Consider the following 144179-nt stretch of genomic DNA (forward strand, 5'->3'; position numbering starts at 1 on the left):
GGTTACAAGTATTTTCATTTTGTGGAAGTGCCAGATCACTCAGAATTTCTATAGGAATATAATAGTGTTGGAAAAAATGACCCGTGCTGTTTTGCAGCTGCCGTCTTTTGATGTATTATGAACCCCCTATTCCATTTTTTACAACATCTACATTCCTAGCAGTAAAAAAAGCCCCGAACCATTTCTGTTTTGGCCTCCTGAAGGTTCTGTTGGGTGGAAAATCTTCCTCCTCCCTGTAACAGTCATGCTAATAATTTCTCCTCTTTTTGTTTGCTCATCAGACACATGCTGCTCGGCTCTTGTTTTCTCTCTCCTCTCCTCAATATTTCATGCCACTGAAAGTGCATCTATTCTCAGCGTTCCCCTTGCCCTACCACCTCCTCACTGTCAAAACATAATTTTCTATCATTCGACACCCCTCCACCTTCTTAACCCTTTCGGTGCCTCTCGGTCCACCGCGTAGAGGTTATCATGCCTATTAAAGTGACCTTAAGTATAAAAACGGAGCTTCTCTTTACCTTCAGAGGCACATTTACGTTTAGTTGTGACTTTAGACCTGAAAAGAATCATGTCAGCTCTCACAACACTGCCTTTGGTCGAACCGTATAATGCCTAATGTAGTTATTCTTTGGTGGATTTTATGATCTTGCACCACTCGCACAGCTTAGCAAGAGACGAAACAGCATTATCTAGTCTGTTAGAAGAAATTAGATAAATCTGATTCACACGCTTCAGGTATTATAAATTATGTCTATTCGCTGCTAAATTACTGGAAAGTACAGGTGGTTTGCACCATCTGACCTATCATAGATGCAGCTTGTGTTGGATAATCCAAATTTGGCACTGCTGTTGTAGGGAGGAATTAATTTTTTTAAGTTAGTAGGCAGAAGAATGGAAGGTAGGGCTGTGAGCTGGAATCAAACCGAGGCCGCTCCGTCTGGGATTTAGCCCCGTTTATGGTCGCCCACTCAGCCAGCTGAGCTATCTGGGCACCCCAGGAATTAATTTTTTAACTTGGTTCCCACATTGAATATGACTCAGATGGTAGCAGTGTATTGGGAAATTTTCGAAATGCATTTCTCTGCCTAACTGATTCAGTTGTTGAACTTTGCCCAAAGATTGTTTGGCAGCAGTCAGACCTTACTGTTTCCATCTATTGATCAACTGGCATCAATTATTGTGCAGAGCTGTAGGCGTCTATACCAATACCTCAGTGGGCTGTGAGCCAGTGAATAAAGAAGTGAATTCCTGCCCTTTCTTGTGAACCCAATAGGACTTTATGTCAGAAAAAGGAAAATAGTTTTTTGATCCTGTTTTACTTGTTCCATGAATCACGTATATGATGTTTGTCAGTTAAAAGGATCATTTTGGAGGTCAAGAGAGTTACTGCTTGGTGATCTATATCTCTTGTTTTGGACTACATCCATCACCAACACCAACATAGCTGTTATCTTAAATGAGATGAAGATCACTACAAGTCACGTCTTGCTAAAAGTTACAGCTATGCAAATGAGGCAAATTGATCGATCTAAATTTTGTCATCCACCAAGTCCACAATGCAGATCTCCTCTGTGCAGCCCAAAAGTTGTGACCACGTTGTCTGTCTGCACGACAATGGAGTTGGTTGTAAACGCGTCAGGAAAACAAATGCTCCTCAAAACTAGACGAGCTCCCAGTAGAGGGCAGAACCACGCCCATGCATGATACTCTGCATCAGTTTTGATCATCCTACGTATATCCCTTCCTACTTGATCTGCTGACTTCTAACTCCACAACTGAGCAGGGGACCTTAGACTGATCTTCAGTGCCAAGTTTGATCATCCTGACTTCAGCACTTGCAGAGATATCTGAACGGACATACCCACCCACATACATGCTTACCCAGTCAGCCAGCCAGTCAGCCAGCCAAATAGCAAAGCGAATGCAGTAACCCCGCTGACGTACGTCAGGCGTGGTTAACAAATGTTTGTTTTCGGGAGAAGCTGTGTGTAATTGCAGTAGTCGCTGTTTTATTCTGATTCGCAAACACAGTGGGAAGATCTAAATTCTCCAGATATCCTTTGCTGTGGTTGTCTATTGTGCTTGACGCTCTTCAGGAATAATCAGACTGACACAGTGCTGCAGCACAATCTGTGACTAAAACTGATATTTCAGTGAGCCTTTTCAGTCACAGTCAACCTTTCAAAAACATTAATAGGAGCACTGGTTTTCTGTGTTCGGTATGAGAAGCGTGCGTACCTGTTGTGATATGAACATGGAAAGCCTGAACTTGTGCAGCTTTGAGGTGTGTAGACTTTTATTACCTATTTTCACATTCTTGTACTTCATTAGACACTGCAACCTTTTTGACTTACACAATTATCTTTTGAAATTGACAGACATTATTTGTGTCTTACCGTTGACTAATGTACATACAGGGTGACCCAAAAGTTTGGAAACAAACTTCAGCAACCTCAGTCAATATAAATAAAGCTGAATGAATAAAAAGTCTGTACTACTTCCTGAAGCCAACAGACTGTATCCGGATGGGAATTGGATTTTCCAACAGGATGGGGCGCCGGCACACACAGCCAGCATCACCCAGGCCTGGTTGAGACAGAACTGCCCAGACTTCATCACCAAACAAGAGTGGCCTGCCAGAAGTCCTGACCTTAATCCAGTGGATTACAGCATCTGGGGATAATTAGAGGGGAAGGTCAATTCCCGTTCGCATCACTCACTGGCCAGTTTGAAGAAATGTCTTGAGCGTGAGTGGAGATCAATTCCAAGAGACACCATTGTGAAAACTGTGGTCGAGTGGAGAAAACGCATACGTCGTCGTGTTAAAAATAAGGACCATCATTTTGAAACATGACTATGAATTGTTCATATGAAACATTATTAAATATATTTTGTTATTTTGTTGTTGATATAAAATATATTTATTGAAGTATGGACTTTTTATTTTGTTTCCAAACTTTTGGGTCACCCTGTATGTATAGATAAAGTTTTCAAGGGCACACCGGCCTATTGCATTATGTTGATAACTTGTTGAAGATGTGTGTGAAATGTATTTATTGTTGAGCAGTAAGTGCTCCAGTTACGGTGTGTTCCCTCCGTACAGGAGCACCATGAAGTCATAAGTATGCTTCAACCTGTCGGATGGTTGAATATAATCCAAACTGCCTTTGTTCCAAACCTCTCTGATGTCGAAAACTGACAACTAAACAAGGACACCAGACTAAGACAGCAGCATTTGAGCATCTCCGTCAAGCTTTCTGTATTCATTCTTTATATTTCTTCCTTCACTCTATCGATGTGTAAATGCTTGCATCACTGGGGATGCATTTCCTTCCTCGCAAAACATTTGAAAGGTTTTTGGATAATTCTAATTGCGGCATTGTTTATATCCATGTTTATTTGCCTGCAGTCTTCTTGCCTTCCATTGCTGGTGCATTGCTATCTGTAGGTCTAAGAAATAGCACAAAATGAACAGAATGGTTGTTTACTGCACTGTCCTTGCGCTTGTTTGCATGCACAAGACCAACAAAAACAGCGACCCAGTGGTAAATATCCCACAGCTCCATGATGCTGCCGCTAATGGTCAAAAACTCCACAGGATGCCTTTGAGTTTTTCTATAACCTGCTACATCTCAATGGGCTTTACAGGCCCAAAGCACTAATAGTTCCCTCAAGGTCTCTAAGGAAACAGGAAATAACATTGATGTTATTTGTCAGTTTGCTTTCCAAGAACTCATATTAAGGCCATATTTTGATTTATTAAGAAGCGTCGTGCCCTTAATCCATGTCAATGAACTCCTAAAATGATTCTTCTCCTTCATTTCTATGTGTTGCTTTGAACAGATTGTCCCCTCGGTTTATCTCCTTGCTCTTGTCCTTTCCAACCATTTGCCAACACATCGCTCCCTTCCCCAAAGGCTCAGCCCTCATCCTAGCATCATTTCCTGGTGCTCCCTCTTCATCACAGCCCGATGCTAAGGAACATTGTTCTTGATTGGTTGGCAGATGCCATTATCCTGGGCTTATATCTTCACAATCACATTAGCCATTTGCACAGCTGGGTACTTACTGAAGCGAGGCAGGTTAAGCACCGCACTCGAGGGGACAAAACGATGGAGGCCCACCTGGAGCTTAGGCCAGGGCTCTCCTCAGCACCATACCATTAACAAAAACACTGCTGGCCTTTCTTCCATTTGGCTAATGCCTCCATGTGTCCCCACTCCATCTTCCATCTCCGCACTCCTCTCAGTTTAGACTTCCGCAATCAGTAATTTCTTCTTGCCTCCAACCTCGATCTGTCGTTGCCACCTGGGTTTCCATATTTCTTGCTGTCTTTCTCTCACACCTTGTAGCTTTTCTGTTCCCTACTCTTTTTCTTCCCTTTATACAGTGGAGTTAAAGGACTGCAAACTGCATATATACAACAAATAGAAAAGTATTAGAAGTAGGATGAGGGAAGTAGGTGAATGCCCTGCAGCTGTGTCTCAGTTCAGAGGCCGTGTCCCTTGTAATCCAAACCGAATGTTGTTAAATTAGATGGTCTCGTCCATGGAGGACTTTCTATTTGCATCACCAGCTGTTTCTGCACTAATGCTACGTGTTCCCAGCATCCGTCAGCCGTGCAGTGCATTCTGGTTGTGTTGCACTGCGTTTCGAGAGACGGTGCACTAAAGCTGCCCGCTCCTCATTTGCATAAAGTCGAGGCTGAGGTTATTTCCTGCAAATCAGGAACTAGATGTCTCCCAGAAATGTTTAGACTGACTGCTGTTGATCTGAAATGAGGACAAATTCAGCAACCATCTCAAATTGTCCGTATTTGTGAATAATTTCTACTTGACCATCTCTGATTTGCTGATTTTTTTTTTAACAGCATAAAATATGGACATTTGTATCCAAAGTAGTTTAAATCAATCCACTGGACTTTAAGAAAGCTCCTGAAGACGTTTCACCTCTCATCCAAGAGGCTTCTTTAGTTCTGGTGGTGGTTGCAACACTGGAGGAGCCTCTTGGATGAGAGGTGCAACGTCTTCAAGGAACTTTCTTAAAGTCCAGTGGATTGATTTAAACTACTTTGGACAACCATGACCTGGATGAATGAGAATCTACACGGACATGGACATTTGTAGGATGTTTGTGAAATTTTAGTTGGATGTATCGAATACTTTCTGAGATAGTTTTTTCCTTTTCTTTATTGCCAGTTGACTCACTGTCAGCACATTCTTGGAGCATATTAAAATCTGAGGCTATGTTTGGATGACAATATCCAAACATAGTCTCAAATTTCAATGGACAAAGATTGTGCTGAAAGTGAATCGATGACCAATTTAAAAAAAAAAAACTTTTTTCTTAGAAATACTTAATGTATCAGTCTTGAGTCAAACATTTTAGAAGCACACTTTGGTATGCTGTTTTTAGAATGTCAAAGGGTTTCAAAAGGAAACCACCATGTTGGTCTAGTTTGAAGTAGAAGGCGCAGTGAAACGTTCGTCCAGCTGGGTGCAGCTTGTGTGTTTTTGTGGTTGTCGGAGGGTGGAGTTTGTGTCGGTTTCCTGTTGGAGAGTAGCTGTCGGTCATCTGTCCTGACACTGTCCAGTTGTACGTCCATCGAGCGTCCAAGCTGCTCATTCAAATTTGAAAACGCCTCTCCAGACGTTACCGTCTCATCATTAAGTGCCGCACCTTTTCACCTAGCTACCTGGACAGCAGCAGGGAGGCATTTTTAACATGTGCATCAGTAGCTATTCGACTAAGTTGAAATTAAAAGTGTGCTCCTTGGCTGCTAACTTAATTTGAGAAGTCTGCCATATTGTGGAAAAAAAATTAATCATCACCAATGTCCAATCTGCAAAACATCCAGGAATAGAAAGACTGTATTTCTGCATAAAGTCTTGAAATGCAGACCTAAATTGAAAGAAAACTTACTCCTGCATGGTTCGCTGATGTATTTTTGGGCAGAGCTGTAGCTTTACACGCTCTCACACTTATCCTGAGATGTTTTTTTTGGTCTGTATCGGCCGAGTTGAAAGGGCTCTTGCTTCTGTTGTTATTTCGGTCACACTTGGTTTATATTCAAAGTCTGACATTTCACTAGATGAACTGATTAATCAAATAAATTGTTGTTTACTGACACCACCACTGGACACCAAACTCAATCACAACAAGCTCATTTTAATCCATTAACATTAAAGCTGCGATAACTCCAAAATGAGACGTAGGGAAAAGAGGAACAGATGGGTGTAGGAAATTAGAGATTGCACAGATAGAAAATCGGAGGAAAGAATAAAGCAATCCTGCTGAGGGAGGAACCAGCACAGTTTTTTACTAGAATATTGCTTACAACGGGAATGAAGTAAGGTGAAGAAAGAAATCAATAGTGGCCAACGAGGATATATGAAAGTGTTGAGGCTGATTGATGATAACAAATTATAAGAATAATCAATATGCCCATAGCTGCTGTTCATGAATTAATCACAAATGGAGTCAGAGTCAAGGTAACGAGCCGTGGTTACCGTTACTACAGTGTGTGCCGCTGCCTATAGCAAAAATAACGGTGCAGCTGCAGAGGCTGCAGGAGGCAATACGCATACATAAACAGTGCATCACATGGTGCAAAGTCGGGAGAACAAATGTGCTCAATAACTTATGACACTGGGAAGCTTCACTCACACTCACGCGCTCAGAATACACTCTAATACACACAAATGCACATTATAAATATGCATCTGCGCCTCAGCTGCTTGAGACAGAGCCAGGAAACATATTAAATGTCATTCTCTATATTTTCGCCTCGCTTTCATTGGCGCTGTGTGGTCGGCACGCACAGCGGGGGAGCCGAGAGATCATCAGTTTATGGAGAATTGGAAAAATATGCTCCTTATATGCAGCACTTTGCTCCTGAGTGAGAGGCGACAAAAGGATGACAAATGTTAGAGTGGATGGAGGCGAGTGATCCAGTGGAGCTGCACAGATAGGTGGTGGGACAGAGAGAGGGAGAGGGGGAGAAAAGTGATGGTACTTGCTCTTTCATCCGCCCCTTTACTCCAGTCGCCACGGCAACATGCCTGGAGGGCACTCAAGAGAGGCGTCATCACTGACAAAAACAACAGAGAGGCAGAGAGTGAGTGAGAGCAAACGAGAGCAAACTAGACAGACTGTGTGTATGAATGAGAGCCGAACGAGTGGAAAGTAGGCAGCGGATCTACAACTGACTCAGGCTACTTCCTTCTCACTCACAGAAATTTTGACCTTCAGGGACTCGGCTGAGATGCGTAATGAACATTCATTTATCATGGGAGGTAATTCAGATTAATGCCTGGATCATTCGGCTAAAGTTTTCACCAACAGCATCTATGGCCCTGTTTATGGGTGTGAATATCACTGATATCCCCAGCAAAAAAGGACACTATTACGAGATATGAAATTGGCAGAGTTAATCAAACCGAGGCTAATGCTTAATATTTAGAATTAACTGAGCCATTAATACAGCGGGCTGCCGTTAGGCTAGATAGAGTGGTTAAACCACCACCGGCGGAATTAAACAGGTTAATTAAAGTCTCCAGATTCTCACTCCCCCTCAGTCTATATTCACTGTTTAACACACTCACATGCACACAGATACACATGCATATAATTACTCAGACACATGTATTATTACTTGGAGATGGCCTTCTACTAACTGTATTCATTTTCTAATATTAATCTGAGTCTTAATTCTACTCCGAACCTTAACCCCTGCTGAATTATAAATCTGACATGTCCTCATTTTTAAAGAAATCACGTAAAAACTCAGAAAATCCAAATATTTTCAGCAGAGCCTTTTAGTGTTTAATGTATTTAATTTACAGGATACAAACTGAGCCACCTTCAGCTTCACTTCATGCAGATTAGACATCTTTAATTTATCGGCCATTTGTGCATCAGGCCGTCTCCATTCTTTGGTGGCTGCTGACAGAAATGTGAACACTGTGCTCACAATTAACTGTGATAACGATAAAATGTGTGATAATGAATCATTTGACAGCCTGGGAGGATCTGAGTCTTTTCAGTGTGTTTCTCCAGCTTAATCCCAAAGTAAAGCCTGAATCTAACCTAAACATACATGGAGAAAAAAACACACAGAAATGCAGCTTTCATGATGTGACCTGTGTTGTATTTTTAACATCTTTCATTGCTGAGTGAGTCATGCAAAGCAGAAGTCACAGTGGGTTGTGTTACCAGCAGTCTGTAGGGGATGAGAGTGGTCTGAAAATAACTCCATAAACAGTACATCAGGAATTTCTTAAGCGTTTTAACAAGCTCACTGACAGCAACAACAATATGCTTTTCCAAGTTCTTAGAGTACAAATGCAGTGTTTCAGTACTCGTAACGGTCGATATTTAGTCGCTGCTCGTTGATTTAACTCCTAAAACTCATGAATGTGTATCAAAGTTGCATATTTAGAAGTTTTCTCATTAAAAAAGTCATTTAAAAATGGCTTAAATGTAATTCTGCTCCATTCCCTCCTCTAGAATGTGCAGATCTACGAAGTGTCCGCCTCTTTCTTCAATCAGTCCACCCTATTTGTTGCAGCTCGAGCACACCAGCTCACCTACAACTCTGTAAAACTACTCTACCCAAAGGAAAATTGCAGTATTAAGCCCTATTTGCATGGCATTAGTATTACCTCAGGACCAAAGGTGATTTGTAATAATTGCAGAGGATGTCTGTGATGTTAATCCCGTGTGAATGCGCCATGTCTGTAATTTGTAAAGTAAAAATTCCAAATTACCTGCCATTTTTCACTAAACAAACGTCTTTTGATAAGACTAGTGATTGATATTTTAGTTTTTTTTTTTTTTTTTTTAGTACTCGTCTTTTTGTGCATCTTTCCTGGTTGAATTATGGACGCTGCGGAGGAAATTACTGAGAGCATTTCAGGTGCAAATGCAGGAATAGTCTGATACACAACAGGCCTATGGACCAGTCACACAAAACGGCAAAATCAGACCAACAAGAAGAGGGAAATTTAGGAGGATATAGAGATGGATGACATGCGTAGCAGCATACGGTAAGAAACATTTTTCTAGGCCTATCTTACAGGCTGAAAACAAACACCCCGATGGCCCATTATCCCGACAACGCTGCCCACTGTTCTCAAGTAATGATGCAGCTTTGACATGTTTACTGTTGCCATGACGACTACATACCACGTGACAACAGCCGATGTTGCGATGTGCACAGATTTGACATCACATCCGGGCTGTAAAGTCAGTAAAATCGACTTTACAAACGCGGACTTTGTGTATCCCGTGTGACGAGTACATTAGAGTGTTTCAGCCATTCATGTTCGAACCAGAACCAGTAAGGATGTGGAAAAATCCACCCTGTAAGCTGATTGGTTGTTTCATTTTGTTACATATAAAACCAAGGAAATCTGGATCGGTGTGTTTGAGATGTTCATTGCTACGCTGTAGCTTCATGGTGATGTTATGCTGAGTATCATGTGTAACATTTCATTTTCTTATGAAATATTTTCATTTCATGGGCAATATTTCTGTTTTTCAGCCATGCATGTTTGAACCAAAAAACAGTAATGATAGGTAAAGTGCCACCCTGCAAGCTGATTGGTTATTTTTTAGATTTGTGACATATGAAACCCAGGAAGTCTGAGACTTTCATTGCTACTCTGTAGTTTCCTGCTGAAAATGCTCAGCCTTGGTGGTGACTGCTTATTTCTCTCGTGATGTAATGCCCAGTATCATGTGTAACATTAAAGAGCCATCCTGCAAGCTGATTGGTTGTTTAGATTTGTTACATATCAAACTCAGGAGGGCGGAATCTTTGTATTTGTCGTAGTTTCATGGTGGAAATGCCCTGGCATTAACTGCCCTTTTCTCTCATGATGTATCACCCTTTATCATGTATAGCATTTCATTTTGAAGTGCAAACTTTCAAATTAATGTGCAGTATTTCAATTTGCACCTGCGATATTTCAATTTAATGTGTACCGTTTCATTTTTCAGTGCCATGTGTAATAATTTAATGTCATGTTTGATATTATTTTACTATCTCACTATCCCTGTCAGTATTGTTAATTTTTTTTAAATATTCCAGTTCTATTGCAGCTTATTTAGCTTTGTATTTTATTGCTTTTCTACTCGGCACTGCGTTTCTTGTGATAAGTAATTTAGTTTTCTTGTTCTGGCACTGTACAGTTTCCTTTGAGGTTGATAACATTTGCCTTGTATCACATTTAAGGAACACAATATAGTCACAAAAATAAGGTTTTAAAAATAATTCTAACCAGATGGGATCTTTAACGAACAAACAAAATATATGTATGGGGTAAATAGCAAATGGGTCCTTCAAATGTTAAATATCAGGCCATTATGCACACAATAAGGCAGCAGAACAGGAGCCAGCCTAGCCACTGGGTGCAGCACTGACTGATTGGCTCTGACCTAATTACTAATTAAGGGGTTTTGCAGCTCAGGCTCTTTGTTTTAATGGTTTGTGAAATGAATGTCCATTAACCTGCTCCCCTAAAAAAATCTCACCTTCACTTCCAAAACTCGAGCAAACATTAATTCTAATCCTTATCCTCACACTGGCTCCCTTCATGTAATCTTTAACCTAATTCCTCACCAAAGTTTAACTGATCCTCTAAGAACTGTGTCCAGTCGAAACGATCCAATTAAGAGGATAACAGTGAGTGAGACGGAGACACACACGCACACGCAAGTGCACGTTTTGGAGAGAGGGGGGCGGGGCGGCAGGCTGGCTGGATGGACGGACATGTGAGCGCGTCTTGGCCATCAGAGGGCGGGTTTGGTGCGTTTCTGTGCGCAGCGCGTAACTGCTGCTGCTGCGGCTGCTGGTGATGATGAGAGAAGCGCCAGGTACACAAACCTTCCAGCACAGATCCAGCGGCTTGGATGCGACTTTAAAGCTCTGCAAAGACCCATAAACACCGACCTCAGCTGTCATTTTGAACGTGGCAGCTCCTTTTTGCTCGCCTTTTCTTCACCTGTATTGTTCCTGCGCTTTGGAAAAAAACACAAAAGGAGTGACTTGAAAGTGCGTCCCAGATGCCCAAATGGGTCTCGTTATGATGGGATTTGAGTTGAAGAACACGTAGCCACTCAGACAACAGTCACCCCCTCCTGATTTTAACCGAGCTGCTCGTTGTTAAGGTAACTGGGAACTTCGAAAACGCGTTTTTGACCGCTGGGATGTTGTAAACGACGCCAACCGGCCGGGACAGACAGGAGCAGGGGGACGCAGAAAGGAAGAAGGGGGAGAACCAAGGTTGGACCGGAGGGATTATGGCTCTCGCAGCGTTTTCTCTCAGCCTCATCACGCTGGCGCTGACAAACTTGCACCTTTCGAGAGCCAGCAACCGGCATGCGGTGTACTGGAACAGCTCAAACCTGCTGTAAGTGGCTTTCATTCATGTGCGTTAAAGGCGAACGAACCCGATGCTCCTCTTTTGTTGATGCGCACCTGAGCTGGTAACTTGTTTGCAAGACAGTGATCATGGTCTTTTATTGTCAGAAAACACATTTGAAATCCATGACTGTGCATAGATTAAGCCAATTTTCTGTTTACAGTTTTAAAATCAGCTGATTCCAGGAAGCTTCAGCTGCCTGACTGCTTCGTTTTCTTGCTGGTTTGTTCTCCAATCATTTAATCAGTTTGAGTACAGTAATGCCTCTCCAGAGGGAAACTGTTTCTACACTGTTCCTTCTCCTCACCCCGCCTGCAGAGTGCTTTTGCTCCATAAATATTTGATTTCTATCTTCACATTTAGTCCATCCGCTGGCTCACAGTAATGACTCATTTAAGCAGTTGTCTTTTCATTTACCTGCTCTCGGTTGTGTCTGTCATCCACCTCCCTGCTCTCGTGCAGCATCAATGTATAACACACACACACACACACACACACACACACATACCTCAGATCAGCACACTATAGATTGACACACACACAAACTACCATACATGGATGCATTCAGCACATCTGCGCCTATTTTTGGACCCTGATTCCCTCCAACAGCTGTAAGGTTGCTTACCTCAGGTAAGCCTCCTCAGGCTCTCCTATCTCTACCTGTATAAAGCCAGCTTGCTGTGGGGCAGAGATCGATGTGGATCCTGCTGCCTTTGTCTTCTCATTAGCCAACAGTGAATCCATCTTTCTCACATTCTTTTATCTCTTCTCCTCACACAACCTCCCTCCTTGCCTCCCCCCTCCTCCCTCCTCTTCTATCTGTGTTCCTCCTCTGTCCATTTGTATTCACCTCAGACACGGGTCTCTCCTATCGCCTCTCTCTATCTCATACTTGGTTATTTTCTTCCCCTCTCTTATTTTTCTACTGTCTCACCAGCCAGCCTGTCCCCCTCAATTCCCTTTTTTTTCTTTCTTTCAGCATCTCATTACCGCCCCCCCATCTGCCCCTGGTCCTTTGCTCACCTCCCAGGCGCTCAGCTGAGGGGACGCATACAGTAGAAGATTAGAATTGTATGAAAGTTATATTTGAATGCGTGCGAATGGGGGAAGATTCAAATATTTGAAGGTTTCCTCAAGACAAATGGCTGTAAAACCTGGTGGAAATAGTCGAGGTGGTGCTGCAGCGCTGTCACTTCCTCATTAATGTTAATGTGTGAATGACTGAGAAGCATTCAGAACTATTTTAGATTTATGACTGCAGTTAATCCCATCAGTGTGACATGAATAGAGAGTGGCTATATTAGCTGAGACTTAGCTGCATTTAAGTGCTATAAAAGTGCACTGATTTTTGAGTGTCGCAATCAGTATTAGTGCTATCTATCAATTTTAATCAGTCTTTTGGTGTCTACAATGATTTTCACAGCATGGTGTGGTTGCTCAGTGTCGTTATTCATGACTGTTTTAGCACATTTTTTGGCTTTAAATTGACATTTATGTGTTAAAATGACAAATATGTGCTTGTCTTAATGAATGCAGACCACAGTGTGTGAGAGAGGCAGAGAAACACACCCAGACTAAGTGCAGGTGTGGGTCTACATGCCTGCGTGTGCAAAACCTCCTCTTTCTCCACAGCAAGATACAAATCTCTAAAATAATGCAAAAACTGACCCAGTTTGCAGGTAGCAGACAAATCCTCAGAGGCTATGGTGAGAATACTGATGGCCATCAAGCTTTTAAAGGCCTTAGGCTTGGAGCCACTTCTCCACAACTCTGTCTACATGCACAGAGAGCCAGCTGAAGGCCTCGCTCGTTCCACAGCGAGCTCCTTCCCTCGTCCAGCTCTCGTTAGCTCTCAGGAGGGAGCAGTAAGAAAATGAAGGCAGCGTCAGAGAGCCAAAAACCAGAGGCCTTTAGGGCCAGACTCTGGTTGAGGCCTTAATGTTTTACCCTTGAGCGCAGCATTCAGCACAGATGGTTATGGCACAGCTGCAAGAAATGGGATCACTTGGAAGCCAAGCTGTTTGTACCAAAGCCATGAAAATGGCTTTTTATGATAACGCTCAGCAAGAAATGTCTTGCTCTGGTGTACTGAGAGTCCAAAGTGGATTGTTACACAGTCGATGCCCGGTAATACTGCGCTGTTTGATTCTTTACAGCTTTTCTGAGGTAAACAACATCAGACGATTTCCTGCGGCTTTTTCTTCTGCCGCGGACGTTTTGAAACGATGTCTCGATTATCATAACCTATAACTCGCAGCTCTTTGATTACCGGCCAAGTTCGTCACAAACGCACTACCCCCCATTAGAAAGTGTTGGTCTCAGCTTCCGCTCTCAGCAGAGCGCCTGGCCAAGTCGTTACAGATGTCCCTGCTAATGGCTGACTGAGGCAGGAAAAAACACACGCGCAGGCCATTAAATCATCTCGCATCTGAGGCCATCTGCCAATTAGACGGGGGAGATGTGGAACATCTTGTGAGCACGCGGGAGCAGCGGTGCACTGCGGTAACCTCGCCTATCCACAAGCAGCGTCCTGTGCTCCCGCCACCTCCTCCCATCAGGTGTCCGGCCTTGCTGGTTACACAGGGCGCATCCCCATAATTGGGCACCCCCGTGTCAGCATGATGAAAACCCGGCTTTCATTCGGTCCCCCACACCTTCCCTCAAGAAACACAGCGCCTCTATTAATGCAACACCAAAGCAGAAAGCCTTTACATGCAAAAGGGAAAGCAGAGTTTAAAAATGTGCCACACATCTCTTTGCTAAATCACCATTCCCTGGCCTGCTCAGCAAGATGAAAGTGTTCAGGAGCTGTTTGTGGCTGATCCTTGGTGATTTACAGCTCTGCGTGTTTCATGCTGCACATTATGACCCTGATTTGGACCTGAAACGGTGTCTGTCAAGCCTTTTAAACCACACGATACAGAAGAACGGGGAAAAAAAAAACACAGCCCAATTCCCCACACACCATTTCTGGTGCTACAAAATAAATTATCACCTTGACAAATAGCTTCCCTGCGAGTTGAAGGAACAGAGACTTGGTGATCAATGTTGAGTCGAGGTGCTGTCTTACTCAACAGCCTCATTAACCACCGGGTCGGGCTGTGTGGGTGTGCAGGCCCGGCTAGAGTTGAAGGTGCTTCCCTGTGGGGCAGAAGGAGAGCCTGGTGCCCTGCAGGAAGAACTCTGTAGATATGTAGCTGCGTTAAAGGTGACTGTTAATGACAAATGAAGAAAGGGGACAGAGGTGTGAGGTGATGGATAAGGAGGCTTCAGAAACTAGGTGGGGAGAAGGAAAAAGGATGGTACAGTAGGGAAGAGGTGGGCGTAATGGACAGATCGTGGCGGAATGGAAGGAGAGCTGCCTGAAAAGGTAGGAAAGCAGAGCTGTCTTACACGAGAGAGAAAAAGCAGAGGGAGGAAGATTGATTGAGTTGGCCAGAAGTCAGGAAGGGTGAAAGAGAGCGCGGGTTTTAGCGGATATGGAAGTTAGGTTATTGGCTGAATGTGCTGTAGCTGCTGTTTTGTGAGGAGATGATACCCACAGGAGTTGATCCGTGCTAATGTGGACACAGGCTGGGTCATTCATGTGGACCGATGCTCAGAGACAATAGCTCGCCGCCGTTCACCTGCCCCTCTGGCCCGTGCAACACGGCGCAGACGGAGCTCACGGGAGACGAGCAGATTTGCCACCTGATAGCGTGCACGTCCGTCCGCCCGTCTCTTGGCTGTCTTGGCGATTTTGCATACAAATGCGTCTTATTCACTGGCATTCAATTTGTTCTTTCATTGTACCACACAAGCGCCTCAGACAGCATTAGGGTTGGTTGCAGTGTTTTGTTTTTTTTTCCCCCCTTTCCCCCCGGATGCAGTTGTTAAATGAGAATGAATGTGTGAGAATGCCACTGACTGAAAAGTACAAATTGACCTTTTATACATTTTTGAATTGAACATGTCTTTCCGTCGCTAATTAAGTATTCCTCTCTCCAACTATTCAGATTGCATGTGAACATTTGGATGCCTTTTTCCCTGGTTTAACCTTCATGTCGTCCTGCGGTTCAGTATTGACCCGTTTTAAAGTTTGACAGTGTGGAAAAAAAATATATTTTCACAGTGAGACGTTTGATGTCCACATTTTCAACATTTTTGGGAAATTTTTGGTGGGAAAAGGAAATTAGAAAAATGTTTCTTTAAGAACATTCACAAAAAAGTCAACCAAAATCCATAGAATTCGCTGGATTTTGGTTGATTTTTTTTTTAGTGAATTTCTTAAAGAAAATATTAGAAGTTTTACAGATTTTTTTTTAGGATTTGGTTTTTTGTTTTTTTTTTTTGGAAGAATTTTACAGATTTTTTGAAAATACTTGCAAGAATTGTCTTGCCAAATTTGGAGAATTTTTAAAAATATCGTTTTAAGGGAAACTTTTAAGGAATTATTGGATTTCTTTTTCCTGAAGGTTTTTGCAAATTTTCAGAAATTTGGAGATTTTATTTTTTATTTTTTTGCAGAATTTTTAGATTTTTTTCAGACAAGGAAACATTTTTTTTGGTGCCTATAAATGAAGACAACAGGAGGGTTAACCATCCAAAAGATTAGCTTGATGAATAGTGCTTTTAAAAGGATAGGTAACTTGACATTATCACCTGGCTTCATTAAATCACAGATCGGCAGCGGTGTCTTGAAGCTTATTGGGCTGATAAAGGGGTGTGCTGGCCATTTTTAGCTTGTTGGAATCTGCTAGGAGTCACATTAACAGACAGAGAAACACTGAAAGGATATTTAATGGTTCGTATGGATCCAGGAGTGGGTGTGCGGATCAATACATTTATATTGTATGGGAAGGAGAATGGACTCGGGCCGAACAGAAAACACGAGCAGGTTGCTTTTCTGAGCATCAATCAATCTGGGTGCATCAGGTGATCAATTTCCAAATGCATTTTTAATTTGATTTGGTGGTGTCAGTAAATTGCCATGAAGCATTCGGAGCTGGGAAGCCCAGATCAAGGACTGCCTTGGAACAGCGTGCTTGAGAATTGATTATTATGGCCTTGTCAGTCACTGCTCCGGGGTTCCTGCTCCTTGGAGGCCTTTAGTGTGTCTGCACTAAACAAGGGCTTGCTTTAGCTGTAGCTTCAGAGAAAACAAAGGTTAAAAAAACATGAGGCCGTGCACGGATGAAAGAGAACAACGTTTTGAATAAATCTTCAAGAAAACAGTCCTCTGTAGCATTAAAATGAAAGAAAAATGTGAATGAGCGTGCAAGACCTAAACAAACTGTAAGTTATTCCTGCGCCGGTGCAAAATGAAAAGGCTTTCATCAGAACATACTTTAGATTCTGCTCGCTTTACTGATTCAAAGGTTAGGTGAGAACATCAGCATGCACTTGTTTTTGCCAAATGTCTCGCAGCTCATCTGCATAAAATTTAAAACGAGCTTAGTCAAAAAAATCTGACTCCATCAATAAAGGTCTGCTTCTCTCTGTGAGATGCGTCATTAGAATTCTCAACACAGTCAAACTTGTGTGAAAATAATTGGTAAGACTAAAAGAAATGGCACAGAAGTATTACTGCTGGTTCTTAGCTGCTGCTATTGGTAAACATTAATTTGACTCTACAGTGCAGTTAAATGAAAAGATGGGTGGGGACGCAGAGGAAACCTCAGGAGGAGGCACTTAATCAGCATGGACTTTAATAGATATGTGGAAAGTTTGACTATTACTGCGTCAGAGTAAAGTCTTCCATCTTGGCGTTTCCTCTACTTCTTCATCCCCTCTTGAGGTCCAAGGCACTCCAAGACCGCTGAGGTTCGTTATTATGAGGAATTGGCAGATTTGGTGTGCCATTCTAACCTGTTCATGGGCTGTGATGGGACTCATCTACAGGTTACCCCCAGCTGATGGCGAGTCCAAAGAAAAACATAGTTAGACCCTTAATATGATATCAAAAGCCATTAGCATTCCTGCCCTTCAAGGCTATAAAAACTGCACTTAACTGGCAGTGGGAGCCCACAGGAGATAGTCCTGATCCCAGACAGGTAGAACCAATTTCAGACTCAATGATTTGAATGCAAATGCTTCCTACAAAGAGGGCTTTCCAACTTCCGATTGGTAGCTCCACAGTACATTACACTGGGAGTCTGCAGCGCCGTGCCCGTTACCCACTGGGAAATTACACTGCAGCTATGATGAAAATGGCTGCCATGTAAAAAGATCAAAGCTGTTGATAGGTGGATGGTCACTGGCTGGAGTTTGATTATTTGGGAAATGGGCCTTGTTACGCTACATGGCCTGGAAAACGATATGGCAGCCACAGCAGTTGGTCAAAATAATTTGTTTTTTTATTGAAGCAGAAGGCCTCTGCTGAAGTATGGCAATTGAGGTGCTATTTTGCTCCGACCGGCGCCCTCAGAGTTATCAGTGTCCCTTCATAAAAAAGGCAGCGAGTGAGGACACAGGTTTGTGCTCTGTCATATCTTGTTCTCTGTTCATTCCCTTCAGGTCTTGAGCCGTGACAGGTCTTCCCTCTAATGCTCTTGGGTGCTTAACAACAGCGGCGTTACGAGAAGTGGAAACTGTCCTCACAGCTTAGTGGATGATACGGCTCCAGTTTCCCTTTCATGTGAGGGCAATTTCGGATACGGGCAGCGCAATAATTAGATATTCTGTTATAATTGAGATTTTTCCTATTGAAGATGTAATTATATGAAGGTCTGAGACCCTTTGGCAGCCGTCGTCTCTGTAATAAGAATATTTGAAGAAAATTGAAATCTCTCTCTAGTGCTCTGTGCATCCAGAATGACAAAAAGTAATTTGACCCCTCAGCAGCGGCAGCCAGCACATCCAGTGGCTTAATGTATCCCTCTTATGTTGTTAGAGGGAACATTTAAATCAGTACATCTTCAAGCGAAACTCTTCTATTACAAATATGATAGCAAAGTCTTTAGAGCTTGAAAGTGTGATGTAAGTGGATTGGATGGGAAGCTACCTACTGGCGAAAATGAAAGTATTATTGTTGTGAGGAAGCTGGAGGGGCTGTGCTGCTTGAATTTAACATTCGGAGGTATTTAAATGCTGTGCCTGGTGAAGTAGCTGCACGGAGTCATGACATTAAACGCATTTGTCGGAGAGAACATGCGGCTGCTGTGAAATGTACAGCGTGACCTGTGCTCGCGAGCCGGTGTGCGATGTTTGAGCCGGGATTGTAGGGGGAGAGGGTCACGTGGGTCCATTAGTACTTTTCTAGGGTATCGCTGCTCCATTTAAAGGGAGCAATAAGCATTAGTGTGAAAACAGAGCACCAGGCGAGTGCTACAATGTAATATCATACTGTAGGAACTATCATTATACACAGCAGTGTGAAAATACTCCATTACATATAGAAGTCAGCGCATGAAGGCTATAAAGTACTTCAGGATTCGCAGCAAACTGTAGTTAAAGTATCAAGTATTGGTGTGGTCACTCTGACTGATGTATATTCCAACATTAGATGAGTAATAGCAAAGCATCAGTTACTGTTGTAGCTGGTTTGAACAACTTCATATATTGTATCCACGAACACCAGATAAACTTCAGCGCTCCTCACATGATTAATGGGAGAGGAAAGAAGAAAAAACAAAGTTTAGATACAAAAATCTGTTTCCAATTTTGGGACCTTTTGTCTAATCTTTGATTTTTGGTGAGATATTGGATCCTTTGCTGAAATGAAACCATGTGGGAAACAAAACTGCTGTTAGTGAAGCTTTAGCTTTCTGGTTGTTGATTAATTGACTCCTAGAAACTGTCCTCAAACTAGTATATTTACAGGGTGTGTCCATGAAAATAATCAATTTCTGACTTAAAATGTTTTAGATGTAATTCTGCCTCTTTTAGAACGTGCAGCTCTGTAAACCTTGAACACACCCGCTCAACATTGACCCTCCTGTCAAACTATTCTACGCTACACACTGATTGTTTTTAATGTCGGAGTAATTCAGCCGTTTGAACTGGAGACCCATTCTGAAGAAGAAAAGTGATGCAGAAAGTGTCACTGTGAGATGACAGGATTGGTTTCATAAGTTTGTTGTGTATGAAAAGAAGTCTGAATCTGTGGTTTTGAAATTCATTAGTACGCTGTAGTGTCAAGGTGTTAAAATGTTCACAGTGTGTCTTCTAATAAGTATAAAAAAACACCATAAGGGCAGGATCACATGGTGAAAAAACTACTTTTTACAGAGGTCAGCTACACACTGCTTTTTGTAAAAGACATCAGAGGCCAGAAAGGTTGGAAATAGTTGGTTTAACATGCAGTATTATCCATTGAGTGAAATCTTCATATTAAAACTAAATAAAGCTGTTAAATAAATGTAGACCCAGTATTTCCTTCTGAAATGCAGTGGAGTGGAAGTAGCATAAAACAGAAATGCTTAATTAAAGTGGAAATACCTAAAGATTGGACTTCAGTACAATATTTGAGTAAATATATTAGCTGCGCTCCATCATCATTATTTTTTTGCTAATTTTTACTGAATAGTAGACAAAGTGTTGACTTTTCAACAGGACTTCACTGTGCCACATAAAAATATGACTAATAGTAGTTAACTAAAAGTCAACAGCAAAGTTAGATCAAATCTGCAAAAGCAGATCAATTTTCGATTGACTTTTAGTGACATAACAAATACATTACTGGGTGAACTGAGATACAGTCAATCAAATGTCATGCCATTCAGCGTAGGCGATCATTTCTCTCCATCTAATCCGATCTTTTGCTTTCTGAATTGCGACTGTTGCCCTTTTCATCTCCCTGAAGGCTCCATTCACATCATTGAGCTTAAAGCGACGTTGACTGGAGTTCATGATTGTACAGGAATAAAAACTGAAGTGGTCTTCTTCAGCTGCAGTGTCCGTACTGGACTTCTAACCTTGGTCATTGATCTATGGATTCCTCTGCTCAGCGTTGCGATTATACAACCATATCTAACCACTCTAACTGAATCTGCTTGTACAGCCATCCATCCACCTGCAAGTCATGGTTTCACATAACCCTTTGCGGGAGGCTAAACAGGTGCTACACCGTGCCTAAGGGTGACCTGTAGGCCATCGGATGGAGGGAGCGCCTTACACCTCCTTTTGCTGTATTAATGCAGAGCACCTATGCAGCACCGACACCGTAGACCTGAAATTACATCGCCCTTGTTCAAACCTGACACTTAGAGCTTCTGACGGCTCGATCTCAACTGTATCTGCTGAGTTAAACGTATAATTTCAGAGACTGACGGAACAAGCTGCTGTTCAGCCCCGAATGTCTGGACATCCTGATTAAGGTGATTAAAATATTAACATGTGTTCCATCCGCCGGTGTGTCTGAGTGCCTGCCAGCTCTGCTTGTTTGTTTCAGGAAGTCCGACCACCAAAACAACCGCTCCTGACCGATCAGTAGCGTCTGACGGGGCTTTAAAATGCCCTTCCTCCAGCTGTCATCCTCTGTCACAGCAGCAGACTCTGCAGGAGCACACTGCATTATCTGTTCTTTTTTGTCTTAATAGGTGTAAAAGTTGATTTATCCCGTTTCGTTTCCTCCTTCCTGTTGCTTCCTCCTGAGCCAGGGGTGCAACGCATGTATTTAAAGTATGACTCGGGGATTCCAGCTGTTGTTAAAATCTGGGAATTAGCAGTTTTCAGATGATGTGCTCAGACATCCAACATTGCATTCGTTTGACTGACAAGCTTATCGTGCCTCTGAGCACAGTAAAAATATGCAATACTTGCTCCATAGTGGCTCCTGATCAAGAGCTTTCACGTGTTTACACTTTACCAAATGTTTCATTTTGTAGTTTGGTTAACAGTCTGAGCAACCAAACCTGCTGGTGGGTTTGAAAAGCGTGTTATTTTAAAAATACTGGCCAAATTACATCATTTATCTGAACCGAAAAATGAAAAAAAAACTGAAAGAATTCAACAGTCCTTGAACTACTTCTACTGTGAAGTGCCATTTTGTTGGAAAATGTAACAAAACCTAAGCTTGAAATCATGATATTTTAACCACATCGCTGAATACAGATTCAACATCTCATTAAAAAAAATGCCAGAAATAACTAAATTACACAACACAGATTCTGAGAAGCATAAACAATTGTGCTCTCCTCATCATAACTAGGAAGATGTTAGTGACACAGCTGAGACCAACAAAAATTCTGAGACTTTTTGACTGCACTAGATTGAACTGCAGGCGGTGTACAAAAACAGATAGCACACAAGGATGGAAGCAAATTAAAAACGTAAATACCAAAATATGTACAGCCATGAGTTTTCTCCACTATTGATAACACATATGGGCACTTGAAAGATATTGTACATGTTGATTTAATTATTTCAAGTTTTGGTAAGTAAAAAAAGCAATGAAATTCAACCTTTGCAATATAACTTTGTTGTACGAGACAAAAGACACTGCTTCTAGTTATGCTTCCAAAAAGGTGCAGGAAAAATGAGCCCACGGTGAGCATCAATGTGATGCCAGAACCTGGCCGTTAACTCGCAAAATAAACGTCGATGCGGCTTATAAAACCCAAAGCCTGCTAACGCCTTGATTTTATTGGGACAATCGGGCGGAAGAAAGTTGCAGTGACATTTAGCTGTGGCTCTGCTTCAACTTCTTACATAACACAACACGTAGTACAAAGTCAGCAGATCAGAGCACAACTCGGTGGCTCCTTTCTTTGCGTCTGTGTTTCCATATCTTCCAGCTCATCATTTAATCAGGTCTCGTGTTGGTCTGCATCAAAAATCTATTCGGAATTCATTTGCCGCCTTGATGTGTAAATTCGGTTATGGTTAATACATGAGCTACGACACATGCATAATCATGCCCCGCTACTCGCACAGCTTCCTTCCTGGTTTTCTCACCCGTTCATTTCTACGGACAATGCGTGACTCATAACACACTACTGGCATCCTCCATCAGTTGGAGGGGGGGGGAAGTGGGGAGAATCCCTTCCCCTCTTCCCTCCCGCTTCCTCCCCCTCTCCGGAACAGTGTGTAGTGTTGGTAAGAGAAGCGGCTCCACAGTGCAGTCTGTTGTTTGCATTTGTTACAGTCGGGAGGGTGACTTGTGGAGGCGCGAGGAGAGGTGGTGCCCTGAATGTTATCACTAAATTTTGAATGCCGTGCTATTAATGACTGGATTATTGAGGAAACATACAGCCGAGCCTGTAATCTACCTGCTCACTGCGCTCCCCTGATTAAACTGCAGATCCTCCTCTGGCTATGTACCAATCTGCTGCACTGCTTTGTTGATTAAGTTATTTATTTATTGGTTCAGCTGCTTTTCTGTCGCCGTGGGCTATGTACAGCAGCTGCCCTTGTGACCATAATAGTGTTAAAGCCACATTTCTTACTCGACTTGTACTTTGTGTGTACACTGTATGATTCGGTGGCGTTTCCTCATGCTAGCAGCCTGTGTAGTGCTGCATTGGACTGTGTCTAGACGAGCATAGTGTGTAATAAAACTGGGAGACACACGGAGAGGAGCCCAGCTCCTCACCATGCTGTGTGTGGGTGTTCAGAATATCAATGTCCTGCTGTGCTCTCTCACTATGGGTTTGTCTGGCTGCTATTAGGTGGCATTTAAGGTGTTTTCATGTCTCATTGTCAGTCTGGATTATTGTGCCCATGTCCGTACGTGCTTGTTTGATTGATTGGCTGTGAAAGCCCAGTAATGATTCTGTCTCCTTGTTGTGGCCGTTTCTGTCTCTTTCGGTCAGTCTCTCCCTCGTGCTCGTGTTGCCTTTCTTTGAGTTGCAGCTACCTCGCCGAGCGGCCGCCCCACTCCGTCTTCCTGCCGTGTCGTTTCAAGTGTTTTTGCTCAGCCTTCTGTTCCTGCTCCATTCTCACCTTGTGTAGAGTCAATGGGAAGTCCCAGAAGGCTGCTTCGCTCAACCGCATTGCCGTGCGTGGGAGGAGAGTGGGCACTACCGCCCATTTACCTCCCTTTAATTTAGCGCTCTATTGCAATTGAAGGAGTGACTCACATACATTGTATCATTATTTAGAAATCCGTCAGCGCTGGTGTACTTGTCTTTCCAGTGCAGCGTAAGAACACATGGGAGAAGCTTCTCCTTGTCTCTGCGGTGTTTGTGTGTCTTTCAGTATAGCATAGAGTAAGTATATACATACAGTAAGCAGTAAGAGATAGATGGTTATGATAAATAGATTTGCTTTTGCAGCACTTAAAGGGATTCTGTGCCACTTCCCAGGAGGGAGAGGTAGAAAAAGTTATGACAAAAAATAACCAAAAAGAAGAAAAAGAAAGTGGGGTTGGGGGGGGGGGGGGGTAGGGGGGAGGAAAATGCAACAGAAACAAAAAAAAGGAGATGCGGGAGGCAGATACAAAGCAATTCAGAGATGTAAAGGCAGAGAGTGGAAGTGGGGATAGGGAAGGAGGAGGAGGGGGATATTCGTATGTAGAGGAGAGGAAGAGTCTGTATGGAGAATATTAATGGTGTGTCAGGAAGTGGAGTATCTTTAAAGACCCTAACCTTTCTTCTGGTGCTCATGCGTACTGTATCGGAACAAGCAGCTCGGAGGCACTGCTGGAAACACAGCGGAACAGGCTTCAGCCGACGCCTTGAACCCTTGCATTGTAATTGCATGGAAGAAAATATGTAATGACAACAACCGGGGAGGGAATATAACCAGAAACAGATTCCTTTTCCTGCTTCAAAGGCTTAATGAAACGTGTTCATTAGAGGTAGCTCTCTTATTATGAAAATCAGTCTGCTTAGACGTGGAGATCCGACCTGAAACACCCGCTGTCTGTCCGCTTCCTTTACGCTCTTTCTTTCTGTATTATATGCACATGCTCCAGCAAACGTTTGTGAAATCCCTCCCAGCACCTGTCAGGGTCGGGATCTACAGCAGGAAAGAGAAAAGAGAGTGAGCTGCAGGAGAGAGGAGAGAGAGGTAGAAGGAAGTGACGCTCATTTACCACATGATGCAAGTAAGTAAGACGCCGAGTCACAGGTGACAGTCGATGACAAGGCCAAGAACAGGCCTGTCAGGATCCACAGAGGAGGAGGGAATGTGGTGTTTCCCTTATAGCACATGACAGGAGGGAGTGTATGCTATGGCGGCACCACAGTTGTTAAGAGTTAAATGATGTAGCGAAGAGAATAACATATACAGCCTGAAGTCATTGTGGGAAAAAGCGAGCGTGACGCACGGAGAAGATGGATTCCCCCTGTGGAAATTGGTCTAATAACCAGGAGGTTTATTTCTTCAGAGCCCCCGACTGCCGTTAAAAACAATGTGGCCGTGATTGGAAAAAGAGGGAGCGACTGTAGATAATCACATTCACATCTCTGGCTGTTATTTTTGTCATTTGATCCGCAGTAATGTAAATTGGAAGCTCTCTGGTTCTCATCTCGCATCAGCTCTGTGCGCTGAATGAAAGTCGCGCTTTAGGAAATAATTGTCAAGATTTCCTGAAATCTGCAACAACTTCTGCCTTGGCATTTGCAATTCATAGAACATGTTGTAATCCCTAATTAGCAGGCTTTAATTTTTCTAACAGGGAATGAGCTTTCGGTCAAATTAGAGGTTCCATTAGGTTTTGATTCTCACCTCCAGCGACTGCTGTATGGGGGTAAATTAGTGCCAAGGAAACGATATCTCCAGCTAACGCGCGGTGCCAGGAAGATAACGGCACTTTCAAAAATGCCAGGGACATTAGCATTCCTGTGCTGTGCAACGTGTGCGAGGTCTCAGTTTTCAAATCTAAAAAAAAAGAGGGAAAAAAAGAAAGAAATTGCTGTTCGTCAGCGAAAATCCTCCTCCCCTCCTCCACCTCCTCTTCATTAGACAGTTCATCAGCAATCTATGGTCATATGGAATATTCATGAGCAGAGTCACGTTAATTTCTAAACATGCAGCAAAGGTTTATTTAGTTATTTAGGTTTCAGCCATATTTTCAAACTGGTGTCAACCTCATACTGTGCATTTATATTTAGAGAAAGGGAGAGAGCGCTTTCAGAACATGATGCTTTCCCTGCTTAATGAGGACTCGTTCCCTCCCAGCGTTGCCTCCTCAACCTGAGCACAGAGCCGGAGGTTTGCCGCTCTGCCGACGCCTGCTCACACGCTTGTATGCAAATATACAGTTTTCAATCAACCTTGTGGTTCATTCTGAGCCGTTCGATACAGGTCTGGCCTTCTGGAAGGTAATTTATCCAGAATTCTTTTGACCCACGAGGTCAGCGGGTGGAATGACACCCTTAATCACTAACCTCCCCTCGGTGCCGACGATGACAGAGGGAGGTCACCAAAAGTAAACTGGCTCAGAGTTTGTATTTAAATAAGCAGCTGATGGTGGTGTAATGGCTGAGTCATCCAACCACTGGTGATTATACAATAAAAGCATGTGTGTGTGGAACTTAAACAGGCAATTTTGTATTATACCGTAATAACACGCGCGCTGACCTAAAGCTGTTGCTGCTCATTAACTCACCGGTTGTCGTCTTTGCACAGGCGGGAAAAAACTCAAGCAGGTGTCTCTGAAAGAATCTCAGGTCAGTTAACACTGTGCTGAGAATAAGACACTGCAATGTTTGTTACACGGTAAAGACTGTCTAGATTGGCACAGGCACTAATGAGGCAATTAAAACTGAGCAGACCCAACTTGAAATTCAACACTTTATACATATGTGTTGTGTTGTTGTATTGCTTCCATACCAAAATGGAACAAATGGAAGATATACAGCGCCCCCCCATAATTAATGGCACCCCTGGTTAAGATGTGTTGAAAGCATTAGAATAAATTCAATTTTTATTACAGAAGCATACTCTCACACTAAAAATTGTAGAAAAATGTATTAAAGGAGAATATTAGGTGCTGTTTTGTTGGCAAAAGGGGGTTGTGCAAATTATTAACATCAGGGGTGCTAATAATTGTGGCACATATGATTTGATGTAAAAGAATTTATTTTTAATGTGTGATTTTTTTTTATTTTTTATTTTTTTTCCCCCAATGAAAAAATGCACTTGAATTAAAGGTTGGATTGTCCTCTTTTTTTCCATTGTGGTCCTATATTATTTAGGAAAAAAATGGATTTATCAGAAGCTAAAGAACACATCTTAACCAGGGGTGCCAATAATTACGGAGGGCGCTGTACGTTGTGGATTTTGAGCCCCAAAAACTTGCCGTCAGCTAGAAAATGACATTTATCAGCGCCAGAAACTGTGAAAACAGAAATAACTTGCAGTTTTTCAACTTTCACATGATCCTTGAGTTACTCATCTCTGCTGTTCCATTACATTACAAAAATAAAATCTAATCCAATCGTAAAACCATGATCAAAATTCTAAATCTCTCGTTTAAAAATTCACCTCGTGTAAATTGTTTGCTCCATCCAGGTTCTGTAAAAACAGAAGACGGTCTACACTCCTCACTGCAACTAGGAAGCCACTAGTTACTCAGCTGCACCTGACAATTACTTGACAAAAATTCAGGGATTTTTTAGCTTAACTAGATTGAGCTGCAGGCTGTGTTTAGACCATGGAGACCTAATAGAAATAGGTCATCTATTGCATGCGACTTTTACATTTTTGTGCAGTGACCAATTAGAAAAATGTTCTTGATTTCACTTTTTTTTTCATTTTTTTGAGAAAATGTGTAATCAAATTCACTTTAGCTTTTTCTTTTCTTTTTATGATTAATGGCAGTAGAAGTGTGTTAGACACGTGTAAATGGTTGTGCTGTTTCCTTAGAGGACTAAAATGCTGCAGCACTAAAAAATGCCCAAAACTGCTTGGGGGTCAAAGAGGTTTCTGTCTTTATTACTTATATTGTAGAATAAAGGGCAGTGAAGCCCACACAAATAATTAAAATCTAAACTATAGCCAAGCCTGTTAATAGGACATACTGAAAACATCCTAATCTGACCATACTTAAGCTCACTACTTTGGCGTTTTGTTCATCTTTTTCATGTGGTTTTTCTGTTTTTTTTAAATGTATTTAGACATTTTTGCCTTCACTTTTATAGACTTCACTTTTCCGTCATTGTCTCATTTTGCTCCTCTGGATTTTCGGCTCATCCTGCCTCGGGTGTTTCCTCATTGCGAATTTCTGGAATTTATTAGATTTATTTATGATAGTGTTTTATCACAGAGGGTGCATCATTTATCACATAATCATTTCCAGGAGGTAGGGAGTGTTGTTTTTATTGTTTTTCTTTGTTGTGTAAAGCGCTGTGTGGTACGTTATGTTTTATGAAAAATGACAGATTGATGTCTGACATTCAAGTGCTAGTAATTAGCATGTTCTTTATGTGGATTTTAAATGACAGAATGGCATGGAAGACCAGAGTGTGAGTTAATGCTCCACTTTTTTTATTTTTTTTTTACGTGTTTTTGTAGTTTAACCTCAGCTACACCTCAGCCACAGTTTATTTGCCCGAACCGCAGCCTTTTGATGATGTTAAAGAGGTGAAAAAAGTGTCTTTGAAGATAATTTCTCAGAAAAAACTCCCGCAATGGGGTTGAAATATCAAGTTGTGAGCCCTTGAAAGAGGAACGCTCCGCCCTTTTCCAACTTTTACCACCAAGGTGCCCTTGAGCAAGGCAATAAACTTTTAATTACTCATGTGAGGCAGTTTAATGGCCAGCAGTACAGGACTGGTTTTACTGTGTGTGTAACCTTTCTCTCGTGTGAATTTAGGCCGCTGCTATAAAAATCCCCGTGTAAACAAGTCTAGATACCGAACAGCTAAAAAAACCCAACTTTATACTTTAGGTCAGAAACTGTGAGGAGGAATTCCACCTCGATGCTGTGTCATTCTCTGAGACACTCCAGCATCCAGTCATAAGCACTGACAGTTTATCTGAGCTGGAGCATCAGTCTCTGAGCAGTAAGACACCTCATCTCATACTTTAACTCACAAACCCAAATGCCAGATCTGCTGCTTTTCTTCCGTAAGCCGTGCGATTTAAACCAAGATGCACCGTAAATCCACTTAAAGATACTTTATGTCTCCCGTGCGCACACACACACACACACACACACACACACACACACACACACACACACCTCTTTACACACAGCTCTGTTCAGCTTGACTGGAGATTCTCAATGAGGAAGTAATTGTAAAATTGTATTTACTATTGAGAAATTATGCAAATTTGCCACTTTTTCTTCAAAATGCATGTAGTGGAGTAATCATGACAAATTGATGAAAGTTTTGATTGGCGGAGAGATTTTTTATTTTTTTGGAATGCTGTTGAGTTATCAGTGATGTGCTTTTACAAAACAGCTAATCAACCAAAAACAAAAAAAAGTCTCTGTGCGACTTGAATAACATAATGTCTAACTAATCAAAGAAGAAAGGAGCCGCGCACACACATGCACACACACGCCGAGACAGAAAAGCCGCTAACTGTGATTCCTCTCTGTAAAGCCCTGCAGGTGTGGTCCACTCCTCCTGCGCTGGCTATTAGCACAGCCTATCATTGGTATTCATTTCCCGCTCCTAATTCCCCCACAGTATTTTTTTTCCCTTCTCACTTGACAGAGGACCGTGGGTTAAACGCCGGGGGGAGCGCTTCATCACGACTAGATCTGATCCAATTAAATACAGATTTAATCAGCCCCGCAGTCGGCGAGTGAATACGCAATGTGATCAGGCCATTGGTAACTGGAGGCCCAGCAGCGCCGACGCTGGTTTCCATCCCCGGCCCGGAAGATTGACTTAGTGGGTGACGAGGCACCTTGAACCTGTCTGACCTGTCAATTGAGCGCATCCACATATCTGCAGTTTCTTTTTTTTTAAACAAGTTGATTGCATGTCGAGGCTTAATTCTCTGCGGCGTCCTGCGTTCTGATGACCCCTAGCCTGCTGATTCAGTGTTGTGAGATCCTGAGGTGGCTGCGGGAGATGTGCTGTTGATGCAAACACTCAGTTAATTAATGATTTATGGACTGGATTGTATCTGTGGCGAGCAGGAGCGCATAATCTGCGGAGAGGTTACTTTGTCATGTACTGGTGGCCGCATTAGAAAGCATGGAGGAAAAAAGTAGTCCCTCCCTAAAGCCAGAGAAGGAAGATTTTACCTCCTCCTTCCCAAATGGCTGCAGCCGCTGATTGTTGAAACCTTTTACTCTGCAGAGGAAGCAGTCCTGTGATATGAAGTACAGCTCCCCAGTGCCCCATCAAAGTCCACTGTTGCTGTGTCACCTTCAGAGTTCCAAGGGAGGATTGTACATGGGGAGCTGCTGCAGAGCCTACTAATGAGAAGTCATTGGGAAACGGGTTGCTTTTTACCATAGCCCAATGTCTGGGGTCATTTTGCTCACGACCCAAGACTTAATTACAAATCCTGCTATTTAGTGTTTGGGTGTGTGTGTTTGTGGCTTCCAGTCTGGGCCCAGATATCGCTGTGAAAAATAGCAACTCTGGCTGTCACTCAAGTGTGTAACTGTAAATAAGTGCTGCCTGCCGGAGTTTAGCCACGTCCTACACAATGCAAACATGACGCACCGTGGCATTAAGTGCACTGTTTAGTGTCTGAACCAAATCCAACCTGGCAAGCACGTCGCCCTGGCTGGCGAATTGAACAAGCTGGCGGTTTGTTCCTCGTCCAGCATGCCAGTCACTTATGTTAATGCAAACAAGTTCCCTCGTTTTCTGTCTCTTTAATGTTTACAGTGACGAATGATGCGCTATCAGATCGCAGCCTCATATCCTGAGTGTCATTGGCATTCAAAGCAGGCCGCAACCTTTATTGGAAAAACGGCGGAACGAGATGCCTTTAATTCTTCGCATTGTTGAGGAGAGCTTATCGCAGGCGGCTACATAGAAAAACCTGGAGTTAATGCAAAAATTAGATTTCATAGTATCTCCCAATGAAAGGTCTAAAGAGGTGTAATTTGTTAATTACTTCATGAAATGATTCCATTTTATTACAGTGAGCGTTTGAGCCACATCCTGCCCCTGGGATGGCCATCTTTCACTCTTCCTCCACCTCAGATCAGTCGTCTTTAATTGCCTCTTGTGTTTGGGGGAAGACTCACCTCACTTGTTATTTCCACGCGTAAATGAGATGAGGGGAGAAAGGTTACCCGGAGCCCCACAAGACTGTGCGGTCCTTCAGGATGGTCGCCGCTCGCCCCCGCTGCACTCGGGTATCTCAAACAGAGCCGTGTTTGAAGTGCTCGGTTGGGTGCCTGCGCGTTCTGCACTCGGCTGAGCGTCGTGGTGCTTGTTTAACTGTGGCAGCCCCGCTCTAAGTTCCTCCTTTTGTATTTGCATACCGAACAAACAGGAAATTGTGTTCATTTGTATGCAAATGTGTTTGTCCCCAAGGCTGGGATTTTGAATTAAAAGTTTTACCGTCCCATTAATTCCAAATTACACACAGGCACTGACATGGGCTCCTCCAGCCCGGCAGGGGGGTATCCGATTTGCCATCCAAACGCATCTCTGTCAGTTTAGCCTGTTTAGTTTGCCATCTGCGAAACGGAGTCGGAATTTGGATTTAATCTGGTCCACTGATTTGCAGATTGATCGCCTGCACCACGTTGCAATCTCCTCTTAATTATCCCGCGAAAATATGCAAAGATTTGGGTGTGATTGATATTCGGGAATACTGCGAGAGACAGACGTGAGGAGGCCTTGGAGTGGCTGACTGACAGGTTGTGAGGAGCATGGTGAATGAGGGGGAGGGGTGAAGGCCGTCCACCACGCCGATGTAGCACACCTCATCAGCCCGGCTCATTAAAATACATGTACAACCTCATGGAAAATGCATGACCCCGTCAATGACGTGTGGCATGTATGGCCTGATGCTGACAGTCAAGGTAATATGAAAAATTAGCACCTACGCATCCGCTTCTCAAAGGCCACCACAAAGGGCCTCGTCTTTATCATAATACTGCAGATGAAGCACTAGCATTGTACTGATTCAGTCGTTCACTGTATTGATTGTGATTAATGATTGAATACCTGTTTAGCCATAGACGAGGTGATTGGCAGATAGACAGCTAGTGGCGCTCAAAATAATTAATGAGAGAGTCTGAGCCCAAGAAAAGATTAATTAATCAGACACAGGTGGGTCGATTGGATGAACTTATAGAAATATCACAACAAAGAAGTAAAGACTTTTTATTGGAAGCATTTGCCAGGCTTTGTTTATTTTTTTACAAGAAAAAGTCGTAGGCCAGTTGTAACTGGTAGTGTTCTTTTGTTCTCCTGTTTTCTTGTTTTACTGCTACTGCTATTAATTATTTATTGTGGTTTGTCCACGAATGGTTCGAGTCTTGTACTGTGGAGCTTGTACTTGTTCAGCAGTTGTACTTGTGCTCCAAATGCAGTGCGAAATATTTGGAGAATTGACCAAGACAAATCCACAAAAATAACCTTTTCACTTGTCGCCGCTGGATGGACTGTAAATGAGCAAAAATGATCAGTTTTTGCAGACAGAGAAAAACAGACACACATACACACAACACTGTTTGGAAATTAATAATGCATGGAGCACATCTTGTACACATGCAGACTTTTGGCAGACATCTGATGTCTCTGTGTGATTAGCCAAGGGGGACACATCATTTTTGACTCTCCAGCCGGAGAGTGATGGTGGCTGAGTGCTCGGATGCCAGGTTTGCTAATGAAAGGGCGAATTCTGGCTTTTGTGTCTTTTCAAAGACTTTTGCACGGATTTTGTTCTTTGGAGGAGGTACAGTACCTTACCTGGAAGGAGCCATGACTTGTCAAAAAAAAAGGCAAAAGAACAGATGTAAAATCAGGAATGCCATCTCAAATAGGGATATTCTTGTTGCTTGCGTTAAAAAAAAATCTCTTACTAGGGCTTAGTCGACTGGGTTTCACAGATTCAAGTAATGTTATTAGATTGAAAATATTTTCCCACTGATTTGTATAAATCTGGTCCTTGAGCTTCATCACTGTTGTGTCATTGAGGGTTGCAGAAAATTAGCAGCATGAAAGCCTTTTATATTTTTTTTTTTACATTTTTGCTGTTTTGGTCTCTGGAAAATGCGCCTAAAGTCAAAAATAATCCTGCATTCCGTTGCTGTAGAAGGAGGCAAAGCTATATTTGAAAATAGATACATAAACGGGCTGTTTATTGAATAAAACTGAGCATCTTTCACCCTGCGTATAGCAATCTCCTCGTATTGAATGTGAGTGGGTAAGTGCTGCTAACACAAAATGTAGTTATTCTGGCAACACTTTATCTCAATATTAGAACAATATTCAGAACTAATCAAAGAAATTGACTCGCACGTTTCATGCAGTTGTTTTTTATTTGTACAGGGGGCAAAAAATCTGTGAAATTTATCAGAAACAGATGGAACCGGGATTGTTTTGCACCTGAACAAAACCATTTTTCAATCCTCAGATCTCCGTTTTCATTAACGAGACTGGCGCTGACGCTTTCAACTCACATCAGTCTGATTGCAAAGAGGATGCCTCGTTGTCAGACACCTTCCTGAAATTAATGTTAAAAAAAACAAAGAAAACTCTAAGTTGATATAAATACAAACACTGAGCTGCTACCATTCTATGAGGATTAATATCATGTTTATTATGCTTCCACTGCGCGCTCAGAAATGCTCACACAAGTTAAAATAACGTGTCTTTGAACATTTGTGGGAGCATTATGATAAATAGTTTGGAGTGAATACTGCTGCATCATCCTTTCCTCGCTGTTTCAGAGGAGCTGCTGCCTCTGTACCATCTGTGACAGAAGCCGCCGCTTTGTAATGAGAGTTGTTGATATGTTTCTGTCCCAGTGGCACTGAAACAAATTAGAGCCTGTTTATTGTACTTAGTGGACAAGGTGAATCTGAAACTGTGAGGGAGGGAAGCAGAGGAAGTAGCCGGATGAGTGTAGATGTTGCCAACTAGGGCTGCTAATTCTTAACTTATGATGTGTTCTGATGGAATTTAGATTAAAGGGCCTCTGTTTCTACGCTGTTTAACCCTCGTGTCGTCCTGCAGTTCAAAATTGACCCGTTTTAGTTTGAAAATGTGGGAAAAAAATACATATTTTCACAGTGAAACTTCTGATGTCCACATTTTCAACATTTTTGGGAAATCTTTGAACATTTTTGGGGCAAAAAAAGAAATATTAAAAATGTTTCTTAAATGTTTCTCTCACATTTGAATTTTGCTGGATTTTGGTTGATTTCTTTTTTATTCTTAAAGAAAATAGAAGTTTTACTGATATATATGTAATCACTTTACACATTTTTAGGATTTTTTTGGATGATGTTTACTAATTTTTTAAAAAATATTTACAAGAATTTTCTTGCCAAATTTGGGGGATTTTTTTAAAAATAAAACTTTTAAGGAATTATTAGAATTTTCTTCCTGAATGTTTTGCAAATTTTCTGAAATTTGGGGAATTTTTTGCTGAATTTTTTGATTTTTTTCAGAGAAGGAACCAATATTTTTTGGTGCCCGTAAATGAGGACAACAGGGGGGTTAAGGAAATGCACGCTGAAAATACAAGTTTTATTCAATCACAAGACAGAGCAAGTGACAGCTGATTAAAATTCATCAGAAAATAACTTGAGCTGCGCCTCAAAACTCGACGCAAATCCACTGGCGACTGTTGAGCCGGTCGACTTTTTGTGCGATTCGCTCCTGACACTATTGTTCTGCTTTTGAATTAACTGTCACAGAGCACAATATAGTCTGCAGTGTACATTTCCTGAGATGAGGTTTGCTGTCACAATTGCCACAAGTTATTACGAGTCATTCTCTCATGTGGAGAGTTTGGAGGAAACCTGCGTTGTAGGAAAATGCCTGATAAAGGCAGAGGCGAGGTTAGAGGAGGTGGCAGGAGAACGTGGTGGGAAACGTACCGGAGGCATTATCACAACCTGCCCCCCAAACGTGGGCGCCGTATCCGACGGTTATTAGCTGTGGATTGGGAGAATTGAATTAGTCTGACTTGTCTTTAAAAGCTCCCTGAGTCTGGTTGCCAAAGCCTTTCTGCTTTTCTGCCCGAGAGCCAGCGAGGGTCGGCGAGGGTCAGCGGGAGAGCGTGAGTGGGCAACAACCGGCAGTCACAGCCACTCAGAGACACCCTGGAGGGGGGAGAGGAGAGAGGCGACCACAGCTTGGCAGCTCCACTGGAGTCTGATAAGCTTTAATGGCACCGCCACAATGATTCACACCATGCGAGGCTCCGCACACGCACACACCTCCAGCAGCCTTGTGAGGAATAATTTCTGGACCCTGGATAAATTTGCAGTAGCAGGGAGTCTCTATTTACCAGTAATTGCATTTCTCTGCCCTCTTTCAGCCCTGCCTTCAAAAATGTTCTGTGCCTCAGGAAGTTGAAGGTGGCTAGGGAGAAAGCAACAGAACATGTTGTCGGCCTCACACGGCGCGCTGCACAAGCTGACAGCTTATAGGCCAATCTGTACCACGCATGAATACAAGCTGGGTGCCGCACATAACCTGTCACGCAGACACGCTGCATCATCTGCATTTCCTGAAAAACTCCTCAACCGAAGCAGAATATATTTAACATGTGCGTCTGCTCACCATACAATGGCTTAATTGATCCATTACTCACCATCAGACGTGCAGCAGAACTGTATTGCGGTAAATGAAGATGTTTCAAATGCAACATCTGTATTCTCTGCAGCTGCCTGTTGGTTTTAAATTATGATAAACGGTCTGGATATTTGGTTAATTTTTCATGGTGGAAGGGACTGAGCAAGGCTTGTGTGCTGGCACTGAGGGAATATGATAAAACTGCCCAGCATCCCTGGAAATTTAGCTCGTGTTGGATGATTCTGAGGAACATAATTTATATCCAGTGCCAGCATTCAGCGCCAGTATAGGAAGGGTAGATAAGAGACGAGACATAAGGGCGGATGATTGTGAAGTGCATCTGGTTTTCATGCGGGTGTTTTTTTTTTTTTTTTCTTGAACCTTCCTGGCTTCAAACTGACTGTATTGGTCATAATCGCAGTCTTTACCTATTCTGAAGGGTTTAGTCTAGCACTTCTCTAACAGAGGGGCATTTACTAGACGGATTTAAATGGTCTGAATAAAACACTCAGAAGTTGTGATATTCTAACTTTCAATCTATGCTAGGAGTTTAACTCACAAACTGCAGGAAGCTGAACCTCCCCATAATGCAGCCCAGCAGGGACTTTCATTAGAGGCACCCTGCTGGATAAACAGCCATGTCTTTTAGCAAGTCCTTTTCAAGAAAAAATCAAACCATTCACGGAAATGAATTGCAACATTTGAGAAGCAAGTGTGTTTTATCCATCCATCCATCCACCCATCCATCCATCCATCCATCCACCCCCCCCCCCACCCCCCCCACTTCATCCTGCAGAGGATTGCAGAGGGCTAGAGCTTATCTCAGCTGACACTGGATGAGAAGAACTTCAGTGCAAAGGCAAAAAACAAATCAGTTTGCATTATTTTCTTTAGTTCTTTGGCTTTTGAGAGTTTGCCTACCAAAATTCCAATAAATCTCAACTGTGTCCACTTCTCTAGAACTATAGAAATGGCTGAACAAGAAACGGCTGAATAAAGAAACAAGAGAACAGATACAAATACCTGATAATGATAGTAAAAATTTAGACCAATGAAACTATGATAATTTTTAATACAAATTTGATCTTGCTTCCAGTCTTTTGCCCTGTAGTGTTTCTGGGTGTAGTCACAAATTTGCCCTTAGGTAATCTTGCGTATCCAGACCACTGTGTAGAATGGTCCGACTCCTCCTCATTATTGATCTGCTGTAGTGGAAAATAAACACTGTGCCTCGTTTACATTTCTTTGAACCGTTAACAATCATGCTGTGCAGTGCTAAGCAACAGTGTCTCTTTAAAATAGAGTCGAGGGAATTGTTTTGCTGGAACATTTGCACACAGGGAGGTGAACACGGTCATTCAAACTGAAACTTCTCAGTAAAAAGGGGAAGTTCTGTCTTGTATCATCCAAACCACCATCAAATTTTTCATTTCCAGTGTAGTGGGCTGCTGATACAGTGGCTGGTGTTCCCTGTAGTGAAGGCGACTTTGAAAACAGTAACTGTAAATAGTGAAAGGGAAGGAGAAAGCCACGTAAAATATGCGGCCAATGGCAAGCTTATACCTGCAATCTCCATCTGGTGAGTCAGAGTGGCTCTTACAGGACAAATATAGTTGACCATGAACTTAATATATGCTCATCCTGGGTAAAAAGTGTTGCAAACATGAGAAAGTACCATCACAAAAAAAGAAAAAAATCAATAGTCTCAAACAACTACTTGAATAAAACACCAAACTCTGTCCAGCTCCCTGCAGCCTGCAGTTTTTGAAGCTTCAGCTTCCCTACGTCTAAGAAAAGATCTGCTTCTTGTTAGTGGAAAAGCACTACAATGCAATGATGTACTTAGCAGCTTTGTCTGTACAGAGTGACTGCTGTGTGGCCTGCTTGCAAGTGGAACAGATTGCAGCATTGCATATGACTCAAAATGTCCATCTGCCCCCATTATGTGCGCAGCGTCTTTTTTTAAATGTTTTTTGCTGCTTTCAGCATTCTGCTTAAAGGATAATCACACATCTCTCTGTTACTTTTGGGCGTTTTTGCACATGAACATGCAAGGGGGAGCTACTAAAACACGAACGCACAGGCAGCCGCAGTACAACAGGTAATTATTTAGGAAAAAATGGAACAAGTGCGTGGGGTGCAAATTGCATTGTGGAACAGCGCGACGGGACAGAGAGATGTCAATTGGAGAGGCTGCCATTTTTATGTACACCTCATCCATTGTTCTCCTTGGTGAGTTGCAGGGGGCAGCGTCACTGCATTTACATGGACCTGTTAGGACGTGGGTGTATTTGTTTGTCTTTGTCAGAGGGTGATTTGCCCCTTGCTGGAGAACACTGGCTGTGCACAAACTGCCGGTAAATGGGAACACGAGTTTTGCAATAATTCTGAGCCCCTCTTGAGAGCGACACCGAGGTGTGCAGAAAGCCTGTCGCCACCTGTCGTAACCCTCAAAACAGCAGGTTAGGCAGGAAAAAAAAAAAAAAAAAAAACACCTGCCTGTCAAAACTCTTTTCTCTCTAATTGTTCCACACACATTCACGGGATTACTCGTTTAATTCTGCTTTATAATCACTTCACATTGTTGCCACTTATTGTTTCCTTGCTCAATTTGTTTGTTTGTGTTCACACTTTGGCAACACAAATGTTCTTTTGTCATGCCAACCAAGCGATTTGTGTTCAAGGCAATTGAATTTAATTTAATTTAAGGAGAGCATAGAGGAAGCGAGGGGGAGCAGGGGAAAGAGACGGGGACACGAAGAGGCACCTGCAAACGTGGGAAACAAGAAAGCAAAGTGGGGAATGCAAAATTAGGACGGTTTTAGTAATTCTTCCAGGCTATATGGGCAGTGTTTTAGCCAATGGACCAGCTAAAAAATAAAGATTATTCATTTAAAAGGACACAATTACCATATTAAGTAGGCAGGCTTTTAATTCAGGCTACTATATGTGGCTCCTATCCATCTGGAGGTACAATACCATCACAACAAAGCGGCCCCATCGCTTTTGATTGCCTGTGCTTTCGCCTTACCAGATATGTTTGATGACAAGTTGAAGCTCTACAGATGAAGCTTCTTGGATCTTTCATTCATTATCACGGCTAGGATTATGTCAGAGTATTTTCCAATTCCAAACAGAAGACATATTTCTTATTTTATCAGCCAAAAACATTTAATTACTTGATGTATTACAGCGGAAGAAGGAATTTGCAGCTGCAGGATTATTAAAATATAAAATGCCACTAACTTTGTGATAAAAGAACACAACTGCTGCTGAAGGGATGAAGAATATCGCTGCTGTTAGAGCTGTTACTGCTGCTCTGTGTTTAAAAATGCAGTTTCATTTCCAAAAATTGCAGTATTTACAGTACAGGTTGGGATGAGCACGGTGGAGATCGGTGCCTGTTTTCTGAAGTGTGACGTTCTGCAGACTGGAACGTGTCCAGCCCGGGTGGTTCAAGGCCCTTTGCCCAGCACATAGCGGTGCCGAGGGGCGGCGGGGGAGGCGACTGATCGAATTGGTTTTACACTGGGGTTGTCATAGGTCTTCTAACTTCCTTACAAATCAATACGGGCCTTAAACTGCAGCCAACCGGCTGAAACTGGCTGCAGTTTCATCCGAACTCAGGCTCTGTCCACGTTTCTCATCAGTAATGACTGAGTAGTTTGAATTGAGCCAAACGCCCCTGTGGGCCAGAGAACACTGACTCATGCTGTTCGCACACATTAATAATGCATTATAGCATGTAACACAGGATAATTAACTCTGCTGTTAAATACAAGCTCAGTCCAAGTGCCATTCTGCCAGGACGCCGTTTGCTGAGAGTGAGAAAGCGTCGGGTGATGACTAAGCCATCCGTCTTTGTTGTGAATGATTATAGGCTTTGCACTTGTTGTTTGGTTTGCATTTTGCTTCATCATTATGTCAATTAGACGGATATTAATCAGCTGCTCAGTTATGAGGCAGACAGAACTTTATTTCCTGAATTCAATAATAGTCGCTGTAACTGCTGAATTACAGCGTGTGTGTGCTGTTGGAACACCTCCTCAATATAGGCCTGCAAACCACTAAATGATCTGAAACCAAGGCGAAGTTGTTAGTGTCTGAAGCAACATTAGTGTCTGTGACCATTATATATTTAAAATGCAGCTCTGTCAAAGATGACATGTTTTGCATCTGAGAAAGGCGTCTCTGGTTTTTATTTTGGTTCATATGAGTCCTGACTTCATGGCAAAGAAAATAATGGAGTAGAGAAAATGTGATTTAACGTTAAAGGGCATCAGAGGGCTGCAGAAATAATGTTTCACCAGTAACTTCACTCATTGTGTTGCTTTTATACAGCATATGTAACCTACCTCTAATTTGCAACAAGAAGTACAAGACAAGAAGTATTTGATAACTCATTTATAGACTGACTCTTTTTTTTTAAGGTTCTATAATTTCCCAGAGGTTTAATTCTTTGTTGCATGTTTTTGGACTTGAAAATTACAAATTTCAGTTGTAAAGTTAAACAAATACTTAAGGACAAAGTATTGTAAGACAATGAAATGTTCTGTCTGTAATTCATATCTGTGTTGTAAGCGTTAAGGAAGTATAAAAGAAGTTAGTTTATTCATTATATATTTTCATATTAATCTGTTATCGGTGGATCAAATATCGGCCTCAAAAGATCCATATCAGTCGGGCGCTACTGTCACATTTTCACTCACTGTGGGTTCATTTTTCACGGCAGTATAACGTTCTGCATCTCTATGGGAACAGCCAACTATTTCCAGAAGTAGAGAGGAGTCAAAAATGTCTTCTGTGCAACGTAACATAACATAAAAAACCCCCTTTGCATCAAGTGTTACCAATGATGGATAAAAAGGTGACTCTACATTCTATGCATATGTTGTTAACATGTTTCCATACGTGTCTCCTATCTGCTCTGTGGCAACACAACCTGCAGTTCAACAGAATTCAGCTGTAAAGTCCACGACCTTTGGACTTTTTAGGTCACAGCTGAGTCACCAGTGGCTTTGTTGTTGCATTGGGAAGTGCAGAATATTTTGTGTTTTACACAATCTTATTAATGCAAATGGTTCATGTTTCACAAGTTTCCATGTGGGACATGTAAAATAAAGTGATTTTGATGAAATATTCCAATTTGATGCTTCGATTAGGATAATTTCCCCGATGAAAGAACATGTCACAGATGAATAATTGAAGGATTATTTTTCAGGTTTTGTAGTGTTTAGTGTTTGCACTGATAAATGGTGTGTTGTTGGCATATTTCTTGAAGATAACATGCCTTTCAAGACCACTGGTGGGGTTTGGGGTTCAGGGGGTTCATGTTTTTATAAGTGCCAATGCAATATCACACTTTCAGTATTAATACCAAAAGAGCAGCTTTTTACTCCCTGAAATCTGCAGCTACACTTGGCAGTCCTGCTCCCCAGTCCACAGCATGACTCAGTTGTTTGTATGCTTTGGTTGTTTTCCACTTATCAGCTCTTTCAGTGTTGTTTCCTTGTCTCTTTCGCTATCTCCTGCTGCTGTTAAGGCAATCCGTGTTACATTTGCTGCACATTACAAATAGACCAACTCTGATGGAGCTTTGGATTCTGCCAGCACTAATCTAACCAATGTAACAATCTAATTGATCACTTACGTGTAATTGGAATCATTTGAAGCTTTATGCTCCAATCCATGTTAGCCATGCTTCAGTCCCTTCTTACATTGCTTTTCCTCCCCTCCTCTCCTTCCTCTCGCTCTCTTTCTATCCCCGGTGGTTCTGGTCCACTGCTCTCCCTCCATCTCCCTTGGCTCTTTATTGACTGTTGAGTGTAAGGCGGTGTTAAACCAGCATCAATGTAATAGTGGGCATTAGCCCTTTGAACTGCCCTTAATCTGGCTGTAATAAACTCACATTTATTTTGCCGACACACGTATACAGACACACACATATATATGTGGGGAGATATCTTCAGGAAGTGTGTGTTAGGAGTTGTCGTGTCAGGGAAGGAGCTGGTCTCTACATAGATGTAATTGTAATGGGGATAGTATACCCAGTGCAAGGTCTGTCAGAAGCTCTTTGGTGCTGCAGTGTACCAGAGCCGTGCTTGAGACTCCTTTAATTGGAATGTAATTGGAGAAGCACCATTGATCATGAATCACATTCGGTCTCCCTCCTCCCTGAACTCAGGGATGTTCTGTTTTCCACTGACTGACTCTATCCCTCCTTCTGCAAACCTGCTCCGCCGGCTCCTCCCGTAAGGAGAACGTCAGTCATGTGCAGTGGAGCGACGCCGCGGAACAAGGCCCCCTACCGGGTCCTGAGCGCCCGGGTCAATGCTCGTCTGGGGCCGAAGCCACAAGTAACAGGGGAAAAAAAAAACAAAACGAGGCAGCGGGGGCTTGGAGGGGAGACGAGAGGAGATTAAGAGGAGGAGAGAGTGGGAGCGATGAGCTGGAGTGCACAAGTGGAATCATTTGTAATAGCTTGCGCGCTCTGTTGCGCCATTTCATCCAGTATTTAGTTAAAGGAGATTTGTTTTGTTTTGCCTTTGTTGTTTGGAGGAATGCTCGAAGAAGTCAATTTGTTGGCTCATTTGTCAAACGCTGGACTGCGTCAGTGGCATCTCAGCTGTGTCATGGAGCGGAGAAAAGCTCTCTCAGTCAGCTGGAGTGTAGATGGGACTCAGGCCGGTGGAGATTGCCTGTGTACCATCTTAAATGTGGACTGGAAAACAATGAAAACTCAGGGCACGGGCAGAGCACCCCTGTCTCAAATTGATTCTTAAGTGGAATTGGGCAGCGTGAGTGAAGAAGTGGGAGAGAGATAAAGAGAGAAACTGTGAAGAGGTGAAGATTGCAAGATACTATTGATTTCTCGCAGGACTGTAACATTGCAACATCAAAATTTCAGTTTGAAGAAGAATCATTTTAAAATTTCAAAAGCTACAATTCAAACACGAGCATCCTGACAAGCTGTAGGAGGTAAAAGTTTTGCTTTCTCAAACTACAGTGACAACTGTTGATGGCAAATTTACTCAGCTGTCGCTAGTTAATTGTTGACCAAACAGTGAGTAGACTAAACATCTAAGACAGTCTTGTCTGGTTAATACGCTCCCTGCATGCTGCGGCAGACTTGTCCCAAGATGGCAGCAGCACTTTGTTTAATTTCGATTTCACTGCTCCAACTGGCTTTCAGAGAGCCGGGTCTTTCTTTAGGTACACAATTTTACAAGTGAAAATGGTGGACAGCTGGTGTGCAGTGTTGTAGAGTTCCACACAAATAACACATAAGAAATTTTAATTGTTGCAGTCGGAAAAGTACAGATGAAACTGAGAAAGTCAATGATTGCTGAGTTCCATTTAGCTTAGGGTCCTTGTATTGTGAGCTGGCTTTCTGGAACTCCTGAATAGAACAGAGGCCTTTTGCTCGAGCATCTCTGCTTTAGTTGATCAATCATAAAATGTGAATATTTAAAATAGTGTCTGTAAAATTTTAGATTGATCAAGTACTTTCTGTCGAGCCACTTTCAGCATGTTTTTTCAAAAGGTGAAATTTCAGGCTCGGTTTGGATGACGATATCTCAGGAACAACTGAGGATACAATCCTGACATTTTTGCTGTTATTTCCCATTATAACACTGATACAGAATGCTAAGCTTCGTTAAACAAGGAGAATAAAGAGTTTCCTATTACGGGTAAGTTGAAATATGAAAAAATATTTAAGTTGTCGCAAATGGTCCCATCTTTAAGCACACATTTACGAGCAAATTGGTCCATATTTAAACTCGACCATGATCTGAGACCCCCCACCCCCCAAATATCACTATTGCATGATTTAAATCATTCAGAATACTTACCATTGTCAGCATGTAGGTCGCCAGTTGTGAGGTTTTTCTTGTTGACCATAGTAAAGGGGACTTTGAAGATGCTAAGCTAGCAGAAGAGGAGGAGAACACCATGAGAAATACCCACTGGAAATGTCAAGTTCCTACTGAGTCTATAGGGTGGAAAGTCCTTGACGGCCATCTTGGTAACACCCCCTGGCAGTTACCTCGGACCAACATAACCAGGCTCTATCTAAGTGAATTAGGATAGTGCCACGGCTAAAATTCCACCGGTCTCCAGGACATAAAAACAGCTTAGAAACACGAGTCAAATCTGATTTAAAATGCTTAAAAATGTTGGATTTCTATTGTGCTTGAGTCAATGCCACAAAATGATTGACTGAATGTTTCCCGGTTTGCAGATGATTGGCTTTTTGGGGTCGGGGGTGGGACATACAGCTGTCATCTTTGGGAATTCTCATGTAGATTTCTATCTAAGACTCTGAAAGAGTTCAGATTACTCCTTGTAATGTTTCTGCATCTGATGACTAGAATGATACAGAAATATGTTCTTTAGGAAGGGTTGTGCTTGATCCACAAAGTCCAATCTGCATTTTTACAGCAATAATCCAGATCAAGGTCATTTATTTTGTGAAATTTTTTCTTTTATGTGTGTATAGTGGCTCAGTAGAAGCGCTACACCATCATTTTAAGCAAACCTTCAGGCTTCAGGACTGAGAAGCAGTCTCCAGTAGAGCGCTGTCAAAAGTCCTATCAGCGGTTGTCAGTCAGATATCAAAACATATCAGATGCAGCTTTAGAAGTAGCGTTACATTATTGTGAAATCTTTAGAACTCTATGTCCTTTCGAATAGATACAACTCCAGTTTAGCATGTAGCAATATGTTAACTATAGTATGAATATCACGTAAGATAGGCGGAAGTGATCATTCTTACAATTTTCAGCATGGCTCCTGCAAGCAGTGAAATTAGACAGTTCCTTTAAATCATTCAGCTCCGCCAAGACTTTGGGAATGAGACGGAGAAGAGAGAAGTGGATTGTGCTAGAAACTAGAGCAGGGTCAAGGATCCTTCTTGGATATTTATGAGACATAAAGAGTGACACGAAAATGTGATCAAATGGATGAGACGGAGTGAGAGACGGACGTTTTTAAAAGAGCAACCGTTTACTGATGAGGGGCTGATGTCTGGTTTCGGAATTAGAAGGAAGAAGAGCAAACAAGGAACCAAACCCGAGCAATCAAACAGGCAAACAACTAGAAAGAAGCGCGCGAGGAAGGAGGAGTTGCAAATGAAAATGAGGAAATGAAGTGGCGATGGGGAGATAGCGGAGAGGCCAGAGGGAGGTTGAGAGTCGGGGTGAGAGGAGATGGAAGGGAAGATGGAGAGAGAGGGAGGAGAAAGCGAGCAAGTAAAGGGGGGAGGTTGTTGTTTTAAGATCAGTACGGATGAGTGCGTCTCCCCTCTCTGGGGAGGGGGCCCATCGGCTCTCTATGTCTGTCACTCCACTCGTTTATGCTTCGCTCCGAGGGAGAGGTAAAGGGCACTGAGTTGTCGTTGGTGTGTGTGTGTGTGCGTGTGTGTGTGTGTGTGTTTGTTCGAGGTGGCTCATGTGAAAATGGGGGCAATTTGGAAAAGGACTGTAATGCTCTTTTCATCACCAAATGAGTCACCCTTCCTTTCATTAGGTTGTTTTTCTTCCCTCTGACACCCTTTTTTTTTCTCTCTTTCTTGTTCCTCTGACAAATACAGCCTGTACTGGCTTTGGTTCTGCAGTCACTTATTGTTGGGTTTTGTCACTCGCTGCCACGTGACGGGTCTTGAAGGCATTATTTGAATAAATTAAAGGTTTGTTAATTATTTTTCTTCAGTTTGATGTAGCCACAAACATTCGATGTACAATGATGTGACACAGATAACCGGTTCAAGCTTGTCTAGGTTTTTTGCCTTCATTAACACTAACTTCATTTCTTTGTTAGTTGAATAATCATTTACAAGATGGTTTTCCATATAAAAATTAAGTCTAGTTCTGGATGGCACTGAATTTTAAATGCATAATCTTCCTCCAAAAGTCAAGGACTTGGTTTAATCTGTGTGTGGGCGATCTGCACTGTTTGTTTCACTTTGGTTTGTCTGTTTTAGTGTCTCTGACTAAAACCAGACGCTGATGCTAAAACACCTGCACAGGGAAAGGAAAACCCCATGTTGCTTAAACCTCTGGATCCCAGGCAGTTTCTTTATTGAACTATTTCAAAAGTAGCACCAGATTCGTTCATCTATGTTCATCATTTGCTTTGTTCTTAGGATTTCTGCTGTATATTTTTGTACACAGGATCCATAACCCTTTAAACTCCACTTTGTTTCTGGGTGATTTTTTTTTTTGCTCCTGTTGCATTTTTATTCACTTTGACCCCATTTTTTACTGCAGCACTTCTATGAAAACAACACATGCCTGGAAGAGGAGAGACTTCAAAAATCTGTTTTGTCCAGAACAATATTAGAACGCCATAAATCAGGCAAAAGGAAAAAAAGTTCGTTAAATTTCCTAATTTGCTTTACAGCAATGGAAAATTTCTGGAATCACCATGTGCAACATTTTTTTCAGCTTGCACACAGGTATCACCAAAACTGAAAAAAGTCTGACTATGTAGCATAAATATTTTTCTATTTAGATCTTTAATTAGTTTTCAACTTTGTCTCCTATCTGCTCTATATAAGCACAGCCTGAAGTTCCACCGAAAGGTTCCTGAATTTTTGCCACAAAAACTTTGCTTGCTGCTGGGCCACAAATAGCGTTTCAGTTGCACAGAGGAGCAGAGAATTTTTAGATTTTTACGGAATCTTGCTGGTACAAGTGATTCATTTTTTAGCAATTTTATAAATGTGACACAGAGAATAAAGTGACTTTGAGGAAATATCCTGATTTTAAGCTTATTCTGAGTTATGATTTGCAGTGGAAGAGTTCTTCACAGATGACTCGTTCAGAGACTTCTGGAAAAATGAACCCTGAGATAGTATTTTTACACTTTCTGGCTGAGATAAATGGTGTAATTTTGCCGATATTTAAAAAAACACATTTTAGAGCTGCTGGTTGGTTTTAGGGTTCAGAGTGCTGATGTCATTGCACTTCTAATGTATTGAAGTTGTTTACAAAAAGTGCATACGTCTGGATTACTTTGAAGACTAAAACCAGCATTTTTAATAACTGATATTAATTTGTTCATTCACTCATTTATTCACATAACATGCCTCTTTAAGCATGACCAGCACTTCCGCTGAACTGGATTGGAAAGAAAACCAAACGATTTACTCAGGTAAAGGTCAAATTATTGGCTTTTAAATAAAATAAATACATACAGGTGCCTAAAAAGTGACTTTGCAATAATGATGTTAATTGTAATTAGTGCATTTCCAGCCCTGCTGCTGGCTTGAAATCACCGGCTAATGAATTTAATTTGGAACTGAACTGGCAGGATGCATGCAAAAGCGTGGAAAAGCCCCAGACACAGTACTGCTTTTAAATAGAAGTAGTACACAGCATCACATTGAACAACGAAATGAATGAGTAGAAAATAAAATAAAATAAATGTCATCACTGGTTTAATGGTCTGTTTTTAAATATCTGTGCAGGGACAAAAGTCCATGATTTTACTTTATAGCCCTGACTGGCTGACATCTGATATTTAATTAAAGGCCAGTCTTATTAGCAGGCTGATTTATCTGTCTAATCCACGCAATAAGTAACATCCGTGCTGTTATAAAATTAGCACTGAAATATGACTCTGTTTCAACGTGATAATGTCCATTTGGCAAAAGTTACGACGTGGCAAACGTTCCATTTTTTGGTGCTAATAATTTTATCAGCATTGTAAATAACTGGCAGCAGCCCTCAGGAGCCCTCGCAGACAAACTTATCATTGTTTTTCCAGGTAGGCACACCTGTCACCCTGAGTGTGTGTTTAGCCCAGTTGCCATGAAGGTTATCAGGCCAGCGCACAAACTCGACTAGAGGTGGAGCGGAGGCAGGGCGGGCTCCCCACAGGTTAGCAGGCATAAGTATGCAGCACCAGGTGCTTGTTTTTACCTGTGTGTGTGTGTTGACAGAGCTGTCTGTCCATGTGTCTGTTTATCCGCCTGCCTCTTTGTGTTTGTGTGTGCTCATGTGCAGAACCTCCCAGCAGGAGCAGCCAAAGTGCGTTCCTCTAATGTCATCCTGTGGCCGTCCTCCAGCTAAAAGCCAGCGGCTCGCTCTCCTCTGCACTCCTCCCCCAATGTCACCTTTCCTCCCTCCACTTTTTACTTTCTCCTCCTTTAACGCCTCCTCCTCCTTCTCCCCCACCCCTGTTTGTCATTTTTCATCATCTCTCTCTGTTTGCTAATCTTCGTCCTTTCTCTGCTCTCCATCTCAATTCATCATCTCCACTTGGGTTTTGTGCTGAAGGATACCGAGTGGCTGATAGAGAAGAGACGAGGAATAGATGATCATAAAGACTGACAAGGATGGAGGGAGGGAGGGAGTTATCCTCCCTTCTCTCTCTCTCGCTCCTTTCTCCTTCTGTCTCATCCTTTGTTTCTTCACTCTCCAGCTCTGTCCCTTTTGTCTCTCTCTGCTTCTCTTTTCTTTCTTCCACTCCACCCTCTGTTCCTCCTCTCCTGATCTCTGCCCCTCCATCTGCTTCTTCTTGTCATTTCCACCCTGACACCACTCACCCCGGCCTCCCTCTCCGCCTCCTGCCCGTCCCTCCATCCTGACAGCCATCAATACCAGACGGACGGACAAACTTCACAGAAATGACATGCGAAGTTTGCGCTTTAATACAATGTGAGGCGTGAGGTCGACGCTCAGCCCCGCGTTTGCTTTGCCACGCGTGTTTACAGTCGGATTTGTTAAATGTGGTCCGATCACCTTGCTCTGTCGAGCCTCGGCACATTTGAATGCACAGCCGCACACACAGGGCTCAGTACATTAGGCTTTTAGAGTATTCTATCTTTACGCACATAAGGTCACATTCAGAGCTCCTGTGTGCCTCACTACACAGGCCGGCTGCATTAGGCCCAGGATTCATGGCAAAGCGGCCTGCCTGTCTGTATCTGAAATTCTAATCACCACTCGCAGACATTACTATTCAGCCTGTGCTCCCGCCGGCTGCCTGCACGACGGCTAAGCTTTGCACTAAAGTTTTGGTTAAACCGTGAAGGCCAAAGCCTATTTCATAACACCCACATTTGTATTACATATTGATAAACACAATCTGTCTGTTACTTTGTGGCCCCAATCTGCTGTCTCCTTCCCCTCCCCGCTGCTCTCCTTTCACCTTGGCCTCCACCGGTCCCTGCTCCAACTTCAAAACAATGCTTTTTTCCTTTCTCTCCTTTACTTCCACAGTGCATTCAGCGGATCCATTCCTTTTGTCACCGGTTATTTATGCATTACACATCTTTTCTTAATAATCTCTCCTCTCATCTTTCAATTTTCCCTCCTTTGCCGCCCTCCGTCTCTACATCCCTTTCTTCTGCCTCGCTTAAAGCGTTTCACCTCTCCACTATCTCCACGCCTGGGCAAACTCCCCTCCTTCCCTCCGACACACCCATTCGACACAATTCTTATCTTACCCTCTATATTCCTTCATCTCTTCCTTTTCCTATCCGCCTTCTCTATCTTTCTGCCCAGCTACCTCTTCCATCCTGCCTCTCTGTGCCCTCTATCCCACCCCCCCCCCCCGGCTGAAATTAAACCCCGTCGGCACGAGCCCGGCCCGACCACGTCTCCCACCGAGGCTCAGCCGCTTGGACCCAAGAAAACAGACCTTGAAAAACAAGATAAAGTACATCAAAACTGCCACGGGTTCACCGCTCCGTGGGCAGCGTATATTTTTGGATACCATTTCACATTTTTACACTCTTCCCCGCCCTGCTCCACCCAGTCTGTCTGCGTTCCTCTGCCTCCTCTGTCTGTTTTTTCTCCTCTCTTTCTTCGTTTCCTCCTCAGACAGACATTGTCGCAGTCTTGACAGTGAGGCGAGTCTGCAGTGATTAACATTGATTAAAGTGGCTAACGAGTCTCCTTTTCATTCTGCTGGTGTGAGGCGATGTGTGTGTGTGTGTGCGCGCGGTGGTTGTGTGAGTGTAATGTATGTGCTTGTGTGTTTTTGCGTTCAGAACATGTCCGTAAAGCTGTCACTCATCTGGGCTGGGTGTGTTGGGGAAAGAAAAGCCCAGCTGTGGGTGCTTAACAGTGGAGGTTGCTGTGTGTTTAATGGGATTGTACGCCGGCAGATATGTGTGTGTGTGTGTGTGCTTATCTGTGTGCGCATATAGTAAGTGAACATACTCACAAATTCAGCTGCCTGTTTCGGCAGAGACTGTCATCCTTTGTTTTCGTGCCACATGGAACATTTCAGCCACAGATTTGCTCAGCGAGAACCAAACGGCCCGCAGCTTCCTTCAGCTTCCAATCGACTGACCGATGAAATCTGTCATGTAGAATCAAGAACATGCTGAACTTGTCGTGTCGTTTCATTATTTGAAATGTGTGTGTGCATGTGGATACGTTCAGATTTTTTCCTTTTTTTGTCGTCTGCCTATGAGTTGGACTGAGTGATATACAGTCATGGAAACAATGATGAGACCACCCTTATTTTCATCAATTTCTTCTTCATTTTAATGCCTTTTACCACTAAAGGTGTATTACCTGAAGAATACAATAAACACGTTAAAAAATGCAGCTGATTCCATCATACTTTATGTCCTATCTGACATGCTTCAGCTTCATTGTATTCCAGGGTATCTAAGAGGACATTTCATGTCATCAGCAGCACAGAACATGTAAAGGTCTAGAGTGGTTTCCTGCTGACATTCAAGCCGTAGCACAACTTACAAGTTGTCAGCTCTCACATAATGCCAAAAACTAAAGAATTATGTGAAGCCACAAAGACAGCCATCTTGGCACTGCTGGAATTTGGCATGAGTAAGAGAAAAAAACAAAGATCTCCAAGATAGCCATTCATTACACCAAGAAATAACAAGCCCAACATGGTTCTATCAAACTGCTAGCTGGTCAGGAAACGTCTTTCTACCACCAGATGACCGTCACTCATCCATTCCTGTGTCAGGAATCGTCCTCAGACCTCCAGGGACCTTAAAATTGAGTGAACGCTGTGGAGAAATGGGACTTCTTGTGCAAGGACAGTTAGAAAGCGACTTGTTGAAGCTGGTCTGAAGTCACACAGGGCAGGAAGAAGCTCTTCAAAGAAAGGCAGAGGAAAGCCTGGTTACTCTTTGCTGGGATGACAAGGATTGGACCGTTGATGATTGTTCTAAGATTCTCTTCAGGGATGGATCCAATGTTGAGTTGATGTCCACTCCAGCCAACTTACTGTTTAGGAGGAAGCCGAGAGAAGCTACAAACCAGACTGTCTGCCCCTACAGTAAAACATGGGGGTGGATCAGTGACGATGAGGTTGTTTCAGTTTGGGCGGAACAGGGCAAAAGGATTTTTGTTATTCTGAAGAAAACCATGGGAGAAGCCTAGATATTAGCTCTTAAATTAAACTTATATGAGCTAATTTTGTTATCTTTATCTTTGTCCAAACAAATGTACATTTAGTTGTACAAGGCATTGAAATTAACAACAAATTGAACTTAACAAGAGTGGTCTAATCATTTTTTCCATGAGTGTAGTTGAAGTGATTATAAGGATAAGTAAAGCTGCACTACTTGATACTTTATCACTGGATTCATTACTAAATACAACGTGGAACCTTGAGTAAGGAATTAAAGAATTATCTTCGGACTCGTTTCTGCGGGGCATTTTAGCTTCTTTCTGCTAATCAGTTTGCTGACTTGCAGCTTCAACGTTTGATTCACTCCTACTGATCTCAACATTGTTAGCTGGTGGAAACATAGTGGAGCTTTTAGCAGCTAAACAACCAGATATTTCCCTCAGGAGTTTAGCGAAGTTAAATGAAAGCGAATTCATCAGGTGAGCACAAACACAACTTCAAACGATCGCTGCTGTTGCTCCATATCTGCTCCGTGTGCAAATAAGCAATTTGCCACAACAATTTCTAAGGTGATAATATGTCACTGTTGTATTTACTGCTTGTTATGTTGCCTCAGGTGGCTTAAAAAAGGAATAGAGGTTTATGCATGTTTGGCAATAACGTTGAATCACGGTGCATTCAAATGCACAAATCCAATAAGCTAACTTTAATTTAAGCATCAAACTTTCTGTACTCTTAATGTTTTTAATTATGTTCTGCTCAGAATCATGACAAAAACTCACAAATTTGTAGAGTAATAGCATAAAGAAATCATTTCAGCTTATCATTAACACGATTCTGCTGAGATTTGATGAATGCTCGGAACTGATTTCTGACTGAACCTAATCCTTGCTGCAGAAAAGAGCGGTATAGTCTGTGGAGGCTCAAACAAAAGCTTTGCATGTGCTGTGTGATACAGGTGTGATTGAGCGTGTTGATTTCCTCCTGCATGATACCTGAACACTCGAGCCGTAACCCTCCTGGCTGAGGCAGTTGGAGGCTGAGTGAGCCTTTGAGGCGCACAGATTCACATCCGACATGGCTGCCTGAGCCATAAGAACAACTCCATGAATTATGAAAGGGCACAAGCCCATTGCTGGGCCGCTCTGCGAGGGGAAGAGATGGAGGGAGAGATAACTACACATTGTAGATAGATAGAAAGATAGTGTGGAGCAAAGCAAAGTGGGGGGAAAAAATACAGGAGGAAAGAGATGCGCTAGCACAATAAGAGGGGGAGATGAAGCTTGCATGTGTAGTGGAGTGAAAGGGTGTTTGTTTTGGAGAGAGGAAGAAAGTGTGTGTGTGCTTATATTTGTGTGGATTTGTGCCTGCCTGTGTATGTCAGTAAGATCGGCACGGCGTCGGTCCCAAATCCAACCAGCTGCGTGAAGAACTGCTCACTATGCTGTTGGATTTAGGCTCATCACCGGCCCACAAAGGCAACATTTTCACACAGACATAACATGCAGCACACAGGCTTTGTTCCAGGCTCTTCAAACAGTTTTCAGTGTGGAGGTGTGACAGCACGCCAGGCGGGGATCTGCTGCCCACCATTTCCAAACCCCAGCAGAAAACACAGCAGAGACAAAGACGGGGGATTTTTTGTATTTTTTTTTTTTTGCACCAATTATCTAATGTGTGATCTCGGGGCCTGGCTGCCTGTCATGCACAGCCTCTGGTTTATTCTGTCTTTTAATCTTTCTAGTAATCTTTTTTGCCTCTGCTGAGCCGGTGTCACAGCAGTGAACTCCAAGACAAGGCAATTCCATTAGGAGATGGCATTAGGCGGCATTCATTAATGGCCCTGGCCAGATGCTGCGCTGCACATGGAAGGGAGGCGGGGGGGCGTTTGAATTTGATTTGATTTCTCAAGATAATGTATTGTGCCTCATCACAAAGTTGTTCCAGAAAGGGGGCTTTCCATATTCAGAGGGAGATATTGTGGCTATTGAGAGAGCAGGTGGATTTCGTTGAGTGTCTTTGTGTGGTCTAACAATCCCCCTCCACCCTCATCCTCCCTCACTCTGTTCCAGGTCTATCTGTGTGAAGCCTATCTGAGCCTGCTCAGTATTCAAGGCTCCGTCCACTCGAATCTTCTCTCCATCTATTGGAAGTGTCTAAACAGAAAACGGCACCAACATGTAGCATTTCAGCCTGCTGCTCCCAGTGCTCCCAGTCTCCCTCTCCTGTCACCGTCTGCACGCGTTTCCGAGCAGCAGCAGCTGTGGTGTTAGAAAATTGTCCTGGAGAAGTAAACACGCTGAGAGATGCGCTGCCTCTCCCAGGATGCCGCGAATTCAGAATGCACCTTTTTCTGTATGTCCTCGGTTACATAAGCAGCCCATATGCAACGGCAACCTTCACAAGCCGTGGCCTTGGGAGATGTGGAGTGACGGTGGGGAGGAGAAGAAAACACAAAAGTCACAGAGATGGAAGAAAGAAGAGGGGGGAGGGAAGGAATAAAGAACAATCGAAAGAGAGGAAGTGTGCAGGTGAGGAGACGGAGAGGAACGGAGGGGAGTGAGAAAGAAAACGTTTGCTGCAGCCAGTCAATTATTCAGCAGAGAAAGGTCTGTCGTACCTTGGGAGCTGCTTTGAGCACGCCTGCCTGGCATCACCTGCTAATGGGCCACAGATTGACATGCTACCTGAGCAGACTCTCCCTCGTCCTCGCCCCCCCCCCCCATAGTAGCTCTCTCTCCTCCTACACGGCCTCTTATCAGTGCTCTCTGGTGGAACGTGTAAATAATTACTCCATGACCACTCCGCTGTGCGAGCTGGAGGGTTGTTTGCACAAAGAAAAGAGGATATATTTTAAAAGGGTGATGGGTTATTTTAAGAAAGCTGGTGAATTATTTATGGCGGACCGCTAGGAAGTGTTTGTGCATTTGTGGTTCTGTAGGTTTGGTGTATTTGGGGGATATCACAAACTGGAGTAAAATAACTTAAGGGTGCTTATCTGCAAAAGTTGATTGTGTTTAAGCTCAGTGATCAGGGTGTGGGTTCATATCGCTTTGAGGTTTCTTTCATAGTGTTAAAAGTGTGTGTGCTTGTGTGCTTCTGGTGGTCTTTTGGGGGGCTGCGTACCTACATGAAACCCTGCAGTTGCCATGGCTCGGAGATAAAAGAGCAGATTATTCTGCTTGGCATCCATTAGGGTTGGCGCTGGCTGAATATCGTCCAGTCTAAATCTGACCCAGAACTACTTTCCTTCATCTTTCTTTCTTCCTTTCCACCTCTTCCCCCTCTCCCGCTTTCTTTCTCTTTGTTCTCTTTCCTCTCTTTTGTGCCGGCTGAGGGAGGGATATGTGTGGCAGCCCAGAGTAGGAGCTTAAAGACTGAGGTTTTTGAAAATGAACACCCTACTGTGGTCGACTTCCTGCGAGAGCAGCCGAGCCCCTCGCACACTGAACTTCAAAGCTTCCATACTGCACTTTATAAAGATAATGTAAGTGGCACTGTTGCCTCGTGAGCCTTTATCTCCATTTCGTTGTGGTCATGATGCCTAATCTGCTGTAGGTTTTCTTTAAATGCGTGACGTGTGCGTGTAAACCCTCTCGGTCTTTCTCTCTCCAGTGTGGCCTCTTTGCTTTCAGTGGCCAGACAGTTGGAGATTGGCAAGATAAGCACTTAGTTTTTGGACGTGGCCACGTGGCCTCGCGGGAGCTGCCTGGCACCCTCGCTGAGGGTGTGGACTGTGGAGAATTCATCTTGATGAGAGCTTCTATTGTGTGTCACAGCTCCTTCGCTATCTCACGTTCTGTCTCTCTGGATGAATCTTTGTCTCTTTCAGGTCAACACCTTTTATATTTGGGTGGCAGCATACGGAAGGAAAGAAAATAGCCTTGAAACTGGCCACTTTTCACACTTAATATGTTGGTTTTATAACAGAAGACGTCCACATTGGGGCTTGAATGCTGCAATGTCCTGACACCTCTGCTTGGAAATCTCAAGCGGTCTCTCTCTGGACTGGTGTGGTGCAGAAATGAATGAATTCCAGAGGAAAGGAAAATGATTGTGGATGTTGATTGTCATTTCAACAGCCCCAAGAATATGTGAGTCAGTCGTTTTTCTCTACATGTTAGACGTATTCTGTCATTTCTATCACTTTTTCTTATTTTTGTACAATTTTATCACCTAATTTGCAGGTCAGACAGTCCATTAGGTGAATGTAGTGAGAAAATATATAGCAGAACAGCAAAATACAGAATATATCATTGAAAGACAAATATGTCTTGTTTTTAAAAGAAATTCAGAAGAAGTGGCCTTGATTCATTTTTTTGCGATTAGTTAGCATTTTGTCAGTGTGATTGATTTAGTTTTAGACATGTTTTTGAAAGGACGCAATCATAAAATCATCATACATTCCAGCGTTCAGGCTCACAATCGGCTCCTCGTTTTTTGGCCACCAAGTAGTCGTCTCTCCTGTCAGGCAGCATGCCACCAGCCGTTTCAATTTTCTATTTGAAAAGCAGCAAACGGGTCGGTTCATCTTCTCCTTCCTGTATTCGTCCTCTGCTAAATTAATCAGAGCTGTTGCCAGTGTCGTGTTTTTAGATCTGTGGATGCATCTGTTTAGTGCACCACCTCCTAAACCGTCTAAACTCCACGTAGTTTCTGGATATTTTTTGCTCCTGTTACGTTTTTACTCATGTTTCACTGTAATATTCAGTTTGATCTGTCTGTCTTTGTATCTATGCGTCTCACCGTAACCGAAGCAACCAGTAGCTCTGAAACAATGACATGGTCTACAAGGGGGGAAAAACCTACTAGATGTAATTTGACCGATACCCATCACGTTTTTACTCACTGTTGACTCATTTTTAAAGACTTGCACCTCTATAGAAACAACACAACCATGATTAGAAGTAGAGGGAACTCAGAAAGGTCTTTCATGCAGTATAAAAATGCTAGAATACCGTAAATCACAACAAAGAAAAACCAAAGCAGGATTCATTTCAGTCACAAAAATGAAGAAACAAACAACTGGAATCAACATGAACAACATTTTTTAGTGCTGAAAGCTGTTACCAACACTAAAAATATGGATATTTTCCAACTCACATTTGTAATTTGTTTCCATTAGTGCTGTCAAACAATTACAATTTTTAATCAGATTAATCACAGAGTTGCTGTCAATTAATTTGGATTAATCCAGATTAAATATCACTCATTTTTATTCTACAATAATTGCTTCTCTGTCTCTGAAAAGACCCTAAAGGTTTGTCACATCACTGTAGGTCACATCTCAGTCAATGGTGCACCATTTTTCAGTCTTTCACAGAATGTTTCTTGTGCAAATAGAGAGTAAGACTAGTTTGATGAACTATCACAGCTGTAAGCTTAGATTTAGATCCCTTTCCTACATGAATGGCATGTCACAGATGAGTAGATAAAGGACTGTTGGAAAGTAGAAAATATGACAATTCTTTCTAGTTTTAAACTGTGAAGCTCTGACGAATGGTGTCATTTTGGCAATTTTTAAAATGATCAAAAAGGTCCTTTTCAAACCTGATCCAGCAGCTTGTAAAGTTCAAAGGGTTAAAAGACTCCAAACTGTTTGCATCCAAGGCTACATTTAGTGATGAGTCATGTTTAGAGGATGCTAAACTCCTACCTGCACATGAAGCGTACGCAAACGTAGTCGTTATTCACAGGTTCGGTACAGTTCGTGATGTCCATGTGTGACTGTGGGAGCACTTGCAGGAGCACAAGCCTCACTAGACGAAGCCAGGAGGACAGGGAGATGTGCTTTTTCACCATCTGACGACACCGTTCTGCAAAGCAGAAGCAGATAAATAGTGAACGAGAGGCCGGGAGGGGGGGTCGGGTGTGAGACGGCGAGAGAGCAGCGAGCTCACAGAGAGAGCAGATGTGGGCGATCAAGCCTTTAATAGTGAGGTACAATTAGAGCCTCACCTTGAGAGAGATGGACCCTTGTTATCGCGGCGTGTCGCAGGATATAATCACACCGAGAATTCAGCGGGATGGATTACTTCTCAATGCTGCCTGTGACTGCGGGCCGGCATCCGCTTGTGTGATACCTTTGAAGGTTTTCTATCATCAGGAGAGGAAGGAATCCCATCGTCTTTCTCCATTTTGCTGCTTCTCTCTGTGCAGTTGTTCCATTTTGCGATTAAAATTTCATGAGCAGATTTTTGGACCAAACAAACACTATACCACTGATATTGTAGCCACTTGAAATCCCAGTTAAACTCAACTCTAGTCATTAGCATTGGGGAGTTTAATTGCTGGATTTGAGTGGTCGCTAAAGTGTGAGGCCGTATTGCTGCCAGTGTGAGCTGCCACACCAATGCAAAGCCCAGGGGCCAATTACAGCCAGAAAAAAATGTTCCCGAGTGGCGCTTGGAAACATTACGCTGTAATAAAAGCTAAGAAAAGATGCCTCTACTTGCTTCTGTTTCATTTATTTTATTCAGAGTCTAGCTGGATGAGAGCCGCAGTTTAATATTCAACTGTGTCATCCATATTTCTGTTTGATATTTAAACTTCCTCAGTGGATGGCTAGAAAGTAAAGAGCAGCTTAAGCCACATAGATTAATCAATGAAATGTATGCCTGTTCATATTTCCTCAGAACGAGCTGGCAGCAACCCATAATGCTTTGCAAGTGATTTAATCAGAGGTTGGAGCGGGTGAAAATGGCATTATTATGTTGATCATGATCAGTTTTGTTCCCCTCTGTGCTACAATTCAAACAAGTATGCCCAGCGAGCCAACAAGCAAACACCGAATGGCCTTTGCTTCAGGCCGGAGTCCACCAGTCTTTTAGCTCGTGTCTGTTGGCGTGCACACCTAAAGTATAATTAGAAGGGTGACTTTCAATTTTAATATTATTTTAATTGAGCTATTTTTTGAGGCCTGAAGTGGTAAAATTATGCAGGAGACAAAATGAAATGCAGGTTTGAGCATGCATTAATGCTCAAACACCTTTTTGTGCATCCTCAGTCGAAACAGAAGAAATAATTTGTCAGTTAGGTGTTAAATAAATTTATCAAGCACTAATACCAAACATTTGCTGCTTCCAGCATGTGAAATGTGAGGATTTGTTCCTTTTCTGTCTTTCTCTGTGTTAATTTGAATATTTGGGGGTTTTTGGGCAAAGCTAGCAATTTGTAGACTGTCCCATAGGGATTATGGGTTTCTCGCCGTTTTCTGATTATTTGTAGACTACAGGATTCATTACTCTTTCTCAAAAAATATCAGAGAGAAGCATTTGTGCCAGACATATTGCATTTTGTTTTCTAAATTGCTCTTATGTTTGGCATCATGTGAGATCTTTGGAGGATTCTAGAGACGGAATAGAAACCTTTTAGTGTCTCAACTCATTTCCTCCGCTAGATGGATCATGTTCATTTTGTCGTTTCTTTCTTTAGAACAGCATTACTTTTAAACCAACAGCTAAGGAAAAGATGTTTTTATTACCTTGGCCGTCCAATTGTGTGCAAACAATTGGACGACTCACAAGAACACAAAAAGACAAAGCCGAACAAGAAAACTTAAAATCAGCCGCCATGGACCACTGTAAAAGAAACAACCACGTTATGGACTGGGATAAGCAGAGGATGTTGACATCTGAGGCTATCAAATAGACCGCAGACGTGGTTGAAACATGTCAACAATGTAGAACAGTTAAGCCCAGGATGTAGCAACGGTGTCCCCTCAAAATAACATCGCAAAAAACTTGGAAAAACTCGACATTTTCAGCGTAGTTAGTTGCTCGTCAGACTAGTTTGGACTAAAACCAGGTTTCTGCCGGAGTATTCTTCTCATAACTGCTTCTGCCTTTGCTAAACTGGCTAATACTTCACATTTCCTCAAGCTTTCTCCACTCACTTAGCAAAAGGGACATCTGGAGCAAGACTTGGCTTGAGTCAATGTGGCCTCAAGTCAAGGAGCGCAAGATTTTGATACAGGAGGTGGTATCTTGATGTTTTTCCTCAAACATCCTTTTATTTTGCTTGCTGAAGTTGCCTCTAGGTCACAGTGCCATGCCCTTCTCGTTAAGCATTTGATTTTAATGGAACAGTGATTCAAAATAGTTGAAAGAAAGAGCCAAGACACTGGACAGCTGAACTTCCAGGCTGGATCAGCGAGCAGAGGGACCATCATTTAACTTACCTCAAAGATCCATTTCTCAGCCCCTGTGCTGGCAACAGTCAGCTCCACTGTTTGTGTTCTTTAGCTGATGCTGCACCGTGACCCGGGTCTCACTTAGAGGGGAAAGCAAATAGATTTCACTTACAGGAGATCAATAAAATATCACTTTAAAGCTGAAATCTATAGCTTTCTGCGTGGTCAAACTACACCGGCGCTGTCTTGAGTATTATGAAGCTGTTTCACCTCATTGTTGTCGACGTTGAGTGGAAATGTCACGACCGGGCAACATCAACACAAACGTATTAATTACCCAAATGATTAATTCATTTGAAAGCTTTGGCATTTCAGCGTTTCTCAGCAGCACAGTGGAGAGCTAACACTTTATGATGGATTGTGGATATAATGAGCGATTCATTGGGAAAACATCACATTCGGGTTGAAGCTGGGTTAGAGTAGAAGAAAGCTTTAAGAAGCAGCAGACGACATGCTGCGTCCACGCTGAGGTCAGTCAACAAGCAGAAAGGCTGACGTGTGATTGGTTGGAATCAATAAGCTGCTGTTAAGGTGATTGGTTTGAAAAGGTAATTTCTGTCAAGGTGTCCTTGAGCGAGACTTGTAATTACTTAGCACAACTATATAGTGCTGTAAGTGGGGTCAACACCTGTACACCGAGCCTTCATAGATCCTCAGTGTGAATGTTAAACATGTATCGCTTCACAGCATAAAACTTTCCAAAGACGAGGAAAGAAAAGTCGCAGAGCTTTTTTTTTTTTTTCAGAATAAAGCAAGCAAAGAAGGTGGGAGACTGGGGAATAACTGCAGGGAGGTTTGTAGAGGAATGGGTAAATATGAAAAGGTAATGTTGCTCAATTTCCCCAACACCAGGAGTGGACAGAAGGAGACCTGGAGGATGACTCCCTGCGGTCTCATAGCAGTAGAGGAGAGTTGCAGTGTCTGCCTCTTCCCTCCGACTGGCTCAGCACTTGTTTCTCCCGCAATCCTCCATTTTGGATCGAAACATTGTAAACTGGGCCGTTAATTGCGGCTTTAACTCAATCAGTGACAACTCACAGGAGATGTAGTGTTTGTGTGTGTGTGTGTGTGTGTGTGTGTGTGTGTGTGTGCTGTGACGGTTGTCGGTGTCATTTGCACGAGTAATGAGTTTTGGTGCTGAGGTACAGAGAAAAAACAGCAGAGTCTAGCTCGTGTCTGCCGGGGGACTCGATCGGACGAGTCCTGTTGGTGGTAAACAGACGATCGGTGGATGGCGTTTTAAGTCACGCCGTTTCGTGCATCGGTAGTTTATCCTCCGACAAAGCCGACGCTGATTACCCTGGAGAGTGTGTGTTTAAGGTCATCAATGACGCTGACCTCATCTTTACTGAGGGAAGCTTTACAAACACAGACTTTCACCACAGAGGTCCACAGCGAGTGCAGGATTGTGCATAATTATTTCACCAAAAAAAAAAGTTTCCATTCACTAATTTTTCATGGCAGCCATATTGGAAACCAATAATGACGAATGAAGCAGACACCTGTGTTACTGCTAATGAGATATAGATTACTTACCGTTAGTGAGAAGAATCTGGGCATCTCTGCAAAAATCCTCTCTTTAACCTTCCTGTTGTCCTCATATACGGGCACCAAAAAATATTGTTTCCTTGTCTGAAAAAAATCCAAAAATTCACCAAAAAAATTCCCCAAATTTCTGAAAATTTGCAAAACTTTGAGAAAGAAAATTAAAATAATTCCTCATTCCTTAAAAGTTTTTTTAAGTTTTATTTTTTAAAAATCCCTCAAATGTGGCAAGAAAATTCTTGCAATTTTTTTAAATGAGTAAAAATCTTACAAAAAAATCCTAAAAATATCTAAAATGATTACATACGTATTAGTAACACTTCTGATATTTTCTTTAAGAACATTCACAAAAAAAAATCAACCAAAATCCAGTGAATTTTGCTGGGTTTTGGTTGATTGTTTTTTTTTTTTGTAAATGTTCTTTAGAAACTTTTTTTAACATTTCTTTTTTTCCACCAAAAATGATTCAAAGAAAATGTGGACATCAGAAGTTTCACTGTGAATGTTTTTTTTTTTTTTTTTACCCCCACATTTTCAAACTTTAAAGGGGAACTTCGGTTTTTTTCAACCTGGGGTCTGTTTTCATATGTCATTTAATACATGTGAGTGATGGAGAAATGAATTTTTGACAGAGATGAGTGGAGCGATTTTGCGTCGGATTACCGAAGTTTTTACGTCGAAGTGCATCAACTGGAGTTTCAGGGTCCATTTGTAAAACGTTTAGCCACAACTTTAGCGTTTCCTTCTCCGGGTACGGTAGTCTGTGAAAGTTGCGTGAATGGTAGCGCACCATTCTGTTGCCACAACTCGGAAATGCGCACTGACGACCCATTAGTTTTACCAGGTTTAAATAAAACTAACTGTTCTGTAATCCGACACAAAATCGCTCCACTCGTCTCTCTTCACATGGGGCAAACAGCTGTTTCCCCCACCGGTGTTTTGACGCAAGCTATCGCGTGATTTCGGAACAAAATTTGTTGTCTAGCGTCCCGAGATTTGGATACAGACCACAACAAATAGCGATCGCCAAGTAATGTGGAGGTTTTCGTTCACTTCTCATCTCTAGTATGTTGTGGGACACTCATTGAGACTATCTGAGCCGGTCAGTGTGGGGGAAAAAAAACACGTTAGGGCGGACTTTGACGCGGGGGGGGGGGGCAAGTTGTCCCATACTTTTCGCTAGCTGAGCTGCTAGCTGAGCTGCTAGCTGAGCTGCTAAGCTGCCTGCCTGGCTAAATACTGGAGCTATGTCTAAAATTCATTTCTCTATCACTCACATGTATTAAATGACAAATGAAAACAGACCCCAGGTTGAAAAAAAACGAAGTTCCCCTTTAAGACGGGTCAATTTTGACCCGCAGAATGACACGAGGGTGAAATTAAATCATACTGACACTTTTGTGCTATTTTTGACTCAAACAGCTCCGTTTGTATTTTTTTCCTAGATGTACAAGCACACAAAGCGAGCAGGAGGCCAAATCTTTGCAACAAAATCAAAATCTATAAGTAAAACATGTCCTACTATAATATAATTTTGAAAACTATGGGGCGTATGAGGGGTAATGGAACCACTTTGCTTTCAAACTGCATTCTTGTACCGTTGGTGTAATTCCATAAATGTGAGCTCTTGTTGTAATGTGCATTTGAAAAGGATAATAATGGTGTAATTTTATTCTCTGCAGCAGCTATCAGCATTCATACCTATGAAAACCACAAGTGCTCCATTCTATAGTCAGACGCTATTACTGTCTTTGCTGCTGCAAGGTTGCACTACGTTTGTCAAAAGCAACAACTCGCCTCTTCCAGCTGTTTTTAATGGATTTCTGAAAACACTTGGAGCCTCTGGCAGTAATGTAGGACGAACCTGCAGCAGAACAAACAGCACTAACTTCTGTGGCTGTGAAGAATACCTCGGCGGGTTCAGACTTTTCGCATCCCTTCATGTCGGGAGACGCTGAAGAAATAAACAAATACAGTTGCGCCGGTGTTATTTTCACTGAAGAGTCAGCCGTGCTCGTGCCTCTGTTTTCTCCCTTTGATGCAATCTGGCAAAAATGATTATACAGAAAAGAAAATGACAGAGGACCTGGATCTGTTGCGGTTTTAAGCTCAGTAAAGCAAAACAGAAAGTGATTGATGCCACTCATGTGGAAAGTGAGGGAAATAAATTTTTCCCTCATTTTTATTACTTAGAAACAGTGTTGGGCAAGTTACTTGAAAACTGGAATCCGTGACTCGTTGAAAAAGGATTTTTTTGATTATTTTACTCAGCAGCAACTCAGCTGCCAGCTCTATTAAAGCAACTCCAAATCCCTCAGTGCTACGCTACATGTTGCATCTTTTGTACGAGTAGAAAAGACGGCTGAAGGATTTGGAGAAAAGATCAAATTGGGATTTTTCTAACAGATTTTCTGCAATTTTATTAGCGCTTTCAATTCAGTATTCACCGTGTAACAGATCTAAAACATGTGATGGAGGTTTATCACATGAGCCACCATCAAACGGTGACTGTCACATGAGGAGGACGGCATGAATTTGTAAAAAACACTGACACCACACTTTAAACCGTGGATCAGACGTGCTGCAAAAAGGTTATTACATGAAGAGAATGGGCTTATGCCGGTCGAACCGCCACTGACAAAACGTCAAAGTGTCACTGAGTATTGTAAGAAGTGCATTTTAAATTTAGTGCTGCCTACATATGACGTCTGCCTGTTTTATTTTTTACTCCGGGAGTTATGGATTTTCCGTAGACGTTCTGTCCACTGCATGTTTTCACGTGTCTTCCCCTCCAGTGCTATACCTTTCCAGGGTTATTTATTACTGCCAGTATTCTCCGAAGACTCTCTTTAGCGCAGATGTGAAAGGTGCAGTGGTTCTATCTTTGTCTCATTCTTCCATGCTTGTTCTTTTTTTTTTCTCTCTCTCTTGCTATCTTCCTCCCCTGGCAGTCTTCACCAGCTTGTGCAGCCTTTACTAACTAGCTGTGCACTCCCACTCACAGGGAAAATGATGATGAGACAGCAAAAAACCCGCCACAGAGACAATGCACAGTGCAAAGAGGGTTGGATGGAGGGAGCGGGGCTGCAGAAAGAGGGGGGAAAAAAAGAGAGACAACGCGCGAATGAGAGCCATCAGTCTTTTTTTATGCACTTTTACCACATATATGTTCATCCCCGGGGATCGTTATGTCTCTGTCTGGGCCTCTGCCTCCCCTTTTCTGTGCCTTTTATTGTCATCACTCAGTGCTTTTTCCTCCCCTCCACCTTAAGTTATTAAATCTGTTCTCACCCCCTCCCTCTGTTTCTCCTCTTCTTCTTCCTCTTCCATTCCTCTCTGCCCCGCAACCTTGTTGTCTTGTGCCACTAAGTGGACTGCTTATATAACGGCGTACACCTAGAGGGACTCCCCGCCTCCTCTCACCCAGCCAGCCACTTCTTCTCACTCCACCCTTTTAGTCTCCTGTTTTTCTTCCTCCAGCCCCACCTTACCTTCTCCTCTTCCCACAGTTGTTCTTCCTCCTCCTCCTCCTCCTGCTTTTCTTCTCGAGCCTCCTCTGCTGCTGACTTTGTTTGAAACAAATGGTCCTCCTGCTGTGTGACTCCGACTGATCAGGCTGAAGTGATAACCAAAACAGTAAACAGTAAAGTAACGGCGCTGCGTCTTCATTTGGAGCAGAAGCGATTGGTTTTCACAGCAGAAAATGCATTCGGATCCATTTTGGTAGTGAAATGGCAACAGTTATTTGAATTCTATGCTAAGAAATGGAATAAATGTCCCATAAAAATTGAAAATGTCAACGTTTCACTGGTGTTTTATGGAATGATCAGTGGATGCATCTAAAAAGGATTAATAAGGAGGCAGGTGGAGATTTGTCTCCAGCTTCTATCTGCATCAGAGGTGTCAAACTCATTTTAGTTCATTCAGCCCAATTTGGTCTCAAGTGACCAGGAAAATCACAGCATAAGAACCTATAAATAGCTACAACTCCAGTTTTTTGTAAAGAATTATCTTTTTACAAAACGCTATGAACGACCTGAAATTTCTTAAGTTAAATAAATTCAGTTTCAACATTATGCCTCAGTTTATTATTTGCACATTACAATTTACAGATCGCAGAGTGTCTATAAAGGCATGAAACATTTAATCACAGGTATTTGGAACTGAATGATACAGTATTTTACTTTACGATCAAAGCGGCGAAAGTAAAAACAAAAGCAAAACGAAATATTACAAAAATGATACACAAAACAACAAAAATGATACAAGCAACATGAAATAAAACAAAAGAGACAAAAAATTGCACAAAATAGTTACAAAAGGACAAAATTGGGCACAAGAGATGAAAAATGACAAAAGCGAGAAGCAAAACGACAAAGAAATAGCAAGACAAAAAACAGAAAACGACAACGCTACACAAAACAACAAAGCAAAGCACAAAAAGGCAAAAATAAGACAAAAAACACAAGCGAGACAAAAATAACAAAAACGAGAAACAAAACAACAAAAACATGAGGAGTCAGACAAAATATTCCAAACACGAGACAAAATGTCAAAAGAACAATGAGCAATACAAGATTCTCACCAGGATTTTTGACAGCGTAATGGCAGGTCACTATGCACATGCACAATAGCCTTCATTAAATCTCGCGAGCGGCCAGTCCAGATGTCAGCCAATGAGCGTCACGCAGATGCTCCAAATGCTCGTGATTTAGGTCACTATTCACCATACATGGCATCACGGAAACAACCGAGACATGCTAATTGTAACCCCGAGATTGGAAGCGACTTTTAATTTTAGACGGGAACGGGTCAATCGACAGGAAAGTACGGCTGAGGTGGGGAGACATAGATTAACCTTGATAGGCACCCAGTCGATAAAAACAAACGCACATGGCGTTATCTGTCAAAGTAACTCTCTTTCACAGCGCCAACTGCCCCAATAAAGAAGTTTTCTCACATAAATATGGAAATATTACGCAAGCAAATGTGCTCAAAACACAATACCACAACTTGAAAGGCAGCGTAGCGGCCCTAACCACGGCGTAATCTTTTAAACTGACAGCGTAACGGCCCGTTACACTGAAATGCGCTGGCGAGAACCCTGCAATCTAGTATTTTACTTTATGATCAAAACTACTTGCCATGGTCTAGAAATTATTTTAAATTTACAGTTTTAGTTTGGGATTTTACAGACTTTTACACCGTCTTCCTGCGGGCCAGATTGGACCCTCTGGAGGGCCGATTTTGGCCCGCAGGCCGCATGTTTGACACTCCTGATCTACATGGATGCACCAAAGAAGACATTACTGTCCATCTGAGAGGCCTCTTCTGCATACTTTCCTGTTTCTCAAATGTTCAAATGCAAATGCAGTGCTGACCAGTTTGCTTCTACTGCTGCTGTCTCTGTAGAACCCTGCAGCCTTTCATCTATAAATACTATTTAGCGCTCAAACACGGACACAATCTCGCCTCCTTGCATTCAGCTCCTCCTGCCCTCTCACTTATTTTCTCAATGACTGCGACTCTCCCTGACTTTATTTACACGCCACTTGCATCCAAGGATTCTCCTTGCCGCGTGTTTTCATATTCAGCGCACCCTCTATCTCTCACTTTTCATCTTATGTCTATCCACCACTCTCTCTCTCTCTCTCTCTCTTTCTCTACCCCGCACCCATTGCACCTCTTTATCTGTCTTCTACCCCCCATTCCCACATCTCAGCCTCCCTCCACCTCCTCCAGCCCCCCAAACTCTAAATATAGTCCCTTTGAAGCATAGCTGTGTTGTCTCTTCCCGCAACACTGCAAGACAAAAGTCTGTCAGCTCACATCTGAGCAGCGGGGATAGAAAGCACAGATAAGATTGATGGCCCACGAAAAGAACACCGGTTAAGAGAATTGATATTCATCTGCCTCGGCATGTGTGTAAATGAATAGAAGGGATGGCAATGGAAAAAAAAGATCAGAGTGGAGGAGAGGATCCAAAAAAAGAAGAAAAATGTAGCACCACGGCGAGAAAGATAGCAGGACGGAGAGAAAGAAAGAGAGAGAGAGAGGTGGTGTTAGGACATTTCTGATCTTCATTTTGTAATTTAATAATAATCTCTCTGGAGGCCTGACCTAGTAACGTGTGCACTTGTTTGTGTGAGCCTGAAAACACCTTTATATATGCGTGTGTGTCGGCACAATGTATGCGCAGTCTAAGATGCTTATGAGTGTGTGGAAGTGTCTTTTGTTTGTGTGCGTGTAGCGAATAGTGTGTAGGAAAAAATGGGTGCAGTGGATGGGAGTTTGAGAACAGCACAATACCTCCACCTAATGGCGTGAGTGTGTCATTACAGGCGCAGGGTTACAAATCACCGCAGCCGAGGACAATTCCCCTCTCATCAGCTCACCTGCAGGAGCCCTTCTAATGACTTCTACTTTGTCTAATTACAGACTGTGTAATTTACATAATAAGTATACTTAGCATTATAAACAGTGAGGATAATAGCATGGCGGCTGTATGTGAAATTATGTCACATCATCCCCTCTGTTGCTCGGTTATAGAAGCTGAAGGCCGTCATGTTCATCACACATGCATGCGCTGGACCTCAGTACGGCTTTCCTTTGCCTGCTCGTCCAACAGCAGCAGTTTCCAGGGGAAGCTTAGTCCGTGACATGTCCTGTGTGCAGACCACCTTCCCCTGCGGCCAGAACATACATCGGGCCTGACATGATCTGCTTCCACCTCAGTGACCCGGCCTGTAGCCGGCTCAAGGAGGGAGTAAAGACGGGAGGGAGCACAGATGATCATTCTCACCACGGGTCTCAGCACTTGCCGGGAGGCATTTAGAGAGAAAACGTGTGGTTTCAAATGCACAGGGAGGAGAAAGATGTAATAGAAGAGCACACGTACATTACAGCACTGTGAAATCCCAGCTGAGGTCAGAGGTCAGGACCAGCCGTGATAAACTGGAGCATATAGAGTTAAAGTCCTCGCTCAAGGGCCCAGCAACGGCAGCATTTGGGTTTGAAGCAATGACCTTCTGATCAGCAACCCAGAGCCTCAACCGTTGAGCTGTCCACTGGCCCAAAAGTTCATTTCTCAAAGAACAAAGGTGTCAGAGAAAAGCCTACAGCTCGTCGTGTCTCTTTCTGTTGACTACAGTGTAGAAATTGTTCAAGAATTAATCCGTTAGCTGAACAGAAGAAAAATAATTGCTAACTGAATAATCATTTTTCTAATAAAAACTGCTAACCATCACTTCAAGTTTTATAAATGTGAGATTTTCAGCTTTTCCCTCATTAATGTAACTGTGAATTTGCCGACTTTTAGATTTTCGTTACTTGATTTGGTTTTACATTTTTTTCCATTTAGGTGATGTGTACAGACATATACCAAGACATTACAGATGTACAACAGTGTTCATCCCTCAAACGTATTAAACCCTTCTACAGTTGAAAATAATGTCTTCTTTGAAACCAAGGGGCATTACACTCATTCATACCACAAGTGACAAAATGGACAAGACAATCAGATGATAGAAAGTATCAATACATGGAGAAAAATACAACAAATTAATAAAGAAAAAAAGGATGTTACATTTTGAACGATACTTGATAAAAACTAATAACAAGTGAGACAGTAAAGAAATCCTTTTTTTGTTAAATGTTCTTGTTCACTCCCCTGCTTAAAATAAAATGAGAACATTGACACCAGCATGATGCCAATCTCCACCTACAAGCAAAAGCACAAAGCAACAAGTTGCGGTTTTCCAGGAAACTGTGCTTTTTGACTAACACAAGTGATTTCTGGGAGTCTGGTTGCTTGGCAACCTCACGATCACAACAAGCCACTTCTCTGATCTCTCTTCCTGTCTGTGTCTTTTAATTCAGGCTTCGGAGGGAGGGGTACACGGTGCAAGTCAGCGTCAACGACTACCTGGACATCTACTGCCCGCACTACAACACCAGCCAGCGGGGGACGCTGGAGCGCTTCATAGCTGAGCAGTACATCCTCTACATGGTCAGCTACCACGGCTACCGCACCTGCGACCCCCAGCTGGGCTTCAAGCGCTGGGAGTGCAACCGGCCCCACGCCCCCCACGCTCCCATCAAGTTCTCAGAGAAGTTCCAGCGTTACAGCGCCTTCTCGCTGGGCTACGAGTTCAACGTGGGCCAGGAGTACTACTACATCTGTGAGTCAGGCCGGGTAACATGCTGATGGATAGCAGAAAAAAGGCTTGAGGGTGCTGCACAGCCAATATTTTGATGTGAGATTATAATGAGGAGCTTTCACTGCAGCTGCTGTCACCCACATGTATCGACAGCGTGTGGGTGCCCCTAATTGATTCTGGGAGTTCAGCCGAGGACGGGCGGTTGCTCGGTTGCAGCGCTGCAGTTGTGGGCAGCTGCTTGTGGAGGGCATGGCGGCCTGCAGAGGGCACAAGGTTGACATGTTGTGTGTGTTTGCTCTCTGTTGCAGCCACCCCCACCCACCACCACGGCCACAGCTGCCTGAGACTGAGGGTCTACGTCTGCTGCTCTACTGGTGAGACCCGGCGACTCTTCCTTCAGCTCTCGGTGTCGCATCCACTCCTTTTACATCGTTTCCTCGCTCCCTCTCGGTGTCACTTTATTTCCACTCTCCTCCTATCTCTTTCACAAACACTCAGAGAAACGGAGACAAAGAGGCAGAGAGAAACAGACAGAGAGAGAGAAAAACTAAGATCTGACATTCTCGTCTTACAGAGAGGCTTTTCTGCCTCGTGCTGTCTTGGCAAAGGGGTTTGATGATGGCGTCTCTTCCCTCGCAGCAGCGCTTTGAGAGTGATGGCTTAATGTTATTCTCCTTGTCAGTGCTATTACAGTAATGCTCCATCTCTCTCTGTGAGTGACGTGCTCTGGTGAAGGCGTACAAAAGATGCAACAAAAAAAATTGATTCAGCTGCAAGATCCAGCTCTTTCTGCCCTCGCCTCTCCCCGTGCCTCCCTCTTGACCACCCTCCCTCCCTGTCCATCTCTTCCTCCCGCTCTCTGAAGCCTGCTGCTCTCTATAGTGTGTGTGTTATTTTTACCCTGCTAGCCTGCTCTCTCCCCTGCAGGCCTTTGATCAGGCAGCCCAGTGCTGAAAGCCTCCCTCTCTCCTCTAACCTTGTCAGCACTAATACATCCCACACTGAGGCCAGTGTCAGCCCCTGTGTACACATCACCTTAACACCCCACCCCCCCATCCCAGTGTCACTGCTAATCTATTGATGTGTCTACCACGCCTGCATTTGCTTCTCTCTGTGTGTGTGTTTAAAGTGTAGGAGTTTAGAGCATGCGTGTGTCTGCACATGGTAGTAAATTTTTATAATGTGTGGATGTGTGTGTGTGTGTGTGTGGGTGCATTTCGTTTACAATTCGCAACCTTTGCTTAGCAAGGTCATTTTAACAGCTTGCTATCAAAACCTCTCTGCTGCCCTGTTTTCATTCTCTCTGTGTGCGTCTCCACCCTTAACCCCTGCAACACTCTCAGATAAGGAAGAGAAGTGGATTTTTTTTACGCTTTACATCTGCAATGAGCTGCAAATTGATTGCTGCTAGCTTCTGCCCGCATGATCTGCTAATGCTATTTCATCCTCTTAACTATGCATCGCACACAGACACACATATTTAGCCGAGAAGAAGTATAAAAAGAGACATGTAGACATCAGCGAGCCCACACAGCGTTCATTCACGGATAATTTGGCAGTGCAGGCTGAATGTAATTCCATGTCTAGACGAACAGTAAGTGTAATAATAATTTCTGTCCACCACTTCCAAATGCTTTTAATCTTCAGATGGGAGTCTGGATTCACGGTTCACAATTTCCTGCGGTGGGGCCACACTAACCCTCCCCCGCAATAACTGTACACTATGTAATGGTCCCTATAATGCACATTTTTCCTCAGTCCTGTCATTTTAATGGAGTGTTTCTCTGCTTGTCTGTGTCTCTCTCTCTGTCTCGCTCGTTGCTGTTTCTGTCCACTGCCTTTTTATTTCCTCCTCACCCTCCTCTCTGCCTCGCTGTCTTTGTGTATGTGTGGTGTGTCTCTCAGTCTCCCAGGCGGATGACGACTCCAGTCAGACTTCTCCCGACTACACAGTCAGGCCAAACATCAAAATACACAACATTGGTGAGTGACTCCGAGTTGCTTAAAATGAGCAGCAGTCGATTTCCAGATGCGGGTCAGTATTTGGGAGGCTGGAAAGCTTGATTCGTGTACCAATTATTGTGGAAAAACATTTCATTTTACCCTGTGGTCCACAAGACATAACTGGTCGATGAGTAAAGCCTTTTAGTTGTACAATATGGGTGAACTCAGCAGCTACTGTCTTACATACAGCCCCATTCAGACATGCAGCTCTTTCTGTTGATATTACCTCACCTCAGTGTGTCGGCTTCATGCACCCTGGTCACTTTCTGTTCAAAAGTTGTTGTGGCAATTTTCATTTCATTGTCAGCATGGCAAAAGTAACGCACAAGTGGTATATTTCAGGTTGTGTGAAGCGGTTTAGAGAAGACTTTTTCCACGTTTCGGCGCCAAGATAGGTCTGAAAACATCACTACAGAAAAACACAGAGAAAACTACAAAACCAAAAGTATTCAAATCGACAACAAACTGAAATGTTCGGAGGAAAAAAATGCTTTAATTCATTAATGACTGAACAGGTTAGATTACTCAGTTAACCTTGTGGGGGAAAAAATGAGCAAAAAATAAATAAAATAAACAAAAAAACCCAAATATAGAAGAAAATGAGCAAAAAAATGAAAAAAATTGGGCAGACGTGATATATGTATAACAGACAATAATCATTTTTTAAAAATAAAACTGACGTATTTCTGCAGCAGTGGGTTTCACAGATTTAAGTTTAGTTTGTTGCTTCCTGATGCTGATGAGTCTTTTCTCTGAGTTTATTAAATTCATGCAGCATAAAACAGCAGCAGTGTCTCCAAAGTGAGAGACTTGAACATGTAGAAAAACAGCAGTAGCTTTGTTCATTGCTCATTATTATAAATTATCCCCAACATGGAGACGGGATCATGAGGTAACAGAAAAGGACATTGTGTGCTTTTGTGAGTCGCGGTTTATCAGCTGCAGTTGAGTCCTGATCTCCACACATTTTTATTGTACAGTTGGTAAAGTAGAGGTTAGATTCTCAGTATGCATTGACGGAATTATAAGTGTTTAGGAAACGATACATTTACTAGAGTGTTAGTTATTTGCAGAGTTTGGCTCTCCGTCGCTGCCGTGGGTCTGAGTGAAGCGGTGAGGGACATTAACTGACAACAGTGCTACAAATCCCATGTCTGAAAAGGGCTTGTGTCTAATTTTTATAACAACTCGAGTCATATTCTTGGCGTTTTGTCTATCTTTTGTATTGGTTCTGATAACATAATAACCACAGGAAGCAGTGTGGAAGCAGTGAGCCATTAAAGCGAAGCAGAATTGGCCCCGTTACTGACCTTATTATACCGCTCATTCGTCAGTGTCATTATAAGATTAATTGTTTCCTCTATCAGCTGCATTAATTCAGTCATGATGCTACACAGCCTTCTCTGACCTCACGTTATCTTACATAAAAATGACTTTAATGAGCTGCGCACAGCGAGGCATACAGATTTCAAATTTGCGGAGCAGTGAAGGAGGAGAGCGTCGGGTTGACTCCACGCTCAATGTATATGCACTGAAGTACGCTATCAAAACCCTACTAAACAGTTTGGTCAGACTGTCAGATGCAATCAGGCTTATTTATGCAGCATGTTTAAAGAAAACCTGAGCTCACTACAGGGCCGTGCACGTTAATAGTCAGGCAGCATTTCTATAAGGGAATGAAATGGTGTTAAATATTCAAACGAGGCAAAACAGGAAGTCTAAGATTGAAGTTTAGAATAAAATAGAAATAAAACACTAAAAATGAAGACCTAAACTGCTTCATGTCAAGGTAACGTTGCACTGAAAATGTCCGGCGTTGGTGATATTCAAATTGTAGCATTTTTCCACGTTTGTTTTCCCCACTAGATAGCTTTTAAAACCTGCATCTAGCAGCTTGCCCATTTATTCTTTTCCAAACTTCAAAAGCAGTAATCTATAAAACATCAAGAACCCAAAACTCCCACAATGTGCCTCACATATATACACTCACAGGCAGGTGAAACCTTCCTTCTTCCACCGCGCAACATCCACAAGGTCAGTGGAGGTCTTGTAAGAAATGAAAGGTCCATGTTTATTTAAGGAGAAACCATGTCAGTGAGCCAGTCAATTGTGCAGCTGAGTGGTTACATAAAGCCTCTGTTTTTCTTTCTCTTTCCTCCATCCCCATCTCAAACAAAGGCCTCTTGCCGGGAATCATTTAGCATGCTTGTTTCTGGGAGCTGCAGGCAGTCTGTGACGAGGGCTAAGAGAGTGTGACCTGCCTGAGATGGAAACTGAGACCAACAGAGACAGAATGAAAAGAGCTCTTGAGCCATCAGCAACGAGTACCTTCAGAGAGAGAGAGAGAGACAGGGGGAGGCTGGAAAGAAGGGAGAGACAAAGTGAGACGGAGAAAGTCAGAGAGATAAAAGGCAGGAAAAGGAGGCAGTGAGAGAGAAATGCAGCGGGAGAGGGTCGGACAGAAAGGAGGACAGATAAGCGAGTGAAGGCAGAAAAAGAGATAAAACCGGAGTGGGGGCAGAGGAAGAAAGAACAGCTCAGTGGTGGGCGAATTGCTCAGCAGTAACTCAGGCTAGAGCTTACGTAGAATTTAATATATTAAAAAAAAAAAGGCACACTGGCAGGGAATCATAAAAAATCATCGCCTCTAGCATTGTGATGCATTTTGCTGAATACATTTGGAGGGATAACAAAATCAGGACACACAGAGTTATGCGCGCTCACACACACACACACGCTTAAAAACATCTCCTCGCCCTGATGGCCCTGCTGACCGCTGGACACCCACTCTCTGACTCACCCTCAGGACCAGACCAGCCCACAGCCTGGCTCGGCATCAACGCATTTCTCCATCTCTCTTCGCATATGGTTGGACTCGCTGTCATCCTCGTTACTCTATTATTAGCTTCCATTCTACGTCACATTTTCCTTATTTAACCCGGCGTTTTAAGGATGCTGCAGCTTGGATCTTGTTGTTCTAGCCTCAAACATCTCTTATATGGGTGATAATCGCCATAATCGGGATAGAAAGACAAACACACAAGGTTTAGATGCGTTTGCAGCTCCCTGGAAGAGAGGATAAAAGGTAGAGGTGCAGAATACAGCATCATGTTGGCCTAAATATCAAATTAATGCTCACCATTGCATCACCTTACAGGAACTGCATTACTTTTAGGTGCAGCAGGGTGTTTGCTCTCATGCAAAATTTAAAACTCAGCAACCTTTCAGTGCTGAGATTCACATCTTTTCTTATTGTTAACATTTTGTGTGTCCATCTTTATTTTTGATGACGGACTAAAACAGGAGAGATGTTCAGTCATTCATCAAAGACTTTATTTTAGCTGCTCTTTGCTGGTGAGCTTGTGTTGCTGGGAAATTCTTAAAAACTCCAAAGATGCTCTGTTTCTTTCAGGTCATGTGTCTTTTTTTTTTACTTCTTTAGAAACTCTTGTGTGACTTTGGCAGTGCACTTTGTATCGTGTCATGTTGGTAGATTCCTCTTCTGCAGGCTGGGAGCCAGCTTATCAACCAGTGTTTTGGTCGACGTTCACAGTGCTGTTTTATAACTGTAATCACACTCCCACCTCCATGCTTCACTGTCTGGACTACGCATTCACTGTGGTAGCCCTGTCCAGGTTCACGCCAAACATGCTGGACACTATTTGAGTTGAACAATACATCTTGGTCTAATCTGAACCAGATTAGACCAAGATTTTACTTTCGAACATTCGTTTCGCCTAGTTTTTTTTAGATTTGGTCTTAAGGTGGTCGTCTACCCTAATTTATTAAACAACTTATTTTGTTATAATTTCTAAACAATGCAACCAATCAACACAAAACTTGGCACAAAGAAAGATAGATTTAGTAGAAGCATTTTACATTTAGCTAAAGTCTGCCACATTTTATAGTATTTTATGGTAGCAGCAGATTTGGGGAGATACAAAAAATCTTGAGGAATAAATATCTTCAGAAGGAAAATAGCTGTCAACACCAAATTTGGTGTGCTGACTCCTTATGTATGTTTTAAGCAGACAATTTTGTATACTTGAATGATAACCATGAAAAGAGTCCTTTTTTCTATTTGAGCAGAAATATTAGATGAAGTAAAATCTGTCTACTTAAAACATACATAATAATATAAGGAGTCAGCACATCAAATTTGGTGTTGATAGCTATTTTACTTCTGAAGATATTTATTCCTCAAGACTTTTTGTATCTCGCCAAATCTGTTGCTACCATGGAAACTATAAAATGTGGCAGACTTTGCCTAAATGTAAAATGCTTCTAATAAATCTATCTTTCTTTGTGCCATGTTTTGTGTTGATTGGTTCCATTGTTTAACAAAATAAGTTGTTTAATAAATTAGGGTAGACTACCACCTTAAGACAAATACATTTACAGAACAACTGCATGTTTTAGGATTTTGCACGTGGATTATTTGAAATTTGATGGGTGGGACACAAAATGTCCTCCACTTCTGTAACTACCCTCAGACATCCTGCTGCTACTGAGATGTGATTCTATTTCAACTTAAGTGATATTGCACAGGGGTGCACTCACTTCTGTTGTATGCTGTATAAAAATATCACCCTGTCTTTCTGCTGTAAACATTCATCACATCATATTATTTGTGAAATGAGATGCTGCTACCATTTGCAATCTGCATGCAAGCACTGCTTACTAATCAGTTTTATGAAAATGCCCACTGTTGGCGCGTTTACAATCTGTCAGGTCCCTTGTTTTTCTTGCCCCATTAAAAAGTGAATCCAGATCTCAGCAAATGCTTTGAGTCTACTGCAAAACACAAAGAAATTTCCACGGAAATGTTAAATGACTGGATTTTCCGTTTTGATATTGACTTTCTAAACCCCTCTCAGCTCTCTTCTCCTCTTCTTTCAGAGCATCTTCTAGCTAAGTGTTCGCAATATTTCCACAAATGCGCTGCTACAATTTAACAACAGTCTTCCCGCTTGAATTAATCAGAAATTTCTACTTTCCTGTAGCAAAAGTACAGTGTAGGCTGTTGCAGAGTGCTTTCTTCCATCCGTGACATACTTGCCCTTAAACACTTTCCACCTGCAGCAGCGGAGGAGTGCTGCAACATAAATTACTTTCCCGAAAAGAAAAAAAACAACAGGAAAGAAATTATTTTAAAATGTATAACTTGACATCTGCTCTGTATTTTTTTTCTTTCTTTCTCAAAATTAGTCAGAAAATATGGTTGTGTGGCATCAAGCAATCCACACTACTTGTTCCAACATGTGCAGTCTGTAAAGTCGGCGACCAGAAGAACTGAAAAGCTGCTTCACAAACATGATGGACCATCTTTGGTGCAGTTAACAGCTGCCATGCTTTAGTAGCGGCCTAATGACAGACATGTAGGCTGATAATTAGAGTGAAATGACACGGCAGATGCTTGATTGTATCAGCTAGAGGGAGTGGAGAGAGGGGGAGAGATGGTGAGGATTGATTGGTAGGGTTAGAGCAGGCCGGGTCAGACTGTAGAGGTGTGATACAATATACCACCAACTTAATGACATGTTGGCTTGTGTTTACTTGTTTGAGGTGGTTGCTAATAGAGGTAACTTAAAAACTGGGTTACACAGTTAGTTTTTTTATTTTTGACTCACAGGGACAAACTTCCATGATAACATTCCTGCATAATTCAAGCGGTCTGATGGAAAACGACACTTATACGTCTCCTCTTGTTCTATTTTCACGCTTTAGTCAACAGGAGACGTTGTCCAATCACAGGTCATTTTATCAAGATCAAGTGAGACACTAAAGTCTGCAGAGAGGGCAGGATGTGATGGACCAGAGGGTTAAGTCAGTGGACTTTCAGTCAAAAGAGCATGTTTTATATCCTGGGTGAAGCAACTCGTTATTTTTCACTTGACTATTTTTGTATATGCCCATTCTTATCTGTTAGGAAAGGGATTGGGACTGAGGCATGAAAGGAAAGAGCTGCTGTTTTTTTTTTTTTTTGCCTTTCCAGTATGCTGGTTAAGGAGTTTAAGAGTCATTCTGTTAATTTAAAGGCATCAGCATCATCTACACTTACTGTTATCGTTCTTTTCCATTTTTTATTCAGCTACCAAAAAAGACATCACCATTCTTATTCATGTACACCCATGTCCACTTAACATGTCAGAGAGGTCAGCAGTAGTTCAGAGATCCAAAGCCATGGTGCTAGCTAACCTAGAGCTGGGCGATATAGCAGAAAAGTTTCATTTCCGGGCTGCACAGTGGAGTAGTGGTTAGCGCTTTCACCTTGCAGCAAGAAGATCCCCGGTCTAGGATCTTTCTGCATGGAGTTTGCATGTTCTCCCTGTGCATGGTGGGTTTTCTCTGGGTTCTCTGACTTCCTCCCACAGACCAAAAAACATGCTGAGGTTAACTGGTGATTCTAAGTTGTCCGTAGGTGTGAATGTGAGTGTGATTGTTTGGCTTATATGTGTGATAGACTGGTGACCTGTCCAGAGTCAGATGGGATAGACTTCAGCCCCCCCTGTGACCCTAATGAGGAATAACTGGTGTATAGAGAATGGATGGATGTTTCATTTCAGTCGATTTGATGGTTTTAAAGACCTATTTTTATTACCAACAGAAATAAAATGGTTTATTTTGAATTTGACCACTTTATATAGACACACAGGTACACAAATTTACACACAAAAATTCTTTAAATGTAACTTCAGTAGTGATCTTACCTTGATGCAAATTAAGTAAAGAAAGCCAGAGCTGTTGTGAAGGGTGAAACTGCCACACCACGTTGAGGTTAAAGCCCAGAGTGGCAGGTCTGGACCGATGTCATGGACGGGGATAATGTGCTAACCTCTGCGCTCACCCCAACGTCAAGTCCATCAGGCCTCAGACCAGGACGCTGGAAGGGCGTCACTGGGGGAAGTGGTGCAAGACACTTGGTCGTGGGTGTATTTAGACAAACTCCAGTCCCCGGTGATCACAGGGGTGGACCCACGTACTTCAAGACAAGTGGATTGTAAATGAGCTCCATTATCAAAGAATAAGACAAGCTGTTTGAGAAAGGGAGGAAGCACACTTCAAATCTGTTTAATGGTGCATTTTCATTGTGTGCTTACATGGTGGTTTGCATCTGATGCTTTTAAGTGAATCTATCGATCGTTTTATCGGCAAAGCTAACGCTGTCAGTGGTCAGTTTTAACAGCATGATAACATCGGTGCTTTGCAGGATTACTCATGGCTGAAGAGTGACCACTAATTGCGATAAGCGGTTTGATTGGGAGCAAACAGTCAGTGGATTGCTGTTTGGAACCGTTTGAATGCCACACTAACAGCTCCCCCGCTAACCTGTGGAGCTGTAGGCGTGCATGATGGGTCCATTGCCTCCTGTTGTTTATGCCTCAGTGTGAGTCTACCAGCGCTGTGGTATAGCTGGCACAAAGATTTATCAGACCAGACAACCTTTTTCCACTCATCGACAGTCTAGCGCTGATGTTTCTTATCTCACTGTAAATGCCTTTGGGCGGTTTGCTGTGGACAGGAGAGCTAGCCCGTGTGCCCGTCTGTTGTTATACCCCATACAGACAAGACTGCACCGGATTGTACGCTTGGAAATTGATTGCGGTATCCCACAATTGTACTGTGATGTTAAGTGTCATACTGTGGACCTTTGATAACTTGTTCTGGCCCGAGGCGCCCAACGTCCCCCACATTCGTCTTCCCAGGGCCGATCCTCTCTAAATAGCAAGGGGTGTTGAAAAGGTGCAGCTAAGCAATAGTCGTAGCTTTCGGCACCTACCAACAACTCTGTGAGAATCCGTTCACGTGCAAAGCCGCAGTGGACGTCGAGCTGTTGTGGCATGTGCTTGTTGTTGTAAAGGTAAGGAATGACCCAGTTCTGGTGCAGGGACGGCGCGTGTCTCCTGGTCTCTGGCTGCACATTTTACCTGACAAAAACGTTTTGGAGAGACAAACCACATGGTGTGAGGGCCCTGCTGTGACCTGTGAGCCTTACCTGAGGCAGTGCTAGATTATGTTCTATCTCCCGCCTTCGCTCGGTGTTTAATGTTCGACTTCATCCTGCTGCGCCGCGGTGTGAATGTCAGAGTTGTGTGTCATCGCGTCAGACAGAAGCCTTGTGTTCTTTTAAAACAACCGTGACGTGGCCAAGACAAACCAGAGTGGTTCGATTGTTATTTTCAAACAGAGACAGCATAAACAAAATTCCGAACATTCATCAAACGTCACCTGTCAGGTAATTGTTGTCTCGGTCTGCTATCTGCTGTCTTGTTTTTACCTGTAGCTAATTACTGTCTCCATAATGTGTGGCAAACCCCAGAGCAGAGGAGCATATCCCGCTTGCTCAACTTAATGCCTTTCTTATTGAGTTTAATTTGAGGTTAAATAATGTCTTCTGACCTTAAATGCACTGAGACATTAGGATGAAGTAAAAGTTTTGGGATTTAAACAGATAAACATATGATTTCTACCAGTTTAATGCCACAATTTGTCAAAAATTTCTTGTGTCGAAACATTTTTCATCTCTGCTTTTTGATTTTTAGGGTATTAAACTAGACATCAGTAGGTTATGTCTCAAGGGTCTAAACCAGGGGTGTCAAACATATGACCAAAACCGGCCCGCTAGACTGCCCAATCTGTCCCGCAGGATGACTTTACAAAATGCAAAAATTACAGAGGTGAATATTACGGAAGAGTATTAGGGCCACCCGTGAGAAAAAAATGAGAGTGGGTAGAATTTTTTTTTTCAGCATGAATTTTGAGAAAAAAGTCGAAATGCCGAGAATAAAGTCAAAATATAATGTCGAGAATAAAGTTGAAATGTCGAGAATAAAGTTGAAATAGGATGTCGAGAATAAAGTTGAAATGTCGAGAATAAAGTGGAAATATAATGTCGAGAATAAAGTTGAAATAGGATGTCGAGAATAAAGTTGAAATAGGATGTCGAGAATAAAGTCGAAATGTCGAGAATAAAGTGGAAATATAATGTCGAGAATAAAGTTGAAATAGGATGTCGAGAATAAAGTTGAAATAGGATGTCGAGAATAAAGTTGAAATGTCGAGAATAAAGTGGAAATATAATGTCGAGAATAAAGTTGAAATAGGATGTCGAGAATAAAGTTGAAATAGGATGTCGAGAATAAAGTCGAAATGTCGAGAATAAAGTCAAAATATAATGTCGAGAATAAAGTTGAATTAGGATGTCGAGAATAAAGTCAACCTTTTGGAGGTCTGCAGCCAGCTGCTCTCGCCTTTTGAAACTAACAACCAGCGCACTGCTTCTACAAAATGCCGTTCAGTCAGTTAGATGAACTAGTGAAATTATACTTCAGACTTGGCTTTAGTAATAAAGAAATACTTTCTCTTTTAGCCCACAGACATACTGTAGTGATAAGTGTTAGAACTTTGAAGAGACTTTTCCGAAAACTGCGACTGTTCCGAAGGATAAACCACACACGGTTGGAAGAGGTGGCCTCATTCGTGCAAGCTGAAATAGCGGGTAATGGACAAATGCAAGGCTACCGATGGCTGCATCTGCGCGCAGTTCAGAGGGGATATGTTGTATCACAAGATACAATAAGACAGCTAATCAAGTTCTTTGATCCTGAAGGTGTGGAGCTCAGGCGGGCGTGCCGTTTGATTGATAGATAGATAGATAGATAGATACTTTATTAATCTCCAAAGAGAAATTCACAAAATGTTACAACTGGGTTTCGAACCCGCGCCACCCGCACCAAAAGCAACAGCTCAATGCACTGAACTATGAGAGACACAGGTATTACTGCAACAAAGGCCCCAACGTGCTGTGGAACATGGACTCGTATGATAAATTGAAGCCATATGGAATTGCCGTTAATGGCTGTATTGACGGTTTTAGTCGCTATGTCGTATGGACGGAGGCATACAGAACAAACAATGACCCCAAAGTGATAGCCAATTACTTCATCACATCAATTTCTTCAAAGTTCTAACACTTATCACTACAGTATGTCTGTGGGCTAAAAGAGAAAGTATTTCTTTATTACTAAAGCCGAGTCTGAAGTATAATTTCACTAGTTCATCTAACTGACTGAACGGCATTTTGTAGAAGCAGTGCGCTGGTTGTTAGTCTCAAAAGGCGAGAGCAGTTGGCTGCAGACCTCCTAAAGGTTGACTTTATTCTCGACATCCTAATTCAACTTTATTCTCGACATTATATTTCGACTTTATTCTCGACATTGTATGTTGATTTTTTTCTCGACATTTCGACTTTATTCTCGACATCCTATTTCAACTTTATTCTCGACATTATATTTCCACTTTATTCTCGACATCCTATTTCAACTTTATTCTCGACATTATATTTCAACTTTATTCTCAACATTTCAACTTTATTCTTGACATTATATTTCAACTTTATTCTCGACATTATATTTTGACTTTATTCTCGACATTATATTTCAACTTTATTCTCGACATTATATTTTGACTTTATTCTCGACATTTCGACTTTTTTCTCAAAATTCATGCTGAAAAAAAAAATTCTACCCCGTCTCATTTTTTTTCCTCACGGGTGGCCCTAATACTCTTCCGTAGAATATAAATCCTTACTGTGAAAATATTTAAAGACATTTAACATTGTTCAATATAATATCAGTCAGCAGCTTCAGTACAAAAGTACTTCGTGCACTGAGACAACTTTTATGTATTTTTTGTGTCCTTAATTGTGTGTGTCTAGACAGATGTGGAAATATACATTTAAAGTCATTTCTACATCTTCAAGATTGAGCTTATTGAAATTGCGCTTATTTTTCTTTTAAAAATTCAGCTAAAAGATCATTTGTTAAAAGTGAACATTTTCAGAATGTACTTTTTGCACTAAAACAAAGGAAAATATTTGGAATTGTGGTTATTTATTATAGGTTATTATGCTGTGATTTTACTGGTCCGGCCCACTTGAGATCAAATTGGGCTGAAATGAGTTTGACCCCTCTGGTCCAAACAGACTCAGTCATTCATACTGATCAACTACATCTCTCTTTCTTGTCTGATGAGGGATAATATGATTGACGCCAGTAAAAAATTGTAGCTTTCTGTACTCAGATCGATAACTTCATAAAGGAAAACAGGTTCTCCTGCATCTCAGTGCGGTGAGCCCAGGTTGTTGTATATCTGTGATGGATGAGTAAGTCCTGTTCGGTTGATTTTGCTTTATTTTGGTGCGTAATAACCCTCCAGATACAATGGGAAACATTATGTCGAGACAGAGCATAATGATTCAGTGTAATCCACTTTTTGCCGAATATTACTAAATGTGTTCTCCCAGCTCTTTCTCCATCTTTCCCCCTCCGGCTAATGTTCTGTTGTGTCTAATCAATGGCAAGGCCATAGTAATTTGGTTTGATTGAAATCCCTCTAGGATAAAAACATCATTAGTGTTGAGAAAGAGGAATGCGTGAAAAAAGGAAAACACATCAGAAACAAAAGTGTTTTTAATTTCCAATCCCACAGGGGAAATGGCCATATGTAGCTGATGATAATTGGTGGTTTGTTGATAATTGCATCATGTCTCTTTCTCTGCATATGTAAAAGCACAATTTGCATGCATCACACACCGCCTTTAGATTGATGAATTAATAATGGAGTAATGGTTCGTTTCCTTCTGTCTGCCGCACACACACACAGGGAGTCTTTCTTCTCACTCTTGTCCCCTCACTTTCTTATTTCCTCTTTCTGTGTTTTGCTCCCCAGATGAATTTAACCCTGAAGTTCCCAAGCTGGAGAAAAGCGTCAGCGGCAGCAGCCCATCACGCGACCGCCTTCTTCTCACCGTGGCGATGCTGCTCGTGTCTGCCGTGCTTTTGTCCTAGCGACTTGTCCCCGGGCGACACTTCATGCACAGCTGGACCGCCTTGTCCAAAGGGCTTTGTATCCACCAAGTTTTTGAAGATGCGAAAGTCGACGAGAGAATCGAATCGAGCAGAAGTGCAACAGAACCACAATCAAGAGGACACGGGAAAAAACAAACATTCTTAAACTTAGCTTAATGGACTTTAAATAAAAAAAGAGAGGCCTTTTTGCTGTCATATTTACACCAGTGTGTTTTGACACTCCATGTTGTTGTTGGACATCACACAGCATTTCATGCAGGTGTGGAGACCGCCGCCAAATATCCAGAATCAGACTTCTGAGCTGCTCTCACGCCTGGTGTGAGTGAGAAAACATAATGAGACTACACTCACTTATTGTAGCATGGATATCAAATCACCTGAGGAATTTAAGCTGCACTGTCTTCAGCTGATGAAAGTAACTGAAAACGAGGATTTTTTCTAGACCCTGGACCGCAGATCCGGCATGTCGAAGCATTAACTTTTGATGCAGTAAAAGAACGAGCTGGAACTGTGGAAGCGCACTGATCTTACCAGGATGTTTATATGATCAGTCAGCGATGAGTACTGCTGCCTGGACACTGAAGAATGTGTTCACACTGGTGTGAAGGAGCTGCTGGTAATAAGAGCCCCGAGGAAAGTGAAAGACTTTGTGAGGATATCCACAGGCCTTTCAAGTATCCATTTTCCCCAGACATCAAAAATACCCCTGGCTTTGTGATAGGTACAGACGCAAAGCCTGCGTTTCTTAGACGGTAGCGAGTGCCCTCTTAGAACTAGTCTTTTGTCTGCATTTCCTGCCTTCACACTGTAACAACCCTAGAAAAATACAGACCCTGGACTAGTAATTTGACGGCACTTAGACGTGGTAGATGTGGTAGATGTGTGTTTTGTTCCGATGCATTTACCTTCAGCACTTGGCGTAGATTTTCCGGATGTCAAACCTTTCTCCTGGCAGCAATCAGCACAGTCATTCAGAACGCCACTAATTTACAATTCTCCAAAAAAAGAAAAAAAAGAAAAAAAACAAACTCTCTCTCAACAGAAAGCCACCCCCCCCACCCCCCACCCCCTCCCCTTTAATCTCCCAGACGACCCTGTCTATTCCTTTTCCACTTGAGAGGTTCACAGCCAATCAGCGCTGATGGCCATTACAGCAGTCACACGGTCACCATGGAAACAACCCCATACAGTCGCCAAAGTGCGGCAGGTGCCTGAGGAGAAATTGTGCTTTGAGTCTCAAAGTAACGCTGCCGCCATTTTGTTAAAAAAACAGAAAAAAATAAGAAAAAAAACCAAACAAACAAACACGTGTGAATGTGCAAATAAGGAGGATAAGTTCACTTTTTTATATTGTAATACAGGACAATGTAGGCTGGCGTTAATCAGATTACAATGTTGTGCTTTTTATTCTTAATTTATTTACTTTTGTATTTATTTTAACATTAAAGTATATTATTTATCTAATTTATTAGTGTGCATTCGTAGGCCTTTGCTCAATAAGCTATTGTGCCATTTTTTTATTCCGTTTTTTTTTAAAAGAGTGAACATTTTTACTGCAGCATTTTTTTGCTTGTGTAGATAAAGTAGATGTAACTCAGCCTGACACCAAGAGAGGGTTATTGGTTATGACTAATCAGTAGGGACATACACTCAGTAACCCCACTCTCATGTAACAGATACTGCTAACCAGATTATGTTGCCGAAGAGCATGTCATAAACCAACTGTGAATGCACAGACGGAGCCGACGGTGACGGAGGGGCGGCATTCCTCAAAACAAGGGAGTCTGCATTGTAATGTATATTTATAATACATGCCGGATACGGAATGTGTGTGTGCGTGTGGGTGCACAGGCGTGTGTGTTTTGCGTGGGAGTGTGCGAGAGGAACAAACATATGTGTGCACACTGGTGCGTATGTATGAAGAATGTGTTTCGTCCGCGCTTTTCAAGTATGTGGCATTTAGAAATTTCGTAACCGTTAAAGGAGTCATTTGTAGGATCTGAATATGCAAAGTGTGTATGAGAGAATGTGCTCTTCTGTAATGTTAGTTTATGTTCCGGGGAGGGGGTTTTGGGGGGGAAGGCGGGCGAAAAGCATTTACCGATGTTGAAGACAACCACAATGACATGTGTTTACCTTTGACGAGAATGAATAAACAACTGTAAATTGAACCAAGAATGATTAAAAACAATGCCAATTAAAATCTTTTTTGCAAATTTACTTCTGGTGGAGGTGTTTCTGCGTGCGTTTCCTGCCCTGTTTCTTTATCTGAGCACCGAGTCCTTCACCTTCACTCACCCTGCACTCGCTTCTGTTTGTTTTTCCTTAAGCACTACTTGAAAGCAGTGTTCTCCTCTCCTTTATTTCCACCCCTCGCACTCCAAACCCTCACGCTGCACCTAACTATCGCTCTTTTGCACATGGCCCATCCTTCCAGCACCTTCCCTTCAGTTTCACAAACACTTCTCGTGCCATAAAGCAAAAATGACAGCGTGGGGAGGTGAAAGTCGCAGCTCCGCGTCTCCCACTCAATCCATCTCTACTTTTTCCACTTTCTCAAAAGGGAAAAAAAAGGGGGGGGGGGTAAACACCTGCAAGCCATTCATGTCTCCACAAATCTGCCTCTCGTCGTCGCTCTCTTCTCCCTTTGCCCCTGTCAGCTTCTTTCTAATCTTCATATGCAGAGCAGAAAGAAGCTGGCAATAGGGAGGGACGCATCTGAGGTGCACTCGTGTTCACGTCATAAAAGGACCGAGGGGGCAGATAAGATGTTGTCTTTGATGTCAGGCCTGAAATCGCGAGAAAGAAAGGGGAATAGAAGCAGATTCTGCTGTCTAAGTTGTGATTTTTATTTCCAGCCTTGGGTCAGAGAGAGTGTGTGTGTGTGTGTGTGTGTGTGTGTGTGTGTGTGTGTGTGTGTGTGTGTGTGTGTGTGTGTGTGTGTGTGTGTGTGTGTGTGTGTGTGTGTGTGTGTGTGTGTGTGTGTGTGTGTGTGTGTTCTTGCTACATGGTGAGTACCATTTTCTGCATTTAACTATCAAAGTGAGGACATTTTTACAAAGTGAGGACATTTTGGCCAGTCCTCACTTTGAAACAGCCATGTTTGAGGGTGAAGACTTGTTTTTAGAGAACAGGTATGAATTGAGGTTTGGTTAGGGTTAGAGTAAGGGTTAGGGTTAGGCGATCAGTTGTGATGGTTAAGGTTAGGGTAAGGCTCTAGGAAATGCATTACGCCTATGGATGTCCTCACTAAGATAGAAGTACAAACGTGTGTGTGTGTGTGTGTTCTTGTACTTGCTACATTGTGAGGGCCATTTTCTGCATTTAACTATCAAAGCGAGGACATTTTTACAAAGTGAGGACATTTGGCCGGTCCTCACTTTGAAACAGCCATGTTTGAGGGTGAAGACTTGTTTTTAGAGAACAGGTATGAATTGAGGTTTGGTTAGGGTTAAGTTTAGGCAATCAGTTGTGATAGTTAAGGTTAGGGTAAGGCTCTAGGAAATGCATTACGCTTATGGATGTCCTCACTAAGATAGATGTGTGTGTGTGTGTGTGTGTGTGTGTGTGTGTGTGTGTGTGTGTGTGTGTGTGTGTGTGTGTGTGTGTTCAGAGCTTATGCCAAGTTCATTTGATGTACTTTGTGTGATTGATGATTTACTTGACATAATGTGAGTCACACTTAACCAAGCAGGTTACAGTGAAGTGATCGTGTCTATTAATGTCTGTCTCACAGCTGTTTGACTCGGCCTGGGAGGCAGCAGCTTCTGATTCTGTCTGACGTTTGTGCATTCAGCTTGACGGACTGATAATTGAGGAATATTACAGTAGGTCTTGGCTTACGGTCCCCTTCGCCTTTCTATGGGCCTGGACTTGCACGTTTCACTTCAGAGTTTTGACACCGTGAAACATCAGAAGGGTTTCAGCTCCAGCTCCGGGGGCCGAGTTGACAACTTAAAACATCATTTTTCCAGGAAGTCGGCCCGCTTCGTTTGGCTGCGAGGATGTCTGTGGTTTGGTTATGTAAAAGAATTACCTCTGTCATATTTACACCTTAAATTCCTGCCTGGGAAGGCTTATGTTTTGCTTACGCCTAAATTAAACATTAATTGATCTGCTTACTATTCAAATGAGGGGATCAGGAGTGCTGCCGGTGGATTAAAACTGCCCACCTTTTCCCTGCGCAGCTGACACTAAGCTTCACTTTTCCACCGTGAAATAGAAATCTAACAAGTGCTCTGTCCAGACTCTAAGCAAAGAAGACGTTCCATTAGCAAACAGAGGAGATAACCCCGTCTCTGTTTTGAGGCATGTTATCATTTTCTGAATCATTTGCTTTGAAGGAAGCCATCTGTAGCTCAGGCAGGTCTGTGCCGTTCAGAAGAAATTCCCCTGACGAGCTGCACCGTCTGGCCCCAACAATGAAACAGATGCCTCCTCCTCAGAGAACTTGTTATAACTCAGGACATCAACGAGACAATCACTGAGCACAGTGCTGCATTCAAGTGCACCTTGGAAACTCCTACTTCCAGGTTGGGAGTCGTTAAAAATGAATTATGGCTCATTCAAGATGGTTCGAGCCAGAAAATGATGTCACTGATGTATGCGAGTTTAACATGAGATGTGCGTTTAGCAAATGCTTTTCCCTTCACATGCACACACGTCATGATTGGCCTTTTAAATATTGTAGACATTTCAATCAATTACTGGACAAAAACAGAAATAAAAGTAGTTGATTCAACCAACTAACTTCAAAATGCCTTGACACTATTTATAGCAGCAATTATGTCAGGTAAATAATTTAGTCTGTCACATCTGCTTTGAGGAATCTTTGCCCACTCCTCCCTCCAAAACTTCCCAGCTAGAATTTATTTTTTCCCCCCTACACATTCTGAGAAAGTTCTGCAAAGTTCTACTAATACTAGAAGTTTTCTGCTAATTCCCAGAACGTTATTCTCAAAGGTAGGATAACTCAAACTCTTGATAACACTGTAAGACATTTGATGTTCACAAAACTGAATGCTTCACTAAGAACGTTTTTTCTTTATCATGAAACATTGTGGAATTGTTTTGTAGGTTCTATACCGTATTCACCCAACAACGTCCAAAAAATGTCCTCAGAACAGTTTCAGGCAGAATGTTCCACCTTTGTTAATATATTAATCGTACTACAGGATTGTCTCATGACAAACATTCTGTCAATAACAACCAGAAAACCGTTTTTGATCACATGAAGAACGTTCTGCCGTCATTCTGAATTGAGAACATTCTTCCTCTGAGAACGTTCTAGAATGTGTTGCTCAAGAACATCCTCGGAACATTCTGTGACCGTTGCAGGCAGAATATTCCACCTTTGCTAATACATCACGGCATTTTATTTAAAAAAAAATCGTCCGAGGCATCGATAAGAGCTGGAAAACATGTTTGGAATGTTTGAGAATGTTCCTCCTTTGCAAGGCCGGGTTAGGGTTAGGGTTAGGCTGGCATAAACACTCTATGCCGTTGTTTATAGCCACATCCACTAGAGGGGGGCCACACCATAATAAGTGTGTGATTCGCATTTTGTCCCTGTCTTTATGCCAATAAAACATAAATCTGTTAATGCTGTTAATCATGTGCATGTGTGTTTTAACCCAATTACAAGCTGTGCACGTGATTTGGTAGTTGCCCTGTGCATGTTTTGGGGCCACAAAAAAAATCTTGCTTAGGGCCACCAAAGTCCTAGGGCCGGCCCTGCTCCTTTGTTATTATGAAACATCATATGAACGTTGACATTAAACAACTTTATACAGACATTACTAGAAGCGAAACTTTTCTTAAAGCATTCTTTGGAATGATTGATTTAAACTTTTTTTTAGAATTAGAATTTATAGGTAATGCTATCCAATGTTGTGGGAATGTTCCCTGCCAGTTGGGTTAACCAGCTGAGGTTGGAGCTCCTCACACAGCTTTTCTTTTAGATTTTACAGCGTTTATTTAAAGAACAGATGAGGAGTGACAGGAAAGGTGTGAAGGAGAAAGTTGGAACGACAAACAGATGTAGGATCGATGACTTTGAGCAGATTCAGTTCTGTGTTTGACCTGTTTTGGTATCTTCATTTTCTCGTAGTCATTCCTGAGCTGCTTTCCTGGAATGCTCCGAATCATTGCCTTGTTGAGTTTCATGACTCATTCTGGCCCAGCTTGAACTTCTAAACGGACGGGATGACATTCTGTTGAAGAATTTCCTGATAAGCCTCAGAATCCACGACTTCCTCAGGTCCCGAGGAGGAAAGCCAGCCCCAGATTTTTACGCTGTAACCACCGTGCTGGAAATAGGTTCTTTAGCTGGTATGCAGAGTTGGCTTTTCACCAAACATGGCAGCTGTGATGGTGACTAAACAGTTGTAATTTAGAGCAGCTTTTGCGAGGATTTCTTGAGTTTATTGAGAATATTTCAGAAACATGTGCACCACCAGATAAACCTGCCCTGCGCTCTCCGTTTGTTAACTATTTGCCTCACAGGTGCACTTCTGCTTGGTGTCCCCTCAGATCTATTTTTTTAGTAGAAAAGAGGAAGATCTCTTGGTAAGAGTTGTGGGATATGGAGACGTTTAGAACAAGTTTCAGCCTGTGATGTCCTACGATCACCCAAGAATCTCACCCAATGGTATGATGAAGACCCTGCATGCTCACTCTGCACTAAAACACATTTTAGTGGGCTGCAACACCAGCCTCGCTCAAGGCCGTTACACCTGGCAGCACAACCACATGCTGAAGTGCCTGGTACTAGTGCTGGAAATGCAGCATATGAGTGTTTACGCCTTTCCACCCACGTCAACCCAGTGGCAAGAAACATTTGTCCAGTGTCAAGCCTGTCTCGCCACCTCAAGACCAGATCCTGGGCAGTTTAGAGGGGTTTGCGATTGGAGGATGCTGGTAGACCTGGACCAAAAGCTCTGCTTCTCATCTGAGATCGCATCCACCAACCTGCGACCAGACCTGGTGCTATGGTCAGCTTCGCTTAGAGCTCTCAGTGCCCCAGGAGAGCTCAGTCGAGGAGGCCTACGAGCGCAAAAAGCTGAGATATATAGAACCTGTCGCCAATGCAAAACAGCGAGGATGGAAGGCGAGGGTCCGACCAGTCAAAGAATGCTGCAGAAACTTCGCAGCTACCTTGACATCCAGGCTTGTCCGGGAGATGGGAAGGCCCTCTGGCAGGCGATTAATGACCTCCGCAGAGCCGCTGAAAAGGGAAGTCAGTGGCTGTGGATGAAGATCAAGGACTCCACCTGGGCCTTCAAGGGAGTAGATGACATCTAGGGGGTGAACCTGGAATTCACTGCTGAACCCTCTGGAGGTGTCGTGGGTCGATCAGCAAAACATCGAGGAAGGATAACCCATTGATAACCCAGAGGATGAACTCATTCACTGGACCATCCCACAGAGTCGTAGGCGTCCCATGTATGCAAGAAGGGATTTAAACATCTAGTCCTACACAACAGATCTTGACACATATCCCTTCATTGGGTTGGTAAGACTAAACTGACCTGGTTTCTTCTCTGTTTACTGATCAAACACTTCCTTTCCAATCTCTTATTTGATCTGTATGTTTGGATAATCACAGTAATGTTCCACAGAGTTCTCTTGATTTAATCACTTTATTGACCTAATTTAGCTTCATTTTGCACCTAAACTACTTCATTTTATTTTGCTAATTCTTTCTAAGCATGGAAATATACAGAGATTTATAGACACGAAGCTGAATTTGACTAAATAAAAGAAAAACATCACGGTAACATGATTCTAAAGGCTTCACATACTTCTGCCAGCACTGCATAGGACAACTGCACATGAAGCACTATTTAATTTTCTTGAAATGCCTGCAATCCAGAGTAGCTGCAGAGCCAAACCTTTTTGCTATGGTTTTTATACCATTCTGCCTGTATTTGTGCACATCTTAAGCACATTATATTTCTGCATTCAACAGCTCCACTCCTTTTTTTCCCCTTTTGTATTCTTGGCTGTGTTGGAAACCTTCTTTTTTTTCTTTCTTCACAGTTTTCTCTATGGATTTCTGGATTATTTCTGACAGTGCTTTGAGGTGAAATATGTACAATATACAGTTTATGTACCCGTGGATTTATTGTGTATAAGTCTGGTTTCACTTCCTTGTGCTCTCTTGTCAGATTTACTTATCGATTCTGCAGCAACGCTTTCAGGAGGAAAATATATCGCCGCATGAAGCATCTCCAGCAGGTAACATGTTGGCAGACAGCAGATATCATGTGGAGCTAAACCAGTTTCCACCCATAGGTGTCGCCAAACCTTTCTTTTACGCCATCATTCTGCTGATGAAACGGTTTGATCCATCCTGGAAAAAAACAATATGCCACAGATTTACTGTAAAATAAACAGAGAAAAACAATCATTACAGCATTGAGTGTTACATCACTCCTGCCCTGAATAGATTTCTCATTAGGGCAGGTTTAAATTTTGGGTTAAGCTGCTGGAGTTCAGAAGAACGACAGAAAGTTAAGAAATATAAGTCAGGAATTAGTGAGGCCACCAAAGGTCGCAAAATAAAAATAACTTCATGGAATATTGTACGTTATGCAAGCAGCGAAAGGATGAGCTGACCTACTGTAGCGACGATTTTTCTCAACAGAGCAGGATTGCATTAGTTCAGGAGTGATGACTGTTTTATAATGTCTACTATTTTTTGTTGCACATTGAAATCTAAGTTTATTCCTGTCCTAATCTGTGCGTATTGAGGACAGGTTTGTTGGAGCTTTTTGTTCTTTTAATATCAAACATCGGTTCTCTATCCAGGGCTTTGTCTGCTGTTGAGGAATTAGGAGCTTTAAGGTATTTTATCAACCTCTGAACTATGTTAGGCATTTCCAATTGAGATTTCTGTGCATTTTGGACAGATTTCAGCGAATTTCGGACTTGTATTGTGTAATTTGTTTGCATTTGGGTCAGCAAACAAATGTCCCTCCTAAAGGTTTTATAATTCCTCACCATATTGTCATTCCCGGAATTGTGGAGGAGGATTTAAACTAGTTCCTGTTAGATAAGTCTACATGTAAGCAAATCATTCAACAAACTATAACATCAGTTTCTGGTGTCTGATCAACATTTTCTTTGTATTTGCAGATTCCTGGCTTGGTCTGTTCTGCCAGCCGAACAGAAAATACGGCATAGTAAAACACAAAAAGAACAACAGATGCTCTCACAGCTCGCAGGTACATTGCAGGTACACTAAATTGTCTTCATTGTTGTTGATCCCCCAGAATTTGTCCCTAAAACATATCAGCAGGCACTAAATTTACTAAGTTTTTATTCCACCTGCCTGAGGCATTCAAGGAAAGCAGGCAAAGCTCTGCTGAAGATTGATAAGTACGTGGATAGTTGGAGGCGAAGTTTTCTGTGTGAGAAAAAGAAAAAGTAGTCGTTTGAATATCCTCACACATCTCCAGGAGAGGAGGAAGCATTTAGAATGTTTTGTTAAGCGGAAGTAGCAACACAGTACGTTAAATGATGGTGCAGTGCAGTATTATTGGCAGAAATTAAAAGTATTCAACCTAGAAAATGGCTCCCTTCAGTGCTATGTGTTTTGTGATAACATGATTATTTGTGAGGCTTTAATATGTAAATAGCATTTTACAGTTGTAGCTCAATGTGGAGAAGCTAATTATAACTACTTTAACCCTCCGAACCCCCAAATCCACTTAATCCTCTAAAATCACAGTTTATCAGAGCCAGAAGCTGTAGAAACAGAAAGTATAATCAGATTTTCAACTTTCCGACTGTCTTTGAACAAGTCATGTGTGAGGAAAATGAGCAAAAATAAGCAGAAAATTGGGACGTTTCGTCAAAATCTCTTTATCTACATGCATTTCCAAAAACATACCAAAATGAAACCATTTGCAGAACCAGATTCTGGAAGACAAAAACAAAAAAGTCTGTTTTTCACTGTGACTGAGAAGCCATGACTGACGAAGCTGCAACCAAAAGTCATGTAACAACAAATCATAGACTTTTCTAATGAACTGCAGGTAGTGTTTCCACAGAACAGAGAGGAGATGACAAGAGAGACTGAGAGGAAAACAAAACATGCAAAAAATAAATGCAGCATGGCTCAAGAATGACACGTAGAGGAGGAAGTTGTTGCACTGGAAAAAATGCCCCCCTCAAAACAAGAGAAAAAAATTATTTCAAAGAAGTTTTACCTTGAAATAAGTGAAAAAATCTGCCAACAGAACAAATTAAAAATGGCTTGGGAAGAGTTCTTGAAATAAGATATGATATTTAGAATACCGACATCTTAAAATTAGCTGGGAAAAGTTACTTTAAGCTAAATTTTACCAAGACTGTCACGCTTAGGTGTCTTAACCTTCCTGTTGTCCTCATTTATGGCACCAAAAAAAATGTTTCCTTGTCTGAAAAAAATCCAAAAACTCAGGAAAAAATTCCCCAAATTTATTAAAAAAAACTGAAAAATCTTCAGGAAGGAAATTCCTTAAAAGTTTTCCTTAAAAAAAAATTTAAATCCCCAAATTTGGCAAGAAATTAAAATTTAAAAAAATAATAAAAAAAGCTAAATTGTAAATATTTTCAAAGAATGAATAAAAGTCTCACAAAAAATCCTAAAAATATCTAATGTGATTGCATATTTATCAGTAAAACTTGTAATATTTTCTTTAAGTACATTCAGAAAAAAAACAACCAAAATCCAGCAAATTTCGCTGGATTTTGGTTGATTTTTTTCTGAAAGTTCATAAAGAAACCTTTTTTTTTAACATTTCTTTTTTCCATCAAAAAATGTTCAAATATTTCCCCCAAAATTTTGAAAATGTAGAAGTTCTCAGTGTGAAAATTATTTTTTTCCCCACATTTTCAAACTTAAAGATTTAAGATATTTAAGATGTGTTGTCTTAAAACAAGTCCCTCCATCTTGCTGAAATGTCACTTGTTAAGTAAATTTATCTTAAATCAAGTGGAATGAGACATTGTGATGACAAATGAGACAAACAGACTTGGTAAGATTTTGAGTTTTTGCAGTGTGGAAGACACATTCATAATGATGAAACACTTTCTAGAGCTGATGTGCAGAATAGTGTTAGAAACATCTGCTTTGCATTGGTTGTAAAAAATGTAACTTGGCAAAATGAACAAGAAACTGAATAAAACAAAAGGGTGGTCCACTAATTTTTCCCACGAATGCATTCACTAATAATGACTATAAATGTTAAATCAAAGTAGTGGACAAGAAAAGGGGTATTAAATGACAGTGCCATAAAACATCCGTGCAGAAATCATTCCACCTCTGTCTTTTGTCCCGTTTCCTGTCGGTCTCCACTGTCACTATGTAATAAAATAGTCACGAAATGGAAGCTCTCCATATTTAAAGGAATAGTGAAACGTTTTGGGAATTACGCTTTTTTTTTTTCTCATTTTCGTGCCAAAATGGTTTCGCTTAGCAAAACTCTGGCTGTGCCCAACATCCGCCCACCTGCGCCTCTAAACCTCACCAATTAACACATTTTTATCTTGTTTATGCGATTTGCATAAAAGCATAAAAGTGACAAGTTGCCATTTTACCGAGACCCCAGGAAGTCCCTGCACTCAGACAAAATGCTATCTGGCTCATTTCCCTCCTGGAAAAAAAATCCGAACAACAACAAAAAAATGTCATATTGACTTTGTGCTAAGCTAACTGGGTGCTTTTGAAAGCCTGAAATATGAGAGAGATATCAGGTTTCTCATCAAGTCTCAGCAGGAAAGTTCAGTTTAAGTGTAGTTATGCCCTCAGCTCCCAAAACATCATCAGATTTGGCAACAAATCTATTGATTCTTAGATATCTCTGGCTTGAAGAAAGCAGCAATCCTCCTGTAATGTTCCATGATCTGCAGCATGCATCTGTCCTTTTCACCTTCATCTGTGCTCGTTCGTATCTCTGCTCTGAAAGTATCCTAATGGGACGTCTTCCATCTTCCCAGGATTTCGGATTTGACTTGACACCCCTCCAGCTTCAGGTCACTGTGAGTCAACACTCCTCCTCCACCGACAGAAACAGATCCAGGTGGGGTTCTGCAACGAGAAGAGATGAGGAGATGTTTTCAGATTCAAAGTGACATCATTTAATCCCCTGGGAAATATGATGCCAGCTCTGGCAACAACAATACTGGCAGGAAAATGGAAGCTGGCGTGACTGGTAGTGATGTAAGCAAGCAATCGAGGCACTTAACAAGTGGGATGTGCAAGTGTTCAATTTATTATGTTTCACAGCTGCCAATCTGATACATGCAGCACTCGGGGTGAGACGGATCTGCAGGGTCGGCATGCAGCCTCTTTAGTAGTCTCTTTGGAGCTGATGATTGGCCCTCCGAGCAGCGAGAGTCGTGTTAAAATTTAAACCTGAAAAGCTCCAACAATGTGGCCTCCTTGAGATAGGTGCAAACTTCATCCAACGCGTCTAAATTAAATGAAAACTGCTAATTTTGCAATGACAGCCCACCAATTTCAGGTTGCAGGAAACAGACTTGCTTGGACACGTCGGTGAAAGAGGGAGGAAAATGTGAATGTGCATCTTAATTAGAACGGCGTTAAGCTTCCTAGAGGGCTTTGCTTTTGCGCACATTAATTTGGGCTCTTGCCAATCCTCTCCAGATCAGTTGACTAATGTGTTGACAAGTGGGGGAAAGTTATCTCAGAATATCAAACGCACCACATTTGCCATCTGCAGCAGCCTCTAGTACATGCAGTTTGTGTGTGTGTAATTGTTTTAAATATTAAAGAGGGGGCAGGATTTTGACTGCAACCCAGAACAAGAAGGAATAGATGAAGACATGAGGCTGCAGAATGCATTGTGCTATTTAAGGTCATCTATATGTATTACATTTATAAGCATATTAGTGAAAACCCCCTTCTTTCTGATGTAAACTGTTTTCTCATTTAAGAGGATGAATCTTATGAATTATAGAAAACAGATTTGAATCTGCAGAAAGCTGTGCTGCTCTTTTTTGCAGAAGCTTTCCCCAGCGTGTGAGTGTACAAATGGATGTGAGATTCACGATGCTTTAACTACAGCTTCTTCTTGCAAACACTATTGCAGCCTTGTGAGAAAGTCAAGGAAATCAATGAATTTGTAATCAAATTTGTAATGGGAAAGTTGGTTCTTTCAGCTTCCCTCCGGGCTTGTTTTTAAAAAAATCTGTTCATTTTCTTTGAGACATTTTCTCTAATTTCATCTCGCCCTGCGCTCTCGCCCGCGGCCTCTCATCATGTGGCTAATCTTTCCATCATCGCGTTGCATTTCCTCCAACACTTCTTAACCCTTGTCTTTTCTTTAGACAGTCACGCCTCCCCTCCCCAGTCTCCACTCTGCTCCCTGATCGCCCCCACCCTCCTCGTCTTCCTTCACATTTAGCCCTAATCCCTCATTTCTGGTCGTTGCATCTGCACAGCACTCAGCAGCTGGGGACCTGCACACACAAACTGTGTGTGTGTGTGTGTGTGTGTGTGTGTGTGTGTGTGTGTGTGTGTGTGTGTGTGTGTGTGTGTGTGTGTGTGTGTGTGTGTGTGTGTGTGTGTGTGTGTGTGTGTGTGTGTGTGTGTGTGTGTGTGTGTGTGTGTGTGTGTGTGGATACGTGCCCACACTTTGGGCATCTGGTCAAAACCTAAGCCCAGGAATAGCTAATGCTTGTCTCCAAAAAAGATGTTGTGACAGAGTATTTATGTCGGGCTGAACGATTCAGGATGTTGCAGATTGATAGAAAAAAGTAACAAAGGAAGCAGATAATGCTGTTTATAACTTAGAGAAAGCTGCTCGGACAGTACATCTTGTCTGCTTTTTAAACTAATCGGAATCCAACTTAAAGAAGATATATTTTATTACCAGGAACAGGGTTTTTATCTGTTTTGGTCGGTGATTCAGCTTCTTTTACGACACCTTTAGAGTTTCTACACTCATAGAAAAGACTTTGCAGGCTCAGATAAGGGAGCCAAAATGTTCAGTGCTCATAGACACATTTTTTAGATCAGTTATTGTAGAATTTAAAAAATTCAACTCATTTGGGACTAAAAGGAGACCCACGCTATGACTGTACAGATGTGCAAGCAGATGTCAGACAGTTCTTTAGTACAGCAGTGAATGAACATGCTCAAAGTGACAATGCTAACTTGCTGTCATGTTAGTTTAATGTGTGTTTAATACTATTTAGCACTTGATACAACATATAGGTAGGTCAATATATAATTGTGGGACTTTTTGTGTCATAGTTGACATTTTTGCTGTTTTCAGGCCTATAATCAACATGGCCGCCTATAACCAAACACCACATGGCATTTTTACACAAAGATTCTTCTAAATATTATATGTTCAATTGAGTAATATTGAAAATTATTTCTGAAGATATTGTAGTAAACTTGTTGACATGCTATAAATCCACACTTGACTCACACACTACTTTATACTAAATAAGTCAGAAAGCCTTGGAGTCTTGCCAGTCTTTTCTTCAGGAGGAAAACATCCTGGACAGGTCACCAGTCTGTCACAGGGCTAAACATAGAGACAAACAATCACACTCACATTCACACCTACGGACAATTTAGAGCTACCAGTTAACCTCAGCATGTCTTTGAATGTGGGAGGAAGCACCGGTGAGAACCCACACTGCACAGGCAACAGTACTAACCACCGATCCACTGTGCAGCCCTCAATGTCATCTCCATAGACTGTATGTAAAATATGGGCACTGCAGAAAGGAATTACACATGCAGTCTTTCTAGCAGCCAGCAGGGGGCGACTGTTCTGGTTGCAAAATTGAGCAAAATATCAATACTTCTCTCTTGATTTTTTGACTTCAGTAAACATTTTCCTAACAGGCTTAGAGTCTCAGTTGCTAGTTTCATGTGTCCTTCAATGCAACATGATATTAACTTTGTAAATTAGAGAAAAACAAACGATAAATCTTGGTATGCTTTAGAGCTTAGCCACAGTGTGCTTAACCAACTCTGAAATACATTATGATGGGAATGTAATTTCTTTAGGAATAAACATAGTTTGTGACCTGTGATGTGGTAGGAAAGGCAGCCAGTTTGAAAGAATAACAGGCTCTGTGTTTGAAGGTATGAAGGGTGGTCAGTGGCTTTAAACCAGAAGACCAGGATTTGCGTCCATCTTTGTCAGAATTACCTTTTGTTTTTTATTTTGTATTTACTTTTGGTTGTCACTTTGTTTTCTGGTTAGGTTTAGGCACAAAATCTATGTGGTTTGGTTTAGGAAAATGTCATGCTTTGTGAGACACTTTTACATGGAGTTTGGTTAAGGTTAAGCCGAAATAGTAGGGTTAGCAAAAGTTTCATGATTTAGGTTAAAATACAACTTTTTCACAGTCAAGTATATAATCAGTTGGCTTAAAAGGAGTGATACTGAAGCAGTAGAATAAAAGGCAAAGACACACTGATTAGGAATTTGTGACAGGAAACATAATCTGACAGAATAAATGCACCCATCAAAAGGTAACTGACTTTTGCTGTATTAGAATGTCATTTTGTGGAGACTGAATCTACCGTCCTAGAGCTCACAATTAGATTTTAAAAGTTTAAAAAGCAACATTCTCAAGGCACTAAAGTCCGCATGCCGGTGGGTGATATTATGGCCTTTATTTTCTATGCATTCTATGGTCTGTACTAACCTGGCAATAGCCAGATTAATAATTGTGTAGTACTTGATAGTACTCCACAATATCAATCTGGGACTGCTCCATGTAAATCCGTTCGGAGGAAAGAGGCACGGATTGGACAATGCAACAGTATGTCCCGCCTCTGACAGGTTTGTTTTTAGCCAATCACGGAATCTTCACAACGAGCGGAGCCAATTGGTAGATTAAACTCTTACCAAAACCCGTAGGTAAAAAAGCACAAACATCTTTACCATCCAGAAATGCGCAAAGCGCCTCTCGTTGTTCTTCCTTCAAAGAAGCGATAGGAGATTCAGCTAAAACTGACTTAATAGCAGCATCTAGACGATCGTTGTCCTCAGTTGCCATGTTTGTTTTGATCTGCTGGAGGTTGGTGTTGTCGTCACACCCGGATATCCCGCCCATTATCCCGCCCCACACACGAATACTGCTGCGTGATTGGCCCGAACCAACTTGGTGCTGTACGAAAAGTGAAGGCGGGAGCGGAGCAAGATGGTTTCTTGAGAGATTTGTGAACTCACAAATATCGCGAGAAATCAACTTGCTGGCAAGGTTAGGGCTGTACCAACCTTCATAGAAATCCACAGTAGTTGTGGCCTACAAATGTAAACTCACTCTAAAGGAAATGTCAGGAGTCAACAAAGTCTGTGTGGGAGCCATAAATTCAGCTGGATAAGATCACGTAGTTCACGCCGGTTATGTGACACATTGATTTTGCCATAAGCAGACTTGATTGCTAAACTGAGTCTGAAGACGAAATGCTGATATGAGGGGGGATTTTTTATTAAAGCTTGCTGCTCTTCATAACAATATTTTGTACCTTGTGTGAGCATGTGTCAAACCCACTTACATCAGCTGGCTGCCTGGATGTCACAAGGTATCCTGACTCACTTCCCTCGAGCAATGTTTTCCCAAATGTCATATTGACAAGCTAATTTTGCGAATGTCTTTCAGTTTCTTCAATGTTTTTCTAGGTTCACAGACTCTGACGCAAAGTTACACAGACAGCATGTGTCATTTAAAAACATTGTGAAACACACTGAAACATAAGCGTACAGAACACGATTTGAACAATCTGCACTTACAGGTTGTCGTCGTTTTCATCAGGTTTCATTGTCTACGCTTTGGCTTCAGTGAAGACCTCTTTCTTATACTGCAGCTTAAATAATCTTAAAGGCTACAGCCAAATGTCTTCTCACTGCACATAAAACTTGTGAGCTGCTGGTAGAAAATGATGTAGAAGAACAGAGGGACAGCTTGTTTCTCCACCTTCAAAGTACCCAAAATGCATGCATTATAAGTTATTTTTATAAATCAGCCATATAATCCAAAAACTAACAGCATTTTCATCAATAAAATAAACTTTTTGAAGTCAATCTAACATTTTCTTCCTTTTTTAAACTACCAACATCTGTGTTTGCAGCATGTCCTAGTTAAAAATGAATGTTTTTGCCCAGCTGGCAGCTTATATTTACAGTAAACCCAACATGACGTGAACGCAGCTTGACTGCTGGTTGGAAGCCAGCAGAGGTCCAGCCTTTAACAAGCCACACCTGTGCCTAATCAAACCCTTGCCTTTATATCTGCGAGTTTCAGTAAACACCGAGGGAGGCTGGGACTCAAATAAAGGATGACTTTCACTTTACACGCTACATGTAATGCTGTGGCACATGTGGTATGTTTCGTACGGGAAAAACCCATCCGAAGTCAGCCACAGTGCATCAGGAGGCTTATATTTAAAATATGATCCAGTAAAATCAACACAGACATTCATCACTCGCCTTTAAACCGGCTCCTCAACGGGCTGATTTACACTTAAGAAAAATGGATCCACTTAAACGTCTCTTAAGACAATGAGAGGGTTAGTGAGCTGGATGGAACAACAGCTTTTGAAGGTCTATGGAGTCAGGATTTATGTGGGTTGGAAGGTCATCCTGTAGGCCTCTAATCACTGCTATGACCATCGATCAACCCAGGAAAGAGTCAATTACGCTGCACCAGCATGATGTGTTGCGTGTCAGCTGCAGGCCAGATGATGCAAAAGACCCCGTTAAACCCCCTTGACATCAAATATACAATATACATTAGACCATGATGATTCATTCTTCATACGAGTGAACTTTGAGTTTGGACAGTTCTTCATAACACAAACCATAAAGCTGCAATAACATGTGTGTCTTGGAACAATGAACACATATTTTATGCTTGTAGACATCCAGCAGATACAGAGAAATTTTACCATTAAAGGTCTACTCCACCATTTTACCACTGTGAAGCCATTTTTTAGACCATTTTAGTGCATGTTCTGACCACAAGAACTCCCCTGCAGAACCTCTTCGGGCTGTTTTTGGGGGTGAAAAAAGTACCTACTTCTGCGCTACCCTGAAAAACCGTGCTTGTCAATGTCCCACAATGCAACTTGACCAAGTATGTTATGAAAACAGCGACGAGTGTAGCTCCAAGGCACTGACATTGAGGAGTGGGTTACACATGTGTAGTAACTTTACTTGTTTACTTACCAACCCTTACACTTGAGTCCTCTGCAGCTACAAAAGTCTTTTACTGATGCATTAGTACTCCTAAAGACTCAACTTTTAGCCTTGTTTTTAGCTCTGTTTTTGAACTCCGCTATCTCGTAACACAAATGCCTGCCTCTCTGGTCGCAAAATGCTCCTCTGTATTTACCAGCTAGTCATACATTTTGTCTGGTGTATGTTTTATGCTAATACATTTTTTGACAGTTTAGGTTTTGGTTTTTAGACTTAGATAAATTTGCCATTAATGCTATGGCAGTTTTATACTTTACCAAAGTTGTTAATGGCAGAATTTTCATGCCACACGCTATGTTTTGGTGTCTTATCTATAAAAATAATCACTAAAATGGTTTTCTAATCTAAGGCTGCAGAGCGGCTTGGTGGTTAGCATTTCAGCCTCGCAGCTTGAAGATCCCTGGTTAGCGTCCCGGCCTTCCTGAGATCTTTCTGCATGGAGTTTACAGGTTCTCTTTGTGCATGTGTGGTTTTCTCTGGCTTTCTCTGGTTTCCTCTCACAGTCCTACGCCCCGTCCACACGAAGACGAAACGAGGTCTAAACGCATAAGTTTCTTGCCGAATCTGCGTATCAGCCACACGAAGACGGCGTTTTGGGGGTCTGTAAACGATCATTTTTGAAAACGGGTTCCAGAGTGGAAAGATTTTGAAACGCCGTTCACGCAGCTCCGTGTGTACGGGCGATCCGCTGCTTTTCAGAAACGCTTGCGTCATAGTTTCATATCTTCATTGACACGCATGCGCCACACGCAGCAACGACAACAATGGCGGCGTACAGTGTAGCAAATGTGCTGATGAAGCTCTCTGTCTACAACTTTTGCCGCAAGTGCGCATGCCCACAGTTTTTTTCTTCTGTTTGCGCGTGTTTCCGTCATATCGTTACAGCGCCCCTAGAGGTCTGGCATGTGTTTTACAGCGTTTCCATGCGTATCGAGTGCATTCATGTAGACGCACACATTTTCTGAGACGCCTTCGTCTTTATAGCGATCGTTTTTGAAACTGTTCAGCGTTTCGTCTTCGTGTGGACGGGGCCTAAAGCATGCTGAGGTTAACTGGCAACTCTAAATTGTCTGTAGGTGTGACTGTGAGTATGATTGTCTGTATATACAGACCTGTGACAGACTGGTGACCTGTCCAGGGTGTCCTCTGCCGTCATCCTGAGTTAGCTGGGATAGACTCCAGCCACCTCATGACCCTAATGAGGATTAAGTGGTGTATAGATAATGGATGGATGGATGGATGGTTTGCAATACCAATACCGTTTATAAAGCATTGATAAGCATTCAGATTTTTGTTCTTCTTTATTTGCGGTACTGTATGGTGTTTGCTATTTCAAAATAGTCTGTATGTGTTGAAGTGAAAGCAGCAAATTAAAGTGTGTTAAAAATGAACCATGTTTCATGAAGAATAAGATTATTTAGAACTTGATTTGTTTCATTGTAAATAAACTCATTTGACAAGTGTTTTCCCCCTAAAGGCTCAGTTTTACACATGCACACAGAGAGTTTCTCTTCATTTGTTCAATTATGTCAAGACTGTCAAATTAATCGCGATACCATCACATAAACTACTACTTAGATTATAAATGAGATCCTCAGTTGCAGTCCAGGCATATCTGAAACCCCTTTGTTTGCTGTCATAGAAGATGCTTCTGCTGGTGCTACTGTGTTTTCTTTCGCTTCAGTAAGGCTTTGGAACTGTGTGTTTTTCAGCGGCTGTGAGATACCCGGAAAGCATTAACAACTTATTCTGAAAACTGTGATCTCAAAAGTAATTTTAAAGATTAATTGGGGCTAAAATGCTACTTCGCACTTTTAATTAGCGCAGCCTCTAATGGATTCAAGTTTTTGCTCTTAACGTATCTTATTCCACTTTCATGATCAATGATAATGACTTCCCAGTATTTCTTTCTTAGCCATTTTCTGTGCGATTTAAATAAAAGAGACTGTCATCCGCGTTCATTTCCCCGTAAATGACCCAGAACAAACCTCGCTCCCGCTGTGGCATCGGGGTCCCTGAATGGGCACAAAAGTCTGTGCTGACAGACACAGATGACTTCCAGGCACAGCTTTGGTTTATCCCACACTGCTAATGCTGCAATCCTCGACTACACCCTATTAGATTTAGAGCACTTTTTAAAATAGCAGCTTCAGTGTAGAATGTGATGAAAAGCCCTTATCTGGCCTTATAGCCATAATCGTAGTGTATATGGAGGAAGTTCGCTTGTGTGACCTTTGGCCAGACATGCTCCGTGTTAATCCGCCTTAGACCGTTACGATACGTTATGGAAATGTGTTGATTTCACAAAGTGGGGTCAAATGGAAGTAAATACACACACCAGCAGCAGCCCTGTGCAGTGTGTTTTCCTTTTTTTTAAAGGAGTTATTGAAAAAGAAAACGAGAGAAAGATGCAGAGATGAATTCAAAGGAACGATGTTTTAGAAGCGCCTGTGTCAGTAGGGGCTTGTTTGAGTGAGTTTAGTGAAAACTGCGTTCATGTGAGCGTGCGTGTGGATCCAAGCTCAAGGCAGTACTTATTCAACAGAATGAAAACAAGTCAGAACATGGTTACATGGTTCACCTGTCCTGGCAGAGCTGTTACACAATCCTCGCTCACTTAGAGACACATCTCGGTGAAACGGAATAAAAATAACCCTGACTTTCAGCCGATATTTCTGTCAAGTTATTATCTTTCTTCCTTTCACATCATTATGACATAACTAGAGACAGGGTTAGCAGTGGTAAACTAAAATTCTCTTTACATAACAAATATGCCTGCACAGAGCTGCACCCTTGTCTTTTTGAGGTGAATTCGTTTTGTGATGCCTGTAAGTGGGGTTGTGTTTATTGTTCTTAAGAGACGCCTCACTCGTACTTAAATGGTTCTCTGCCTTGGCATTCGTAAGTGGAACTTTGCCACTGGCCACAATTTCATAATAAGTAGATGTTTTTCAAAATGTCAAAACTAGTGGAAGTTATAAGTTGTCTTTCTGTGTTGTATGTTATGTAAAAAAAAAACAAAGACAGATTAATCATTTAATGTTTTTTTCTCATTTCCCTAAAGCTGTAATATCTTAAACCACTTCAGCATCTAGAAGTATGTGAAGTGCACGTCCCATGTCAAAGAACAACCTCACTAAATCAGTTCAAAGGAAGAGGAGAAAAAGTCTTTATCAATGTCTCGCAAGGTGCTTTGGTTCACTATCTGTAGAGCTTGGCTATATTATTGTATAGAACAAGCAAATGCAGTTTTTTCCTGAGCCTTGCTAAACAACTAACTTAATCCCATGTACTTCAAAAATCCCTCTATTGTATATTGACCCTGCTGCTGGGTTTGAAAGGCATGTCATTGCTAAAAAATATATATATATATTTTAAAAAATCACCATTAATCAGAGCCAAAAACTGAGAAAAAGACAGAATTGTCAGATCATGAACCATCTGACTGTGTTTGGATGGAGCATGTGTGACTTAAGTTTATGTCTGGAAAATAAAGTAAACCTAATCTGAACCTGGGCTGCACAGTGACGTAGTGGTTCATCTTGCAGCAAGAAGATCGTGGTTCAAATCCCGGCCTGGGATCTTCCTGCATGGAGTTTGCATGTTCTCCCTGTGCATGCGTGGGTTTTCTCCAGGTACTCCGGCTTCCTCCCACAGTCCAAAAATATGCTGAGGTTAAGGTTGTTGGCTGAGGTTGTTGGTTACCGGTACTCTAAATTGCCCGTAGGTGTGAATGTGAGTGTGATTGTTCATCTGTATATGTAGCCCTGCGACAGACTGGTGACCTGTCCAGTGTGTCCCCTGCCTTCGCCCGAGTCAGCTGGGATAAGCTCCAAAAATTTGAACGCTAAATGCATCAGTAAAGTCTTCACTGACAGTGTTCTGTGTTTGTGTTTTTCAGCCAAAGCATCCAATCTTGCACTTTAATGTCTGCTTGTCGGGACATTTTATGGATATTTGATGATGCTCGTAGCACTTGGTAAGTTTAAGGAAAAGTTCATGGCCTGGTTTAATGCAAAATCACAACATGGCAAAGTTTTAACACATGTAAGCAAAACCAGGATCTTCTCCTGACAGTAACCAGAGTTGTATTTGATGCCTCAACATAACCAGGGCTCAGGATGCAAATCCCAGATTTTGGTGTCAAAGCTCAGCACTTCTTTGCCCACACAGACCTCCTCCTTGCAATTCTGGTGCGGTTGATAAATGGAGCACTTCATTCGAAATCCAAAATGTTGCCTGATCCGGGCAAACATTCAGGAAGCCTGTCTTTTGTGAGGCAGGTTTGCAGGGTTGCATATTAGCTGTGTCCTATGATTTGCAAGTAGTCGCTACATCTAGTGCCACCCTGTTTGATAAGCACATGTTAATTAATTTCACTGGGCACTTACTCTGCTTTCCACAAGCCTTTACCCCGCTGCTCGAGGCAGCAGGCTCTGCTACACTGAGATCAGCAATCCATTAATCGCAGACCACCAGCAAGGTAGCCTGAGCAAAGCTTCATAGTACACGCTCCCCGAGTGGCCATCATGGACACTCTGATTAATCCATCACTAATACGATTTTTCACTGAAACAGTGAAATTTGCCAATAGCAACGGGATGATTTTGGGCAGCAGACTGAGCTGAGCCCCTCGTATATCCAGAAATGAACATAGCTTAATATATGCACTAATGCCTCCTAGAAGCCCATTGGTGAAAATCCAGATGAAAGCATATCATCCCAGAGAGCATCCATATGTATCAGCCTAACAGGTCCAGAGGAGGCTGCAAACGGGCCATCCAGCTGTTGTTCCAGTTGTGTGGTAAACACAGCGAGGATTAGCCTTTGACTCGTAAGCTAGCAGATAATGATTCGTAATGGCCTCGGGTTAGAGGTCTACTGCATGTGTGCTGTTCCGTGGGCGGTATAATATCCTGCCCGGTTCCCGTCTGTTTTCAGAAATAGAAAGACCTCTGGTCCCGGGTCGGCCCTCCAGCATCCGCCATCACACCGAAACTGCCAGGCTGAGACCGACGTATTCGAAAGCAGAGAAATAACAACTAAAATCACATGCAAATCACATGCACAACCAAGCAGGCGCACACTCACACACACATAGAAATATACATACAGTCTGCAGCATATAATTTGCACCTTTGACTTACAATGAGAGCAAATGTGGCTGAGTGGCCGCACAACCTCAGATAAAGAGTATAATTTACACCAGGTCAAAAGAAGCACTTGCCGGCATAATGGACATTAATAAGAGTTCCACAGTATCAAACACTTTGGCCCTTTAAGGTCAACAGATGACTACAACCTTAACCCCCCTCCAATATTAAATACTATTGCACACTACCAACAGACTCAGAAAGAATAATCTCTCACTGCTGTGGCAGCTGCAGCTGTATTTAACACATTCATGGTCACATTTTCTCTGGTCTGGAGCTCAGAAAAACCCCACATACACCTGCCATGTACCTTTGGAGGTGGTGGAAAGCAAAATTGTGCCCTGTGCTGCTTTAGTGACACACCTTCTTTCATCATATCATTTGTCCACATCATGAAATCATGGAAGAGGATAAAAGAAAATGCATTTAGAAACGAATGGCACTCTGAACGGTGAGTTAGTGCTTGAGAACAGTAGTTAATTCCAAACAAAGCTGCTAGAGTAGGATGGTCCATATCATATATACAAAAACAAGTCCACCTGCTTGTTAAGAGCAACTTTCTTCTTCCCAGCTTAAATATACCATAAGTCTGTTACCTGAAATACATTAGAAGTGGAAATTTTACGTTGAAAATCAGGTTAGCAACAGTGCAAAAGCATCAAAAAATGATAAAGCTCGGTGCCGCCTGTCCATCTCCTAATAGAATCTGTTGCATCTAGTTCTGTGATGTTTAGGATCAGCACGTCCAATGTTTTAAAGGATTCCTGTCTTATTTGTCTCCGTGTCTACCTCACCTGTCGTGCAGTGACCCCAGACTCTGTCCTCTATCTCTTGCCATGACGTCTGGTGCCATCCTTCCTCTGTGGCTCAGCTGTGGTCACTGACTCTTTAATAAAGAGATCATTTGTAAAGAGATGTTCTGTCAAGTCATATTTGTGGTTTAGGGCCAGAAAAAAATGAAGTTAGATTGGTTTGATTCATTAAACTGTCCCAGATAAGCAGGTTTTGTTCACCGTGATGAGTGGTTGGAGAGCCGAGCTGGTCTGAGATTGATCAGAGTCGGGTGTTGACCGATCAGTAATTCTCAGGACAAGCTGACAGATGGGACTTTTTGAGGGTTCAGATCTTGAGTTTAAAAGGTCTGAAATCTCAGTATGTCTGGGGAGTTCGATTTGAGATGTATCCAAAATGTAGGTATTCTTCTCCAATGGTTAAGAGTCAGAGTCAGCGGTGTCTTTCCGAAATCTGCAAACAACCAAAGAAAAAGCTGTTTTGGAGGCTTGTCCCACCTAGTGTAGTCGTATCATCATTCAAACACTCTAAAGCAAATAATATTAATCTAATATTTTCCTGGATTTTAGGTTTACTAATAATGCCAATACATCTGCAAAATAGGACAACAAATCAGATTTTGTAAGGGATACAACGATAATGTCACTATTTTGATGCACCCTAATTGAATCTAACATTAAGATATGAGAAAATAAGGCTAAAAAACCAAGAATTTAGCTAAAACAACCCCAGATCCGGGTCCACTTACGAATTTTTTACCTTTATATCCGTGTTTGATTCAGATGGAGGTTTGTTGTCATGTTGGCAAAAGTCACCAAAGTGTATTTCTGACACTGGAAATATGAGTTTGATAAAAGTCCACCTATCATTCAGCTCCATCTGCATGACAGCTGACATTTTCCTACTAAAGATCCTGTGATACGGTAGAAAACTCTTGATAAACGAGTGCCAGTGATTTGGTTTCTGATTGAAACCTGCAGAGCTGATGACATATAAATCAGTGTCAGCTGTTCTTTGCATTTGCTGGTAATCAGTAAATGTTAGCATGCTAACATGCTAAACACAGATGCTGAACATGGTAAATATTGTTACAGTGATGCTGTTAGCATAGCTTGAGTTATTATGGTATGTATATGGATGTCGTGAAGATAAGCACCTACATTAGCTGCAGAACTTGGAATGCTTCTGTAAACAATAAACAGTTCAGGCGACCATTTAAGGAGCAGACTCATGATGTTTGTTCCTATAATGTGTGCAGCATATGGGCTCACACCTCTTCAGCAGCCATGACAAATTCAGGAACAGTGGAGCTCTTTGCCAAATCTGTCATGTCCACTCACTTTCTGCTGAAAAACCTGTTCAACAGACACGACTCGTCTTGCACTTCGCTCTCACAAACAGCTTTTCCTGCACAAACATGCTTTTTTTTTTTCTCAAATGAACCTCCTGCTCCCCTGAGAAGACAGTAAGTGAGGACGCATATTCATTACGGCTGCATGTGTTGTCATGTCACTGCAGCAGACAGAAGAGCGTGTCACCCTTCCTCGAATGAACCACTCAGGGTTATGACACTCTAACAAACAAAAAAGCATGATGCATAGTGGAGAGGATGCACATGAGGCCATGCAGAAAGATAGATTTGGACAATAATGAATGCGCAGCACCAGCAGGAGAATGCAGCCTGTTTAAAAATGATAGCTGAGAGCTAAGCCATTTGGAGGGGCAGATCTATAATGCAGAAATCCCACGGGGTAGCACCTGCCTTCTTATACAGGCAAGAACACACATTTTTTCCCCAAATGCACACACACAGCATGCAGGGGCAGTGGAGGCTGTTGCGGAGGCGCAAAATGGGGCCCACTTGGGCTGAGGGTCTTTGTTCCTCCTTCATGGGCTCTGCTTCCCTCTGATGATGGGCCTATTGTCCGAGCTTCCAGTGGACCTGCACCATTCAGGCCTGCTGATAAAGCCCCCTTTCACCAAACCAAAGCCGGGGAAGAAGGAGGGAAAGAGGGAGAGAAAGGCAGTGATGGAAGTGTGGAAAGGCAAAGGAGATGGGAAGAAGCAGCGAGGAGCAGAAGAGGGTTAAAGGCAGAAAAGAAAGTGTTGAGATGGAAGAGGGAGCTCGGCAAGGGTGAAGGGTGAGATTTTCAGAAGCTGCACTGAAAAAAGAAATAAAAAGGAGCAAAATAACAGGATTGGAGTTTAGTATTTCAAGGTGGATGAAAAAATCTCATCTGAGATTAGCCATCAGGTGAACAGAAGCTCTTGTCTCTCCACTTGTTTCCAGCTTGTAAAATCACACATGGTGCAGTCAAAAGCAGTACATATGCAGTGTGCAGCACGTGGCTCTGAATATTTGTTTTAAAAAATAGCTCTCTATGAGCTGTTTTTTTCCCCCCCTGAACTTTGAGGATAGCTTAGTGCCACCCTTAATGAGAGCTAACATCAGCTCTTGACTCGCAATGCTCTTGGCAGCAGTTCAGCAAAACACCGCTTACGTAATTATGCAGATTTATTTATTTATTGTGTGTAACCATGGAACTGAGCTAAACATTGAGATTTTTTTTTTGCCCAGAAAACCCAAGAAGGAGGGAGGAAGAGAAGGCAAAACAGTGACCGCCGCTGCTGTCATGCAGAGCCGGAGGGGATGCTGCTGAGAATGTCACACAGCGTTCGGTCATACCAGCAGGACTTGGCCTCGAGGCTGCCTCTCCCCGTTCCCTCCTCCGCAGGATTACAGGGGTGAATGGTGAGCACTCATCATGCGTCCTCAGCCTTCTACACACGAGGGTGGGGGGGGAGAACGCACAAGCAGACAGCAGTCAGGAGTGGTAAACAGTAGCCAAGTACCGCAGGAAGACATGGATTGGGGCCACAGGCCGTAGAAGGACAAGGAAAGAATGAGGCAGCCGGTCACTTCAGATGGCAAATGACCCAGTCGCCTTTCACTGCCACTAAAAAGCAAGAGACCGGAAAAAAACAGACTTGAACTAAAGTAGATTTTCTGCTACTACAGAGAAGTTTTTAATCTGCCCTGCAAATGAATAATCTAAAATTAGAGGCAGCAGCCATGAGGACATATCAAACAGATTCTGTGTGCTATTTTTGGATAAAGCCGTGTGACGTGGTGCGTCGCAGCAGAGGTGGTCATCATAACATAATCTGCACTGAGCCCATACAGGATGTTCCATGTCAAAGTGCAACAGCCCGGATTGACCACTCGTCTATGCTCATGTCAGGCTGCATAAACACACTATTCACGCAAAATGTGCAGTAAAAGTAGCGGAGGAGTCCTCGGAGAGCGGGCTTGTGTGTGCACGTTTGATGAAGATGCCCTGCCAGAGCTGCAAAAAATAAATCAAAGCCTGTGACTCAGTTTGCCAACTTGAACACTTTCATTTGGACATTTATGAAGCTCAGATGTCCACCACATCTGTGAGAGAAAACTAACAAATTGCTTTGCATTGCCTCATCAGAAGGAGGCTCAAAGGAGCTGGTGCGTCACGTCGTTTAAGGTTAAGATAAAAAGTCAACTTTTTAAAATGTTCAAAATATGCGGCGACGATTACAAACCAACCCCAAAAGCCTGCGAGGGCACGTTAGTGTGCCAAAGCAATGAGCCGTTTCAGAGGTGCACAACTTCATTATGTCATGTTAATCCAGTGACCGAACCAGTTACATGCTCATATTGGGTCATTTAGAGGGCCGGAATAGATTTAACAGGTAGCAAGAATGGAGCTGAGTAATTATGTCAGCAAAGAGACCCACTAAATGAGCATTTGCATAAATCCTTACACAAATAGACATCATCTGAAAGAAGGAAAAAAACTTTGTCACTCAGACTCAGAGACTAAAAATACCCATTTTGTGAACGGAGAGGGGGGTTGCACGTCCATAGGTTATGATGGTAATTACAGGCGGGCGAGAGAAGGAGGGGGGAGACAGGAAGCGCTGAAACTGAGTGGCGAGTAAAGCCACAGGGAGGATGTGTTTTTAGAGTAGACATGGATGTGTTTAGGACTTCCATCCACACAGCAACAGGCACCGGGACAAAACAACAAGAAGAGAAAACAAGAAATGTGGAGGGAAGAGAGGGAAAAAGACGGTGTGAGAAAGAAAACGCTGAATGACAGAAAGAGCTCGAAGGAACTCGTGTGTCTCATGGCTTCGATGTGTTACCCTGACAGCTGCGGTGCTGGGATTTAAATGGAATCACAAAAGAAGAACCGATTCCCAGTATATTTAAATTCAATTAACAAAACAGTAGACGGCAAAGTAGGGACACGAGGATGTGTGTCATTTGAGCGAGGGAGGTATATGCAGAGAGAGATGGGGGGGCGGAGCAGGATGGGTAGGTAAAGTACAAATTTGGAACCGCACAAGCCAACCACACGCTGAAAGACTATAATTTGGATTTTCCCAGAATAGCCAGTAAACGAGGGAGAGAGGAGGGACAGAATAACATAAACTCTTTAGCAGCACGCAACACGCACAACAACACACCACCCAGGACAGTCATCATGTCACACACACACACACACACACACACACACACACACACACACACACACACACACACACACACACACACACACACACACACACACACACACACACACGCATGCATGCACAAGGAGACACAAATACAGGCGATTCAAACACTGCTGCACGTCTACATACACCCACAGGCATGAGGGTTGCATGTACAGAAACAAAACATGGATGGTAGAATGTGTAGACTCCATGCTCTTGGTTAAAAACAGTACAGGTGTCGCGTTACGTCTTGCTGACATGAGAAGATCAAGCCCGCTCTCATGTCCATGTAGTCGATTGGCTTCACACAAAGACTGAAAACAGCTTTCTCATGTCTGTCGCAAAGCAACTCAAGCTCACTCATGTTTGTTTAATCTGCACGAAAACCAAAGTATAAACACGACATGTTGCGGTTTTGCAGGGGACTATTTCCTGGCGGGTCACAATGACTTTGACTCTCGGAAGCCACCGCAACTCTTTTGTGTAACTCGGCAGAAAATTTGAACTGGATCTCAAGTGTAAATGTGCCGTTATATTAGCCTTCCTTTTGGCCGGGCGGCGGTGAAAAACAAAGCGATGTTCCGATGTGGGTGGTAAAATACAAAAGCAAAGCGATATGACAAACTGTAAACACTGTACGAGTCCGATGGAGTCTTTTGTAGTGCGGATCTATGATAATGTGCAAAACAAGCTGATGATTCAGCCCTAAAATAATGACTTCTTTTGGTTATTGTGTGGATCAACAAACAAGATCTAAACATAGCTCCAACTTTAGACTTTGTAGCTGGCGTTTTAATGCTTAACTCCGCACTTTTCTTCTCCATCTGCGGTCGTTCTTGTTCTTTACCGACACAAATCTGTCTCCGTAACCGATCGTGCCACTTCTACAACAACTAATACTTCTGCTACTTCCTGAAACAGCTGAAACCAATCAGCAGCCGTATTGTCACGGCTGATTTATGACTTAGCGTTTAACACTTCGACACAGGCCTGCAAAGCACACAGTGAGCCCCAGATATCCATCTATTCGGAGGTTACGTCCTCATCAAGACACTTTCAGCTGCATGTCAGTCGTGCGGACAATGCACAGACATGCATGGCTCCCAGCAGCCGTCTATCAAGCTCACCGATAGCTTTAAATACACATGCATTCGCCGTAACTGGACACAGATGTGGTGAAAAACTCAGCAGGATCTGATATGCCGTCTAAAACACTAACAGCACGGATTGCGGAGAAGTATAAACAAAGTGTCAGTCATCGCAGCGCTGAAACAAAACTTTAAAATCAGCTCTAATATGTCAAGGCTTTCCGGATCTGGTTTGCATTCAGCTTTGCTTCATCATCGTCATCACGGGAGCGGAGGTTGAAATTGAACGATTCCGACTGGAGCATGGCTGGTTTCAATTCTGGTCCACCTCGGAAAATCTTAATGGGGAGGAATAAAAAAGAACTGCTCGCTTTAATTTGCTGCTAAAGTGCCCTTTAGCAGTGTGTTGTTGCTTATCAGTGGCTTGTTGCAGAAGAAGGAGACAGCAAGGCAGCAAAACTGTGGTGAGCTTTACTTTCATGGAAAAAGGGCTGAAACGAAAAAAGAGTGCTGCACTGTGAATGCTTGGAGACTTTTCTGTTTCCTTTTTTCAGAATGACCCCTAAAATAGACGTGTAAAGGCAAAAGAGTTACAAATAAATAAATTAGACAGCAATATAATAGAAAAAAACACCTCATAGTAGCCAGTATTACTTTAAAGCCCCGCTAACTGCAGCTTGAGCACACCAGCTTACCTTCAACTTTGTTTATCAATTTTAAAGAACTGTTTGCAGGCTGTTAAAATCTGGATGTCCGACCGCTGCCTTCAGTTAAATACAAGCAAAACAGAAGTGCTTCTACTTGCCCCAGACAAATGGATACCATTCATTAAACAGCATATTAGGCCATTAAGAGACTGCGTTAAGCCATGCATTAGAAATTTAGGTGTGATTTTTGACCAGTCTCTCGACAGCCGTGTTCCTGTTTTTTTCATCTGTGCAACAAGTTAAAATCTATGGTATCCAAGGTGAAACTGGAGATGATTTTACATGCTTTTATTTCATCTTGTTCAGATTATTGTAATGCCCTTTTTACTTGTTTAAATCAGTCCTCTCTTAAGCCTTAAAAAGCCAGGACCGAGTATACTCGTTCCCGCTTACTCGTACACACAGCCGAAACCGAACATTCTGGGATCAACACGTGTGACTTGTTTATGATTGCTAATTAACATAAAATATGCCCACACCCGTAGGTTTAAGTCGACCAATGGTAAGATATAAACATTGGCCCCAAATTTGCTTATTTCAAATGATAAAGCCGTATGAGCCGTTAAAACGAAGCCGCAATTATGAAGCTCTTATCAAGGCCGCGTACCGGCCGAAATTCAATATGGCGAACGTCTACAACAATGCGACCTCGCAAGACTTGATCAATATTTTTATGGATTAGGTGGTTTTATTATATGTACTTCTCCAGAAACATGGCGTTGTAAGGGTTAACCGCCTTCAGATAGTCCAAAATGCAGCTGCTCGTCTTTTAACAGGAACTAACTGGACATCCCACATCACCCCAGTCCTATCCTCTCATCACCGGCTCCCGATCAGTTCTAATGTTCATTTTAAAACACTGATGCTCACTTTTAAGGCTTTGCACGGCTAAACACCACGGTATGTTGCTGACCTCCTTCACCCTAATGCCCCGAATAGAGCTGTCAGGTCAGGCCAACAAAAATGACTTGCTGCCCCTTGATCCAAGTATGAAACCCGTGGTGACTGTGCTTTCCAAGCTCTCGCACCAAAACTGTGGAATGCTCTTCCTCTACGGTTGAGATCACTCGACTCTTGTGAAGGTTTTACGAGGCAGCGGATTACGTTTTTATTCAGACAGGCTTTTGGTTGACCTGTAGCCGCTTTATTTTATTATATTTTATTTAATTTATTGTTTTTGATGCACTGCATTTTAGCTGTTGCTGCCGTGCTTTAACAATTTACTACCTTTATCATTATTGTTTTTGTCTTTGTTGTAAAGCACTGTGATTTTGTATCTGTGAGAGGTGATATATAAACAAATTCATTAATTTCTTAAGCACTGTAATGTTGGACCATTGCAAGTTGCAATTTAATGATAATTATAATTTCGTTATATACGTTCGAAGTGGAAACCAATTCTGATGAAGAATAATGACATCGAAAGTCCAGTGCTGCAAACTAACAGGATTGGTCCCTTAGGTTTGTGACATATGAAACCCTGGAAGTCTGAATCCGTCTTTTTGTGACTACTGTGATCAGTGCATTACAGTTTTAAGGCGGCTGTGCTCAGCCATGGAGCTCATGATATGTCTTCCAGCATATAAAAAGCACCATATGGACACGATAACAATGTGAAAAAACATCATTTTCATTCATCACTTCAGTACATTCCCTTGGAATTTAGTCACATAAAAATGGTCTAATTCTATATAATCATGACTACATATAACATTTAGACAGATATTTTCTCTACAGAGGCCAAACGAAAGTATTTTTCCAAACAAAGCAAGTCTTAACATATAATTACCACACTTAAGATTGCGATAAATCTCGCAATCCACATCTTCAAATATTAGGTTAACCTGACATTTAAATTATTCATGATTGATAATCTGAACGTTCATGCCATAAATGTGGTAGCCCACATTCATTGAGATAAAAACGCAGCTTGCTTATCTATTTCCAACGTACGTGTCGGCTGCAGATACGGACAGGAAACATTTTGCACATTTCCTCTTTGTGGGCTACAACCTTGTATTTATTTTCACGCTGTCTAACGCATTGTGCATTAAAGTCTAACCAACAGTGTGTTCTTTAAATGAGATCAGTGAACAAAGCTAACGACAAGCAGCATGACGCCGTCAGGCTGCACGTTCCGTTTCAGCAGGTCAAGTGGAAGAAGTGGGTCAGCTGTTGATTTAAACTGGGTCACGTTGGCCCACTGCTGATGGGCCTCGGGCCTGCCAGTGCGGGTTTTAAGTATACGCTGTCCTCATTAGCAAACAATCATTTTCACTCGAGGATTATCACCCTGTGATCCTTCTTGATGATTTAACCTAAGTGTCATTTTGAATGTTAAAAACTAAAGACTGGCTCCGGGATAGAAAGAGATTAAGATTCATTTACATATTTAGGTATTAGGCATTGAGCAGAAGCTCAAATAAACTCCGATTCCTAGACGAGCAAATTCACAGACAACCAATACTGTTTCCACTGAAAATGTTCTCGTATTACTTGGTGAGGTCTGTTTATAGCAAGGGTCGTATGAATGAAAAGAACTGAGACGTTTCTGTATTTTTGCAACTCTGTCTCCACAAAACGACAATCTCATACAATAAAAATGATATTTCTCACCTCTGATGTACTCGTAAAGGCTTCTAGTTTAAAAGAAGCACAAATTTTCACCCCACATTTCACCCCCCCTCAGATGAGCCGAACATTCGGATATCCAGCATTAACTGGATGTGAATATCCGGAACCCAGAAATTGCTTTTCGAATCAGCCCTGAAGGCAAATTACAACTGATTCAACTGACGTGTCAATGAGCTTAGCCGAGGGCAAAGACATGAAATAGGTCGAAACAGCTAAGTTAGCTTTGCCCAAAGAAAACAACCTGCTTTTAAATCACAGTTTGACTTTAATGTACAGATAAAAAAAAACACACATTCAGACGACTTATTAGTGAACTTTAAATGTGCTGGTGGGTTGATTTTAGAGTCCTTGGGCATGAGCAGGTGAGTCTTTCTACATTCATTGTACGAATATACACTATAACAAAAAAAAAAAATTAAAAAAAACGGGGAAAATTTGGCAAAAAGTTTGCCAGACAAAATACAATAAAAAATTGTGAAACACCATAACATTCAAAAATATAAAAATAGTTTTTTTTTTAATAATACCATTGAATATCTGTGAAATTAATTTACTCTTTAACTAATTTAACCTCCTAGGATGTGGCGTTCACATGTGCGAACCTAATTTTTTCCAGAAAGAGCATATTGTTAATAATAATAATATCTATCATAACTATAATTAAAAACAACAATAATAATATAAATGTAATATAAATATAATAAAATATAAGAATCGGATATTAGATATTATTCGATTATTATATTTATTGGTTACTCCTTATCCCAAATAAGTAGAAGAAATCTAAAATGCAAGTCCAACCCAAACTCGGGTCTTAAGAGGTTAAATACAGTCAAAGTGGGTAATTTTAGAGCCGCACACTGAAACAAAAGCATTTGTAGAAATACAGATGTTTTTGTGTGGACATTATTTACACTTTTGGAGTGTTTTTTTACAGTCAACTTTAAAATTAATACTTTTTGAGATTTTTACTGGATATTATCTTTAATTTACTAAAACAGTTAAAATCTGTAAAATAGTAAAAAAAAAAAAAGTATAATTTTCCCATTTTTCAGTTCTGAATATACTTTTTTTTTTTTTTAAATAACAGCCAATATCTTTTTTTGTTTTGATGGGGGGGTTTTCTTTACAATTAAAATGTAAAATTATTTTTTAAAAACGTGATTTTACGAGGTAGTATCTGCAAATGTAACAAAACAGGGAAAATGTGTGAAATAAAAATCACTGCTAGAAACACAAAGGCAAAAATGAATCTTTAAAGTGGGTCGTGTTCACGCTGAGCTCTCATCAGTTCACTGTTTCCTGCGCAGTCGTTCAGATACTTCATTAATCTGCGACTCTGACCACAGAGGAAAACCTTCCTTCCTGTGGGATTGTGCTCACTTGCTTAAACACATCTGTGATTTTACTGGCTCTGGGCCTGTGCTATTACCACAGCGATCTTCTTCCCTACGGTTTGTGAAAAACACCGGCTGCAGAGCTCGTCGCTGCTCGGATGAGTCAGCCAATCAGAGAAAAAAAAAAAACAGCTATCACCACCAGCTCTGTGTCATCATGCTTCCCTCGAACTTTCTCGTCAAAGCTCTGCGGCCGTCCTTCATGGTGTTTCGAGATTTTTGAAAGACACTCAACACATCTGTAATTTTCATCCTTCATTAGGCAAAGCAAATAACCTACAGGAAGAGAAGCAGGGGCGAAACCACCAAGACGAGCCAGGCATGGCTTCGCTTGTTTGGATTTACTTGATTTGAGATTGAATTTCTAACCAGCAGTAAACAAGCTGGAGGGCACACTCCACATGAGTGGGGTAAAAAAAACCTTGGTTGTCATGGCAAGTTATGGAGATGAGTTTGATGGCATCGTTATGCCTAATGCACAGGGCATTATTGGTCAGAATGTGAGCAAATAAAAACAATATGCAGCTCTTTTACTCTCCTCTGCTTGGTTCTGTGTTTCTCTGATGATTGCTCTTTTGCCTTGATGCCAGAATCATCAAGGGAGGCACAGCGTGTGAGCCAAATCATGTGTTAGTTTTCTGTTCACGCGACATTCAGTAGTGGTGATATCTTCCCAAACTCCAGCCGAGGACTCGTCGTTTCCACGTGGGACATGATTCCCTTCACGCACATTTGACCACATCGCTGTTGCCGTCTGAGAGCATAGTGACATCTTCTGCGTAACAATTCCCACATAGGCAACCAATTATTTCAGTTCCGAAGGTCATTTTGCTCTTCAATCCAGAAAATAGAGACATTTTTGGCGAGCCCTGAACCACACTTGGATGCGAATAAATCATTGTAATGGCGCACGCTGACAGTCGCGATCTTTTAGCGGCTTTCATGCAGCTTTGAGCCAAATGTCCAGGCTAATTATGTTTGATCCAGGGATCTCCCCATCACGCGTTCTTCTGCTCTTTAAAGGGAAAAAGTGAATAGGGCTTGATGAGAGATTTTTATCAGCAGGCTAGAATATGCTCAGGTGTGTTTGTTCTGTCTGGAAAGGTGCTGCAGGCCATTAGCACGCCTCTGAGACGTGCACGAGCGCAGACGAAGCAATATTTAATTACACCAAATGCGCACGCACATTCAAACACATGCCACATTAACCCAACAGAACCCATGATTTATTATCGCCTCCCTCCCCTGCTTGTTTTTTTAAAGGCTCCTTTTTATATCAATAAATACATTTCTCAGTTTCAAATATCACTTTGTAGCCGGTTGAAACTTTAAACCATCACAACACCCCAGCAAAAAAGTGATTATACTTGGCACAAGAGCAAAACTCCCAGTATTTTTCCACAAAACAGATACAAACGCATCCAGACTTTGCTCAAAGGTCATGACATTTCCTTGTCCTGTCGCCTCCCTACACATAAAATAAAAATTGACGTATGTATTAAACCAGCTTTTGGAGCACTTTTTCCCATCGATTTTACTCTGCTGCTGACACCGCTGAGCACTTTTAATCTGATTAGTATATCCTCTGTCATGTCAATAAAGTTTTTAATGGGTTTAAAGTATAAATCGCATCCCAGGAAGCCCCGAGGGTCTTCTAGGCAAAAAAACCCAAAAAACTAAGAACTGTTATGGGGAGAAAAGGCTTTTAATTGATGACTCATCCACAGAGTATGAACACAACTCTTGGGGCATTTGCTAAAAAACATACAGACTGAACATGGAGTCCACTGATGCTGTATTTCAGGAGATGGAGTTTGTGTTTGGTATCCTAGTGACACCCCCATGTCTTTGTTGTTGAAGATCAACCCAAACCATTCCGTCCCGAACCATGATTGTATTTACATAAGTCGGTTTGCAGTGTTTTGTGGTCTTTTGTGTTTGGTATTTCACTGCGAGTGTTTTGCTTGAGCATTTGTAATGTGGTCGGCACTCACACGAGACGCATGTCCAGCAGCGGAGGGTGAAAGGGCCGATGTTTGGAAGCAGCAGCTGGCTACGGCTGCACAATTTGCACATGCAGTCCAAACTAACTTATCTCCATTCCTGTATGTTTAGTTTTAAACACGTCTTCTAAATGCATGTGTCTCTGCAGTTCTAGGAAGTCTTGCCGCTTTCTGTCTCTTTTTCTTAAATTTCCATGTGCATGTGTTTGTATACTTGCACTGGGAGAAACCTGGGAAGGGCCAGCGTCTGGACAAAAACGGGCAGACAGACAGACAGAGAGATGAACATGCCAAAATGTGACCAAAAAGCGAGGATGTTAAAAACAAGGGAGGACAAGAGGAAGAAAAAGGCAAAGAGACGGAACTTGGATAGTGGAGAAAGTGGAGAGAGACGGGGCCCCTGACCTGACCACACTGACACACTCGGGTCTCTCTCTCCCTGCCAGCTGTGCATTGTGGTCGGCTCGGAGAGGACACACTCGCGCACACATATACTTATCTACGCATGCTGGCGATGAGGACATACTTGGCCTGCGCGCATGTGTGTGTGTGTGTGTGTTTGGATGTGACAGCCTATCCATGCGTGCTAAAGAGAGTGCGAACGCTACCCAAAATCCCGCCGTCTGTGTTTGTTTTCCCTTCCAGCCTCTGTGCCTTTGTGCTCACGTCCCTGAACCTGTATGCACATCTGTGTGTGTATACGTATATTTACACGTCTGCTGGAGTGTGCTGGTGCTCATTTCCATCTGTTTTTCTTGCTCGGCCGCTCGAGCGGGGCAGGATATCGGTGTGCAGCGTGTCCCCGCGCAGCACTCCATCATCCCGGCCTCTTCACATGTGTGTCGCGTCTGCGAACCATTAGCAACGTCGAGGCACAAACGGAGTAATTAGGAATAAGTGCTCAAAGGTGCAACAGTTAGACCCCGCAACTCCCCAAAGATCCCCTCCCACAATGCTTTGCCGAATTCTGAGGCCCGCCGTTCCCACCGCCGGATTCTGACTGTTGCCTAACGCGCACGTCTCTGCAAATAGAACTGGTCCTGCTAACAGGCGATGTGGGCACCCTGTGTTTTCAGAGCGGGCCCCGCTGAGTGCTGACTGGTTATTTTTATCGTGTGTGGAGTTCCGTTGGACTGGTAGGCAGCAGAGAGGAGGCGCAGGAAATGCAACATGGTCAAAGAGTCAATGGGGAAAGTTCCCTCTTAAGACAGCATTTGTCCAGTCCGGGTGTCACTCAGAGCGTGCACATGCTTCATGTCTATCTATCGGTGTGTAGTCGACGCTGGAACAAAATGCGAGTGGGCTTTTACAGTGTGCAGTGTTTAGGCGAGGAGAACTGTCCGTGTGTTTGTTTGCATGAGTGTTGTGTGTGTTTGTCTCCCCATTTCTAGGAAACAGGCTTTCCTTGGCAAAGCATGCAGCCAGCAAAATCTGCTGCAACCTCTGTAACCCCCACCCACCGCTACCACCACCACCACCTCCACCCTTCCTCACCCTCCAGGAGAGAAGCTGGGAACTGATACTCCGCAATCTGAGGGAGTGAGCGTGCCAGCATCCGTAAGCTGAGGTTTGGGCAACGGAACATCTATCGGATGGGAGCGCACACACATGAGCGTTCAAACAATTACAAATAAGCACATGCACACACCGCGCACACATGCTAATGTCTGCGTGGACGCGGGGACTTCCCACACCAGCTCATGACATCTTAATTCAGCGCCACCAAGTGCAAAGTGGTACAGAGAGGAAGGAAAAACGGAATGGAAAAACTGTCCTGCCACAGTTGAGGTCAGTTTTGGAAACAAACCCCGTGTTGAGTGAGCAAAGTAGAAACCTGAAATATGCGCCTTAATCGCTGTCCTCGCTCTGCCCTCCAGCGATACGTGCTCTCGCCCAAGTCAAACAAAGGACGAAGGGGGGAAATGAGCACAAACATATTTGCATACGCTCACAGTTTACCCCTGAGCGAGTGCAAATGTTGTGCGGAAAATGGATCCAAATAATCATAGGTGCAGTCTAATTAAGATAACGCCGTTTTTTCCCCCTCAAAATCAGTCACACGTACGGACAAATCTGCCTGCTATGCATAGATTTTATGGATAAACACACCTTGTGCATACGCATAAACGTAAACACACGGAGGCCACCATAAATTACAGCCAGTCCCATCTGGGAACATTAAGAAGCTGTTAATGAATAGGGTGCTGGAGCAGCAGCCACAAGTGGAGCGAGGCAGCTGGAGGAGGAGGAGGATGAGGAGGAGGCAGGGGTAGGGGGGTGGGTAGCATCTGGGCAGCAGATATGTGTGTAGTCATGTAAAAGAGGTTGCGGTAACAGTGCACGTCTTGGGGGAGGAAAGGAATCAAAAGATGTGTTTTGAAGCCAGTAGCGCTCTGTGACCTGCCTGGTAGAAAAGCAGCACTGGAGTGGATCAACTGCAAATAATCCTAATAATGTTGTTTCTGAACAAAGAAATTCTGCAGGAGGTCAAACGTGAGGGCTCACTTTTTAAGATCAAACATGTAAGACTGTATACAAATGAGCAGCTTTTTAAACTGTTCTGCTAACAGTTTGCTTCACACATTTTCCCTGTTTTGTTAAATGACAGATAATATTTAGTAAAATAACACTCATGAAGAATTTATTTACACATTAACTGTAAAAAAAAGAGGAAAAAACACATCCAAAATCTATATTTTTACAAATATTAGTTTAGTCTTTTACAATATTTGTCTTCATACTATTTTTAATCTATCTAAATCAATAAAATATTATTTCACACATATTTGTACGAAGAATTATGTATGTTAAGGACTGAAAACAACTTTAAAACTGGATTTGTTAAGTTGCAGATAATGTGTAGTAAAATTTAAAAAAAATATTAATTTACATTTTGACAGGCTAAAACTAAATAATCTTTACAGCAAAAATGTATAGAATTTTTTTCAAATATTTTTTCATTCTTATAAAACGTTTCACTGTAAACTTACTGTTTTTCCTGAATTTAAATTAGTAAAAAAATCTATTTTTACAAGTCTTGCTGTTACTTGAATAAACAACAACTCTGTATGCTGAAGTTTGAGAAACTGTAAATATTTTTTTATGCTATTTTACAGAAATGTACCTGTTCTGTTAAACTGCAGATAATATCTACAAAAATAATTTTTCATGTTAACTACAAAAAAGAGTATGACTGTTCATGTGTACATCAAAAATCTGTACTTTACAGACAGAAATACTTTCTTGTGCAACAACGCGACCGTAAATTACAGTTTTGCTTTATTTTAATCAGCTAAAAATGTTACTATTTTTACACACATTAGTCATTATTTGAATGAAAAAAATCTGTATATTAAGGACTTTTTTGGTTAAAAAAAATGCTGTTATTTTACAGACTTTTCCTGTTTTGCTTAATGAAAGCTAAACAGTAAAATCAAAGCAAAAAAAGATGTACATGTTAATGGTAAAAGAAAAAAAACTGTCCAAAACGCTTCATAATGTCCACATCAAAAGACTGTATCTTTACAGATACTAATTTGATCTTGTACAGTGTGTATGTGTAAAATTACACTGTTTTACTGTGTTGAAATCCACTAAAAATATCACTATATTACATGTTTTTGCTAGCCTAGCCGCGCTAGACAACCCACGGCAACGAATTTAATTCTCTGCCAGGGTGGGTCTAGTTACCCTCGGTAAGCCTCGAGGTTGGATGCTCCTAAAACTGGCCGGACGAATCACCATGAAGTGTAGAGTCAGAAGGCGGGCGTAACTAAGTGACGACAGAGGCGTGACGATTCTGACAGAAACAACCGGAAACAACTAGCCTAGCCGCGCTAGACAACCCACGGCAACGAATCTAATTCTCTGCCAGGGTCGACAACAAAAACGACAACAGTGGTTGAGCTCCAGTAGCACCGACTCTGAATAATCTTTCTGTTAACATGTCTGTAATATACTTGAGCTTCACCCATTGACTGTATAAATAAGGCTTCACCGAACTACCGCATCCTCTGATTTCCAGCGCTCTAGGAACTACGTCAGCCTATTCGTTGCGCTGATTGGTTGTATACCTACCCAATTGCTGCAGAGTGATTTGAAAGACAACCTTTTAGCCAGCCTCCCTCCCTGTCGAGAGTTCCTAGACCCTTGTGTCTTCAGACCTGGGTCTAGCACGGCTAGGCTATGTTTTTGCTGTTATTTTCATTGCTTTTGCCATTTTTGAATGTTCCAGTAGTCCACAGGCTTTTTTTTTAACATATTTTTATTTTCAAATTGTACCAAGATCAAACAGCCAAATAATCACAGCTACCCCACACACTCCTTTGAATGGAAACCGGTGAACTCTGGTAGAAAATGGGCTGCAGAGAAAGGCCAGTCCAGCTCCAGACTAATGACTTTCACCTTATCTATGGAAGGTGTCGGAGGAGGTGTGGCAACAGAAGGCCCAGTTATCTTAAGTGACCTTTTAATACCCTCGGCTCTTTCACAATACCTCCGCTGGCGGGCGTTCAAAGTGGACACATGGGCAATATAGAGAGCAGAAGTGTGCCTCAGAAGGAGACAAAAGACACCACCTGTATGCTAATGCGTGGTGAGGCTTTCAGGGGAAGCAGCGGTGCAGAAGCAGGAGGATGAAGTGTGCCGCTCCTTCAGAGAAAGCCCGGGGCTGTAAAACAGAAGCAAGGGCCAAAAATTGATTTTGGGCCCAGGTTTTTTTTAACAAGTAGAAAGGCAAGAAACAAGAAAAATCTGAAGTGTGCCACTTTATGGGGGAGAGGGTGCTGTAAAATTGATTTTCTCCTTCTTTAAGGCTGCAAAGGAGAGAGACAATAAGAGCAATGTGGATGAGTAACTACAGGATGGTGCCGAGGAGAGAAGAAAGGGGCATGGGCAGTAAAATTCATTCCCAATCTGTGTGTTAAGTAATGAGAAAGGGGTAGAGAATGGCAGAGTGTGCCATATACGGCGTACGAGGAGACAGATAGGACCAAAGGCTGTAAAACTTGTGTTCCCTTCCGCTCTTTAAGTAATAGCAGAGCCCAAGTTGCTGAGGGTGAGTGTGGTGTCTTTGTCAATAAGCAGAAGGAGGGAAACAGGGCAATAAAATTCATTTCCTCAGTCTTTATTCGCTATTTTCTTAAGAAAGAGAGAGGTTGGACTGGCGGAGTGTGCCACGGCAGAGGGACAGCTGTTCGAATGGAAAAAAGGAAGGGAGGTCAGAGGCTGTAAAAGTCTTTTCTCTAATTGCCCCGAGCAGAGTAGTAGCATGTGCCTGTTGAATGGAGGGTGGAGTAATTGCTATTAATCAGATTTCTAGAGTAGCATGCTTGCACGTAGACATGAGCAGCTCCTCCTTTTTGCAACACACATGCGTACCCTTTTTGCTCATTCACAAACACATGACTTATGTAAACACATCGTCAGCATGCATGCAGCCACGCCGCTCGTGTCATTTGGATTTAGCACTATCTCCGTGCTCCTCCAGACACTGGAGCAGCAGCCTCCCCACTTCTTTTTTTTTTTCACACTATCTTATTTCAGCTGAAAAGCTCCGAGCCATCTATTTACCACACTGTCTCTGAGTGTGTGCACATCCCGACCTCTGCGCTGCATATTTTTCACACCACCCCTTACTATGTATCATCTGCAGAGTCCTAAACCGTCTTCAATTATATAAAGCTCTGTCAGTGCATGGCTTCTTTTTCTCACACTAACAACTAAAACAAGTTGCAAAAAAGCAACTTCGGAGTTTTTATACTACAGTCATGGAAAAAAATATTAGACCACCCTTGATTTCTTCAAATTCTTGTTCATTTTAATGCCTGGTACCACTAAAGGTACATCCAGGCTTTAACTGACTGTGTTTCTTGTTGGAAATCCAGTCATCGGAGGCAGGAAAGAGTTTTCCAGCTGATGGAAGAAGACTGTTTTCAAGAGTAGCCCCAAACATGACCTGGTTCATTTGCCCTGTTCCACCCAGACTGAAACTGCCCCAGATGGTCACTGATCCACCCCCATGTTTTACTGTAGGGGCAGACAGTCTGGTTTGTAGCTTCTCCAGGCTTCCTCCTAACCAGTAAGTTGGCTGGAGTGGACATCAGCTGAAAACTGGATTCATCACTGAAGAGAACCTTAGAACAATCATCAACAATCCAATCCTTGTGATCCCAGCAAACAGTAACTGGGCTTTCCTCTGCCTTTCCTTGATGAAGGGCTTCTTCCTGCCCTGTGTGACTTCAGACCAGCTTCAACAAGTCGCTTTCCAACAAATCCCATTTCTCCACAGCGTTCACTCATTTTTAAGGTCCCTGGAGGTCTGAGGACGATTTGTGACACAGGAACGGATGAGTGACGGTCATCTGGTGGTAGAAAGACGTTTCCTCACCAGCTAGCAGTTTGGTAGAACCGTGGTGGACTTGTTTTTTCTTGGTGTAATGAACAGCTGTCTTAGAGGTCTTCAGTTTTTTGGCTACCTGTCTCTCATTCAAACCAATTTCCAGCAGTACCAAGATGGCTGCCTTTGTGGCTTCACATAATTCTTTAGTTTTAGGCATTATGTGAGAGCTGACAACTTGTGAGTTGTGCTACGGCTTGAATGTCAGCAGGAAACCATTCTAGACCTTTACATGTGCTGCTGATGACATGAAATGTCCTCTTATATACCCTGGAATACAATGAAGCTGAAGCATGTCAGATAGGACATAAAGTATGGTGGAATCAGCTGCATTTTTTTATCATCTTCATTGTATTCTTTATGTAATATACCTTTAGTGGTACCAGGCATTAAAATGAACAAGAAATTGAAGAAAATGAGGGTGGTCTCATCATTTTTTCCATGACTGTACTTCCCATCTGTTGGTAAGGAGTTGGCAGCAGCAGCACTGTAGCTGTTGAGCGAACGTGCACGTAATTTATAACCTCTTGTTAGCAGCCGTGTCACTTACTGTGGAGATCAGGGTGACAGACAGGATGGCACTATTCTGGGGCATGCTTACTGCCGATGTCTCCCCTCTGTCCCTGCAGGCTCCCCGGGGCCGATCAGTGCTGGAGAAGAGTCTGGGCGCTGTGGACAGATCGCTGCTCTTCAGGGGAAGGCAGAGCGTGTCACTTTCACTTCAACATGTTTCAGGGCCTAATGAGCCAACATGAATGGCGTTCTTCGGGTTTGACAGCGTGAGGACATGCTGTTCCCGCTTAGCTCTGGTGACTGTTCTCTGGGATCAGGTGCAGCCAGCCTAGAGCTTCTTCCAACCACAAAAATAAATAAATACATGGCGGCTCTGCAAGCCTTGTCATTACTGTTCAGCTTCTGGAGATGCCGGGGTGCTCAGCTGGCCCATGTGACGGCTTATTGTTTAAGAAATCCTCTTCTATGGGAGTTCTCATGTGTGATGTGGGTTTCAGTCTGATGTAATTGTGCTTTGGTTGTAATTTGCTGCGCGTTGCATTCACTCTACACTCCCAGGCTGTTGTGTTGTTGTGTCGCCGGTAAACAGAGCCTCTGGGTGGTCTCTCCCCGACTCCCCTGGACACACTGTAAAGTCTGCTGACAGGAGAAGAGCCTCTTTCTTTCTCTTTTCAACACCAACCTGCGTCGCTGCTCTCCTCTCCTTTCTGTTCTGTCGCTTGTTTGTGGCTGCCGGAGTCTATGGAAACTGCCCTCATACATATTGAAGGGGCTTTTGAGGAATCCACCAGTGTGCAGCTTTTTCATCCTCCTCTCCCCTATTTACATTTGAGTGTCAATCTCTCCCTCTTTTTCTCCCTGCATCTGTCTGTATCTCTCCAAGAAGTACTTCTGCATTCCACTATTCAGCTTTTTTTGTTTTTCTCACTCTCTCTCCCTCTCTCTCTCTCTTCCACCTGCCCCTCTTCGATGCAGGCCTTTCTCACACCACTTGGCTCTAAATTTCAGTATTTTTGGCTTTTGTTTCGTAGATTGAAACTCTTGTTCGCGTCTCTCAAAGCCTCTCCGTCTGTGTTTTTCTCACCGTCGCCTTCAAAATCTTACTTGTAAGTGACCGCTTTCATGCATCTTACTCTGATCTCGCAGGTATTATCCTCTTCTCTCTCAGAAAACACACCGCTGATGTATTTCTGCTTTTCTAAATCATACTCCTCCTTACTTCCTATTTATTATTTTTGCTCCATCATTCCACTCTTGCACCCTGCCTCCCCATCTCCCCTGCATCTGCATGTTACGCCTCATCCGAGCATCTTATTACATCTCCTCTCTGTCCTTCTTATTTGTATCCTGCCTATTTCTATCTTTCTCACCCTCTCGCCAGCTCTCTTATTCATTTGGCATCCGTCCCTCCCTCCGCTTCTCCTCTGCGCTCACTTTCGCCTCAGATATATTTGCGTGTACACATTAAAATCTCTTTTTCGCCTCCTCGTTATTAAACTCCCCGTCTCCACACGCAGGATAATTCATGTTTTCTTTCTGCTCTGCCTGATTTGAAATGAAGTGGACTCATTTCTGCCCCCTTCCCCCCCAAAAAAATTGCTCCGCATCCCCCCCAGAGAGAGCACCACATTGTTCATTTTGTTTGTCTGTGACTCACCTGCAATATTTCAGACAGCACTTACTAGATTTTGACAGTCTTAGGGAAATGATGCATTGCGCTCTAAAATTTCAATTTGCCCAGGGGAGGCAGGCATAATTACAGGTCAGTAAAAGTAACATGTTGGCTAATTACTGGCCCAAAGGTCTCCCTGCATCATTTATCGGTGCTGCCTCGTGGTATGTCCCCTCCCTCCATCCCTTTTTTTTTTTGCTTTACTTCCTCCTGCATCCGCTCCTTTTGCATATTGTCCTTCTTGAGTACATCTTTTTTAAGCTCTTCACTCTCATCTCACACGCCTCCTCACTTTTTACTTTCATTCTTGCTTCTTACACTCTTGTTATCTAACATTGTGTTTGCATTTCTCCTCAATCCTCCTCCTCCGCCTCCTTCTCAGCTGCTCTTTGTCTCTCAGTTTGGCTTGTACGGTGGCTCTGCAGGCGTACATATTTGTGTGTCTGTGTGCGTGGGTGCGTCTGTGTGTGTGCGTTTTCCTGAATGTCTAAGCACAGCGGCCGCCCGGCTACCAGCGAGGCCACTCACCGGCATGCTGTCTTAACAGTGAGCTCCGGTCTCTCGGCGGACACACTGATCATCGGATAGCTAATCGACCACCTCTTTGTTTACCTCTGATAATTAACTACAGCTAATTAAGAGCCGGCACATACCAATTCATCTCTCCGCTGCAACGCTAGGGTTACTCACTGATTGCCTCTGCTTTGCTTTTAAAATTGCTGCACCTAGTCATTAACTTTGCCTTCGATTGCCTCAGGAAAGTTGAAGGAAAATCACTTGTGCCAGAAAAAAAGCAAAGAAAAGAAAAACAAGATCACGAGAGACCTTCTTCACATGCAAACTACTAAGGGAAGGATGGTTATAACTATCTTTGCAGATAAGAGGAGGCAGACCTGCACATCGCTAATTACAGGAAACACTTCACTTCCATTGTTTGCAAAAGAAAGAGCTCATAGGTTCAGGAACAACTCCTGCAGAGGAGCTGCATCGACTAACAATGGAGGAAAGAAACCAAAGAGCTCAACGTAGTGAAGCACACAGTGGACCGAGCACCGCCGGGCTGCTCCCTGGTTCACACCAACACTAGTCCACTTATGTAAATAGACGGAGGGGTGTTGTTTGGGGATGTGAACGCGATGACAGTCTGTCATTAAACCTCTCATTTGTATTCACAGCAAAGGGGACCAAACACTTCTGGTTTAATGGTTACACTGGAGAGCGTGAAGGAAGAAAGAGGCAACAGTCTCCAGCTGAAGGCGTCTTAGGTTGAGGTGCAGCAGCAGATGGTTTTAGAACACATCAAACAGAAGTAAAACCCAGCAGCAGGCATCAAGAACATGCACCGTAGATCATCTTTAAAGGCAGATGTGGTGATGATTACTCGTAGATTTCACAGAAACGAACTCCTCTTTGTTTTGATTTGTCTTTTCAGGATCATGGAAAGTGCACTTCTATGACGTCATGTAATTACTTTGGTCGAAACGCTCAGAAAAAAAAACAAATTATGGACAGTGAAGTTCCCATGCCTACATGAAGCAGCTCTCCCTATCATTTTCCTATATCTTATTTTCATGCCGCAGAACAGGCTCGGTGCAAATTCCGTCAGGATTTGAGGTCAACAGGGTTGTGTTTATGTGTGTGTGTGCCTGCGTGGATGTGTAACCCTGCAGAGGTCCGATGCATGCGTGTCTGTCTGTCCGTTATAAAGAAAAAATAACATCTATCTGGACCCGAGCTGCAGCTTTGTACTACTTCATCTTTTTATTTACTCATTCAGAAATTCAGGTTGGTATGAAATTAAAGGTCTTTTCATTTGGCTCCTGATAGAGTTTTGACACAAATGTCGGCGTTGGTGAAAGCTTTTCCACAACAAATTTTGATTGCAATGCAAATGACAATTATGTCGGCGGTCCCTCTCACCCTCTTATCTTCCCACCGAGGCAGAAAAAACAATTGGAGTCTCAAAAATTGATCCACCGGGATGAGCGCTCTTCATGAATACCAAGCACATTATTGTGGATGACCTGCTTGACACCAAATAGCACACAATTACCATGTATATATGCCTTTCTGTATTTGCACTGTTAGATCTGAAAATGGTTTGTCAGTTTGGATAGAATTTAAAAAATGCAGATTGCAGGCTCTATGAATACTCACAAGCACTGAACACAGCCTGCATTGTCTGTAATGTAGACAAAAGGACTCCTTGTGTCTGGAACTTTTGCTGCAGAAAGTAAATAGTGAAAAGAGTTTATATAAACCGCTTAACGAAATGGTAGTGTGGGTGTCTCGTAGAGGTGGCTATTCGCAGATAAGGACATCAGAGCAGAGAATCAGGCTGGAGATGCAGATATTGGTTTCTTCAGTCTGCTCGGAGCACCAGGTGAGAGGGATTTAACTGCACCGTGACAATTAAACTGTCAGAATCGCAGTCGACTTTCCACCTGACACTTTAATTATCTTGTGAAGCTGTCAACTGTAGCCTTATAAAATTTCATATTTTCTCATGGCCAAACCTGCCTGCATGAGACTTATTTAAAAGCAAACATAAAAATCTTGAAAGGTTCACCTCAGGGCTCCGTTGAGTTTAGTATCCTGCAAGAAAGCACTGATTTATTTCACTCTTCTTTTCTGTAAAATGGGACACTTTTCACATTAACTGCTACGTCTAATTACATCAGAAGAGTGTCCTGACTGTTCCCTTCACTGCTGTCTTATTATGGATTAAACCCTTTACTTGGTTTATCTGATCTCATCCTCAGATCTCCTGAAACTGACTCAATCCTCCAAACTCAATTACCTGATTAGATTCACTACCCTGAACAGCTGCCTTGCTTTTTTTTTTCTTCCCTTTTAGTTTTCTGTTGTTTACTGTGATACCTTTGAAAGTTGTTATGCTGCTAAGCAGGCATAGCAAATAGTGCTATGTCAAGCAGAAGCAGGCTAGAAAAGCCCCTCTGGCAACATGGCTCACTACGCTGAACAAGCAGCTCGCGGTCCAGATTATCCATGTCAATGGAACAGAAAATGAGAATCAGGATTTGCAATGTATCTGACAGCAAGGCGGTTACACGCTTCCAGTTGGAGCTGCAGTCTTTCTATCTGACTATCTAGGTCTCGCTGGTTTTCACACAGACTCTCCAAAGGCTTGAAAATTCATCAGAGCCTTTAGATTGTCCTTAATATTACAAATTACCCTCTCTGGGGGACGCTAATCAGTCTGTTAAAAAGCATGTATGATTAAAAAAAGAGCTTCAGTTGAAGAAAACACTGTGCAAACACCCCACATGTTGCCCAACCAGTACTCCAACATGGGCAGTGCACTTTAAGTGACAGATAAGAGCTCTAGAGAAACAACTTTACAATCTGACGCCAGTCAGAGGAAACAGCTGGAAGAGCTACAGAGAGCAGTGCATTGTACTGTTCCAACACCTGTAGTGTAGAGATTGTGTCAGAAAGATGTCAGTTTAACTCTATGATAGTATTTTAGACCATATTTTGTGGTGTTATTCATGTTTTTGTCCACTCTGAAGTCTAAATAGCGTAACTGATATCGTTCATGTCAACTGGAAATGCTATTTGTGCTATTTAAGGTAGCATTTATTCTTTTTTATATGAGCAACTGAATTAAAGGCATTGCTTTTAGCTTCAACTATTCCCAAGAACGACCCTATATAGAGCTATTATATGTAAATAGGGAATGTTTAAAGGCTAGAATGTCAAATAATCATGAAATCTGACAGATGTGACGTTTAATTACACTAAAAACACGTGATAGTGTTATTAAACACACCCACCTTAAGGGATCCAGGGTGTGATGCAGCAGAATTCTTACAGAAATGACAGTAAATGTTGTGAGCTCTTCAGAGACCCTGTACACGCCGGAGAGGTAATAATTCGTACAGCACATCAACCCTCAGTACATCTAGAGCAACCTGCAGGAGCTCGCTTCTCTCGGACAGCCCTCTGATTGGCCAGCTCTGCTGAAAGAGGCGTGGCTTATGACTGTGGGCGTTTCACAAAACCAGCATCCACGAAGCTCGAGCTTTCATTCACTACGGACTTGTCGAGTTAACTTGATCTCTGCACAGTTTTCTGTTTTGTTTGTTTTTTATTCGCAGTTTGTTTCTCTCAGATCCGCTTCGTGCGTAAAAGTGTTCCTTTGCGCGCACAGCCTCCGGGAGCTCTTTTGCGTCAACTTTTTTTCACGTTTTGTGTTCTTTTTAATTTTTTGCACACCCTACCTGAGTTGTGTCTCCTCTCTGCACGCCTCCACTCCTCTCCACCATGGATTTGGTTTGGATTGTTGGGCTTCGTTGTGAGCGTTTGCGCTTGGTTTGCTGCAGCGGAGCGACACAGCGTCTACTGGAACAGCACCAACCCAAGTAAGTATCTGTTCCGATTTCCACTTCATCTCATCCTCAAACACTCCCCGTTTATTTCTAAATTCATGCACAACCCCTTTTTGCTTTGGGCATTAAAGATAATTGAACTTTTAACTCATTTCTCAGTGCAGATAAGATCGTTCTGGTTTGTGTCCAGATGCATGTAGTTCTTGCTGCTCATGGTATTCAGGGAGCTTGTTGTGATGAATTTGTGATGGAAGCAACTGGCTGCTTGTTGTCATGATAATGCAAGACTGTTGAGACTCTCTCTCCCTCCCTTCCTCCCCCCTTCTTCCTCCCTTTCTGAGCTGTTGTTATCGTGCCCTTTACCTGTAATTCTTTGTCTAACCTGTTCAGATTTAATCCATTTGCGCAATGTGTGCGCCTCTGCTGCAGGATTAGTTGCATCAGGGTTATGTCATCTGTTTATTTACCTTTGTGATTTGTGACAGTGATGCAATTTTATACTTTTTTTAGGCACAGAAAGCTGCTTTAAATGTGTGTGTGTGTGTGTGGGGGGGGGGGGGGGGGGGGGTTATGCATGGAGAACAGCAGGTATCCAAGGTAACATTTTCCTGTTGGAGACTTGATCCATGCAAACTACTAAAAAATGCATCTTTTTTTGGTCTCTATGTGCCGCATTGGGAGTTAATTTATAGAAATGTCTTCATTCATGAGGTGAAATCCTATAGGGGGGAGCTCAGATTTTTCCTCGGTAAGGGTTCTATTCTCTGTGTTGATTTTACAGGCTTGACTCACAGCAGAACGTGTTGAAATATCTGTTGCAATATCCTCCCCATCTGACAGAGAGCCCTAACCTTTGAGTGCAGTGGGAGGTTGCTGCATCTCCTAAATCAAGAGATATCGCTCAAGTTTTTTTCCCTTTTTGTACGTGGCTGTCAGGGAGACGTAGTTCATATTTCAGGGTGTAAGACGAGCAATAATGGTGTTTGACAGAGACAGAGGAGGTAACTTGAGGCCTGCCCAGTAGGTCACACTGTGGGAGAGAGGCAGATTTCTCAGGGAGGAGAAACCGGAGCCTGAATTGTCGGGGTTGTAGGGCCCGCTCGGAATGAGTGGGGGTCAATTAGGGAGATGGTTGATGAGGGTTGGGTTCAAACTTTCTTCATGCACCTCGGCTCAAACGCACCCACACCGGCTCACATGCACAGGCAAGCACAAGCACAGACTGCCGGCAGACAGTCACTCAATCACAGCAACAGACGCCATGTAAATCAATCAGTGCGGGGATCACACTCTCTTTCTGCTGTGCAAACACTCAGATCCAAATGTTGCCCCCACAAGCTTGCATCAAACCACTTTCTCCGTCTTTATCTCCCCTGTGGTTAAAACTACAGCATTCACTGTTCTCAGAAAGTCCATAATTACAGTGACAAAGCCCAAAAGTGGAGTCGAGGCCCCAGATGGAGAAAGCGTTTTTGTTGTGTCCCCGCTGTGGAGCGACAATCATCATTTCTGTGTATATACTGGTAATCCGTTCTATTGCACTTGCTGTTTTTCTTTCTCTGCCCCCTAGATGACGGCGCTAAATCTCTCCCTTCGGCTACTCTTAATCCCATATTCACAGAAAAAGTCTCTGAGATGTTTCATCTGGTGCTTTTCATCAGTCGCCTCAATCTGCTCTCCCCTCTGACCCGTCACTTATACAGTCTGTTAACGTCCATCTTTCCTCTCATGAGATGTTGTTTTTTCCCCTCCCTTTTGTTGGTTTATTATTCCAGCCCATTGGCGAGGAGGCCGTCATTAATCAAATTGATCTCAGATTGGTTATTTCGGTGAATGTGGAGCAGGCGTGTTTGTCAAGGAATTTTAGCAGCACACACACACACACACACACACACACACACACACCACACACACACACACACACCACATAAAACATGCACAGTTTTTGACTGAAGCGTGTGTGTTTGCCCTTGGGGCCTGCTGACTTCCAAGCTCTGCCCTTTTACTTTAACTCTCTTCCAGCACGAGTGAAATCCATTTCAGCGCTTTCACTTGTTGGAATATTTCCACTCTTTGTTCCTGATCAGCAGCAGCTTAATCACCAGCAAAGGTTGGATTCCGGAAAGAGGCTCACCAGTTTTGACTCCCGCCATGCCAATGTGTTTCTCTTTTTTTTTGTTTAGGGAGTGTCTGTGCATGAGCTTACTCACACTCACAGTGCATCGCCACATTGAAGTGACTCACACACTCTCGTACACATTAACTCCACACACATGTGACATGCAGTTGTGACTGATGTTAACGTCGTCCCTGGAGCCCTCGACTCCAGCGTGAGGAAATAATCCTGCTCTTTCACTGCTTTTTTCTTTTACCCCTTTTTTCCCCCTGCTGCTGACAGAGCATGAGTAGACCACCTCCACCCTCCTAACCCTCCTTCCTCCTCTGCTTTGTACCTGTCTCCCCCTCTCTCCAGCACCTCCCTCCCCCTCTTCTTGGCCAGGTTCCCTTTTTTCAGCTTGGTCCTGTGGTCTCCACTTCTGGGAGCCTGTTAACTGTTTCGTGGCTCGCCCGTGCACATCTGCGTGATCCGTTTCTCATATCGAAACACGTTATCTGAGCTCGATCTGTTTGGATTCTGAATCTAATTTCCTGCTTGTTTTAGCGTATCGCTGCTGGCTCGCTGCTTTAATTCATTCAGCTGGAGTTATTTAAGGTATGTTTCACCCACATGAGGGATTTTCTTGCTTTTATCCAGTCAATGTGGCTGTTTTGTGATGCTCCCCATACAAATTAGGGGAATGGTCTTCACGGTGGGCCACAGAAAGAGAATAGTAACTGGTGTGACTGATCGAGGGTTAGAGTTCACTATGTGATGAAGTGGCACGGCCTCTATCAATCTGTCAGTCATTCTGTCACGCCGGTGGTCCCTGAATACTTGCTGCCACTCAGGCCAGCCCCTCTTCACACAGCCGTGGCTCTGCCTCTGGGAAACTCTCATTCTGGAAGCCCCCCCTTCTCTCCTGTCTTTTCGGTCCCCTTTCGCTCCTTCACCAGCTTTTTATCTCAACTTTACAAGCTGTCCCTTTCAGTCTATTATTTCCTCACCTCCAACTCTGGTTCTCAGAGTAGGGGGAAAGGAGGGAAGCATGCTAAGAGGTGTGGAATTTTTTTATCGTTCTTGGCACCCATGGCGATCCGTCACAAGGCACTTTGCCCTTTCCTTCACGCTTTCTCCCCCTTCGCTCTTTCTCCTTTTAAAGCTTCCTTGTTCTACCTCCTTATGAGTCTTCCCAGCAAAACAGGTTTTTTTTTCTCTTTTTTAGACCCTTCCTGGTCTTTTCACTTGCTCATGTGTGCGTATCCACTCTTGAGTGTCTTGCAGAAGCAGTGCAGGCAGCTGAGAACTGAAGTCCTTAAAAAAAAAAAAAAAGGACTAGGTTAAACGTCTTCCGTGTACGTGCTTGCATGCGTGTTTGAGAGATGAAAGATAAGATCGGACATCATCGGCTTGTGATTAGGTGGTTGCAATAGATAAGGGATTTCTGCAGTTTTCAAGTAATCTGACCCAAAGCTACTTTTCTCGGAAAAACATCCAGGTTTCCCACTTGACTTCCTAATCCAGCCTTGGCCCTAAACCCACCGCGTGCCCTCCCCCGTCTTTGGTCCGTATTCTCTGTAGTCGATCTCCATCTTTCTCTAGAATCGTCTGTCCCTCGCCCCTCCACCACTCTTAATCTGGTCTTGTAATCTGTCTGGTGAATTCAATCTGGGAGGAAAATACTCTGAGAGATTGTCAAACGGATGGTAATCGCCTCTTATAGGCTCAATGATGACTGAAATGTGTTGGCGTCTCCCGTCTTTATCTGTAATCTTAACCTCTCTGATAATATTGACAAGTTTTTTTTTTCTTTTTTTTTTGTATATTCTTTCACCTCCAGATGCTGATTTTCTTGCTGTTCAATATTCCTGCGTCTTTTCACGGTGCCAAACGCAGAATGTCTTGTTTATTGACTGGTAGATAGTGAATCAGGTCAAAGGTTTTAACTTCCCGCAGGTGTGGTTGTCGGCATTACCAAAGTCTGCACGCTGTCTGCTGTGTGTCTCCTGTGAAGTGCTGCGCTTCCTGGTTGGGTCTTTTCCCGGGAAAACTGCGTATCCTGTCCACACAATAAACAATACATTTCTCACACACTAACACACGCAAGACCGTAAAAAGTCTGGACGCAGGAGCTGATTGAACTTCCCATGGCTCGTAGGAGAAGACGTTTAAAGGGCGAGAATGAGGAGATTAGTAGTGATTGTTTTATAAGGGGTGTGCTGGACTCCAGAGCCTTGAGAATGATTTGGGATCCGCTTACAATGCCCGCCCTGCTGTCAAATCTCTTCATGTCTCTATTTGGGATTCTCCTCTGATCAGTGTCACCCCCATCAACCCCTCCAGTTGCCCCGCTGCCCGTCCTCGAGCCTCTTCCTTATCTACACACCAGACTTCCCCTGCTCCCTCCCACTGTGCTGCTCTGCTCCTACAAGGGTTCACAAATCATAGCGGAAGAAAAGGTCCACTACAGATCTGTGATTACGCTACAACTTTCAGCTAGAGTGTGTATGTGTGTGTCCTTGCAGACTTGTTTGTCGATTCTTGGTGACACCGACAGTGTATCTGTGTTTGAATGAGAAAGAATTAGCCAGCAAGAGTCAGATGCTATCAGTGAAGTGAACCATTGTGCTTGTTTTGTTGTGTAAATACGCATGATTGTGTAACTATTGTTTTTCCCCTGCCTTTTGTGCTGTTTGTTGGGAATCAAGATTTAGTGTGTAAACACAGCAAACACCGCTGCCCTAGAGGTCAGTTGTTTTGCTCCCGATATTACCACTGGACATCTGTAAGCTAATTAATTAAAGAAAAAACTCTTTGTTACAACTCTGCCCTGTACTCACATATTACAAGTTCCCAGAGGAATTCATTAACCCTCCTGTTGTCCTCATTTACAGACACTAAAAAAAATTGTTTCTTTGTCTGCAAAAAAGATCTGAAAGTTCAGCAAAAATTCCCCCAAATTTCTGAAAATTTGCAAAACCTTTAGGAAGAAAATTCTAATAATTTCTTAAAAATTTCCGTTAAAAGTTTTATTTTAAAAAATCCCCTTATTTGGCAAGAAAATTCTTGTAAATATCTCTAAAAAATGAGTAAAAATATCTAAAGTGATTCGATATATATATATCAGTCAAACTTAGAATATTTTCTTAAGAATATTCACAAAAAAATCTAACAATTTTTTTGGTTGATTTTTGTGTGTGAATGTTCTTAAGAAACATTTTTAACATTTCTTTTTTCCACCAAAAATGTTCAAAGATTTCCCAAAAATGTTAAAAATGTGGACATCAAAAGTTTCACTGTGAAAATATATATTTTTCCCACATTTTCAAACTTTAAAATTGGTCAGTTTTGACCTGCAGGATGACACGAGGGGTAAGCTAGAAGCTCAGATTGTGTTAGCAAAAAAAAAACCAACAACTCACAAATCCAGCATAATCGATTTTCATGTACAGATATTTGCCTCCTGAGAAATGTGATGTCAGCGGTGACCTTTCTGCTCCAGCCCCCTTATAAGGTACAAATGGATCCAGGGACAGCGTGAGACAGTTGGAAAGAGCATATGTATTCATCTAAGCCTCCTTAGGGCAGTGGAGGCAGCCAATTATTTCTCTGCTGGACTGGAAGCTTTGTCACTTTGCTGGTCGGCAGTAGGAGCTGCGCCGGTTCAGCCAAGAACGCTGGCAGAATGACCAATGATACGCCTCAGACAAAGGTTGAATGACAGACTTAGAGGGGGGAGAAAGCTGATTGAGATGGATGGCAAAAAGTCACAGAGGGCAAAGAGTGAAGGCTGGAATATTATGTTTAGAGGGAGGAGCCCAAAGAGTTGGAGCATATTTGTTTCTATGACGACCCCGGCGTGCCAGCATCGCATTGTGCTTGGCTCTGCAAACGGTGGGTCAGAGAGTCGCATACTTGGAATACCACCAGGACAGGTTGCGATTGGTTCAGCAAGTCAGGCGCTGGAGGAGGGGAGGGAGAGAGTTGACACGAGGATCTGGTTTGCTTATTGAGCGATGAAAGACGGACAGGGAGTGGGAGGGGACGGCCGACGTTGACGGATGAGTCGACGGACGGCTGAAGCGGGAGGAATTTTGGGCAATAACATTAAACAGTCCTGCTTAAAACTAAAGCCGGCGATGGAGCTCCGAGAGGCTTCACCTCTCCTCTGATGTGCCACCTACTCCTTGTGGTTTTCACAGATTTGTCTTGAAAAGAAACTGCTCCCTTGTGTCCAGTTTTCTTTCACTATTCTGTTAACACCTCTCACTTCCCGTTTTGCAACCACCGACACACTTCCACAGACACACACCCCCACACACACATGCACAATGTGTCTCTTTTGAACTCCAAAACTCCAGTGTAATACCCCTTCTCAAAGTGAGAACAATAGAGGTGGGGAAAAAAAAGCTCCACCCTGCTTGTCTCACCCCTCGCTCTGTCCCCAGCCCTCAGCCCCTGCTCTGGGCCTCGCTGTCCACTCTAAGCCCCTGTATTAAGCAGGGTCTGATGCTGATGAATGGACCCCAGCTCAGCCTCTGCTCCACCCAATAATCCAGGGCTTGGACGGGCCGATTAGGTGGTCCCCACATTCCGGTTCACTCATCCGTGACGTCGGCCAGTCAACTTTTGGGTCACATTAGCAGCACGTGTACAACCAAGGAGGAAAATAGGCTTGTTTATGTGTTTGGGGCGACTACACGGACCTCTCAGGGGAGGTGTTTGTCCTACAGTAACATTTATGGGCATTACATTTGATTTGAATCCATTTGTACAGAGAGCAGCTCCAGTCGTACCATCAGAGTTTCAAATACACAAGATTCCTTCTCGCTGACTGTCTGTGTATAAAACACTGCGATGCTGACTTGGCAATCGTCCGACCTTTGATCCGGAGGTCCAGCATTCCACAGGGCGATAGTGTGCAGAGATGAGAGGCTGATGGATGGATGAAAAGAGGGGATTGAGGTGGAGAAGAAAGCAAAACTCAGGCCAAAGAGATTAAAGAAGAGAGATTAGACTCCTGCCCCCGAAGAGGCTCTAATAAATCAGGAATTCCTTTTTGAGGAGAGGAGGAAGAGCGTCCGGGAATGGCCTGTGGTCCACTTTTCACCAGATTGTGTGTTTGCAAATTTGACCACTTGACATTCCCTCGCTGCCGCTATCATCGCCGTTCATTACTCGGCATTCATTATCCGCCCCATCACAACTGAAACGCACTCCCGGATTCCTCAGAGCTCTAGAGAGGCAACACACCTACATAAACACTCAGCTGGACGTGTCAGGCTGAGGCAGACACACATGCACACGCAGTCCTCCCTGCATATCTGCCATAGCTTCACAAATCATTGTTAAGTGGAGAATACAACCGCTCCTGCATGCTGTGACGTTTACTTAAGCTTCAAGCGTCACTGTCAATAGAGGGAAGCATTCCCGGATAAACAATGAATATAAATCAAGACAGACTATCGGAAGCCGTCTGGAAGAGGGAAATAACGAGGGACACACACTGGGGACGACGGAGTGAAAGAGGATGTGTTTGTCTGCTAAAGTGAAGGTGTCGTGATTTGACTTTGTTAGCTAAACTTTTTCACACGGAGGCCAACGCTGCCTTTGAAGTGCGTTCCTCCGATCGGTTAATTAAGCCGCTGATGTGGAGCGTTTTCAATGCCGAGGCGTTAGACGGGAACAAAAGGCAGCAGGATAATTAAAACTATTTGCCATTAATAATGGCAGCTCCCCTCGGTGTGTATTCAGCAACTGTTCTCTCTGCTAAGTGAGCTCCTCCATCAGTGGGCTGTGAATAGAGGCGCTGTATGAAACGCTGGCATTGATAAAGCAACTGTAGCATAGAAACACTCGCTGAGAGAAACTTCAAAAGCCATTCCCAACTCCAGCCCTTTGACCCCCCTTTTTTTGGCCCACGCCTATTCACGTCCCCCGTATCTCCTCCCAGACTCTCAGCCCTAAAGGGGCTGGGAAGTGGGGAGCAGTAGGGCATAATTACCCCCCTCCAGGGCAACTTTAATACCCTTTTTTGTGTTTTAATTGCACCCCCCTTCGACCCCCTTTGATGAACACATTGGGACCATACCACAAGCAGTTTGTAATCAGGGCTGTGGGAGGGGTGAAGAGGAGTGAGGGATCGGGTGCAGGGAGTTTGTTTGTGTGTGTTTTCGGTGTTTGCCGGGGGATAACTCTGTCAGGCAAAAGCAGACAACGGTGTTTGTTCAATAGTGTTATCGATTCGACTGGAATTGAAAGTGGCAGGGGGAAAAAACACTTTAGCGCCAATCTGGTAAACAGAGCGTGGCAGGCAAACTGCAGATAAGCTCTAAGCTGTCTGGACCACGGCAAAATGATAATTATTGCTCTCTCCCACACCCAAAAAAAGTTGGCGTTAGCACACTATTATCAGCACAGTTAGCTGGGAGTTTCATCAGTGGGACTAAAAGGATGCTTGTTTTCTAATGGGCCTGTGATGGCGTTGCTGGTTTATCTGGTCATCAGCATTGAGGGAATGCAGTCAGGCGGAGGGGAGTTAAAGGGTTGGGGGAAGGGGGAGCAGGAGTCAGGGCCCCGGCGTTTGGAGCCACGGCGTCTGTCCTTTTACCAGTGGGGGTACCAAGGAGACCCCTGGCAACAACAACCACAACACCAGCTAACGAGTCCGGTGCACTTTGATCATCAGTCACACATATGGACCTTGTCACACAAACACAAACTTCCCAAATGCTACATTTTAATGGGGCTTTTATGAGAAAGCCCTGAATTCACAAAGAAAAAATCCACTTCAGGAAGAAAAGAAATGCCTTCAGTGGTGGTTAGGGCTAAAGGTGTCAGTTGAACACCCTGCAGGCTCCTGAGAACTCATAACTCCTCCAGATCTGTAGATCTGATTTAAATTGCGGTCGTTGAAAGCCTGACGAGACGTGCACGGATTCATTGCAAAAGCAACAGAACCTTAGATTTCGCACACATTCGCCATGTGTGTTGTGAAAATATTTAAGTCTGTCAAATTTCATCCATTCTCAGGGAACCCCCTGCTGATCCAGAAACAGTAGTAAACTGATAGGCATCGCTTGGGAGCTCAGTACCAGGGGAGGAGATGTGTGTGCGTGTGGGTTCGGTGGGTGTAAATAGTAGGTAGCTACAGCTTTAGGTTGTTGATAGATGGGAATTACTGGGAAGTGTGTGTGAGTTTATGTGTGCTACTAGCGGTCAGCTACCGCTCCAGGCTGGTGATAGATGGCTTTGGCCGAGAAGAGAGCATTAGCTGTGAGCCGGCCCTGCAGCGCTCACTCAGTCAAGAGGAAGGGGGACAAAGCTGAAATACCTTTAGCGACAATTCCCTGGAGATGAACGGGTAATATCTTTGAAAGTGAACCCTGGAGGGAGAAAGAATCATGGACAGTTGAGATAAGGCCAATTAAATGTGCCTCAGAGTACACCAAGGTGTTATTTAACTACTCTAAACTTTCCCTATTAAGCAAATTGTACATGTGTGAGGCAGGCTGAAATGCTACTATCTACGCGGGTGCCAGGTCCAAGAGGAATGGGAGGAAGTTTAGTTTACTTAAAGACCATCGTAAAGAGGGTGGAGGAGTGAAGGGAGGGATGCAGGGAGGGGTGGAGGGGAGGCAGACAGTCTGACTGTCTCTCTCTGTATTTGTAATGAGAGGGAGTGTGGTGGAAGACAGTTACAGACTGTCACCAAACTCATGTTATATGTGTGTCTGTCTATCCGAACCCTAATGAATGGTTTGAAACAAATACGACCTTTATTTTTTACCCTTGCCTTTATCTGTCTTGTACACTCAGGTGCTTGTGTTAAGGCGGATTTGTCATTATGCATTCTGCTGCTCTGTCAGTGTGTGGGTGTGTTCAGCCCTGCAGATGTCGATACTCATCTCCTGTCTTGACGGGCTAACTGACTGCTAATGTTTCTCTGTAAACATCATTCAGCTCCTGGGGGACGGGGGATCAATGTGCACTCGGTGCTAACTCCCTGCACGGAGGAAAACAGCAGCCACAACGTTGGCCTCACGTTCATCCATATTTATGCGCATGTTCTCTGCACATCACTTTCCTCCTTATAGTGCTTTTCCTCTTCATTCCACTTCAGCACGCACATGCATCCTCTCACATAAACATTCTCCCGTTCTCCGGCACTCTATCTCTCATTCCCAGGCCTCTCAGTCTTTCCTCTGATTTCCCCGTTGTACACCGACGTGCAGCCGATCGATATATAATCACAGGTTTTGAGGCTTATATTTATTACTGCTCCAATGCTATAAGCGCGGTTATCAGTCTCCTGCCACTTGCTGACCTTCCTTCCCCTGCCTCGTCTCCCCCTCGCAGGTTTCTATGGGACGACTACGCCGTGGAGGTGAAGCTCAATGACTACCTGGACATCGTGTGCCCCCATTACCCTCAGGGCGAGGTGCCGCTGCTGGACGCCGAGCGGTACGTGCTCTACATGGTGGAGCGCGAGGACTACGACTCCTGCAAGCCGCAGTCGTACGACCAGATGCGCTGGGAGTGCGGTCATCCGTTTGCCCCCCACGCTCCTGAGAAGTTCTCCGAAAAGTTCCAGCGTTTTACTCCGTTCACTCTGGGCAAGGAGTTTCGTCAAGGAGAAAGCTACTATTATATCTGTAAGTGACACTGGTAGACTTGTGTTTTATTAATACTTAGAGTCTGTAGCCACGGTAACTAGGCATCAAAGTAAATGTTAATACGTTGAAATGACCGTTAAGTTGTGGGAATGTCATGCGTTTCTGGGTTTTGGGTCATAAACAGATTCAGATTTTCAGTATGAATGATGGTGATGCTAAGACGAAACATCAAGTTCATCTGAAGACTGATGTGTACCAAATTTCAGGGCAATCCATCCAATAAAACTGAGATATTTCGCTCAGAACCACAACTGTTAACCTCAGGGATCAGGAGGTCACCGAATTCCTCAGCTGAAAAAGAAGAAGGTCTTACAGAACTTCATGATTCGATAATTGGCTGATAAAAAATAGTAATTCCTCGTCTGATTATGTGCGAGAGATGATATGCCAGGGCTCAGTGACCCGCTCTTTGAAACCTAACATGTACACAAAGTGGAATGTTGGCTCTGTTTGTGCAACACCAGCCCTCCTAGAATGTGACCACAAAGCACAAGCAATGTTGTCACCCCGACCATGGTTGTAATTAGATTAACGGCAGGACAAGACACACTTGGTCACAGATGGCATCCTAATGCTTTGTCCCTGTGTCTTTCTGCTGCCAAGTATTCCTGTGTGTTTGTGTGTGTGTGTGTTTGTGTGTGCATGCATGAAGGTGGATTAAGGGGCCAGAGGAGGATAAGTGCATTAGTTGGGATGTTAACGCCTGTGTTGTTTCTTCTTCCCTGTAGCCAAACCTTTGCACCACCATGGCCAGGAATGCCTCAGGCTCAGGGTGGATGTCGTAGCGGCCGACGGTGAGTTTAACCGCCCTCCTGGATGAAAAGAGAGCAGCGCAGTCACCTGTAATAGTCCTGTTAGGCTGTTGCAAAACCAGCAGAGTGATTGATGGCCTTTTTTTTTTTTTTTCTCCTCCCTTCAGGTTCTCAGGAGGCCAGAGTGGCCAAAGGAGGCACCGGTGGGGCTGGAGTCGGAGCTGGGGGAGGGGTTCACAACCCGTCCAACAGACTGCCTGCAGGTATGTTGACCAACCCTGCGTCCTTTCTAATTATCCACGACCTTTAAGCGATCCAGAGATTATTCCAAATTGCAAAATCGTGGTGCTAATGGTTCTTCTTTGTTTCCCATCTTCAAGCAGATGATCCAGTGGTAATCCTGCCAGACGTCCAGAAGAGTGTACGGAGGAACTCTGCAGTCACGGCTACATCCCTCTCAATCCTCTCATTGCTAGTCCCGTTTTCATTATTGCTCTTGTTGCACTGAGAGTACATGAAAGGACTTCTGTTGGCAGACTGGTCTTTTTTTTTTCAGGGACTACAATGAAGACGGTCCGTGGGGTTTCAAACCACTGACTTAAAAAAAAAAAATCCATGCCCGGTGCTGGCCACGGGGAGAGACTTTTGAAGCTTGTAAAGTACAGATGGACTCGCTTGCACAACTTGTGTTGGGTAACTTTGAGCGTTTGAGACAAGTGTTTGTGCTTTGTCTTGTTTTTCAAAAAAAGATGACAGTATTTTTTTGTTTTGTTTAGTTTTTTTATGGAAAGACAAAGCTCTCCTTGATTTTGTTCTTTTTTTTTGGGGCTCTCCAAAAAGACAGACCTCTGCGGAGGATATCCCTATGAGAAAATATGAAGAAGCTGAACCTAAAGCGGCTGAAGAACAATCAAGAGCGACGACACCAACTTTGAATTCTGCGTTTAGACAGAACGAATCAGCATTGAAAGGAAAAGTAATCTCGAACCTTTTGAGCCAAAGACGAGTCATCTCTCCAACTTGTACACTATTCCACCCTTGAGTATCGTGTACTCTTTGTTGTATTGTTATCGTAATGGTATTGAGTG

The 144179-nt window shown here is 42.7% G+C and overlaps 2 protein-coding genes across 4 annotated transcripts in view; both read left to right on the plus strand.

The window, feature by feature from the left end:
- Positions 1 to 10772: 10772 nt before the first annotated feature.
- Positions 10773 to 84303, plus strand: efna3a (ephrin-A3a). 3 transcript variants are annotated; one of them, XM_022208423.2, is made up of 5 exons: positions 10775 to 11414; positions 67929 to 68230; positions 68518 to 68583; positions 70115 to 70192; positions 81944 to 84303. In XM_022208423.2, exons 1-5 carry the CDS (start codon positions 11305 to 11307, stop codon positions 82060 to 82062), a joined length of 675 nt encoding a protein of 224 aa, XP_022064115.1. In that variant the 5' UTR covers positions 10775 to 11304; the 3' UTR covers positions 82063 to 84303. The 3 variants fall into 3 exon arrangements, with proteins under 3 accessions (XP_051811730.1, XP_022064115.1, XP_051811729.1); XM_051955769.1 differs by lacking the exon at positions 10775 to 11414 and adding an exon at positions 53702 to 53801; XM_051955770.1 differs by lacking the exon at positions 70115 to 70192 and having other exon boundaries at positions 10773 to 11414.
- Positions 84304 to 130993: 46690 nt separating this feature from the next.
- efna1a (ephrin-A1a) overlaps positions 130994 to 144179 on the plus strand; it is a 14073-nt gene continuing 887 nt past the window's right edge. Inside the window, 6 exon segments of the mRNA XM_051955772.1 lie at positions 130994 to 131516; positions 131518 to 131603; positions 142023 to 142318; positions 143068 to 143133; positions 143259 to 143354; positions 143475 to 144179. The exon segment at positions 143475 to 144179 is cut by the window's right edge and continues 887 nt beyond it. Coding sequence (XP_051811732.1) covers positions 131502 to 131516; positions 131518 to 131603; positions 142023 to 142318; positions 143068 to 143133; positions 143259 to 143354; positions 143475 to 143599 — 684 coding nt within the window. The 5' untranslated portion in view covers positions 130994 to 131501 and the 3' untranslated portion in view covers positions 143600 to 144179.

This window comes from Acanthochromis polyacanthus, chromosome 11 (genome assembly GCF_021347895.1).
Source record: "Acanthochromis polyacanthus isolate Apoly-LR-REF ecotype Palm Island chromosome 11, KAUST_Apoly_ChrSc, whole genome shotgun sequence".
In the NCBI taxonomy this organism is placed as follows: domain Eukaryota; kingdom Metazoa; phylum Chordata; class Actinopteri; family Pomacentridae; genus Acanthochromis; species Acanthochromis polyacanthus.

Bases quoted from the DNA above. Each gene is read 5' to 3' on its own strand.
- efna3a (XM_022208423.2), top strand. From the start codon at position 11,305: ATGGCTCTCGCAGCGTTTTCTCTCAGCCTCATCACGCTGGCGCTGACA. The intron at 11,415-67,928 runs GTAAGTGGCTTT...CTTTTAATTCAG, and splicing joins TGGAACAGCTCAAACCTGCT to GCTTCGGAGGGAGGGGTACA. The intron at 68,231-68,517 runs GTGAGTCAGGCC...TCTCTGTTGCAG, and splicing joins CCAGGAGTACTACTACATCT to CCACCCCCACCCACCACCAC.